Source organism: Mytilus californianus, unplaced genomic scaffold (genome assembly GCF_021869535.1).
Source record: "Mytilus californianus isolate M0D057914Y unplaced genomic scaffold, xbMytCali1.0.p SCAF_11, whole genome shotgun sequence".
Lineage (NCBI taxonomy): Eukaryota > Metazoa > Mollusca > Bivalvia > Mytilida > Mytilidae > Mytilus > Mytilus californianus.
In genome coordinates this window covers 30,996,661-31,110,964 of record NW_026262593.1, presented here as the reverse complement: position 1 = coordinate 31,110,964, position 114,304 = coordinate 30,996,661, and the positions used below count along the sequence as shown (strand labels likewise).

Below are 114,304 nucleotides of genomic sequence, written 5' to 3'. Positions count from 1 at the left end.
TGGAAGAGCACTCGGAGCTATTATATCAAAGATACACAGTTTAAAAGAATTTGGCATAAAGACTTATGAGAAACTGTATAGATCTTGTATTTTGCCTATACTCGACTACTGTTCTTCAGTGTGGGGTTATAAAGACTTATGAGAAACTGTATGGATCTTGTATTTTGCCTATACTCGACTACTGTTCTTCAGTGTGGGGTTATAAAGACTTATGAGAAACTGTATGGATCTTGTATTTTGCCTATACTCGACTACTGTTCTTCAGTGTGGGGTTATAAAGACTTATGAGAAACTGTATGGATCTTGTATTTTGCCTATACTCGACTACTGTTCTTCAGTGTGGGGTTATAAAGACTTATGAGAAACTGTATGGATCTTGTATTTTGCCTATACTCGACTACTGTTCTTCAGTGTGGGGTTATAAAGACTTATGAGAAACTGTATGGATCTTGTATTTTGCCTATACTCGACTACTGTTCTTCAGTGTGGGGTTATAAAGACTTATGAGAAACTGTATGGATCTTGTATTTTGCCTATACTCGATTACTGTTCTTCAGTGTGGGGTTATAAAGACTTATGAGAAACTGTATGGATCTTGTATTTTGCCTATACTCGACTACTGTTCTTCAGTGTGGGGTTATAAAGACTTATGAGAAACTGTATGGATCTTGTATTTTGCCTATACTCGACTACTGTTCTTCAGTGTGGGGTTATAAAGACTTATGAGAAACTGTATGGATCTTGTATTTTGCCTATACTCGACTACTGTTCTTCAGTGTGGGGTTATAAAGACTTATGAGAAACTGTATGGATCTTGTATTTTGCCTATACTCGACTACTGTTCTTCAGTGTGGGGTTATAAAGACTTATGAGAAACTGTATGGATCTTGTATTTTGCCTATACTCGACTACTGTTCTTTGGTGTGGGGTTATAAAGACTTTAATTGTGTCGACTACTGTTCTTCAGTGTGGGGTTATAAAGACTTTAATTGTGTCGACTACTGTTCTTCAGTGTGGGGTTATAAAGACTTTAATTGTGTCGACACTGTTCAAAACAAGACCATAAGATACTTTTTAGGAGTTCACAAGTTTGCTCCAAAGCTGGCTATCAACGGAGATGTTGGATGGTTACCTTCAAAAGAACGTCGCTGGTGTAATATGGTTAGATACTGGCATAGGCGGATCCAGGGGGGGGGGGGGGGGGGGGGCTGTGGGCCCCCCCCCCCCTTTCGTGGGAAAAACTTGGTTGATTATATAGGGAATTACTGAAGCATGACTGGAGCGCCCCTCCCCCCTTAGGTCAGTCAGCCCCCCCCCCCCTTATGAAAAGTTCTGGATCCGCCACTGACTGGAACCGATTGATGGATATGGACAATAGTAGACTCTGTAAAAAGGTGTTCCTCTGGGACTACGAAATATGTAAGAACAATTGGTCATTTAGTGTAAGAACAATAATGTCCTTAGTTGGTATGGATGATAACTTTCAACAAATGCTAAAATGTGATGTAAATATAGTGTCAGAAACAATCTTATGGATATATGTGCAACAAAATGGCATACAAACTTATCTAACTTTCCGAAACTGCGTACATATAGAACCTTTAAATCTACATATTCAACAGGAACATATATTAAACTCAATTTAAAACGTAGAGAAAGATCGGTACTGGCCCAATTTAGATGTGGCATTCTTCCGCTAAGATTGGAAACAGGACGTTTTGTTGGTGAGCCAGAGTACCAACGAATATGTAGAATGTGCGACTCCGGGAATGTTGAAAATGAACTACACTTTCGGTTGAATGCCAATTTTACAATGGAATACGTAATCAATTATTCTCTGGACTTAGTGAAACCGTATTGAATTTGAATAACAGTGAAAAGTAAAATTTATTATTGTCTTAATATCCTCGAAAAACAGCTCGATACTTAGAACAGTCATTAACAATACGCAGACAACACTTATATTTAAATAATTAACATGTATATAAAATCCGTGATGTCAATCTGAATTAAAACTATAGTATCTATTTAAAGTGACTTATAGGTCCATATGGCCGGGTGTAATTTAATTGAAATATTTCAATATTGTACATATTTTGTTATACACAATGTCACTATAATAAACATATTTGTATTGTATTGTATTGTATATAGATATGAAGATATGATTCGATTTCCAATGGGACAACCATGCCTATGACGTAGATGTAAGCAATTATAGTTCAACGTACGTGTCTGTTTATACCTAGACCTAATCATGTTTCAAATGACGTTGGTATACTTCTAACTTGATGAAGTTAGTTTAACAGGTAACCCAATTTGTATGTGTTTATTTTAGGGTGTGATATAGTTTATATATGATGTACATATATACTAGTAAACAATAGAAACGATACAATGCAATGCATTTTCCATATATTAAGAAATTGGATTCATGTTTCCAAGCTTAAACATTACCAAATTGGTCCAATGTTTACAGAGCGTTGTATTCTCATAAAAAGCATTGATTTAAGGCAAAAACACGTATTGTACCAGTTTTACTTGTAATTTAATATCTTATGCATTATATGTAATAATAAATTTGAGTTGAAACATGACTATCGTTACTTTTGTTGACTAGTATAGTATAGAGTTACACACGAAACTTTTGTATAAAAGTTTTTAAGGGCATTATTGAAATTTTATTTTTTTTTCATTTTCGTTATAATTTCTCCCAGGTAAGCGATAAATATTTGGTTTAATTAACAGTACATGTCTCTTCTGAAATCGTCATTTATTTCCCATAAAATAATTTCACCGTGTGGATCGTTGGTTATAATATTGTTTACTGTGTTACTTTACCAAAATGCATTTGATAAAAGTTAAATGTGCAATAATTTTATAGATAAAATAGAAGACACCCACGAAACTGCGGGCAATATCACTGTCAAATTTGACATTGTAGTCTGATAAAGTACAATGATTGATAAGTTATTACTTATGTAGGTGAAATGTTTTTATTGTTGTTTTAATATTTTCATATAAGAACATTGTAGTATGTCAGTGTTGTTTGACATTCTTGGCTTTTTTGTTTTACTAATCTTGTTTAAATAAGGTATGTTGTGGTGCGTTGTCGTTTGGCTGTGTTGTTGGTTTTTTTTAAAGTCATATATATTTACTATTATATGCTTAGTTGGCACAGAACATGGAAGAATTGAAATAAAACCGAATCAAGTTAAGAGAAATGTCATTCAAAATAAATTTCTGTCTAGACCCATCCCAAGATATTCCAAGCTTAAAAACGAAAAGTGAAGATAACAAATAATATTGGGCATTATAGCTTTGGAACATTGAAAAAAACCTGGTTTATCTAATCTGGTAATTAGAGAAGCGACAAACAAAACCAGGTACTAGCATCCTCAGTATTACAGATTGTGTGTGATTTTCCAACCATATTCTCATACAATGTTGTTCATTTACTGTCACACTGTCGCATACATCACATCCTTAAGCTTTTATCAATATTTTGTATTTCACACAGAGCTAGAATTGCCAGTTTTCTTGCCGAAGGTCAGTGGTTCTCTCCGGGCACTCCAGCTTCCCCCACCATTAAAACAGGCCGCCACATTATAGCCTAGAGTGCTGAATGTGGTGCTAAACACCAATAATCAATCAATCAATTTGTCATAAAAAGCACACCACTATACTTTATTGGAAAAAAGACATTTATACAACTAGATTATAAAATAATGCCAAAAGGTTAATTCCACCTATAAAAAAAGAACAAACTACCTAAAGGGTATACATTAAACTTTCAACTTCTGTTAAATTTTGAGTGATTCTGAAATGTATAGGGTGGGTGATTGTCTGAGTAAATGGTCCAAATTTTATTATCTATTTTAACCAGGAAGTTCATAAAATGACCCTATTAATACTCAAAACAGTGTTGCTCTCTTAAATGCCGGTCGTGACCTTCCAAGAATTCTCCCAGAAACCAGGAAGGGGCTACTAGTATAAGAAAGTAATTGAAACTTTGCCGTCTAATATAGGGAATAAAAAATCTGCCTCTCAATTTAGATAAAATTGCATTGAAGTAATGGGTGAAATAGTTTGGTCCCGTTCCGTATAGAATTTATCTTCCGCGACTGTATCAACTTAATATATTGTTACCTTGTAAATTATTCTATTTAAAAACAAATACATGAACTATAACTAACGGGAAGATAAGTAATCCAATCAATATATTCATCTATGGTGTTTTAACATGCTTTAATCTGAACTTAAGTCTTGAAGAACATGATTTATTTGTTAGTTCTCATTGGCTTTGAACTAGCTTAGTACTCTTCGATCTGATGAGTCCAGCCATTTTCAACTGTTGTTTACAATTTGTTCTTATATTGTGCTGTTTCACACTGACCCAGGTTAAGGGAGGGTTGAGAACTCACAAACATGCATATGTTTAACCTTGCCTCTTTTTTTATATGTCAGGAACCTGTTAATCAGTAATTGTCGTTGGTTGCTGTCTGTCATATTCGTTTTTCGTTTATATTTTGTCTTAAATCAGGCCGTTGATTTTTTAGTTTGAATTGCTTCATGTGTTGTCGTCATGTCGAGGCCTTTTATAGCTGGCCAAACGGTACGGGTTGTGCTCATTGTTGAAGGCCGTGCAGTGACCTATAGTCACTAAAATCCGTACTTCATTCAGATTCCATTGGATAGTTGTTTCATTTGCAATCTTACCACGTTTTTTTATCTTTTGTTTTTTCAAAGCAGCGAATAATAACTTTTGCGAAGTGAAGTATAAGTGACCTAAGTAAATGTTTTCAATTTTCATACGCTATAAATAACGAGTTCTCAGAAGCAGTTATAATTTCGGGTTAGGGAAGTTAAATAAAACGCTTCATCAAAAGACATTCTTAAAAAATGTATGTTCATATTACTTTTGTTTTGTCCAACAAATAAACGAAAAAAAATATATATCTAATAATTGTAAAGATAGCCAATCTGTTTAGTGTTTGCTAATCTCTGTCGATCTCTCTTTTGTGAATATTTGTTGTAGCAACAAGATTGTAAACAATCCTTGAATTGTAAAGAAGTTAATTAGATTATAGATTTAGTATAGAATGACATTTTCAATATGTAGCCAGATTTTGTCACGCCTTATTTATACTTATGAAGTCTGTGACTGTTATTAAGTACATGCGCATAGACTAGATGTTTAATTAACTGTATCGACTTTGTGTCAGGGAGATATTGCACATTTTTGTGACGTAAAACATGGGTTGTTTCATTGTGTATGCTCATAAGACGATGTTAGAGGCTGTAACTTAAATATTGAAGACCCAGCTTAGCCGCTTAAGCATTGCATTTTTTTCATGCGCGCTTTACATATTATTATAGCTACTATATGATAAGCGTAATACATTCATCACGTTTACTATAATAAAATAAGTTGTTTAGTACCCCATGGATAGCCTTCGTAATTTTATAGGCACTTATAAATACAGTTAAGTTTGCATGGTTGACAAATAATTAGAGTATTATCCTCACAATATCTAAATAATTGAAATCCTGGTATATATAATAAAATATTTTATTGATTGAGACCTAATTTTTTCATTGGTTGGGTGCAGCCTGGAATTTATGTCAATTTTTAACATAAATTGCAAAAAAAGATTATTTTTCAAAAAAAATTTCCGGCAAATATGTATTTTGCCATTTTCTTCATTGTTCCGATCCTATTTCTCTTTTTTTTAAAAATTCTGTCCGGCACTCTTCCAAACGCCAATCATGAATCAAATGGTTCCTTCCTGGCATGAATGCTTTATTCTCTCAATATTCGTTAAAATATAACTTAATGCTGCCATTTCCCTCATGAATATATTTCTTCTCTACGCTGTTTTTGGTTGTTGTTGTTAGACATTGAAATAGATATATCATGCTTAGATGAGATAAGTACTGCGTGGTATAAAATAAAAAGATAAGCAGGTTTGGTATAATTGCCAAAGAGACAACTATCCACCAGAGTTCTCATGACGGGGAGGTAAGCAATTATAAGTCAACAATGAGAAAACCCCATACCGTATAGTCAGCTATCAGTGTTGTCACTTTGCAAAGTTATCATACCTATAATTTTGCAGTTTGATTGCTCCGGCTTTTGAAAATTTAAAAAAACGTGATAATGAAAATGATTGATATAGCTTAAGGTAAAGTTAATTTTCAAGGAAAACAAAGGTCTGTTGTGTACACAGTTGGCTAGAATGTTTCCTTTGAGAACGGAAACATTCCAATCTTGGGAGAATGTTTCCTTTTAGAACGGAAACATTTCAATATTGTTCATATTTTCTTGTTATTCTAATTTCACTAAACGCTATTAAAATGGATGTATATGAAACCAAAATATTATTCATACAAAGCACTGAAACCCAGGTAGCTGTATATACATTGTAGATACAATTAACTTGAGTTGCTTGGTAATTCTGTTTTCACCAGCTGGTTATTAGTTTTTCTAATTAAAGCAGTGACCAAAGAAGGTGTTAATGTATCGAATTGGAGTTAACAAATAGTACACATTAATAGATTATATGTCATTAGAGAGGTGATTACTTGAACTATAAGAATATCACTTTTGTAAAGATGAAAAAGGTTGCATGTGACAAAAATGAGGTTCAGTTAATCGCATCAAATTTGAAGTATTCAATAGCCGAATTTCAATTTGTGGGCTTGCGTCTGTAATTTTTGTGGAAGAGAAGCACAAACATAACGAACAGGTTGGCATCAAATATTCTCTTCAACACTATCCTTTTTTTTTAACTTTCAAAACATATTCTGAAATATACGGTTTTGTTTTTTTCTACCTCTGATTATCAAAATCCTTAAGCGGACGCAAACAAAAAATAAAATGAAAACAACAACTCTGGCCAGATCTCAAATGCTTAAAATTTTCAAGTAATAAGTATTTTGTAAATTTTAAGCTTCCAGCTATGAAACGATTCCAGTCTTTCTTCGGTCAAATGTCTCAAAGCAAGGCACATATATCGTCTTTCCATTGTAGAAACTAATTGACACTGTGTAGGTTTTCTTAACAGTTGTTTTAAGAGAACCGTTGATCGTGGGGTAGTTTTATTTTAAAAATTAGTAGAATATGCCAATCTCGAAATCAGTTGATACAATATTTGACGTTTGACCTCCCGGTCATATACAAATAAGGATATGTGGTATAATTGCCAATGAGACAACTCTCTACCCGAGACCAAATAACAAAGAAGTAAACAACTATAGGTCACCGTACGGCCTTCAACAATGATCAAAACCCATACCGCATAGTCAGCTATAAAAGGCCCCGAAGGAGGTGTATGTCTTGCGGTACAGAGGCTATCATCAATCGTATAAAAATGATTTTCTTCAGAATTATGTTTAAATATTAAAGATCCTGTGCAATCTAAAGGTACAGTATTTAAAGCTACCTAAATAGGGATTGCATGGAGGTTGCTGCCTAAATAAGAATTCCCACTGTCGTACCCTCATGAGCAACACATAAGGAGCCAGCATTATAACAAGATCTGCTTACCCTTGGAGAACACATGAAGAGAGAGGTGTTTGATGGGATACGTGTTACTCAGACTTTAATTGTCAGTGAAGTATTTTGTAGACTGTTGTTTTTCTTTTGTTACTTTTTTAGCCATGGTGCTTTCTGTTTTTCCTCAGTTTATGAATTTTGACTGTCCTCTTGGTATCTTCCGACTTTTTAGGCATGAAAGATGCTGTCTAAATAGGTATTGGTGTTGATAATGCTATCTAAATAGGAATTGATGTGGACGTTGTCGTCTAAATACTAATAGGTATTGGCTTGGGAAATGATGTCTAAATAGGGATGCTGTCCCACTAGATAGTATTGTTGGAGATGATGTATAAATAGGAATTTGGACGGAAGATGCTGCCTTGATATACATTGGCTTAAATGATATTGCCTATGTCACAGGGTAAATGGCCACTTGGTTCTTATTATTAGGGCGTTGATTATAGTGACGATAATAAAGTTACAAACCATTTATTCACACTGAAAATACATAATTATAATAAACATTTATTTCAAATGTTAACTTGAAGTTTCCTTTTAATATGAACTGTGAATTGGATAGAAGTACATGCATTATAAGTCCTACAAAAGTAAATGTGCTTACCTGAAAATAGGGAAAAAGTTATATGTCCCATATGTAGCTCGTGCGTGCTAAAGTGTGAAACTCGCATTAGTACGAGTACACTGTGTATATAGTACTAGAAAAAGTGGCGGGGTTACATGCATTATAAATTCGTGCAGAATAGAACATAGGCTAAAGTCTTTTTCTAACTGTCCGTCAATGAATGAATGAATGAATGAATGAATGAATATGTAAATGGTAGTAAACATAATACACACAACATATAGTATAGTACTAGCTTCTGATAAATAGCTACGGTGACACATTCTCGGCCCATGGAGAAAATTTCGTCCCTGAAATTTTATCTCCTAACATGACTAGTTCAAAAGGAAAACATAATGGTAAGTAAAGACATCTGCCATAAGACATTGCAATGACAAATTCTCTACACACACACACACAAACAAAATGAACAAAAAAAAAACGAAATCATATGATTCCAAATTTAGGGAAAAGGACAAGTGAAAAAAAATAATCATGCGAAATTCCATCATACCAAGTAGATAGGCAGCAAGTGCAACTCTACCAAGGTAGAATGGTGGAAATTCATAGCATGAAACATATAATTCTTATCCTTGTATCAAAATTCTAAAATATATACGAAAGTAAAATGAAATAACGCAATATAAATATAAAAGATATGCATGAACACAAAACGACAGTAACCCAACAAGTATCATTTCCCAGTGGTACCAGCCAATTTTGTCTCATTCTCCGAAATAATTCTTTCAGGGATAGGCATGAAAGAACCTGTCTAAAAGCATGGTAAAAGCTGTCTAAATAAGACAGAGAAGTAGCGGTCTAAAATTGGCATGCTAAACGCTGTCGAAATAAGGCATGGAAGAAGCTCTGCAAGTATTTCTGATTGCTGCGTGTATAACAATATTTATAGAAATCAACATCAATTTTAAAAGTTGTCAAACAGCGAAATAAGGAATAACACACACACACAAAGTCTTGGTCAAGAACGTTTTTAAGTAGTGAATATTTGAGTCTATTCTCCAGAAATTAAGTTTACAAAAAAAACTAACCTTTTGTTTGGAAAAAATCATACATTTAACGACTATAGACTATTGTTTAACAGGGCTTTTGTGAATTCTAACTGTTCTTTCTTTCGTTGTTTTAACCGCCTCGGTGGTCTTGTGGTAGCGTGGTAAAGTACGGCAGGTCGTGGGTTAGAACCCAAGCCGGGTCAAACCAAAGACTTTAAAATTGGTTTTTGCTGCTTCTCCGCCTAGCACGCGACATTAAGGAGTAACAGTAAAGACGGGTCGGCTCGGACTCAGAATAATGTGTCCGGGTAAGGTGATATGTCTTCCCGCGGACTGCTACCTTGTGAACTAGCACGTTAAAATTCCAGCTCAGCGTGTCGGTCTAGTACAAAGCAGGGTTAATGTTCATATAACATTAACATGTTTTCGTCCTGAATACTAGTATGCATCTTCATTTGCCACTGGACGTTAAACATCCATACATCATCATCATCCTACGTTGTTTACTGATGTTTTGTACAATTCGTTCAGTAAGTAAAAAATGGAAATATACAAATAATTACGATATGACAAAAAGAAACAAATGCCAAATAATACAACCTTTATTTGATTTCTTTCAATTTTTATCTGTAATAACATTACCAAACCGAATTTATTGCATTGAAATAATTTCTCAGTTAGTTGAAGAATAAGTAATTAGATAAACATGCGACAGGACAGCTAGGGCCTCAAGTTTGCCATGTGTATACAATGTACATACCGTGCTAAAAAATTTGACCGAATAACATCGACATACCATAAGTAGTCTTCCTTAAACAGAAACCTGATAGTTTGTTTTTCAGTCAGTGAATCATGACGTAGAAATTTGAGGTATACTTCGTATATGTGATACATACATACATGCTCTTACTTAGAACAATAATGAATAGCATTTAACAACCACCGGGTTCTCCGTTAAAAAATGGTAAATAAGAAAGAAAAAAACTACATACAAATATCATCACACAAAATATCTTAGAGGTGCAGGTAATTCATAAATTTCATTCACTGAATAATTTGAATAGAATCAGATAAACAAGGCCCTTTTAATGTTAAATTACCTGGTAAAACCAGCAATATAGTGAAACACATTGATAGTAATAACAATCAAATCATACTGCATTCAATTTTCTTTTTAATTTGAAGCTTTGAGAGAACATCTAAGCCAGACATTCAGAATTATAAACACTTCGTTTAATTGATATTTGTCATAAAGTTGAGATTGATGAGGCGAATTTTCAATTTTACGCAATAATGTAATAGCATATGACAGAATACCTACTTTACGTTATTTATTCATCTATTTTCAATGAAAGGATAAGTGTTTATATTCCAATGATTAACATTATGCATATATACTTCATATAAAAAAGGCCTGAATGAAATGTGATTTCAATTTATTCTTATGGTAAGTAAATCGGTGTTTTCCCCCACTATTTGAAACACTTTTTGATGCAATAAGGAGTTATCTCTATGTGTTTTTATTAGACTTTTTTCTACACATGATGTTTTATTAGTCTGATCTGTCCTATCATTGATGACTTTATTCTGGTATATCCTTTAATTAACTTTTTATTCTGTGCTGTCCATTTAATGAAATTCGAGTCTTTATATTGATGTTTTTCTTTTGATGTTTAAATTGAGTTCTGTCTTTTATTAATAAGTTCATTCTTATGTATTCCTTCGTTGGTTGATGGTCCATATATTCAGTTTTCATTCTATTGTTGACGGTCCTTATATTGATGTTTTTTTATTTTTGTGAATGATCCTTATGACCAGTTTTCATTGTTGCATTGGCGTTTGTTTTTGTTGCACTTCAGTGTTTCTGTTGTTCCGTTGTTTTCCTCTTATAGTTGATGTGTTTCCCTCGGGTTTAGCTTGTAACCCGGATTTATTTTCTCTCAATCGATTTATAACTTTTGAATAACGGTATACTACTGTTGCCTTTATTCATTCTGTTCTATCCCAACATGTTTATTCTCGCCAGTTCTTATGTAGATGGTTATTGTTACTGTCATTCGTTGAAATGTTCATTCTCGTGTGTCCCTTCATTGGTATTTTCTTTAATTTGTATTTCTATGATGTCTGTCCTTATATTGACGTTTTACTCTGGTGGGCTGTATTTCATTGAGTTTATCCTCGTTTAATCTTCTATGATATTTCCAGCTAATGATGCTTTATTCCCGTCAGTTATTATATTCCATTGAAATTTACTTCCGTTGATGTTTTATTAGTGTCTGTCCTTCGTTGATGTTTTATTATTGTCTGTCCTTCGTTGATGTTTTTATTTTCGTCTGCTGTTCCATGATCTTTCCTTTCATATATGTTTATTCCTGTCTACCTTTCCTTTCATTTTATTGATGGTATTATTTTCGTCTGTCTTTCATTGATGTTTTTATTCAGGCATGTCTTTCATTGAACTTTTTATTCTGGCCTATCTTTAATTGATGTTATTATTCTGGCCTGTCTTTCTTTGGCGTTTTTACTCGTCTCTCCTTTCGTTGGTCTTACAAAATTAGACTCATCATCGGGTGTGTACTTACACGAGCAACACCACGGGTGCCACATATGAAGCAGGATCTGCTTACCATTCAAAAGCACCTGAGGTCACCCCGGTTATTTGGCGGTTCGTGATGTCCAGTCTTTAGTTTTTTATGTTTTGTTTTGTATAAATGTTGTTTGTCTTTTGGTCGTTTTTCGAATATTGCCATGGTATTGTCAGTTTTTATTTCGTTTTTAGAGTTTGAATATCCATTTGGTACCTTCCTTAACGTTTCAAATCGGTTTCACTGATAAAATCATCTTAAGTAGAAGGAAAGAATAACGTTTGTGAATGTTAGTTGATTATGATTATTGCTTTACACATTTTTAATTGAAAAAAGAAACATAACATTAATATAAAGAAACGGAGATAACTCTGAAATCTTTTACATGTTTTTTTTTAACAGGCGAAATGACATGATGAGTTAAGTACCATTTAAACTTCGACATACGTTTATATTAAAATATTGTTCGTAACGAATACCAGTACATTATATCTATTGTCTCCTCCAGGTCACATTGATGACTGCGGACGAATGAGACTCATTCTATCCAGTTTATATTGAAGCATGAAATATGTTTTGTTTTAAATTTGTCTCCATCAAACAACAAAGATGTTGAAAACTTCTAAAACCACATTTATTTTATTTTCCGTCTTCCAAGAAAAAAATAAATGTAAACAACAACAATCAACATATGACCAAGAGAGCCTGTCTTACTACATACAAATGAGGGTTTGGGTAAACCAGTTTTACGTGCACTCATTTTCTCACTCTGTCTGCCTAGACCTTATATCCTAAAGGAAAAGAAAAAAAAACCAAACAGTCCATCTACCGACAAGAAGGCCACTAAATTGAACAAGGAAATACCAGAAGTCACATTATTGAAAAGAAGTGTCAAAGTATGCTCACATTCAAAGGAAACTAGCTAAGGTAACCTCATCTGTTGGTTAAACACCGCAGCTCAAGTTAAAAAAACAAAACTGAAACAACACTTATAACCGGTATCTTGAAGTCACAAATATTTGTAATCTGTATTATTTGTGAAAAACAAATTGATATTCAAAATCGTCAAACTACCGGAGGAAGAATAAATCAATATTCATTCAGTGTCATTTATCTGCAGAAACCTGCAACTTTTATTGATAAATTATATACGTTAAGGTGATTTTAAATACAATGAATTGAAAATATATAAAAGGCAACAAAAGTTTACCGATGTTAAAATCTCGTAAACCCAATTATGATATACAGAACAAGTGAAAACAACTTGGGAAATCACATGAAATTCAATAGGAGCTAGACAAGAAGCATCTCCTTGTTTGTATGCATTACTCATTGTAGTCCAGGCTCATTGGAACATTATTTTAATGCAATTTTAGCCATTTTTTGTTAAACGTATTTTTGTGCTTAATGACGCTTTTATATTTCCTGGAAATAGACTAATATGCATCACTGAAGTCTTCTCAAATCCCAGCCTTAAGTACTATTTTCAATTTTTGGTATTGGGTTTCCCTCGTAATTGCATGCTGTATTGTCACCTATAGTTACTAACTTCTACGTCACGTGGTCTCTTGTGGAGAGTTGTCTCATTGACAATCATACAACATCTTCTTATTTTTATATTGCTCCTAAAATATTCAAAACATTTGACTTCTCTACCCGTACTAGCATTCTGCATTCTAAACGTAAACAGATTGAGAGAATTAATCCACTTTGTTTCATAAAGGCAGAATGACCTTTGCTGTTACACATCGTTATTTAAGGCAGGAACAAATAATACTTTATAAGAAAAAAAAACCAATCTGATTCGAAAGAAAAGTCCACTGAAAAAGACATCATTGTAATTCTGGAATTTTGTTTGACAAGATATTTGTTGCGTTTAATTTTGAGGACATGTTTTTAAACAGAACATTGGCATTCGTAAGGGAACAACTACGTGCCGACTTGTTCCCTAATTCTTATGGGCAGACTTTGAGCATGAACTTTTCAAGAAAAATTTAAAGAAGCTGACATTAGCCTTAATCTTCACTATCCGTTATGAATATGATGTTCCCTTACTGCATAATTCAAAGTTCGAAGAATATTTTTACTGCATTTATTCTGATGAACTTGAAGTAAAGGATACCATAAAAAATTTGGTAAGTTTGCTTCATATTTTGACCTAAACCATTCTAATAACTGACAATGAGGCAAATTTGAAAACTACTCTACGACAAAAGAGATGTTTCAAATTTTCTAATTGTGTAAATTTACATTTCTGTGTAGCAACATTCAAATGGAGTGTAAATCTCCCAATGGATACGATATGCCAGAGCTTGTGTTTCTATCATGATTTACTTGCTAAAGAATACTGATTACAGGGAATATATTACATCAAGGTTTCCAAGTGGTTAAGTTGCATTTATCCCTTCATATGTTTTACAGAAGCTTCCAGGATTTTATTGACCGTAAAGGAATAGCTTTTTCGCAGATGACCATAGATATGTTCCACATGTCGTAACCACAATCCCGTTCTATTTACCTCGATTGTGAAAAAATTGAATGCGACTTATCACAGGATTTAACTTGCACGAGCAGACGATGGGTGTCACGTGAATAGCAGGAACTACTTAACTCTAGATTTGAACGTTCCTGGTGAAGGTAGCCTCGGACGCATCGAATTTATAAAGATATTTGTTGGTAACGAAATCTAAGACTTAAAAAATCACCAGTTAAACATTGATTATTTTGATTAAAATCTTAAACGTAACTACAGACTCGGGCATAGCGAATGAATGGGATATATTCGCAACGTAAGAGGTGCCAAAGGAACATCACCATACAAAAAAGAAAATTAACAATAGGAAACACAAAAATTGTTTCTTTATTCGTAGATTTTTGTTTAAAGTTTGTCGTGTTCTTTGAGATATCCAAATCTAAAAAAAGTACAATTATTACTGTTTATAGCAGATTGATTCAAAGTCAGCTCCCTTGGGTAAATTTCAAAGTAAAAAGAAAACAATTCTTTGTTATTTAAAGCAAAGATATCATCAAGGTAACGATAAATGTTATTATTATTTTTTTCTATTTAATGGAATTTATGCGAATCCTTTTCTAGCTATAAACCAGGTTTTATCCACTATTTTCTACATAAGGATAATGTCTGTACCAAGACAGGAATATGACAGTCGTTTTCCATTCGTTTGATGTGTTTCAGTTTTTTATTTTGTCATTTGATAAGGGACTTTCGGTTTTGAATTTTCCTTTGATTTCGTTATTTTTGTTATTTTACTTTTTTCTGAGTTTCGTCATAAACAGTAATTCACATCAATACAGGAATACATCTGCTATTTAAAGGGTGTAACTGGTTCAAATGTGAATACATATGGTTTTCTATGTTGTGTCATCTGTACTATTATTTGTCTGATTGTCTTTTTGTTTTTGGCCATGGCGTTGTCAGTTTGTTTTCGATCTGTGAGTTTGACTGTCCCTCTGGTATCTTTCGTCCCTCTTTTATAACCACTGGGTCGATGTCTCTGCTGGTGGACATTTTGTCCCCGAGGACATCATCCGCCCAGTAGCAAAATTGCATGAATTTACGAAGATCTAACAGGATACTGGCTCGGACGTCGCCCAGTATAAAAAGGTCCGAAACAGACGTCACCATGGACACGGTGTCGTCTGATAAGGCAGGTGTCCCATCATCTCCAGACATGACAAATATCCCAAACATGACTCATTCAGATCATCATACTAGTGACAATAGCAATAGTACACATACACAGCCATGTTCAGTTCTCCTTAAAGACATTTTGGATTTTGATGACTCTGAACAACACTGTCTCATTTCGAAATGTGGAACTAATGGCTGCAAAACTTGTGAAATTTTAATCACAGACGCTCAATTCACTAGCAATTTAACTAAAAAGTCTTACTTTACTAGGAGTTACGATGATCTGAATTGTAAATCTATAAATGTCGTCTACGGATTAGAGTGTAACCTTTGTGGATTGGTTTACGTCGGTGAAACGAAAGGAAGGCTAAACAAACGTATGTGCGGCCATAGATCAGATATCAACCTCAATGCAAACGACATTCTGTACCAGCATTTTAATCAGCCTGATCATTCCATCGTTTCTATGACAGTTCGTATTTTCGAAAAAATATACCACAAGACTAACAATCCTCAACTTGCAACGCCTCTCCGTAGACAAAAAGAGGACTACTGGATTCGACAATTGGGAACTGCGACACCATATGGTTGCAATGACAAAATTGATGGTATAGGTATTCTATCTAGTCCTTCCTGTAGCTCGGTGAATGTGATGAATATTTTCAACTCTACTCCTCGACGTAGACGCAGTCATGGTCATCGTCATTATACATCACCTACTTTGCATGATGTCTCTATTAATGACTTGCTGCCATTTATACAAAAGCCGTTAGGTATTCATCACATTCGCACGAAACTGTATTCATTACCCCTTTCAAAACTTCATTCTCTGTTCAATTTATGTTTGGAAACCACGGTTACAAACCCTCATTCAAACCAATACAAACTTACAGCTATTATTTCGGATATTGCAAGTCACAGACTTTTCAAATCAGTTCGCATTGGAAAAGATGAAAAAGAGAAAAGATCTTTTCTTAAACTTTCCTTTGCCAACAAAGGTCTCGATGGCGTCAACTTAGGCAATATCCTTCATCATAAATTAGTTCAGTCGAAAATACCTCCTTATTTTAAAGATCAGTCTGTACCAATAATTTCTTATACCTATACCAAACCAATTGCAACTAAAATTTTCAATTACAAACACGTTTTGCAGGATCTCAACATTGACGACTTCAAGTCTAAACCTCCTGATTGCACCTGTGCTAGTTCCCAATTCACATATAATCCGGCTGGTCACATTATTACCGGAGACCTCAACATTGTCGATAACACTTCCCTGCGAAATTTTTTATCCAAAGGTCCGAAATATCGTGAGCCTAAATCCATCAATTGGAAATACAACTTCAAAATACTGATGGATTCAGTCGAGGATTATGCCAGGCAATGGGCTAAACGCGAGAAAGAAGACGTAGATACTCTTTCCGAATGGATTAAGGCTGTGAGGTCGTTGATACAAATCCGAATTAAGAAACTAAATGGGCATATCAATACCCACGCTACATCAATTTTTAAAGACCCAAATGTTGCAAAACACTTGTCCTACCTCCATGACAAATATGTTGTTGTCCCCGCAGATAAAGCCCCAAACAACATCGTTTTTGTGTGTAAATATCATTACATAAATTGCTTGATAAATGAATTAGGTATTGACAATTCACTTGGAAACTCAACATATACCCTCACGACACTTACCAAAGAGGAAATCCTACATAATCATAGGTCTGTTCTATGTTCCTTTGGAATTTCAATCAAAGACGAAGAACTGGATCTTCCATCACTGTATTGGATACCTAAACTACATAAGTGTCCTTACAAACAACGGTATATTGCTGGGTCTTCCAAGTGCTCCACGAAACCTCTTTCTAAATTATTAACATCTATTTTATCAGCAATCAAAGCCGGGCTCCAAAGTTATTGTGAAACTGCCTATTCTAGAGGTGGCGTGAATCAGATGTGGATACTAAAAAATTCCAAAGATCTTTTAGAGTACATACAATCTAAGACTCTCTCATCTTGCAATAGTATTAAAACATTTGACTTTTCTACACTTTACACAAGTATTCCCCATTCCAAACTAAAAGACAAATTGAAAGAGTTGGTATTACTTTGTTTCATTAAAAAGAATGGCGAACGTAGATACAAGTATCTTGTCTGAGGGAGGGATAAATCCTACTTTGTAAAGAATCACTCTGATTCAAACAAAAAATTCTCTGAAACTGACATTATCAAGATGCTTGATTTCTTGATTGACAACATATTTGTTACCTTTGGAGGACGTGTTTTTCAACAGACTGTCGGAATTCCAATGGGAACCAATTGTGCCCCTCTTCTTGCCGACTTGTTTCTTTATTATTATGAGGCTGACTTCATACAGGAGCTTCTTAGGAAGAGAGATAAGAAGTTAGCAATATCCTTTAACTCTACGTTCCGCTATATAGATGATGTTCTCTCACTAAATAATACAAAATTTGGTGACTATGTTGAACGAATCTATCCCATCGAACTAGAGATAAAGGATACTACAGATACAGTTAAGTCTGCCTCATATCTTGACTTACATCTAGAAATTGACAATGAGGGTCGGTTGAAAACAAAACTTTACGACAAAAGAGATGATTTCAGCTTCCCAATTGTGAACTTTCCATTTCTATGTAGCAACATTCCAGCAGCGCCTGCATACGGAGTATATATCTCCCAATTGATACGATATTCCCGGGCTTGTGTTTCCTATCATGATTTCCTTGATAGAGGATTGCTGCTCACAAGGAAGCTATTAAACCAAGAGTTCCAAATGGTGAAGTTGAAGTCATCCCTTCGTAAATTTTACGGACGCCATCACGAGTTGGTTGACCGTTATGGAATAACCGTTTCACAGACGATATCGGATATGTTCCTTATGTCGTAACTACAATACCCTTCCCTTTTCACGAATGTGACTTACCGAATTAGACTATTTACCGGATTTGTAATAACATAAGCAACTCGACGGGTGCCACATGTGGAGCAGGATCTGCTTACCCTTCCGGAGCACCTGGGGTCAGCCCCAATTTTTGGTGGGGTTCGTGTTGCTTAGTCTTTAGTTTTCTATGTTGTGTCATCTGTACTATTATTTGTCTGATTGTCTTTTTGTTTTTGGCTATGGCGTTGTCAGTTTGTTTTCGATCTGTGAGTTTGACTGTCCCTCTGGTATCTTTCGTCCCTCTTTTATGTCTTTAAACTATATTGGTGCAATGTAAATAGATGTTTTACAGGAGATAATTAACAGCTTTATATGGAAATAACAATTAACTTATTTCATGCGTCCGAAGCGCTTTTCTAGATTTACCTTCATTAGGAACACTCAAACCCAAAGTTTTGAACCCAAGGATGTAGAAGATATAAACACGTGAACAGTTCGACGTTAAATAGAGAATATCATATGGCTTTTTCAATATCACATCCGTATCAACCCGAGACACCAATATAATCCCAAGAGCTCTGCTCGAGGGATTATACTGGTTGAGGGTTGATACGGTGTGTGATATTGAAAAAGCCATATCATATACACTTTATAATATACATGTACCTCACGTAGATGTTTTTTATGTGACATGACGTTATACAGATAAGGGGGGTTGAAATGACATCATACATATTAGCGGTTTGACACGACGTCATACAGGTTAGGGGTTTGATAAAGCCTTTGCAACAGTGACTGCAATCGATGACGTGACTTCATACAGATTAAAGGTGTTATAAAGCCTTTGCAACCGTGCTGATATCGATATCATCACGGTAGGCTGATACAGCACGCTTGCCAATGACTGTATTACACATACAATTTATCTGTATTTACTACTAAGTATATAATAAATTAGTTTATTACAGTTGATTTGTTTGTCATGTAAGCTATGATTACGTTGTAGTATATCAACAATATGAATTATATGAATAAAGGAAGTTTGAGAAGTATTCCCCTTCCCTATTATATTAACCTTAAGACCGACGGAATATCCTATCTATAGTGGTTTCATCCATTTAAGTACAAGAAACTTCAAATTGTTTATGTGGTTGTTCTGGTTGTTTATTTAGAGGCTGGAATTTTATTGAATATATATTGTGTTTATATATGTTTTCCTATATGATGGTAAACTTTTGAATTTCTTTGGAATCGATAAAGATGTTGTTGTGTCCTTTTGTTCGTTTGAAAATCCCCATCCTGTCTGTTCTTATATTAAATAACACATAAAGGATAAGTTCATGTTACTAAGGTTTTGAGTAATTTCATAGACAAATAGAGAGCGACAAAACCATTCCGCTCACTGATGACCGAATAGTACTATTGGGAAAAAGTAAAATAAATACTGAACTCCAAGGACAATTCAAAACGGAAAGTCCCTTATTAAAAGGCAAAAACAAAAACTCAACACATCCAACAAATGGAAAACAACTGTCATATTTCTGACTTGGTACCGGCATTTTTGTATGTAGAAAATGGTAGTTAAACCTGGTTTTATAGCTAGCTAAACCTCTCACTTGTATGGCGATACGCTTGAGCATTATGATTATTATATAGTCTTGTACAGGAACAAATGTGGATATCCACGTGTATTTCTGAATAATTTGATTGTAGAGGTATCTCCTCCTTTCACACATTTGAAGAAACTGCTAAATTAAGAAAGTGAATTGCGTTTTTTTAAAGCACGTGGATATTCGTGAATTTGAAACATTTTAATTTTTTTTCGTGTTTTAAAATCTTTATTGTCAATTTAACAAAATGAAGAATACTAATAAGGACCTAAAACTATTACATTGGATCAAAATTAACGAAAAAGTAAACTTTAGTAACAACTGTAATAAACTGCCCTACGTTAAGACGTGGGTAACACATAACCAACATAAAATAATATATGGGTATTATAAGTGTACTAGTAACATGTTTGTCATTTGGGTGTTGGGTGCTTGTAGTGGGTTAATTCTGTAGAAAATTTTGTCCTTTGTGTGTCGATTTTATGAAGTCATTTGTGTGTTGAGAGTTGATTACTTTTATCGGTTTGTTTGTCCTTTGTATGTTGGAGATGGTTAAGTTAATAGAAGACGTTTTGTCTTAGTATGCTGGTAACATATTTGTTTATGGGATACTGTGAGCTGATAAAGTTGATGAAAGCTTTTTTTCTTTGTGTTACAATTGGTTTGATCTATTGATTTACCAAGTGAAAAGGAGAATATATAATAGAAATTACTTTTTTGTGTTGGAGTAAATCTTTGAATAGGAGCGTTTGTTCTTTGTACGTTTGAGTATATGTTACTGACTTTTATTATTACGCGGAATTGTGGTATGTCAATAGTCATTTTAGTTTTTTTTTTTTCATTATAAGAACTGTCTGGACAGGAAAATGTAACTTTTTCTTGAAGCACTTTTCGGTTTTCATTCAATCCAGCATTTTCTAGTCTTTTTTTTTTTTTAAATTCAGAATTTATCATTTTGTATTTATGTAAATATCAGCTGATAAGCATTCTGTTCTAAAACGGATGGAACGGGTCTTAATTGCAACAAGCAAAGCGTCCAAATAGTGCTAAATTAACAGTAGCAGATTTGTCTGAAAATTTAATATAAAGAATGTCTTTTGTATGTTGACAGTTGGTTAATTGAATAGAAGTCATTTGAGTGCTGGGTTGGAAAAGTCTATAGGAGTGTTTGTATTTAGAACGTTGGCAGTTTGTTACTTCTAGAAAAGCGTTTGTTCTTTGTGGCTTGCCCATTGGTTAATTTTGTGGAAATGTTTGTTTCTTCGTATTATTGTCAGTTTCCTTTTTTATTTGTTAATTTTTAAAAAATGGATATAGTTCTTCGTGTTCAAGATTTTTTGTTTTGTTTACACTAATGTTAACGGTAATGTACCTTTTCCGAGTAAGTGACTTTTAGCCTAAAACGATAATCTTAATCTTAAAATCATCTAAGCTGTCTGAACAGAAAAATGTTGATTGTTGTTACAAGTTTAGAATATGTATATGTAAGATAATGATAATCCCTTTCTTCATGATTAAGTACGAGCATTGCTTTGATATTGTTTAGTTTTCATAGCAATTTTATTATTACTCAAATTATAACTTTAACGGTACCAATTTTTATTGCACCAGTAAACTTCAATGTATTTTGATTTTTGTTTGTTTAACTATTTACAATTTTTAATCAATTTCAATAATAAAATGTAATCCATTCCAGCTGATAAAAGTGCTTCGGGCATTTATTGTAATTTTATGATTTTAACTTGTAGTAGCCCTAAACAATAGGACAATCACTTACTAACAATATGATTCACATTCATTCCTCACAATTAAGACACACTAAATCCTACAATTTCATTGGTAAAGAGCACTTTGCTATATTATAATTTTATATAATTTTGTATAATTTCAGTACTGTTCAGACATTTTACCTGCAGACAATCCAGTATTGTTCAGGCTGTTACCTGACAATTTACCCTATTATCCCTTTTGCACAGGTAAATCAGCTGATAGTTATACAACACATGGAACAGATGTTTTCGACAGTGTGCAGAATATCCAAATTACTAAATCAACCGCACTGGATTGTTGCACATCAGAGACATTGATCAGTATATATACACTTGTGTAGAGTTGGATGATGTGACACTAGTTTATGTTTAACTTGGTATTGTCTTGTCTTGTCTTGTGTGAAGATCCTGCCTTTCAAAGGCACACCTCTAGTTACAGAGTAGGATATGGTGTATTTAACACCCACTAAATGTTTATTACACTATTAAAATCTAAAACAAAAGATAATTTAGATTTTAAATATTCACGCCTTTGACTGAGTGGTTGCAAGCAATCCTTTCTTTTTATTCACCGGCAATGTTAATAATATTGTATTACGTCTAATGTGCAAAGCAAAGCAAAGTTTTCTACTTATGTATTCTACAAGATGAAGAAAATCTGTACATCCACATTTACATTGACAGTTACAGAGCAAGGCACTAGCATCCAATATTAGTTGTGTATTAATTTCTAGTTTTTCTAATGTTCTACATTTCGGACAGAGCTCGCTTTTATTGATAATATTTGAAAGTTCAAGCAGGTGATAGTTTCTAGCAGAGGGTAAAGAAGGACATGAATGAATGAAATGGCCTAATGTTTCAACGTCCTCCTCGCATAAGAGACATGTTGGGTTGATGTCAACTTGGTTGAAAGCTGCCCTATTACATTGGAGAATGTATGTACCAGTAAGGAGTCTAAGTTTGATGGGAAGACGCTGGATGTCTTTTGCAGAAGTCTTGACACTTGCTAGAGCATTGTGTAGATGACCAGTTTTATAATTGGATGTAGAAATAAATGAAATACTCTTGTAGTAGACAGACATGATAATCACATGTTCAACCACGAAGGTGTCAGTCGCTTTCCTGATAGAGTTCTTCCATTATAATTTTGAAGGGGTTCATCTAAAATGTTAAAGATTGATGGCAGGCTGTATTTAATTAATAAAGGTCTGATTTTTGTGAACCAACTGTCCTTTACGGAGATGAGGATTTGTCTTTCTGCGACTTGTCTTTCTATAGAGTTCTCTTGTCTTGAAATGTTTGCAAAAGTGTCAAACCCTGAGTACCGGAGTATAGAATGTTGGTTAAAAATGGTGAGGAGTGGAGGTTCCCACTCTTGCCAATGAGACGAAGTGAGATTTCTAGACAAGGCAGCAAGAGAATACTAGAGAATACAATACAGGAGTATAAAATGTTGGTGTTTTAATGGTGTGGAGTGGAGGTTCCCACTCGTACCAAATAAGTGGATATTTCTGTTTATGCTGATGTTCAATGTTTGATGATCTTGAGACGATGAGAGATTTCTAGACAAGGCAGCGAGATAATACTAGAGAATGCAATATGGGAGTATAGAATGTTGATTTAGAATGGTGTGGAGTGGAGGTTCCCACTCGTACCAGATAAGTTGATAAATTATTTCTGGTTACTAGTATGCTGATGTTCGATGCTTGGTGAGGCGAAGAGAGATTACTAGAGAAGGCAATGAGAGAGTATAAAATGTTGGTTTATAATGGTGTGGAGTGGAGGTTCCCACTCATACCAAGTAAGTCGCTATTTCTGGTTATGCTGAAGTTCGATGTTTGGTGAGGCGAAGAGATTACTAGAGAAGGCAACGAGAGAGTATAAAATGTTGGTTTAAAATGGTGTGGAGTGGAGGTTCCCACTCGTACCAAATAAGTCGCTATTTCTGTGAAATATTTGCTTATATATATAAATGCTAATGCTTGCTGAGCCGTGAAAATAATGCAATGAGTATCAGAGTAATAGATGTTGGTGTATGATGGTGTGGAGTGGTGGTTCCCACTCGTACCAAACAGGTCGCTACATATACTTCAGTTTAGTTGTCCGTTTTTTGTTTTTTAATGGAGATTCCCACTCGTACCAAAAAGTCGCTATTTCTTTAAATTTATGAGTATATCAGAGTAAAAGATGTTGTTTTGAGATGGTGTGGAGTGGTGGTTCCCACTCGTACTAGATAATTTGCTACTGCTAGTTATGGAAGTGCTTAGTGAGCCGTTTAAGGAGATGATGCGAGAGTATTAGATGTCGGTTTTTAGTGGTGTGGAGTGGAGCTTCCTACTCGTACCAAGAAATCCTTATTTAGATGAAGTTTCTTTAAGTGCTAGTGCCTGCTCTGCAATGCAATGAGTATATATGAAATAGAACTTTTTATTGAACCAAATTGTGTGAATTCCGCTATATCTGTAATCAAAAGTAATGGTGTAGAGTGGAGGTTCCCACTCATACCATAAAGCCGGTGTAAATTCTATTGTCCAGTACTTGTAAAATCTATCTTCAATACACAATTAAAATATCCAAAAAGGTAAAATCTTAATCCACAGAGTTGTCTCAATAAAATTTAGGCATTTATCTGATAAAAATTGACTTCAACACAGGTAAAAACGTTCGATAAGATACACAAAAATGTATGATTAAAATAACTTTGCTCTAGAATGGATGATTAAAATAATTTTGTACATTAAAAGTCACCCAAGTTTCTTCCTTTAAGTATGAACTGGTGTAAAGCGGAGGTTCCCACTCATACCATAAAGTTTCTTGTAGTATAAAGTAGGAATAGTGTAGAATGGAGGTTCCCACTCATACCAATAAGCAGTAAAATATAGTTGCCTGCTCATCTAATTTCTTTTCCAGCAGTCCTTTCGCATTTGAATTTTTAATTTCTTTAACCAAACTTTAGATAATAGCCTATATGGATGTATACCGCGTACGTCTCTATAGAGGTCTAAACTATGTTGGAATCTTGGTGATGAGCTTGTGTTGCGACAAGTTAGTCTGCTTGGGTTGTGTAGTATGTCCAAGTTGAAATTTGGTGTAAAATTTTGTTTTTCGTTTAGCGTACGGAGATAGCAAAAATAGAATTTTCTTCGAATGTCTCGCAAAGAATACCTCACTAGTTATTATTAGACATTGTTTATGCTATGCTCAGTGGGTATAATTGAAGAGTCTGATAGCACTGCAAAAGGAATGAAAATAAGCAAACATTCCCCCCCCCCCCCCCCCCCCCCCCCCCCCCCATTGTATTCTATTGTTAATGTCAAATGTTATGAAGACGAAGTGCATTTTCTAAACAAATGGAAATTGCAAATCAGTATGGAATGGCGAATTTTTTTTTAAATATAAAACTATTAAAGGTTGCGGGAAAGATTCTCTGATTTCCACCGGGCAAAGTTTGGGCATTTGCAGATAATGAGACACATTGTTTGGTTAAAAACTAGACCTTGAAGTTTTACTGCACTGATTACAACACCAATTAGTTGTGTAATTCACACAAAAATGAGGTGACCAATTTTACTTTTAATGGTTTTTTTTATGACTGTTCGTTCAAGAAATATATAAAATCCGTTAGAAATACATTCATAAAAAAGACATACTCTAAGTTCAGCAATGCGATCCTCTCCTTTCCTCCTAGGCCTCCAAATATATTTTGAATGAAACGCAAACTCAATATTAGTGAAACATTCCGACTATTTCAGCAGATTTTTTTTTCAAATTGTGTTGGCACAAATACATTTCTCCAATTTCCGAATAGATAATGTAATTAACACTTTATTAATTTCGTATGCCCGGTGCGCTTTCTTGGATGAACCTTCGTTTGAAACGCTCAACCCAAACATATGAAAGCCTTAATGCGTTACCAAACAGGAATAGCCAAATTCATCGAAGGTCAACTTTACCTGAGGGAGTAGGAACCTTTGTTTAATAATAATTTCTAAATTTATGAACGCAAGATTCTCCTAATACAGCGGCATATAACACAAGGACAATCATAGGTAAGTTTAAAAACTCCATCTAATTTTTCACTTGCAACCTGTAGTAGATGTTTTTATAATGTAATCATATACATTTGTAACTACAGAACCAAGAGGTGATTTCTTCTCAAATTTGAAGGGCCAGTAAAAATCTGGAAGAGCAAGCGAGTTAGTATATTTAGTAATGTCTGTTTTTTAAATTTCAAATATGTATTAGTGTGACAATCTACGCTAAAACAACGTTTGAAAATGGAAATTGATCCTTTACTGCCATATCGATACTACTAATTATTATCAACACCTTATGCGTTTTAGTTGAAATTTAAAAAAAAATATGCAAGGAATCGGAGATTATATTAATTAAACAGGTGAACGATATAATGAGATATTATATGTTTCACAAAGTCCTCAACATCTTTAACAATTCTTTCCCGTTATGAATACATTGGATCTATTATCTCTTCGATATAGTTAATGAAATAAGAGGCAACACTGAGAAGTTTACCGGTGTTCAAATCTTGTGAATTCACTAAGAAGGTACAAATCAAAGTAAAAAAAAAACACTCTAAAAACCAGAGAGAATCGCATAAACTCCATAAGACAAGAAGCCATCACAGATACAAGCATAAAACTTTTAGTACGCCAGACGTGCGTTTCGTCTACACAATACTCATAATTGGCGCTTAAATCAACATCAAATCAATAATGAAGGTAAAGAGACCAGAAAGTGGTCCAAAACCTTGTTAAAGGCATAAGTACTGCCCACTGAGCTTATGATTCCATTGGGACTAGCAGTTCACCAGCAGTGGTATAGACCCGGTGCTTATAAACGAAAAGGGTGATCTGTTGAAATTTCACATCCTATTCTATGCACATTGAACTTTTCGAGAACACATTAGACAAATCAATGGACAGCGAATAAATTGTCCACGGTACTAAACCAACAGTAGCGGATTTGTCTGAAAAGTAAATGGGTTAAGAATGTTCTTTGAGTGTTGGAAGTATTTTAATAATATAGAAATGTATGTCACTGATTTTTGTGATGAGCTTGGTACTTCTATAGATAAGTTTTTGTATTGTGTGTTGAAAGTTTGCTACATTTATAAAAGTTTTTGTCCTTTGTGGCTTTAGATTTTGTTAATACTATAAAAACAGCTTGTACTCTGTGTTGTGTAGTTGGTTTGGTTTGTTGAATTGTGAAATAAAAAAGAAAGTATAGGATTCATTGTGTATTAAGATTATTTTGTTGGATTAGCAATAATGCTTTTTAGTGTCTGAATAGTGCTAGTTAAACAGCAGTGAATATGTCTGACAATTTACTGAAACATTGAGACGTAACAATTGCTTTGTGGTTGATTGTGCCGACACATTTTTTGTTTTGGATATGTTATTTTAGTGAAAAAAATTGTCCACAGTACTAAATTAACAGCAGAGGGTTTGTCTGAAAATTTTGGTAGTTATTCTCACTTTGTGGCTTTAGATTTTTTTAATACTATAAAACAGCTTGTACTCTGTGTTTTGTAGTTGGTTTGATTTGTTGAATTATGAAATAAAAAAGAAAGTATAGGATTCATTGTGTATTAAGATTATTTTGTTGGATTAGTAATAATGCTTTTTAGTGTTTGAACAGTGCTAAATAAACAGCAGTGGATATGCCTGAGAATTTACTGAAACATTGAAAAGTAACAATTGTTTTGTAGTTGTTTGTGCTGACACATGTTATTGTTCTTGGTATGTTGTTTTATGGAAAAAAAATGTCCACAGTACTAAATTAACAGTAGCAGGTTTGTCTGAGAATTTTAGTAGTTGTTTGTCTTTTGAATGTTTGGTAGGATTGATTATGCTACAAAATTTTCGGATAAAAAAGTTTGATGCCGTGTTATGCATACCCACACTCATCATTTGACACTTTCCATGCTCAACGGATATGAAAAAAAATTAATATCATTTTGGATCGTTCATTTTTGAAAATCGCGAACAATGTTCCAGACCAAATATCCAATCATTCCTTAATATAGAAATTAAGTAAAATGTAATGAAAGTGTTAGACAAACAAACGAGAATACAAATGGACAAAGTGATTGAAGTATGCCATTTACTCTGAGAGTACGGGTATAATTATAGTGACTTCTAAGTATCTGTGATCATCCTTTATTTTTCGTGGGGTTTGTATTTCTCAATCCTCGGTTTTCTCTGTGATGTTGCAATTGTTATCTTTCATCATTTTTTTTATTTTTTGTCATGGTGTTGTTTATTTTTATTGTATTTTTATTGCCCCGCTCTTTCTTTTTTTTTTTACCATATTTCAAAATTTCAATTGTTCACCATTGAACACGTTACTACCTAAATTGTCATGTTTTCAATAATTTCTGAATTTCTTCTTCACACGTGTGTTGCAGAACGAGTTCATTACAAATAATAACAGTTCACTAGTGCTCATTTCGGAAAGTATTTAGTGAAAAGCAAAATTTTGAAATGCTGTAATGGACTGCTCTTAATACATTCCATTTTTGATGATGTGTTAAGATTTCTTGTGGATTCTTCCTTATGTCGCTTTATTTCATGTCATACATGAACTCGCTGTATTCAAACACTAAATTATTATGGTTTTTCTATGAAAATAGTTGATCTTGTACATAATATATAATTGGTACCAGCATGAACAGCTTACCCTTTCTGTTAAATCGAGTTCATCCAAAGTTGTGAGTGTAGCCCAATCATTTAGAGAATAGTGACAATAGTTGTGGTTCTATATTTTCACCTTTTTTGGATATTGTGTCCGTGTATTATAAGCCTAGACTTTTACATCCTTCTGGTTTTGCTCCACATTAGCAGGAGGAAGATACAGAAAATAAGAAGTATATTGAAAAGTATTTGCTGACTTTTAAAAAAGTTTTCAACTTACAAGCCCAAAACTCAGTAGGTCATATTTAAAAAAAAAAGACAATTTATATGGCTTGTGGGAAATCTTTTCAGGAAAATTTTACTGGCCAATCAATCTTAATGGCCTTAGCTGTTTAAAATTTCATAAAATTTTGACAAAAATATTAACTTTGACCCTTTGACAAAAATATTAACTTTGACCCTTTGACAAAAATATAAAAATTTCAAAAACTTGAACCACATATTTTATCAAAAAAATTCCATTGAATATATAGCAGTTTGACAAACACTATTTTGATCATTAAGAAGCTTAAACTTTTCTTAACAATAGAACGTGATTAAAACGTTCAGCTGTTTTTTACAGAGTTATTCCCCGGTAGTGTTATGTACCACCTTTATGCAGGTTGCAGTCTATTAATTGACTGCTCCATAGGCTTACATGCAAAACAGCTGATCTTTGAAATTTAAAAAAAAATAAAATGCTACATAGAAAATTTTTTTCATGTACATATCATGTATGTAGTAATGTGAAATTGTGATTTAATGGGGAAAAAAGTGGGTCATGCCACAAAGAATAAAGAGTTATGAAACCCTGAAGTCAAAAGTACTTTTTTCTACTTTCTGTTTGCTGTTGTTACTAGGCTGCACCACTTCCAGTAAACATGATATCCTTCCACTTTCCTGGTTTGATATCCCCCAAAAAATGCAATATTTTTTTAAATCAAAATAGATGTTTCAACTCAGCATAAACTTTTAATCAAACAGAAAAAATTGAGTCCAGAAAAAAATTCAGAAAAAAATGGATTATTTAATTTCACTCCATGTTTTGACATGCACTGGAAACTGGAGTTGTAATACAAGACTGGTACCTTAATGGCCTTAGCTGTGGAATTTGTGGTTAATCATAGAACAATCTCGAGTTGTTTTTTGTGAATGAGTTACACTGCTTGACCCTAGGTCAGTCTCCATAAATGATGTCATTGAACAATCAATTTTTACTGAAATGTACAGGAAAATGCAGGAATTTGAAACTCATCTTCGACTATTATTATTTGACTTTTTGCTCCTTTTTCATTAGATCAGGTTGCTTTTTTTTATTTCCTCCCTATGTACTTTTTCATTCTAGAACAGATACAGTAGCCTCAGCTCCTGTTCCTCAAGATAGTTCTTGTCATTGATATTTGCAATTTTTGACTTACATCTAGAAATTGACAATGTGGGTTGTTTGAGAACAAAGCTTTATGACAAAAGAGATGATGTCAGCTTTTAAATTGTGAACTTTCCATTTCTATGTAGCAACATTCCAGAAGCACTTACATATAGAGTAGGTATATCCCAGTTGATACGATATTCAAGAGTTCTTATCATGATTTCCTTGATAGAGGGTTGCTGCTTACAAGGAAGCAAGTTCCAAGTGATGAAGTTGAAATCATCCCTTCAAAAATTTTACAGACACTATCACAAGTTGGTTGGTTGTTATGGAATATCTATTTCACAGATGACGACGGATATGTTGTAACCACAATCCAATCTTCTTCTCCTCAAAAGTGACCTATCAAATTAGACTTATCACTAGATTTATACTTACATGAGCAATATGACTGGTGCCATATTTGGAGCAGGATCTGCTTACCCTTCGGTAGCACCTGAAATCACACCCAGTTTTTGGTGGGCTTCGTTTTGCTCCGTTTTTAGATTTTGTGTTTCGTGTTCTGTGGTTTTTCTTTTCGTCATTTTCTTTTTTTGTCATGGCATCATCAGATTGCTTTCAACTAATGAGTTTGAATATCCCTTTGGTATCGTTCAACCCCCTTTTACCTCTTAATTTGTAATTCACTAAGTAACAACAGAAAACAAAAAAATAGTTTGGCATTTTAATGTCAAATGAAAAGCAAAACTGGATCTCTAATCCTTAAAGCTTTAAAAGATAAAGAATCATCCACTCTTATGGACATATAAAATAATTTCATAGATTCCTGTTTTTCACTTGATCCTTTTTTGTAACAATTTCACAAATAGTTCAACCATTCAATTTCATCACTGGGAATCTAAATATACCACGTTTACATATCTTATAGTGTTAACAAATTTTTTACAAACCAATTGTATTTAATTGCAAATTAAAATAGCACATGGAAAATATACACAATGATTGTTTCATTCTCCTCAATAATTTTCATAACTAAAATCATATTTTTAGTAACAATAATACATTCGTGATACTGTTAAAGATAAAACTTGAAAAATTTAGAAAGGAAAGCTCAACTTTCATATTATCTCCCCTGTAATGGTGGCACTAATGAAAAACTGTTAACTTTTGAACCAGACATAGTATCTGAAAGCTGTTGATAAAGACAAACTTAATTTGCATACTCTGATAATCTTAAATACATTTTGACTATGTCAAATTTTTTACACTATAAAATATGATATGTTTTAACAGTTGTAAACCAAAAAATCACAAATTTTCATCCCAAAAGACTAAGAACCTATAAAATTCTGATGGTCTCAGATTTTACAAGGTCATAGGCATGGAAATAAAATTAGTTGAATGTGAACAATTTACCATTTGATTATAAATGCTTCTGATATGTTTATAAAAATATATTTCTGATACACACAATATGAAAAAAATTGCAATAATAATAAAAACACTGGAGTACTATAATAATTATGAGTTATCTCCCATGTCAGCAGTATTAATTATCTCCCTTACCAGTATTTGTACCATTGGTTTATTTAGATGACAGAAACATTTTGATAATTAAAACAAAATAACAACTCTTGCTGCTAACAGTGTCCAGTTTCTGGTTATTATAATGAAAAATAAAATCAATATTTTGATAAATTTGTATAAAATCTGGATTAATTTCATAAGATGTGAAAAACTTCTAAGAAGTTTTCAAATTGATATTTGAGAAATATTTTCAAGTGGACAAACAATCTGGTAAACCATCTCAATTAAATGGTAAAAATAATTCAATATTTCAAGCAAATTGCTTAATAAATTTTCATTTCAATGAACTGAATGAAAAGTAAAAAAAATATAATATCTAGAACAGATTATAAATACAGAAACATTTGCCTTAGTTCTTTATAATTCCGCTTATGATGATATGTCTGTATAAAGTCAAGTTTATCTAATTTTCTTTTGTTGATGTAGTTTATGGTTTAGTAGAAAATGTTACTTCAATTGTCTTTTGGTTTGTTGTTTTTCAATATTTGTGGTTTAGATAACAATGTGTACATTATGATATGTGGTTATTGCTGCTTTCAGTTCGCACATACTGGTGTATGTTTCATGTAAAATCTGATCAGAAAAATAATTTTAGGTGGAAATATGTAAAGAGTGGAAGAGTCCCTTAACTGTAGATATAGACTGACATAAATATCAGTATTGAACATTATATATTGTAAATACAATCCAATACTTGTATACATATCAATGATAACTTTGCTATTTATAAAACAGCTCAGCTGTAAGTAGGTATATATGACCTACATTGTACCTTTGAGGTCAACATGTAAAAACAAAAACAATATACAATTCTACAGTATAAAACAAATAAAATGTATGATATGAACGTTAACAATAAAAACATTTTGATTTTATAACACGCTATTTACAAATAAAGAGATCTAAAAAATATCATTGACCAAGTTATATCACAACACAGCACTCTACATTCCCCCCCAAAAAGTATCAATATCACAACAGAGCACTACAAAAGTTTAAAAATACAATTATCTGACACTGTCACATGACAGAAACCAGTCAGAATAGTAAGAGGATGTATATAAATGTCATTTAAGAAATACTTTCTTTACACATTGTTCTACTAAAATGAGTTCAAGAACAAAGCTTTACACTGTTAATAATCATGTTTAATTACAATCAGTGGTAAATTTAGAGTTAGAAATAGAATGACAATTTTTTTTTAGGAAAATTAATTTTATAAAATAAAAATCCTTTCTCCTGGACATTTGAGTTACCTATTTTGATCATCACAGACAACAAAGTATATACATCCCTAATAGTATTAAGTTATTGAAAGTTGAAGTTGTCTATTCATTTTTTTTACATGGTTTAATATAGAATTGCCAAGCTGAGAAAACTGAGTGTAAAAACAACATATGAAAAAGTGCTTTTTTTGCTTTCAACTAACGAGTGCCATATGTACATATTGCAAATAAAGTATAAATGGTCCCATGAGATTCAATGATAAATATTATGACTTGCTATAAACTATCAATTGTAACAGAGATGCTTGAATATAATGTAAAACCATTAAGCATTCATTTTAGCCATCCTTTTTTAAAAGGTCTGAACAAGTATGAGATTGCAAAATAAAAATCTGAAAAATTTTGACACATACATTTTATGGAATTGACATATACAAATGTATATTGCATCAAATGCAGGAATACACTTTTCAGTTCTTGAAATCCTGTTCTGATTGGATACATTTAACAATTATCATAACCCTCATGTAATGATAACCGTTCTTCTAACAATGATATTTCGTCTGTAATTGTCCGGCATTCTTCATCCAGTCTGTCATATTCCTCTTCCAGATAATTCCTGTCCAAATCTTTCACAGCCTGCTCTTTCTGGTTTCTTACAGAGATCCTGCAAAAAAAAAAACAATATATTTTTCTATTTTACCGGTAACTTTTTTCTTTCAAAAATGAACTTTGATATCCTGAGCAACATTTTTTGCATTTGTTTCTCTCTTCTTGGTTTATATTAGTTTTACTCATTATAGGCTGTAATAGGTAAATAATACAGGTTTCCGCTGGCAGTCGCCATTTTCGCATTTTGATGGAAATTAAAATTGTGGCGATTAATTCATTATTGGCGAATGAAATGTAACGGTTCAATTTCCTCCATTTTGTATATTTTTTTCATGTTTCTCCCACGTTTTCCCTGATCAGACAAAACTGGGATTTTAACTTGAACTTGTCATGCGTTACAATTTTGAAAGAAAATCAATAATCATCTGATAGCTTTTTATAGCTTTCAGCAATAATGGACTAATTAATAAAGGTGTTGATTGTATTGTTTAATGTAATTGTGTAGTTAAATGGGTCACATGTCACCTAAAGGATTTTTTTACAACTTTGATAGAAAGAATTGTTTTGAAGTTGATACTTCACAACCGTTTTAGCGACGCACATGTTTGAAGCATTGTAATACGTCTCAATTTTTCTTTTAACGATGGTCAGGAAAGGAAAACCGTTGTTATGTAGAAATTATTTAATAGTAAGAAAAATTTTACAGTATCTTTAAACAAGTAAATGTTTGTTATTTTTGAGTGTTTATTTATTACAAGGTAGATTAAAAAATAAAAATGTAGAATTATAATAGATAAGACAACAATGCTTCAAATTCATTTTTTTTGGTTAGGAAGAAGGAATATTTTAAAAAAAAATATGTTTATGTTAATTGGTGAAAAAAAAAAAAAAAAAAATTTCGAAAAATATGTTGTTTTGGCAAAAGAGGTGGCGAAAAAGAAAATAAACCCTAAGAAAATCCTGAATAATACCTTTGGGAAGATGCAATTTAAATGTATTGCAGCAGCAGAAAATCTTCTACTTGTGGTTTGAGTTTCTATTTTATCAACACTGATCAGCTAAAAATAAGTTCCTAGTTAAAAAAAATTCTTGAAAATTTACAAAAAAACCATTTTAAAGAACTTTTAGAAATATCATTTGAACAAGTCCCTGGATTATCAAGTTTCATTTAGAACAAATTTGATCATTTGCATTATTCTTTTGTATAATAACGATCCACACTGAAAAGTTTTGTGAAATTTAATGAAAAACTTGTATTACATCAATTTTAACATCTGCTAATACTTTTTAACACTTCTTTTCTAGATTTGTTAAATAAATTCTGTTTGTTCATAAAAACATACCTGGTTTTCTTAAGTTCAACTAAATGAGTTCTTAGTTGTTCTATCTTACGTAGAAGAGCTTTTGGGTTACCATCTAGATCTTCTAAAATAGATTCAGATTCAAATATAGCACTGTCACACTGGTCCCTTGATACTGACTTAGAATCAACGGTTAGATGAGTCTGAATTGTTTCATTGGTCCTTTCAAAAATAGTTGTAGTTTCTGTTTGGCTAAAAGTCTGAACAGAAATATTTGATTGGTCAATTATAGTATTGGTAATTTCAAAATTGGTCCTTGATGATTGGTTAAAACTTTGAGTTGAAACAGTGGATTGGTCATTTATACATTTTGCATTGATATGGTTTTCATAGCCATCATTGTGATGGTCAGCAGTATGTATGATGGGAGAGAACTCCTCTAGAGGACTGACTTGGATATCAGTCCCCTGACTTAATGTGTCCAAATTGTCACTAACGGAATGTACATCTTGGTGAGGTTTTCGTTCTAATGAACTGTTTTCAGAACATACAGCACTATTATAAGCAGTATCACTCTGTACATTAAATTCTTCTGAAACTAAAGAGTTTTCTCTGCTAAAATGGTTATTGATTTTATTGAGGATTTCAGCAAACATACCCCCATCCTCAGAGTTATCTCCCTGTCTTAAGTGATTGGTATCCTGTTCATCAAACAAAAACACATTATCTGATATCCTATGATCACTAGTTAGAGATTCCCCATTGGCTGATTCAGAACTTTTCCTCCTGACTTGTGAGTATAAATCTCCAGTAACTTCCCCTTGTATTTTAGATTTATCCGATTCACTTTGATCTACAGGGATTTGATTGTCAGATATCAATGTAGTGTTTGCAGTAATATCCAGAGCAGAGTCTTCATTTTCCTCTTCAGAGCATTTATGTTTCATAATGTTAAAATGCTGTAAAATAAATTGTTACATTCACTAGATATCATGTTAAAACAAATAAATTCTCTTTGTGACAAAAATGTCTGGATTAGTTTTTTTAGTATTTTTATTGCTTAAATTCGAGAAAATCATGTGTAAAGTTTTATTTTTAGCTTTGCTCAACATTGTGACAATCTTCAGGAATATTTCAAGCATACAAATGTGGATGTATAAAATCTAAATATTTTGTAAAATGGATTAAACTCAAAACAAACAAATTTTTTAAAAATATTTTAAATATTTCTGGAAAGCCTTCACTCTAAATGTGATGGTTGTATTTTTACCATATTATATTTTACTGTCAAATTTTAAGACAATAACTTAATGTTAAAAATTAAATTAATCAAATATGATATGACTATTGTCTAGACTGATATAGACTGATTATAAGTTGGTGCAGGCTAATTTTGAACCAATAAAAGTTAACACTGTATAAGTCTGTTCAATGGTGCAACTAAAAGATTAATCTAGCAAAGAACTTTATTTGAATAAACGTGTTCTCATTTAAAAAGAATTGATTGCTGCTTTTTGTAATTTTAGGTGTTCTGGTATTTACATATCAATAAATTATATCTAAAAAAATAAATTAATTAGTTATAATTTTCTGTTTGAGCTTAATCATAAAAGTTTTATTGAAACTACTGTCAGGAATGGATAAAAGCTCTGTTTGGAAGCTGAGTATTCTATATATTAAATGCAATTATAAAATTTATTTCTATGTCATCCTATTTACATGTAAAACAAAAAAGAAAGATACAATGCAAACGCAATAAAGTTACAAGTGTGAATGTTACAGTAAAAGTTTGAGGTAGGTATAAGACAAAGCTTGAGATAAGCTAGATTACAGAAAAAAGGACAAAATTTTACCAATCAGTTTAGATTTTTGGCTTGTTTAATAACAGTTTGGCCTTCAGTTACAACACCATATTGACAAAAAGGTCTTCTCTCACAAGTTGGAAAAGTTTATTTTCTTCAGCAGTAAGCACTGAAGTATAATTGTATATAGAGTTTTCCAGGCATGAGCAAGAATGACCCCTCTTTTTATCAGATGTTATTTCAGAGGCTACCGTACCCTGGAAATTAAGATGACATATAATTCTTGAATATAGACAGTATTAACCAAAATTGTATGTGTATTATATATATACATCAAGTACATTCATTTAAATCAAAATTTTAATTTTCTTCTTCATTTTTTCTGAAGTCATTGCATGTATCTAATAAATAGGAACTTTTCATCAATGAACATAAAATGAAGTTTGTTGAATATTTCAACATGCATTTTTGATTAATGATAATTTTCTTGATAAATATGAAAGAAACGAATTCCACATTTTAATAATGATTGTTTGTAGTAAATGTAAGGGAAAATATTAGATTTCATTTTAATCAATGTTTTTGGCGACAGATCAGAACTGCATTTGACATGTATCATTGTATACAAAGATAGATTATTTATTTCCAGCAATAATACATTTGCTGCCGAATCAAAATTATATTAACTACTACTCATTTATCTCCATTTTAAATCTTACTTTGTGTACTTATTCCACTGACCTAAAGAAACAACTCATTTTATCAAAGACAAATAAGCTGCTTTTTAATTTGATTCTATTTTCATTTTGAAGTCTGCTCTCACGAGGCTTTAAAAATGTTCTGATGCAAATTACAAATTATTAAACTACTATAAGTAAAATGGAGACAATAATATTTGTCATCTCCCTAAAACATATACTTACATCTTTAATAGAAGAATAACCACCAGCATCTGATGTTGGAGAGGATAGGTCTGTTGGATTTATATCATGATATGGAGATTCTTCTTCTATCCAGAATTCCTCCAGACCTTGGGGAACCTCCTCTGTTGATGTCTCTCTCATCAGAACTCGTAACCATCCAAACATTTCCTCCCTACTGAGTGGCTACAAATATATAAATAATTAACATGACTTGCAATGTTTTTTTTTAATGATTTTATCTCTTAAACTTGTTTTGATAGGTACCTGTTGCATTTTTTGTGTCCCTTGACAGAAAAACTAAAGTAAACACATAGAGATCACTTATGTCATCTTATGTCCACTTCACACCTTAATGTTTATCCACAAATCCTTCAAGGATGTTCGCTCCTCTTGTTTTTGAATTTTTACCAGATTTTCAGAATCCTCTGGTTTTATCCATGTTTTGCCATTAAAAAATTGTCCACTAACCCCTACTTTTCTATTTATAATTTTATTACATATAGTTTTAAAAGTCATATTTGAAAATCTTATAAATTCCTTGTTATTCTTTCATAGTTTTAAAAGAGAAAAGCAGACAATGTTAAAAGTATGAAAAATCTAGAGAGAATCATTTCCCGCCATATTTTCAATGGCTTATATCTCGAAAACAAGCACACGGACCCTTCAGTTTTTTTCTGCTTTTTTAGTTTCTTTATTCAAATACTATCATTTTATAAGGTTGTTATTCTGAAACAGAGTAGTGAACATCCTTAAAAAGTGTTTACAGAATTTGACCTAACTTACACAGATCCTTCTACATGACAAAGTTGTGCACCTGCTATCTAACATTTTACAATTATGTCAACTCTGCTTTTGGAATCATACCTCAATCGTTATCTTTTCTCCAGCTTTCTCTACCAGCATTAAGCCAAGTTCACTTTTTGTTTCTACCATTGCCCTCCGTAATTTACAATATCGTAATAAAAAGTCCAATTCACAAACACCACTAGTCTCATTTTTGTAACATTCAAATGTGTTATCACGGACAAGACACCATCGTTTCCCCCACTTTCTTTTGTTGAAGTTACTATAGATACATAAATACCCTGAAATAGTAGAAAACAAATAAAACGTTTATCAAGTATATTGATGACAATCAAAATGACTAACATCATTTATATGAATGTACAATCAGTCCTAAATTTATTTTACAACCTATTTATAAACAAGAAAATAAAATAAATTGTCACAGACTCAATTTTAATTGTTAAATTCATCATCTTCCATACATATTAAAACATAATTAGAGTTTATTTGTAAAAGTTATATGATTGATTGACTGGTGTTTAACACCACTTTCAACACTATTGTGCTATTTCATGGCAGTCAGTTTTTATTGGTGAATGAAGCCTAAGTGCCTGGAGAGAACCACGACCTTCAGTAGGAAAACTGACAATCCTAGTGAATTAAGATTGAAGTCGAGTGCACCTGCCCTGTGCGGGATTCGAACTCACAACCTCAGTGTTGACAGGCTAGTGATATAAAAGTTATATGAAAGATACACAATATGAATTAAAATGCATGACAGTTTAAAGTAATACAAAAGTTTTTTTCTTAATGGACTTAGCCATTTCCATTAACTTTTTAATAGAGGACACCTATGTGTCTTCCCTTCCAGATACTTTTGACTGCTGGTGAACTTCCACTAAATTGGCATCCTGTCCACTCTAATGTTAAATATGGGAATTTTTTAAAAGTCTAAAAATCAAAACAAATTTTCCCAGAATGGCAATGCTTAGTATAATTCTCCTTAAGTAAAATTTACTTCTTTACAGTAAAAATAGCTCCTTTTTTATCAATTCATTTACAAATAAGAAAAATAATTCAATTTCAAATATTGCAGCCAAAAAGTTGACCATTTTACAACCTGTGTAGCTTTAAAATTGCACGTGTCCCACATTTCAACCAAAGATTTTGATGTTCTGTAAGCAGTCACTACTTTCTCTATGGTCCTGTTATACAAATTACTAGCAGCTATGGATCAATTTAGTACTACTTTTAGACATCTGTCAAGATTAAGGCAGCTTTTAAGTGGAATGTCACTTAAGTTGTATTATGCATCTCCACAACAAAAGGGGAGACAACTCAAAATATTAACCATGACAGCATTGCTGACAATATAAGCTGAGTTATTTTGTAGTTTCATATATATTAGAGAGATGATAAGAGCCATGAATCTGAATTTCAATAATAAAAAACAAACAGCTTTATAATTTACCTGAATGTGTTATAGGTCTAACTGATGGTAGAGCTGGGATTTCAGGCAAACAGTCAGGTAAAAACACAGGTGTGTCTGGAGTTGTTACTGGTGTACAGGGAGATCCTAGAGGAGATGATGTACCAGAACTTTCCCGTAGATTGTTTAAACTTGATACTGAAGATAACTTTCTGCCAGACTTTTTACCTATGGACTCGAAAAACTGTGAGGCACGGAATGCAAAGGAACCCATTCTGGAAACTTTTGGTTCTGAAAATAAAATATATTATCGGTAAATAATAAGGTACTGGTTTAAAATTAATAAGAGCAAAAAATACAGTTTTTTTTTTCTGTGGCAAATAAATGTTTTTCCACACCTAGCTTATACTTTTTATCATATCTTAGCTTTGTAGCAAATACTCCATTTTCAAAATGTGAATTATTTAATAATTTTTTGCCTGGCTGTCAACTAACCTCCCAATGAAGACTAATCACTAGAACTCAGCAAATTTGTTATGTTTCCCCTAGAGGGTTAATCTGTAAGTTTATACTTCCCTGAATCTCTTCTGTCCATGACATTTTGGAATTCTTTAAGGATGTTCGATCCTCTTGTTTTTGAATTTTTGCCAGATTTTCGAAATCCTTTGGTTTTATCCATGTAGTGCCATTAAAAATTTTGCCCACTAAACCCTACTTTTCTTTTCATAATTTTATTACATATAGTTTAAAATGCCGTCTTTGAAAATCTTATAAAATCCTTGTTACTTTTTCAAAGTTTTTGAAAGAAAAAAGGTGCCAATGTTAAATGTATGAAAAATCTAGAAAGAATGATTTCCCGCCAAAATTTTCAATAGCTTATATCTCGAAAAAAAACAAGCACACGGACCCTTCATTTTTTTTCTGCTTTTTTAGATCCTTTATTTATATACTATCAATTTATAACAGTCTTTTAAAAAGCTTGTTATTTTGAAACAGAGTATCGAACATCCTTAAGTTATACTTCCTTCAGTCAACTTTACCTAATTAATCTCCATTTACAACTGTTAACTGTCTTCTTTCTAAATTGATTGGTTGCTAGTTGTTTTATTTCCTGATTCAAAGTATAGATACCTTTTTGTTTAATTAACAGTTTTGGGTAATTTTTTTTTTCTATCTGTCATTGAATATCATTTTGTTTTATTTTACACCATTTAAAAATACACACTGAGAAACTTACTATTGAAACTGTTTGATCTCACAAAATCTTGGTCTGAACCATCACAACTGGTTAGAGATCCTTGGGATTGAGACATCTTCAGATCAGCCTGTCAAAATAAAAAATAAAAGAAATAACAAACATTAGAATTACTGTGGAGTGGAATATTCTTGTGGAGTTTAAATTTCATGATTTCTAAGGTCAAAACCTGTTTGCCAGGTTTTATCTTCAGATTTTTTGTGTTCCTGTACCTGTTCATCATCAAATTTACACAAACGGGATATTTTCTTTCAGATTTTGTCTTAATCTAGAAATTAGCAAAAAATAAACCAGTTATAAAAGTTTCACACCATACATTATTAAATATACGAAATTTTGGCAATGTGAACTTCATTTTCAAATATAAGAGATCAGCTTAAAGTTGTTCAAGTATGTGTTGCACTACCAAAGCACATTTTTTCAGTGAACTACTGTAAATTCAGAAATTGTTGCGAGGTTTCTATTATTGTGAATAATGCGACTCCTTGAGTATCGCAATAATAAGAACTCGCATTCTGATATCTTGTACATATAGTTTTGTGTAGCTTTTCCTAAAATCGCAATAATTAAAATCGTATTTTTGTTCATTCTTTAAAAATCGCAATAATAAATGCACACAAAAATTTCTGAATTTACAGTATTTGTTTTTTAGAATACCTGTGTATAAACCCTTAAATTCAAGTTCAACAAGTAAACAGCTATAAAAACAATAAAACTGTACAAATTACAAACCTTGCTACCATAAATCTGACTGCTGTCTACTCCAGCAAATGTAGAACTTCTGGCAAGATGATAGTATTGTCCAGGTGGTGGTCCACCTTCAGCCATTGCATTGATATACTGAAAATATAAAAACAATCAATTAAGGTTACAAGGCAACAACTGAACATACAATTATTGTCTAATACCCTAATGTTTTCCATTCTTTTGATGTGCTTGAGCTTTTGATTATGCTATTTGATAAAGGACTTTCCATTCTGAATTTTTAATTGGAGTTTGGTATTTTTGTTCTTTTACTTTTTATTCATATTTTAGTGTCAGTGCCTATCTGAAGTCACCAAATTCAATTGCAGTTGTCTTAAGTCAAATCTTGATGTTTTTTGTTATTTGGTGAATTTTGTGTCAATGGCAAATATTTCAGATGTGGACGAAAGAATGTATATCAATAATGATGAATGCAAATGGGATAGCTCATTATAATATATAAAGCAAAACAATATACGTGAGATAGACATTTGTCATTTCAGGGCCTTTTATAGCTGACTATGCGGTATGAGTTTTGCTCATTGTTGAAGGCCGTACAGTAACCTATAGTTGTTAACTTCTATGTCATTTGGTCTCTGGAAGAGAGTTGTCTCATTGGCAATTATACCACATCTTCTTATTTTTATATTAAAGCTTATAAAGAAAATTGAAGGAATTTTTTTCATGTATACTTACATCACACCATAAAGAAGCCCATTCTTTAAATTCCACGGAAAATACATGAAGTTCAAGTGAAGGGTGAGTGAGTTTTATATCAAATCCTTTGCGACTGTCTTTTTCTGAGAAAGCACTTTTATATCCAGTCAACTGTATCACTAAGGCAGGTTTGGAATCACATTTATCAGGTTTGTAACACACTAATCGTCCTTCCGATAAGGCACATGTTTTCCTTGTCCATGATAACTTCCCTTTGAACAAGAGCTCTCCTGACAGAGTCAATTCATCTAAACATCTTAAAGGCACATTTAAGTCCCATTCTTTGGATGAACGAGATTTGGATAACTTTTTGTGTTTACTGGATTTCTTGACTGGCCTGAAAAAAAGTATTTTGCAGTTAGATGTAGTTTAAGAATATTTTTCAAATCTGGTAAAATTTACATGTAAAAAAAGCATTTATGTTAATGAAATATCTAATAAATATAATTTATTTTGAGCTAACAAAAAAGTAATGATTAACTAGCCAATTCATTTTGATCTTCACACATTCATAATAAAATTAATCTTGAGAATTAGAGTTATTTCCCTTAGAACACACAACTTACTTTGGTAATTGAACATTGAATTTCGCAGCTTCTTCTTCAGTATAAGATTCATAAGATGTCCCATCTAAATCATCTGAAGAAATTAATAATATAATAATATGCAGAAATTATAAAAAATCATGCATAAAAACTAAGGATTACATGTATATAGGCAACTACAAAGACCAAAAAAAATTGAAAAGGCTAATAAATTGTAATACTATTTTTCATTTTGTCCAATAGATCTTTTCATCTAAACTACACACCTTTAGCAAATAATTTGGTGAAAGAAAAATTTAGTACATTGCTAATATTTTCTTAAAACATATTTTTTTGTTAAATCACTAGATAAGACAAAGAATATTCACCTTGAAAATTTCCCAATTTTATAAATAAATAAGTATATGGAATGTGGTCATATTACTATTGATAATAACAAGATACCATTAGTTTATAGTCATCTTACACAAAAAACTACATGTGTATTTGATTGTTGTGTGTAATAAACTCGTTTATTCCCAATATGTATTTTTTTTATGAATTTACCAAGTCAATAATCTGGTTGGTTTTTCTACATCATTGTATTATTGTCCTTTGACAGATTTTTGTTAAAAAGAAGATTTCAGTAGTCTGTGATAAACTATTCATAACTTTTCCAGCCTCTAAACAAATTTGAGCTTGATAAATACTAAAGACATTTGTATGTTGTTTGAAGAACCTATTAACATCTATTTTCCTTTTATGGTGTTTGAAGTTTTTAACTCTATCTCACTGATCCCATAGCTTATTATATCCATATTTACTTGTCTTATTCTGATCCCATAGCTTATTATATCCATATTTACTTGTCTTATTCCTATCCCATATCTTATTATATCCATATTTACCATATTTACTCGTTTTATTCCTCGACTAGAGAAATTCAAATGACAAAGGAACAATAAAAATAGACTTTGTTTTCATTAAGCTATTTTATTCGGAAGTTATTATTTTTTTTTTTCATTTAATTTTCAATTACAAATCTGCAGTCAAAAGGTAAATATTTCTTTCCTAATATTATGTTTTTTATATTTATAAAGGTTTCTATTTATATAAGGAGAGATCCCCTAGTTCTTTAGATTACATTGACTACTAAAAGACTAAATATATGTCAAATCGATGAATGTTTGAAATATGACAAAAAGTCAAAACAGAAAGGTGTAAAATGATAGTTCATTATATAATGATAATTAAATTCAATACAAAAACAATTATTTACATAAATATCATAAGGGGAAATGTAAAACAAATATCCTTATTAATTATTAATGACATCTGTTTATATGTTCTTATTTATGCTTAAAAAGGGAAAGTCCCTTATATAAAACACTGCATGATGTCAAGCTTTTAAACTAAAAGTAAGGCAAAAGTACTAAATATTTGTTATTGTAAATCAAAACAAGAAATGAAAAAAATCTTCTATTGATTCAATTTTAATATTGTCAAGATCCCGGTCAACTTAGGGTTTAATTAAAGGTTTGGGTATTAAATGACCTTTTTAACATGCTATTAGTAGATCCTTGAATGTCCATCATTTGAAACCTTGTGATGATTGGTAGCAGTCTCATTGACATGTTTTATGTTACTTTTATTTTTACTGAACCTTGCTGAGACATTTGATGGCCCTTTCTGAGAACAGGAGTCACAAGGCTCAGATGTTCACACCTTCACAAAAAAAAAATCTCAACATAGTAACGCCTATGTTAAACTTGGGGGTATATATCATGTATATTAGAACAAAACGCATTTGGCTAGCAGGTCAAACAACGGATGTTCTTAAACCCTGCTGACTGCCGTTGTTCGACCTGCTATTCAAATGTGTTTTGTTAAAATATACTTTGTCACTTTTTTGGTCTTTTGGAAAATGTTGTTTGTGCTGTATTTAGACCCCCTTACCAAGAAATTTGTTTTGAATGCACACGTTTAAAATTGCGGTTTTTATTCAACGCAATCATAGGTTTGACACGTTGTTTTCAATTTAGACTTACATGTATATTAGAAATATATATTTCTAGTTCTATTTCTAATATAACCGCCTTGGTTAATTTAAACACACCATTAGATTTACTTAGTTACTGGAGCCTACTAAATTATTTATGAAATTTAAACAAATTGAGAAATTATCCTTATAAACCATTTAACTGACTGAGGTTATATAAATATTCAATGATTAATGAGATCCTTGACAGTTTTAATTAATTTCCTATTGAAATATGTGTGATTTTTATAGCAAATTGTTTATGGTATTTATGCTCATCTTCAATTGCGCATTTAATTGTTCGTATTTAATTGTTTGTATTTAATTGTTTGTATTACATTTGTATGTTATGCTACACGTAAAAACAAATGGTCTTTTGTCTACCTTAACAAAGTTATATAATCAAGGTTAAACTTGCCTTTATTAAATTATAAATTGAGGTAAAATCAATTGAATGTTTTTAAACTAAAGAGATTATATTAAACTTTTATTTTAAAAGAAAATAACTTACTCAAACTGTCTCATTATAAGGTTAGGTTAACATAACCAAGTTTAAATCAAATAGCAGTCTATAAATCAATAGGGTCAACAGCCCAATTACAAGTTCTTTGACTGAGATCAAACAGAAAATACAATCTGACCTAATGGTCAAACGCACCCTTTAAAACCAATAATTATTCATCAGACTGATCTGTAACCTGATCTAGTGATCAAAAACACAATGGTTTATCATTCATTACAATATTTACTGGATCAAACAAAATCTGGTAACCTAACCCACTGGTCATCAGCCAGAATTACACACCCTCTCAACAAAAGGAAATTAGTCCTGTCAATATTTGAGGGCCTCAGGGAAAATTAGTTTTGTAGCTAACTGTGTAACCCTCTTTAAATAAAGAATTGTTATTATTATATTATTATAATATAGTTCACAAATTCTTTCATATATTTGCTCCAAGTATGAAAAGCAAGCAGTTTTCATTTATTTGTCCTTCAAGCTTCTTTAAAGAAAAAACGTCAAGTATCGGAATTTTAATTAGTTTTGCTACCACTGATTCTAAGGTAAATAGTGATATGGTCAAGTTAAAAAAAAAAGGTCCAAAATGGGTATGTCTCAGAGGCTGTCAAACTGAATTCAAGATACTCTTAACATATAATTGTCCTATAAGTAGTACAATTCACTGTAAAAATCTTATTGGGAAAGCACCAGTTCTAAAGAAATGAACTACAAATTATGTGTGTTCTCGGACAATACAGAGGTTGTACTATAAAAACATATCTTGTTTCTGTTCTGGCTATTGTTTCTAATGGACAGGAAATTACTAACAGTCTTATCATCAGACAGAACCTTTAACAATAACAATACCAGTTATTTGTCATTTAAACAGACAAAAACAATTCTGATATTCTATTCTTTAAAAAAAATACTTCCGTAGTTTTGCCAATTTGCATACAAGTCATCTTTTTAATGTACTCATTGATTTTGGGTTTTACATGTCTATTCAATATTGTTATTTTTAAACAATTTGTCAATGTTTTTTTTCTGTTTTAATGTTTATTTTATGCTAATTTATAAAACTTTATCAAAACAGATTGAAACCAATTGTCAGTGTATGAAGGTCAAGTCAATTATTCAGCATAAGAAAACGTGATCAAATCTTTAAACAATTTATCATAATTCCAATATGTCAGTGAACAAAAAATGAGAATGGATAAAACCAACAAAATTTTGTATTTGTAATAAATTTGATCTTTTTTCTTTTTCATGTTTTTCTGGTAATTTCTGAATGAAACATTATATATGAAAACACAAGGTATCTCAGATTATATGCATATCTATCACATGTGGTCTGTTTTTTTAACGTCACATAATTTAAACTGACATAACACACCAGACAATGAAAAAAGTTAAATAATTTCTTTAACAATACAAAGAAGATATAAATTAAAATTGACAAGATATATCCAATATAGTTATATAAAATATCATTTTACAGTTCTGTGGTCTCGGTTGTGGTGAAAGACTACAGAAATATTTCCTGTCAAAATATTTTTTTCTCTGTTATATAACTAAACAAAATTTGAGAAAGTTACCAATGAAGGAAAGGTCAGTAACATGGATAGAATTCCATATTGAGTGTAAAAATTATTCAGGTACTCCAGTTTACACCTTATAGACATATTTACACTTGTATGCAAATTTGTCCACAATTACTTAAAGTCACACAAGTTCCCACAAAATATGCATCACAATTTAAGAAATTTGACATCATAATCAAAAAGTGATTGTTGCTTGACTTCAGAAGGTTTTTCCGAGACAGATATATAGGGTCATTTGGAGACAAAATTCAGCTAAATACCAAATGTGCAAATACATCTTTTGCTATTTGTCCTCAAATACTGGATCACAGATGTTATTGTAAAATTTTACTTCACAATAGAGAATGTCTGACTCCCCTGTAAAAGCTAAAGTTATTGTTGCATGATGCAATATGTCAATTAAGTCTCCCAAAATCTTTTGTCAAGTGTTGCGGATTCATAAAAAGGGATAATGTCTATTACTAATTATTTACTCATGCTAATATGAAAATTCTACATAAACAGTGGACTTTGTGAACATTTTCTTTTAATATTCCACATATTCTTGAACTTCCAGTTCCCCTGTCTTAAAAAAATCTTGTCCTCATATAAATTTTCTATTAAAATGAAAGATTCATACCACAAAAATCGTCTTCTACAAGTCTTTCATTGGACCCTTTATAAATCTCAGATTTGGGTGTTAGTTGTGGTCGAAGTGGAAGACCTGGTTTGATATCTTCTAATATACTACCACACGAAGACCGACTCTGGGCATCAGATGATGTCCTGTCCCTCCTTGGAGGGAGGGGTGGAGGGACAGGACTGGCAGACTGTTCCTCCTTTTCTGTGGAGTTGGTAATGATTGTCGTCTCCTCATAATCATTCTCCTTTGGTGGACTCTGAACTCCTTTAGGTACAGGAATCTCATATAGATTTACTTCATTTTCTATTATCTCACTGAAAAAGAAAAAAAAATCTTATAGAAATTTATCTCTTTTACAATATAAAGTATACCACTGAAAAAGAAAAGTCTCAAACTATTTGACAGGTAGTTACACACAAAGAGAAAAGAAAACAATTGGAGAAATTTATCTCTTTTACTGGTATATCATTGATAGAATCTCATAGAAATTCATTAAATTTTCAGGTATACCAATGAAAAAGATAAAAAAAAAACAACATTCCAAATTGAAAACAAATTCCTTAATTAATATTATTTTTTATTTCCGTTTTAATTTAATTTCTCTTTGGATCTTACTTAACTATTTAAACATTTTATTTTTCAAATGTGTCTGACAATAAATGATGGTTAAACCCTATACCTCAATAATAAGTCTGTTTTCCTGTTAGGAAGTCCAAAGAATATTTCAAGATTCCAATAACCAAAGATGAGGCTTCTTGTGTTTAGTGAGGCTTGTTGTCTTAGACAAGGGAGATGACTCAAATTCTTACTTGAGGGTGACTTAGAATTTTAATTCTTGAGATCTGTGAGTGTTTTAATCTTTTTCTCCCTTGTTCTAAATTCAAAAGAATTCAAACATTTATAAAACTAGCAAACAAAGGAACAAGTACCAGCCCTTGCTCCACCATGGCATGTGAGACTTCTATCTCATTCTAAAGGACAATGTGATAACTAAAATCAAGGATAGAGTAACAAATTCTTTCCCAATTAAAATATGGTCTTGTTAAAGAATTACTACATGTATATATATATACTGGAGAAAAGTTGTAAAACAGTCTATCAGAGCCTCTTTTTGAGACACAATTTTAATAAACTTCTTAAATTTGTTTAAAATTAGGTAGTGGGAAGTCCTTATTCACAGCACTTTACAAAAATAGAAGAAAAGTGTATCTGAGGACACGAATGCCCCCGCTGAAGCCTCAAACAAACGAAAATGGGACAGACAAACAGACGGAAAGATGGAAGGATGGAAGGACAGACGACAAGGGTAACACTTTATGACCCTGTCACCTACAGCAGGGGCATAAAAATAATCTCAGACTAAGTTTAAGGTAATTTTTACTATGGGTTCCTGGTGCTGTAAACTGGTAAACAATTAGGAATTAAAAGTTTAGAGTTTGAGCTGATTCAGACAAGTGTAACACAATCCTTTGTTTAAAGTTTTGACGGTTCTGTGAAATGTTTTGAGTTGATTGTTGTGACAATGTTTGAGACAAGGATGTAGTGCGTCATCTGTGTTGTTAGTTATTCTATTGTAAATACATACAATGCTGTCAAAATATTTCTCGATGAATCAGCTAGCATCATCACAAAATTAAAATCAAACATTTAATATAACACAGTACTTTTCTATATTTTCAATCAAATGAGATGTGGATTAAATGTAAATGTGACAGCAACCCAACAGTGCAAGTTTATCAAAAAAGACATCTAAAGGTCACCATTTGATCTTCTAAGCAAGAAGCAATTAGGATTCGACAGCCACATCCAAATACCTTAAACAACTCCCAATATTCTCACTTAATGTAAAGAATAAAACACAGACTAGATTCCTACTGTGGCACACCCACATGTGGTGGCAGTGATAAACTAGTTTATTGAGTTCTCAACCAATACCAAGTTAACTTGAAGGTACTAAAATGTGCTGTTAGTACCTTTCTTGATTACAAATACAAACAGGTGTATATTAAATATCAATGAGACAGCAACCAACCAACACAAGTTTATCAAAATAGACATCTATAGATCACAATCTTCAGAAAAGATGTAAATAGATTCGACAGAGACATCCAAATACCTTAAACAAATATCAAATTATCAATTAAAATGATACATTAATAGAAATAAACAAGCACGGACTAGATTCCTATTGTGGCACAGGCACAGAAAATAGTTTAGTGAGGTACAGAAAATTTACTTAGTGTCTTTAGAAATTTCCTTTTTTTTCTTTTTCATTTATGGATTTGATGCATCATATTTTTGTAAAACAAAATGTTATTCAAATGTCAATAGTGACAGAGGACAAAAAAAAGGTTATGGTAAAACATTGGGAAGACCTCTGCCTTACTTCTTGTCAACTTTCAAAACTAATTATAATAAAATTAACATTGAAAAGTAATAACAGCGTTAGGTTGAAACTATATAGGATATGTTCAATTATTGTTTTATACATATGGGAGTATTCTGTTTATCATGTTGACTCAGATAAGCAATTCTTTATAACACTCTAAGGTTCTATTACAAATCTAAGCCCTTTTAAATTCCAAAAGATTATTGTCTCCCTTGAATTTACTGTATTTGCATGTATCTGAATTTTAGCCCCAACATTACTGCACGTTTCTGGAGGTTTGTTTAAGAAGTACAATTTCAAAACCAGAGTAACAAAGTTGGCGCTGGAGGTTAGTTTCAAGCTCTGCCAGGAGTCACTTTTGCGTAATTTGACCTTAGTAATAACTTTTGATTGTCTCAGAAAAGTTTCTTGGAAAATAACCAATATAATTTAAGCAGAATAACAAGAGAATGTGCATATGAAAACAAAATTATTTTTCTCCTTAAATGTTGAGACTGGGTAAAACAAATGATTGATATAACATACTTTGGTTGTTTGGTTGCTATCTCATTGCATCAACATTTATTTATATATACATATTATCAAAGCTATTTAAAGTTTGTTTTGGCATTGTAACATCCATTTAAATTACAAAAATTCTTTCAACCTCACCAACATTTTTGAAAAAAAAAACAATGACAGCTTCTTTCAAAAAGTTCAGAAATAACCAACTTCATTAATATTCGAAGAGAATCAATTTCATTATTTTGTATAAAAACAATTAGATAATCTTTGTTTTATGAGATTACTAGAAGGCAGTTTATATATTATTCTTATGGACTTTTATATATAATACAAATCAATTATTTATATGCATATAAATCAATATACATGACAACTGCCTATCTGACATATATTGTTTTGTGATTGTCATTGAAATACATATCATAGACAATACATAGGTGTTTTATAAGTGTATTTTATATGACATTCTAAATGAATATGTCAATCATATAGAACATATTTACCTTATTTAGATATAAAGGTATGGCTTAATGACCAGGTGATGATTACCAGTGAATAAAAGGGGATGTGGGGTCACTATACATCAATGAGATAGCAATTAACCAACAACACAAAGAACCATAATAAATCTAGATAAACTATCAAAAGTCAAACCAATTTTTAGACCAAACAAAAAAATTCAATTAAACTTCTATTTATCCTTGTAAGCCCAGTCAGTGTACTGTTTTTAAATGAGATCATTTAAAAAGGACCTATATTTTGGAATATTAAGTTTTTAATGTATCCTGCTATGAATTAATACATAATATCACAATTAATTCACAATGAATTTATAATCTTAATCTGCAACAAAATCTCAACGTGAAAACAAATGAACTTAGGTAAAACAGGGGTTCAAAATTGATTTTAGAGGTAAAAGGTCAAGGACTTTAAGGATTTACAAATCAAAGGTCCACTTTGGAAATTTATAGGTCAGGTGTGAAAATTACTCTCAGGAGTTGAAGATCATCTGAACTTTGGGATATAAAAAATCAAAGGTCCATCTTTGATATTACAAAGGTCAGGGACCTCAGACCTCCATTAAAAACATACTGTACTAAAGAAGTTAAGGTAAATGTACTATTTATAAAGAACGGATAATTAATGTAGGGCTACCCTAATCACAGGCATTTCTCATTAACTTGAAATTTTACATAATGAAATTTGAATCATTGTTATTTTCTAGACAACATTATGCTTGACAAAATACATTTAGGTACTAAATATTCATGACTTTTACCTTAAGATGAACTTTAAGGAGGCATGCATAATAGTAAATAATTACTACACCACATATGGATAATTTATGTGACAAAAACAAGGACAGTGTACTAGGTGTAACATATATCATCTGTCCAAAAACACAAACATGTCCACGCATCCTTCATTTTATAATAAAATACTAAAAAACCTATTTATCATAGTCCATATGGTAACCAAGGTTGAGTGTTTTTTTTTTGGTTTTCAAAGCGGAAAAAATCGGTGCATGTCAAATTTTGTCAGGATTTGTTGTCCATTAAAAATCTATGAGGAGGTAAACGCTTAATCACTTTTGTTGGGTTACTGTCAATTTTGTTCCATACAGATACGATTAACTGACAAGAAATCCAGCACAAAACTCTTTCCTAATAGGTTTACTTACCCCGGTAAGTGTTTTTATAGCAATTATTTGGACCTAGTTATAGCAGATATGTCTTCTGTCAGATGACTGCTTTAAGGACATATGTGTCCTTAAAATATAAAAGATATTCTTTTCTGTAAACTTGCTATTTCATTCATTCAAAAAAGGATTAATCAGATTTAACATAGTTGGGTAAGCTGGAATATCAAAGTTAAGGTTTTTTTATTTTAAAAATTGGGACTCCAACCCTACTGCCATTGTATTCAAATTTTAAACAACTTAACTCATATCATAAGGCTTAGCTATGATTGAATAATTAAACATTACTTTTAGCATAGTTTCGAGAGAAAGTGTTTTCAATAAAATTGAAACAGAAAGCTAACATAAGACTGCAATAGTGATGTCTGCCAGGACATTGCATAACCAAATGAAAAAGCAACCAAATTCGGTAAAAGCTGGTAAAACAAGCCTGCTTCAACCTCTGTCTACCAAATTCATATCAAACTTTGGCATTCCAGCATTTATTAGGTGTAATGCTTTTTTACTTGCCAGAGGATATTATTGTATATATATATAACATAAAAAAAATTAGCAATAAATCTCAGTTGCTAACTCCAATGCATGTTGGTGTGCCAAGATATAAACATGCCGTACATGTCTCTACTGTAACACGAAAAGTCCAAAGTTTAAAATGTACGTCACCCCTTATTCAAGTTTACGTAATGTATAGCAAACAATGTGTCTTTGACATAACTTAATGTGTAAGATATGCCATGTTTTATCATTTAGAATAGATGGCATCTTTTAAATTTCAAATGTCACAGGACCACATGAGTGGTGTTGTCACACAATTGCCACATGACAGTTGCATGATATTTCACTTTTTCTTTTAAAAATTTTGGACAATTTCTTTTCGACACAAACATTTTAGTTATGAAAAAAAGGATTTTGATATTCTGCTTGCACACATCTTTTTGCGACTATGACTTAATGATTACTATGAGTCCATCAGCCACTTGGGTCTTTGAGAAATCAAAACAAAGAAAAGTACATGGCTGACCATGAAGTTTATAGATACCAGTCTGTATCATACACAAACAAATATTACATAGATTTTTTTTTTATTTTTCTGAATTTAGTATCAAAATAAACAGATATGATTAACGTCATCTTTGTAACTTCATATAAATCCGTGACAATATTCAACCCCCTCAGGGTTGACAATAAAACATCATCATTTTGAAATGAACTTGTTATGAATTTTATGTCATAGCAATGTTGGTACATAATCGTTAAAACCTAACCTACATTTTAATTTTATTGTCCAAATTTTGAGACAAATGATGTCAAATTTTAACTATTAATCATTTTTATATTTAATGTTTAGTTACATCAAGTTCATCACTTTTGTTGAAAGAAGTTTAAATTCTGTAAAACATGATCATTTGTATTCTTCCAATTTAGAAGTATGAACTATTTTGCTGTTCCAAAAGATCATAAGTTAGTCACGTTTGTTTTCCTTTGTAAAAAATCAAACATTTGTGAATATTGAGATCACTGCATCAATCTAACTTTCATTGGAATAAAAAAAAGACAAAATCCTATGTATCTTTTCTGATACTTTTAAAGTCATACAACTATGTTATATCATACCTGTTATTATTCTGGTGGTCTATATCATCATACAACTTGACTCTCTGAAAAAAAAAGAAATAGGATAAAATACCATTGTGTCACAATACATATAGAACATTCCCATGCCAATAAAACCTTGTGACACAACAGGATAAAAGACATTCTCAGCCAAATTACTTCTCTTATGTAAAAAAAAATCTTGCTGAATTATGCAATTGGTCAAGAATTATTGTTTTGACACTTTCAAAATGTGGTTTGATTTATTGGGTTTGACACTTAACTGCTGATCATCTGTCTAATTTTATAATTGCTAGTTTCATCATTAAATGCCAGTTAAATGACATTAACATTCTAAGAGTAAAATCCAATACAAACTGGTGTGTTACTTCAAAACAAATACAAAAGTCAGTGGTTCTCTCTGAGTACTACTGCATCCTCCGCAAATAAAAACTGGACATAATGATAAAGTCAAAAAAGCTGATAAGTGGCATATTAAACACCAATAAACAATCAACCAAAGCAAAAAGAAGGATTTAGATATCCCGAAGATTTAATGGCATTCATCAAAATTATATATGACAAATATTTCTGGTTGAATTTTCAGCTAAAAATATCAAGAGCAATTGTGTGACCGAATAACAGAAATATTTTAAGCGCCATTGTTCAGGTACCTGCTGTCAAATGTAATTGAAAACTGCTTATAATACAAACTATCTGACTCATGTGAATACCATTGACAACATTTTAGTACTTCCTACACCTAAAAACAAAAATTGCACAATTTTTTTCAATCAGATATTTAAAGTCACATATTTCCAAAATGCCTGGTAATTGACTAGATGTCTGGATGATAAAAAAAAAAGAATGTCAAGTTGGTAATTTAGCAGTTTTTATATTGTTAAGTAAGATCAAAGACACAAATTAAAAACACCTCAGGTTTAAACATAGATCAAACAAAAATACATACTTCAGCATAAACATTCATCAACATTTAAGCGAGACTGTCTTAATTTTTATATTAAAATTATAATGTGATTCATCCAGTTCTTCTTGATTTTCATTAATTCCTGAAATATTGTTAATGCTCTACACCCATTATACATACATATTCTTAAATAATCATGTATATTCAGGTTCAAGAAGAAAAGGAATGGGAGCAGTTCATGTCAGTGAAACAATTTATAAAAAAACAGAAGAACTAAAGATATATCTTGAGGGCAACTATTGTCTGCAATACTGGAGACTCTTGTTTAAACAAAATATCAGTTTTTCTTGCACTGAAAGAAGTTAGTTGGTTGTTGATGTTTGCTTAAAATCTAGTGGAAAATATTTCATGCATATTCAGGACAAAGCACTTAAAACTAATTACTATTTTGTTCTTGAATTATTTTTCACTGTCCTACTTATTTTTTTTGTGTTTATTGTGATTTATATTCGTATTGCCTAATAAGACTATTGGCATTCAATTATATGATGGAAGTTAATTCTTAGGAAATCATCTGGATTGTTGTGCCACTCAAACCTAGTTTACACTCAAGACACTTTAGGGGTAATTGATTCCAGCCCTGTATAGTCCTCGTCCTTAAATGAAGCAGTCAGTACAGAAGATAGCACTGTACTTTACTAAAATTTCTAAGTAGCTTGAGAACCAACAAATTTGTCCTGGAGTCATTGGTGTACCCTGTTTATACTTATGACTGTCTGCAAAAAGAACAATTTTCTTCTTATATTGCACTAAAACCAGTTTATTGGTTGGTTAATGATTGCTAAAAGTCAAGAGGAAAATATCTCATGCTTAATTAGAATGATGCACTGAAATTTAAAGTCCTGCAACTCATTTCACAAAAAAAAAAAAAAAAAAATACTAAGTCATGAAAATTTCATTGTAACTTATGATCAATTATTGTCGTAAGATTTTAGGTGAAAAGAGCCCCTGCATCAACTTACAAAATATCCTATTTTTTTTTTGGCAAGTGAAAATTAATCAGCAGCTGCAAGCGTTGCAATGCACTTCTGTAAAATTAAATGTAGAATCCAATGGTTTTGCACTGGTATCAGTCTGTACAATTCTGATATATTGAATGATAACTGAATCTATCAATTTTCATATCTCTATCAGTTCTTAAAATATTAATAGATAGTGCATACAAAATTAAGTAAATATTCTACATGTATAGGTACTGCCTAACTTCTGGTACCATTTAATCATTAGTGGATTAATTACATTTAATTGATAACCTTGCACAAAATTTCCTATTAGTCTTCTATTAATTTATTATTATACCCTTAAGGTAAAAAAATATCTGAATTTCCTGTATAGTTATATAATGTGTTTTCTAATTAAAATGAAGAATGCAATAGTCATCCTCCTTCTTTACAAGATGGTGCAACTTTCTCACATTTTGTGAGGATCATTATCTCAGTTATGTAACTGTAAATAAACCTTATTAGAATTTGAAATATATATTTGACAGTGACTTTGCAAAATTGAATTCAATACTCTTTTATATTCTGGGTGATTCAAATTCAAGTTTTATATATTGTATAAACAAGAGTCTATTAATATTTATGAAGACCCAGCATGTTGTTTTCCATATATATTTGAGTATTTTTTATATCTTTTGGTTGTTTACGGAATATATATGACATGTATACCCCCACTCCTTTTATTCATAATTCAGAAAAATAAATTGTCACCATTCTTATTTTCCCTGTTCGAAACAAATAGGTATTTGTAAAATCCATAGTACCGTCTGATTGGGAATTTCTTTAAATACCCTTTCATTATCAACACCATTTAATTTTGCAAATCAGGATCTTTTGCATTGTGTTTCATATAAGTGCAAGTTCAATTTAAATTGTCAAATGGATTTCAATGAAACTTTACACAGAAATAGTATATACACTCTTATTTACTGCAATCTAATTAAAATTATATCTCCGCACTTGCTCCTCGTTGTTTATATGTCGCGCCCACGCGCGACATATAAACAACGAGGAGCAAGTGCGGAGGTATAATTTTAATTAGATTGTATTTACTGAAGACAAAGGCAAAATAAATCTTCAAAAGGGAAACTCAAATACAGTCCATAGGTCTGAGGATTCTAATGAAACTTTACACATAAGGAGTACACTATGCGAAGGAAATAATTTGATACTTTGCAATTGTAGCTGCAGTATCATTGCACGATGTAAATCACAATATCTTTCCGTGCCTTCTATGTATGCGTCTTGAACTCAAATTTACCCTCCAAAAAACTTCTTATATTTATACTATCACAATTTCTTCCAGTCTTATATTTCATTCAAAGTGTTCATTTAAGAAACTGTCATATAAGACAAATGAAATTCTAATAAACTGTCTGAAATGATGGAATATAATGCTAGAAAAGGATGGGTTCATTTGCTGTAACTGAAACATGATTCTAAGCAGACAGTATTTAGAGTGAGAAAAACAGGATTTCTTAGTAAAGCATATAATGATAGATAGAACCTGCTAAAAGATTTATTTGTTAGACTGTGATGTTGTCTGTACAGGTTCCTTCTTGTTTTAACAACTCACCATGTCTGATGAACATTCTTTTTATTGGGGAAAACAGGATTAATTGACTGATTGATTGATTGGTGTCTGCTTTACAGGATATAAGACTGATAAGGTCAGGGGCAGATTTTTTTATGCATTTTGTGTGTGTGTGGAAGGGGGGTAAGATTTATGATTGAGCCAGAAGGGTCAAGGACTCCCTCCTTTATATGATAAATGCATAGACGTTCTACAAGTATTACTATGAAAATTGGCTTGCCAGCCCCACCCCACACCCCCACCTCCTTTCCCTCCCCTCTCCCACATTCAACATCCTGGATTGGCACCTGAAGGTTAAGATGCACATTTAAAGAACTAAACCACAATCATGATAACAAGTAATGCAATGAAACAAGTCTTCTGCTACCTTCTTTGTCACTTTATGATTAGCAAGATATGTTTGTTAGAGAGCCTCCTACAGATTATTGTTACAATCATTATTGTCATAAACTAGTTATTTAATTGTACACTTGTCCATAAAAGTACTGATCTCTGTCATAAAAGTTCTAAAATACTGAAAACAATCGCTGGTATGATTACTGCAATATTCTAGGATATAAAACATTGTAGAGATCATGATCAATACATGCCAATTACGGAAGGTATACTTTTATACTTGGGAAGTATATCAAAACAACAACAGCTGTACAATAATGAGACAACCAAGCTCTAATTTCTATTAATCTGACATAAAATTAATAGTATCTCTGATGTGAGGTCAGTAGTTTGACCAGATGGACAGCTGTTACCCAAGATTTGATTCCTGTCTATTGTCAGCTTAAAGTTCAGAAGGTCCCAACTGAATGCTAGGTTCATGTTTTGTTTTCATAACCATGATTCCCTGACCTTTTCTACATATGAAATAAACTATTAGCCACTTTTATGAATGACTTTTCACAAACAATTACAAACTACCATTAGGAAGTATAATCACCAGCTTGCTTATTTCTTTGAATATCTTAAAGGAGTACCTGAAATTAAAGGTCACAAATGCAGCTTAACATATACAGATTAACAGTTTTAATTCTTGAAACCCGGAGTATTGTTATTCCTATTATAATGCAAAAACAGTAAAATGTTCAAAATGAAACATTTTTAGTACAAAGGAAACCTGTGTGTTGTGATTGTGCAATGTTGTTGCCAGTGAAATCCTCAGACCTAGTTTAGTTCACTTTAAAAGATATATGTATATGCCAATGACTGTCAACCATGGAATTGACAAAAAACATCATCCAATTTCAAGTAGAGTTACATATAATATGGCATTGGAATTAAAAATTCCCTAGTTTACAGGTTTTATCACTCTTACAATTGACCTACCAATTCTTCTTCACTGTATCCTCCTGACAGTAAGGATCTTGAGAGTTCCCGTTGGTATGCCACAAAATCTTCATCCTCTATAGATGTTGGTGATCTTAATTCTCTGTCAGGAGAGCTCTGGCGGTGCAGGTTTGGTGAACCATGGATTTCTACAGTCGTTTCTAGTCTTGTGGCTTCACAAAAGAGAACAAATATTGTATATTCACAAAAAGAAAAATAAAAGATTTTGCTGTATACCCTTCAATTAGCATGTCAGATTTGCCGTTCATTAATTGTTTTGTTATAAATCTAGCCATAAGATTTTCTTATTTAAATTGTTGAATGGAGTTTTATAGCTGACCATTCAGGACTAGTTTTGTTCATTGTTGAAGGCTGTACAGTGGCCTATAGTTGCAAATGATGATCCATGTCATTTATGATGATCCATGTCATTTAGATTTTGGTGGATAGCTGTCCATTGGCAATTTTACTTTATCCTATACTTATGATATTTGTGACTACCTTACATCAGCAGGGCACTGGATGTTTGAAGCAACCAACTATCAATCAATCAATACATCAGCAGGGAAATCACACAATGAAAAAAACTTCTTAGTTTGAAATTCTTAGATGATTGAGCTTCCTGAGCAAATATTATTGAACAATTTTGTAATGATTTGAAGTTAATCTAAGAGATTTTCCCCCCAGTTTTTGTTTGGTTCAACCTTTTGTAAATAGTCAATGTAAACATAATCTGATGGTCTTTAAGAGGCAAATATACAAGGGTATATAGTCATATAATAAAAACAGCTCTACTGCACTTGAATACAATCAAAGAGACCTGATATAGCATTCAGTGGGATAACTATATTTGTCAACATTTTATCTACTGTCAAATCTTACATTCGTACCATTACATATAATGTCATTCTTCTGTCTAATTGTGTAACTCAACATCTTTAATAGTGTCTATTACAGTACAAGACCTCAAGTTATATTTCATCAAAAGAATTTGCAGTTCACAAAGTCAACCTGTAAGCATATCTGCATGCATTTTTTCTCAAAACTTAAAAATAATTTGCTTTAATGATTTACACATTAACATGGCTAGAAATATATGTGATTGTAATCATAATAAGCTAAAATACTTAACCCATTTGGGAAACTCTTAAATATTATATAATATAAACATATTTATATGAACTCAACGAGATACTAGTTTTGACAAACAGAAATAGGTAAATTGAATAAAAATATGTATTTTTGAGACGCTTTTTTTAGTCTAATGATGCATGTTCATAGAGCATGTACAAATTAATTTTAAATTTTGGATTAAGAATGTAATTTTGATTCATGGATAGAAAGAGAAATTGAGTTCATGTAAAAACCACATGAATATAAAGAAGAAAAAAGTTTGACATATGGAAAATGCCTGAGGGCAATCATTTAGTTAGCTCTCCCATATTTGAAAATAACAACTGACTAAAATGCAAGTTCGTTTTAAGTAACATGCAACAGGGTTTTCTAATTACATTTATTGAAATATCTGATTTTAAACACAGTACTAATATCTCAATTAAATTAAAATCTTAAATATTAAGTAAAGATTTTGGTGTAAAATTAGGAAAATAATGCCTCTAAAGTATCTTCTCCTTTCTGCAAGGGAGATAATCAATAATCTCCAATGTTATCCCCTTGAACTTAAACATTTCTGCTGTCAGTAATGTGTAATATAATAATTTTAGAAACTTTTAAGAGTTTACTGCACATTAGACTATAAACTAATTTGAGGACCATACTGCAACATCTTTTTCTTTGTCTTTGGCCTTTGTGGGTAGACTTACAGACAGAATGGGCTGTGAGGGTAGGAATGGGGTACCCCACATGACAAATGACGGTAAAAGATTTATCAAAATAATGTTATCAATAAACATTTTACTCCATTTGACACTAGCAGTAGCTACAAATTGAGTTTTGATGAGTTACAATAAAAATTTAAGGCTCATTTGACCCTAAAGATAGCGAAAAACAGACGTTTGACACTCCATTTTAAAGGGCATTCCTACCCTTCTACTATTGGTATAAAACTGTTAATTTGTCTTCAACAGAATAAAATGTACAAACTAAATGACTTGTGTACTAAACAAAATTAATCATTAATCTCATTGTTTGGAAATGATCAATTTTACTGATTTAAAAAGGGCAATATAAATCAAGTTTATTTTGAGATCAGTTAAATAATTACAAATCGATACAAAAAATACAGGATGTAGTCCAACTATTTTAAGAAAGACGTAGTTTTAGGCGTAAGCAATTGTAATGTACAATTAAAAAAAAAGTTAAGTCGTCATGCATGCAAATTTATTCTGATACTTTGTACTGAATAAATTGACTTTTGTGAAAGCAATCTATTATAAGTGTTACAAATTATTCCACTAAGGAAACTTCTATACACCTGTTTGACATACCTATCAAATAATTAGTAGTAATTATCCTCTTATATCACATGACATTGTAATTACTTCTTATTTACAATATTTGTATATACATATCTGTATATATATATATATATACCAGTAATCTATTCACTTCTATGCAATTGTATGTAAATCCATATGCTTTCTGTGCAAATGAGAACATTTATACAAGAGGAACCAGTGAATTTTGTTTTAATGGTTTATGAATTACACAGTAAAATGTCAAACAAATGTCAACAATGCTATTAGTAAAAGACAGCAACCAAACAACAACAAATTAGACATCAAGAAGTCAACAAATGGTCTTCAAAATTAGACCAAAGTGTCTATGCCAAGTTCTTAATCATCTAGAGTTGAAAAAAAGCTGTGAATAAATTTAACAGATACCACCAAGATGACAAAATGAATACAAATGAGGATTCTTATCATTTATCTGATCTGGATTCCAACCTCAATAATTTTTGTACATATTCATATCATAGCAAAGAATCTGTCACTGGTGCATACTAAACCATTGTTGTAAAGGCAGTATTTTGTTAATACTTGTACTAGTATAACTAAACCCATGAGCAACATAACGGGTGCCACATGTGGAGCAGGATCTGCTTATCCTTTGGGAGCACCTGAGTTCACTACTCGGTTTTTTGTGGGGTTTGTAATGCTCAGTCTTTTGTTTTCTATGATGTGTTTTGTTATGCTGTTGTTCGTCTTTTGGTCTATTTTTTTACGTAGCATTGTCAGTTTATTTTCGATTTATGAGTTTGAATGTTGCATTTGTATCTTTCGCCTCTCTATTACTAAACCCATGTTGTATAAAAGCTTTATTACTTACCACTTGTCCTTGGAGGAACTGATGGCGGAAGTTGGAGGATATCTAATCGTTCTACGAAATACTGACGTTGCTGTTCAGCTTGTTCAGATAGATTCTCCTTAGCTAAAGTTTTGCACAGGAAATCTTCTATGCCTGGTAACAACTCTAAATGTCAAATAGAAAACAGAAAATTACAAACTAATTTTACATGCTCAAAGCTTTTAGACTTGTTTTTTGATATATAAACCATTGACTGTTTGAGTTTAAAAAAGTGTTTATCAATTCATTTGGACTGTCAATAGAGAAATGCAGGGAATCAAAAATCAGAATAATGTTCTAAACAAGTTAGCAGGGTAGGCAGAAACCCCTCAACTTCAAGATCTGCCGCTGTTTTACATTTAAAAAAAGATTACCACCAAACTATTAACCTGGTCCGAGTACACAGTTATTTCGTAGTGCATTTCTTTTAGACAATAAATGAAAATTAAAAAAATCCCACCTGCGCTTTCTCAATAATATTTTTACAGTGTGTTGTACTACTTTTGGGACAAATTATATCAAAATTATAGAAAACTTCATCGGCTCTAACTCAAAATATGGACAATTTCATGTTAAGGGGGTCTTCAAATCTTTTGACAGCTTCCGAAGTGCTAATTTTTAACATTTTTCAGCTGGACCAAATCACTACTTTACTTTAAAATTCATGACCCAAATTTTTTTACAGTGTCATTTCACCCCCCTACTTACTATTTGAGTCATACAACATGGAGAAATAAATTTGGAAGGGGTATAAAAAAAATTCGTAAGGGTTCCGCGGAACCCAGTGTCTCACCTACTTTTGCTGTTAATCACAGGCTCAACAAAATTGAGGAAAAAAATTAATAAAAATATTCCTCTCTATACTATCTTTTGATTGTAAGTAGCTTCTGTCCAAGTTTGGTAAAAATCCAGGATAGTTTATGAATCTAATAAATGTTTTAAAAACTTAAACTGCAGACTGTTATGTAATGTTAACTGGAAGAAAAACTAAGTCCATTTATAAGTAAAATACGGAAAAAATGGAACAAAATTTTAACAAAATTTCCTTTTAGATACTAGCTCTTAATCATAAACAAGCTTCTGTCCAAGTTTGGTACAAATCCAGGATAGTTTAAGAAAGTTGTTAAAATTTTAAAAACTTTAACCACAGAGTGAATGTAATGTTAACTGGCAGAAAAACTAAGTCCATTTATAAGTAAAATACGGAAAAAAAAGATTATTTTTTTTTTTAAATTTACTTCTGGATACTATCTTATGATCATAAACAAGCTTCTTTCCAAGTTTGGTACAAATCCAGGATAGTTTAAGAAAGTTATTAAAATTTCAAAAACTTTAACCACAGAGTGAATGTAATGTTTCCTGGCAGAAAAACTAAGTCCATTTATAAGTAAAATACGGAAAAAATGGAATTTTTTTTTTACAAAATTTACTTTTGAATATTATCTTATGATCATAAACAAGCTTCTGTCCAAGTTTGGTAGAAATCCAGAATAGTTTAAGAAAGTTATTAAAATTTCAAAAACTTTAACCACAGAGTGAATATTTGTGGACGCCGCCGACGACAACGACGACGACGACGACGCCGACGGAATGTAGGATCGCTATGTCTCGCTTTTTCGACAAAAGTCGAAGGCTCGACAAAAATCAACAAGTAACACACTGTCCACACTAGGGACTATATTCGTGGACAACGAAAATCAAAGGACGCTAACTGTGTACCCGGACCTAATAGGGTAGAAAAAGTTGACCAATCTTTATGAAACTTGGTATGACCAAAGCTTATTAAATTATAAGACTGCTTACAAAGTTTCATGGCAATAGGATATATATTATAGACAATATGACTAATTCTATATTCAACTTTGCGTGTTAAATTTAGATGTTAAAATTGAAAATTTTCAACTATCAACATTTGGGGCTTAAAAAATTAAAATATTGCAAAAAAATACTTTTGAAATGCCTTAATATATAATATATTATGTATTAAAAGCAATAGAGTACTCATTTGATCTATCAGACTTATCATAATTATTCAAAAGTCAAATTTATATGAGCCTGTGGCTAAAAATGGAGGTTTTCCAATGAAGGGGGGCCTTACATGAAGATGTAATATTTTCCAGCAATTTTAAATTTGTAAAGCTTTTTGGTTATAAATAATCCTTACATATGTATTTAATGTACTTTAAATGGAAAGAAAACTTACAAATAACATATCACATTAGTTTAAAAGGGTCTTAGGCCAAGTAAGACTGAAAATAATTTAGGGTCAATTTAGGCCGTATCACATATTTACATTTAAAAATGCATATTGAAGCTATAGGAAATAAAATTTTGTGTCTTTTCCATCATTTCTATACTCAGGTGACATGATACAATAAATCTGAGCACAAAAAGACTCTTGCATTCAACTTTTTTTGCAGACAGTATGGTCTGATACAAAGATTTTTCACTTTTTATTGAAAAACATGCATGCAATTTTAGTCTCAACAGGCTTATATTTGAACCACTTGCTATCCTACAGAAGAAAAGAAAGATATTATGTGACATAAAACAGGTACAAAAGACATTGTTAAGTGCTTTTTATACAAATTTAGTGAGGTCTTTATAATGGACTTCAACTTTTATGTTCCAAGCTCCTCACATTTAACTTGATCCAAACAGGGCGTTAGACGAGGATCATATATACAACACATTTTGCACATATTGTCTGAGATAATCTTCTTTTCTGTAGATTCAAAGTTCACAAATGAGTAATACAACTGGATTGAAGCATAGAAACACAAATATTGACACATAAAAACCTGTCAGATAGAAAGTCAGAATGCCACTTATGCATCAAAATTGAAAAAGCTATGAAATGCTTATTTTGACCATAAAATGCCAAAATTGGTCATTTTTGCAGAAATTCTATCAAATAAAAGTTTTAATCCTTTAGTTTTATGCTATTTGATAAATTGACACCATCAAATCATTCAGGGAAGTTGCCAAAGTACAGATTCTATATTTCCTGATTTCACCTCTTAGGTCCGAGTACACAGTTATTTCGTAGTGCATTTCTTTTAGACAATAAATGAAAATTAAAAAAATCCCACCTGCGCTTTCTCAATAATATTTTTACAGTGTGTTGTACTACTTTTGGGACAAATTATATCAAAATTATAGAAAACTTCATCGGCTCTAACTCAAAATATGGACAATTTCATGTTAAGGGGGTCTTCAAATCTTTTGACAGCTTCCGAAGTGCTAATTTTTAACATTTTTCAGCTGGACCAAATCACTACTTTACTTTAAAATTCATGACCCAAATTTTTTTACAGTGTCATTTCACCCCCCTACTTACTATTTGAGTCATACAACATGGAGAAATAAATTTGGAAGGGGTATAAAAAAAATCAACAAGTAACACACTGTCCACACTAGGGACTATATTCGTGGACAACGAAAATCAAAGGACGATAACTGTGTACCCGGACCACCTATTAACCTCTGGATAAAGAATTTTGACACCAAAATTCTTAATCAATTTTTTCATATACTGATAATTGTCACTTAATTTTTTAGGTGCTATTCTTATCAATTGCTTACATTGGCTTACAATTTAATTGTCAAGCAGAACATTTTTGGAATTTTGTTCACAAATGTCACACAATTATCATGCCAATAAATAGGTAGAGTGCTAACATCTTATAATAGTATGCCAGGGGTGGAGACTGCACATGTGGAGAGTCACTGCCAAACTATTTGTATAACTTAAACAGATGATAAATATTACATATTACTGCAATGAGGAAAGCACATGATGTAATAATTATTCTGCAAAAACAAAAACAAACCTCTATCAAAAACTGTAATTATAAACCTCTTGCTACCGACCTTATATTAGCTGGAATATAATAATCATGCATTTTGATGACTGATTTCAGTTATTCTTATTGAAAAATTCCTCTTTGCCAGAAACATGCAGCTCAAGGAATATAAAGACTTAAATATTACAGTGTATTTACAAATTTTATATAATTATATCTTCATTAATTACAAGAGATTGTTTGCAGGAATTTGCCTCATCATTGAAGCAGACAGCAATTTGAATAGTATATCATGTATTGACATTATGTGTGCCAATTGCATAACTTATACAATTAATTTTAACCTAAATATCAACTCTCTACAGCGGAAACACTTTCTGATATAGGTTATCATAATAAATCTACCCCTGAAACGGCTGCCATATGGAACTGCATATATATTATGTCATTTTATAAATCAATCTTGGAATCATCCCCCCTAATATACCTTACTGAGGGGGGGGCTCTCCTTCAGTAATAAAAGTTTCAGGATGATACACAATTATCCATTGTACCATTGCATGTATGGGCATGCATTTATTATTGTTATGGTTGAACAATGAACAAAAATTTGAGATTTATAATTACAATTCAGGAAATGCTGCATGCAAATAATGCAATCAAGATTTCTTAAATTTTTACTTTTGTGAAACCAGCAATCTTGTCACAATTTACGCAATAATAAAAACATCATCTCATCTACCCAAAAATATTCACATTTCATTCAATATTTATATATATAATTAGATATTATTCAACAGAATGATTCATTTTTCCTTATCTTTTTTAATTCTACTTATACATATAATAATAACTAACTTAGGTACATGTATAATTTGCTACATAAGTGTTATCCATCAAATCTCCACAAAAATCTCCTAATCTACAAGCAATTAAATAAACAGCTACTGACTACACTACACTTAACAATATTTAATTGAATTTCAACAAAACTTAATTAAAAATCTATTATTACATCTTCATTATGCATTATAATAAGAGTATTGAAATATAGCTTGCAGTTAATAGAATTTTAAAATATTGTTAAAAAAATTGAAAATGTAAAAAAGTTTGAAGTTATCTTAAACAAAAATCTATATAACTTTTAATATACAGAACATAAAATATGGCTCACCAAGCAATAGAATTTTTATCTTTTTCAGATCCTCAACTTCAATGTCTGCCATTAAGAAACTTCAGGAGGAAAGAATCCTCCTCCCAAAAGATAAACGACAATAAATTTCCATCTCAGCCAAAACATCTGTCTGAGGATTTTATGAATGAATGTATCTTATCTTATACAGCTGCATTCGTTTACAAACAAAAATCTGATGCATTGTGAAAAGCAAACTTCAGAAGGTAGATATATTATGTATAGGAAAGATGATTTTATAATTGGAATAACATCACTTTAAATCATAAAAAAAAATAAAATGGCTCATTTTACATAGATAAGAATTGGTGCCAACTTTTTGTGATTTTCATAGTGCATTATGCAACACTGAAAAAAGAAAAGAGCAGGAATTTAAAGGGGGTGAGGGGCAAACTAGGCAACGTTAGGTATGAATAAGTAAAAAGTCTATGCATTAACCATATATGTAGCTCCATAAGGCGAGGTCCAGGCCCCCTGCTCCACTAAATTTGCCTCTGGTAGATGCCTATTAGGTGGAGAATGTCTATTGAAGAACTTGTTTAAATATGTCTCTGATAGTTCACTTACACTTTGCTCCAAAACTATTTTGTAGTAAAATACTTGTCATATCACTCGACACATCCAAATGAGAATATTTAGTATTCATATCAATAAATATAAATAATAAATAAGATATTTGACCAGGATGTTTTTGGTGCACTCATTTTGTTACAAATTATGCACACACCTTCCTTGTAAATACTAAACTGTGGTTTCAACAAAGATAACAACATGGCTGCTTATTTAAATAAGTAGAAATGTGCCACTGGGCATTAATCCAACAACAATCAATCAATATAGTACATGTAGTAGTGAACAAATACAAGTTAAATCAACATACATAGATTGTTACATAAAAAGACAAATGAATGTGGTCTATCCTTTTACAGATATATACATTAAGAGAGTACCATCATTTTGGGCTACTTTAAGTTAAAATTGAGAATGGAAATGGGGAATGTGTCAAAGAGACAACAATCGACCAAAGAGCAGAAAACAGCACATTATGCCCAGACATAAGGTTGTAACAAACAGCAATCAACTCATTATCTAAAACAAAATGTTAGGCAAAATTGGAAGCTTTAAATATCATTGTGGGTATGTACTTTTATATTCTTAAGAAAGGAGATTTTAAATCAGTCTGGTAGAAAATAGAAGCAAACTTTTAAATTCAAGTAGTTTAATACAAGTTTATTTGTGTGCAATATTTGATGTTTTATTTCAGGAAGAAAGTAATATTTACGTAATAAGATTGACTAATTAAATAAAACCTTTGCTATTTCTATCAAATAAGTGCAACCACAAGTATTCCTGCACTTCATTAATATTGAGCAATTAAATTTTTTGTGCACGTATTCATTTGAAAAGATTGCTGCTTTCGTCATTGAAGATATTTCATACAATTTGTAAATTGTCACTGCCTCTCTTTATATGGTCACAACAATAGCGTAAGCAAATAGAACGAACAAAAGTGACACAAAATAATCCATCGATCTTACTTAATGATCAATCATACAATGGCTTTCTATTCAATTTTTTCAAGAAACCTGAGGATAAATGACGCAAATAAGGGTAAAAAATATGCATGTTATTCAATTAATAAAATACTGCATGTATCTAGAACAATTTTTTTGAGGAACTCAGGATGACAAAATTAGTTCTTTCAGATAATTGTGTCCTGTACAGAATCTTTCCAATTATATGACTGTATATGAATAGAAAGGGACACAGGTGAATGTTTTAAAAATTAAACACCAAACCATCAACAAATATAGACAGTCAAGTCTGATTCAATCACATGGTGAACAATATTAAAATTTACATACAAAATCAACAGAAGAATTGAAATTACAAGATTAACAGATTATCACTAAGCAAGAAGTCACCATAGTGCCTGATACAAAGCTTTTAAAAATTTATTGAAAAGTTATTCCAATAATACACCTTAGCCCTGAAATTATGACTGTGCCTTAAAGAGTTTATAAAAGTCAACAATCAAATCTTTAACTGAGTATGTGCTTGAATTAGTTATCATCCATTTATCTTTATATTTAACTAATACCAATTCAAGTTGTAAAGTTTTAATGCAATTTCTATTTAAAATTTTATCTGGGTTAAAATCTGAAATAATAACCTGCTTCGTCTGATGTATAAACATTTGTATATAAATGATGCAAACCTGAGCTGATCTGCTTATTTTAAGATATAATACAATACAGCAAGCAGGTCTATGCATAAATTATGTAATTGAATTCTGACACAAATTCTTTGGTATCATATCTTTTATGACTCAGGTAAGTTCTGCATCCCATTGACACTACTGATGAATATAAATGATCTTTTTAACCACCCCGACTCTTGATGAGTATACCACATGTTAAATAAAACACTTAAATAGACATATAATGCATAATTTGAAATGAGATAGTACACATTTACAATAAATCAAGTGTTATATAACAATACCAATAACTGATTGTTGTGGCACTTTTTTTCTGAGGGGTGAATTTTGACCTCATATAATATTGGCCAGGCACCAAAAAAGTTTCATGTTTTTTATTGTACATAAACAAAGTCAGTGATCTTCCTTATTATTATAATGTAATCGTAATCGCATATCTCAACAAAGAAGCATAACTTTTTGTAAAATTGATTCCACCAATGCTCAGAATGAGAATATGATATTTCTACGCTGCAGACCGTTACATGAAGGATTTATGTTACTATTATTATAAAATATATCTCAGTGCTTAAACTTGTGCAGTGTTTAATAATTCTAGTCTTGGAATCATTAAAAAATTCTTTCAAAGTCAATCACAAAAACTGTTTGTTTGAGATAAATTATCCATAATATTTCTCACTTTTTACATATAAATTACACCCCATCCCCTATAAATACAAGAGTGCACACGCTGAAATGTCTCGCCTTCTTTACTAACCATTGATTTTATGTTGATAGTCCTAAATATAAAGTAACACATAAACTTAACATGATCCAAGAAAATGAGGTCAAGGTCAGATAAACCAAATGAGAAATACATGTACACCTTACAATCATTCAATAAACCAAACATAGTTGACCTATTGCTTATAGTTTCTAAGAAACAGTCTAAACCAAGAAAACTTAACATTGACCAATGAACCATGAAAATGAGGTCAAGGTCAGATGAAACATGCCAGACAGACACCTTACAATCAATTTATGCATTAAATATAGTTGACCTATTGCTTACAGTATCTAAGAAACAAACTTAACCATGAAAACTTAACATTGACCAATGAACCATTAAAATGAGGTCAAGGTCAGATGATACCTGCCAGACAGACATATACACCTTACAATCCTTCCATACAACAAGTATAGTTGATCTATTGCTTATAGTTGAAGAAAAACAGACCAAAACACAATAAAATGCTTCGCTGGGGCGCAGCTTGATACGACCGCAGAGGTCGAACCCTGAACAGTTGGGGCAAGTATGGACACAACATTCTAGCTTGATACAGCTCTGAATTTGGATTGTTATTAAATATTTGACACAGCATAGGTTTCTGACACAGAAAGAATGTGGTCTAAGAACTTGAATTTTTTTAATTTACCTATTATGGTCCAATGTCCAAAATCAAAATACATGGTTAGATTCAGCATATCAAAGAACCCCATATATTCAATTTTTGTTAAAATCAAACAAAGTTTAATTTTGGACCCCAACTTGGACAAACTTGAAAACTGGGCCCATAATCAAAAATCTAAACACATGTTTAGATTCAGCATATCAAAGAACCCCAAGAATTCAATTTTTGCTAAAATCAAACTAAGTTTAATTTTGGACCCTTTGGACCTTAATGTAGACCAAATTAAAAAACGGGACCCAAATTAAAAATCTAAAAACACGGTTAGATTTGGCATATCAAAGAACCCCAATAATTCAATTTTCGATGAAATCAAACAAAGTTTAATTTTGGACCCTTTTGACCTCAATATGAACCAATTTGATAGCGGGGCCTACAAATAAAAAATCTAAATACATGGTTAGATTCAGCATATCAAAGAACCTCATATATTCAATTTTTGTTGAAATCAAACAAAGTTTAATTTTGGACCCCAATTTGGACCAACTTGAAAACTGGGCCCATAATCAAAAATCTAAATACATGTTTAGATTCAGCATATCAAAGAACCCCATATATTCAATTTTTGTTGAAATCAAACAAAGTTTAAATACTGGACCCTATCTCGGACCAACTTGAAAACTGGGCCCATAATCAAAAATCTAAACACATGTTTAGATTCAGCAAATCAAAGAACCCCAAGAATTCAATTTTTGTCAAAATCAAACTAAGTTTAATTTTGGACCCTTTGGACCTCAATGTAGACCAAATTAAAAAACAGGACCCAAAATTAAAAACCTAAATACACGGTTAGATTTGGAATATCAAAGAACCCCAATAATTCAATTTTAGATGAAATCAAACAAAGTTTAATTTTGGACCCTTTTGACCTCAATATGAACCAATTAGATAACGGGGTCCACAAATAAAAAATCTAAATACATGGTTAGATTCAGCATATCAAAGAACCCCATATATTCAATTTTTGTTGAAATCAAACAAAGTTTAATTTAGGACCCCAATTTGGACCAACTTGAAAACTGGGCCAAAAATCAAAAATCTAAATACATGTTTAGATTCAGCATATCAAAGAACCTCATATATTCAATTTTTGCTAAAATCAAACAAAGTTTAATTTTGGACCCTTTGGACATTAATGTAGACCAATTTGAAAACTGGACCCAAAATTAAAAATCTAAATACACTGTTAGATTCGGCATAACAAATAAATAAATGTGATCAAAGATTTTACAAATCTAATGCGCCATACTGTGCAATTAAAGATTACTTCTTGAAATTTTTCAATATTTGAAATTTGAAAAAAAAATAATATTTGAAGAATAATTCTTTTTAATTTCTGAAATCTGAAATGAGAAAAAATTGGCCCCCCACAATTTCTTTTTATCCCCCCCCCCCTTTTTCCCCCCAAAAAATTCTTTCCCTCAAGATATGGTCATAATCTCAATTCAAATTTCCAATGGAGTTGGCAACCATAATTACCCATTTAAATTTACCATAGTGCTAACTTAATCTATTTTATAATAGAATTAATAAAAATATAGTGTCAAATCTTTCATATGGATTTTTTTGTAAAAAAAAAAGATGAAAACATTTGCAGATATTTTTACTGGTCTTCCTTTATAAATATGCATTTCTTTAAACATAATTTAAAAGCAGTGTAAGGGAAGTAACCAAAACGTTGTATTTGGATTACCTCCCTTACACTGTATTAGATTATCTTTATTGTTCATTAACCATTACTTTATACATAATTTAAAAGCAGTGTAAGGGAGATAATTTCAATGATGTATTTGATTTATCTCCCTTACACTGCTTTAAATTATGTTTTGTACTAAAGTATTTGTCCATTAACCAGGACAACCATGTTTTTCCCCCTTTTTTGCCCCTAATTCCTAAACGGTTTGAGCCATAACCCCCCAAAGCAAATCCTAACCATCCCTTTGTGGTATGGAAACTTGTAGTATAATTTCAGAGAGATCCATACACCGTTCCACAGTTATTGTCTGGAAACTAGAAAATGCTCATTTTTGGCCCCTTTTTGGCCCCTAATTCCTTAACTGTTGGTACCATAACCCCCAAAATCAATCCCAACCTTCCTTTTGTGGTATTTAACCTTATGGTCAAATTTCAAAAAGATCCATTCACTTAAACTAAAGTTAGAGTGCGAAAACCAATATGTATTCGGACGACGACGCCGGACGACGACGACGCCGGACGACGACGACGACGATGACGACGCCAACGTCATACCAATATACGACCACAAAATTTTTTTGCGGTCGTATAAAAACTTAACACTGAGAAATGAATCGTGAAAATGAGGTCAAGGTCAAATGAAACCTGCAAGACTGACATGTACACCATAAAATATTTCCATACATCCAATATATTGACCTATTGCATATAGTATAAGAAAAAATACCAAAACTCAAAAACTAAACTCTGACCACTGAACCATGAAAATGAGGTCAAGGTCAGATGACACCTACCAGTTGGACATGTACACCTTACAATCATTCCATATACCAAATATAGTAGACCTACTGCTTATAGTATCTAATATATGGACTTGACCACGAAAACTTAACCTTGTTCACTGATCCATGAAATGAGGTCGAGGTCAAATGAAAATTGTCTGACGGGCATGAGGACCTTGCAAGGTACGCACATACTAAATATAGTTATCCTATTACTCATAATAAGAAAGAAATTAACATTACAAAAAATGTTTACTTTTTTTCAAGTAGTCACTGAACCATGAAAATGAGGTCAAGGACAATGGACATATGACAGACGGAAACTTCGTAACATAAGGCATCTGTAACAAAGTATGAAGCATCCAGGTCTTCTAGCTTCTAAAATATAAAGCTTTTAAGAAGTTAGCTAACGCCGCCACCGCCACCGTAACTGCCGCCGTATCACTATCCCTATGTTGAGCTAAAAGTCGCAAGTTCGATAATAAATTACACCCCATCCCCTATAAATACATGTTATCATTTGGTAATTGCTTCTTTTTGGTTAGCTTAAACTATGTATAAGAAGAGAACGATCTTATATGATTAAAAGAAGATGTTGGACAGGTGTCAATGTCAGAGGTAGCAACCCAAACAACACAAAAACATAATGACATCTATAGGTCATTATGAACAAGTGGTGATCTATTTAATTTGTCCGGCTCTCTGGCTCTCAATCTGTGACCAACAAGCAAGTCCAGCATTTAAAAATGTATGTACCAAATTTTCTCAATTTTTCATCCACACTAGAAAAAAAAACCAACATAAACCAAGAATTTGTATAGTAAGTTTCACTTTACAAATCCTTGCATAAACCAAGATGTTCCAAATTACAGCCACATATTAATACATTTAAGCCCCCAAAAAAGTACAAACCTTTAGTGCATGTTATGTTTTAATGTAATGTTTACAATTTGTCACAGAACACCTGCATACATTGGACCTTGCATCTTAATGATTCTGAATAAAAGCTATAATGACACTGACACACCTGGAAAAATTAATTACAATATACCTGAAGATGAATTTCATATGTTATATTTAGTTACAGGTAACTGTATCAGCCTTACACCTCATGCACAGAATGTATACTTTTAAAATTTCTAATTATACATTTGTACATGTATTTTTCGGAAAGGAAACACCCAGATATCCAAAAAAATTGAAATAAAAATTCTGCCAAGAAATTCTCATCTAAATTCCTGAAGTTCTTGTAAATGTAAAAAAATAAATGAAAAAGTCTAGCAAAATGCATATCAAGCTTCATATACATGAGGGTCTGGGTGGGATTTACAGAATAGAGAATAATGGGCACAAAATGTGGAATAAGGGGGGGGTAAAGAGTAGAGAAAGATAGGCAAAACAAATAAAGAATAATGGAGTGCTGAAATATATAAAGTAGAGAAAAATGTGCAAAACAAAATTAAAAATAGAGAAAAATGGTCAAGAAAGTTAAAAGAATAAAGAAATGAATGACCCTCATCCAGACCCTCGTAGACACGCAATACCAAAAGGGTTCTGTTTAAGATAGGGAATTAACTACGACTTAAAAACAAATAAAAACACAGAATTCATTCATAAATACTTAAAGGTTTGGTTTCCGCTATGAATTTCATAAAAGTTTCATTCAAAAACAAATAAACAACAAAAAAACAGGAAAAACATGTCAATTTGTTATTCTAATTAATTTATATATCTGTAAAATTGCAGAATAACTATATAAGTTGGGCAATGTCTCTTAAAAATTTCATAATAATTAATTACTGTCACATTAGGTAAGGTATGAAATGCTTAGGTGTGAATGGCCTCAATAAATGACAATTGACAGAAGGCAGGCGTCTTCCAAAATTTGAGGAAAAAAATCTTCCAGAAACAAATTAAAAAAATTTGTAACATAATAAACTTTATTTGGTTGTAGTCATCCATTAAATCTAAAATTAGCATATTTTTGGTAAGTTTATAGTGACACTTTTTTACACATCATTTTCCATCTTTAACTCCTGTTTAACTAAGGGAACAACCATTTAACTTCAATTGGGGTGTTATGGTTTTTTCCAAAAAAAATATTCTGATCCCCAATTTGATGAAAAAAAATATTGTGGTCACGCAGATGACAAAAAAAAAATTTCTGAATCCAAATTTTCCCCATACCTTATAGTGTTAAATTTGGTAAAAAATAATTTGATTGATAGCGTCGAAAACTGAAAAAAAATGTTTGTGCTTTGTGTGAAAAAAAATTTCTGACTCCGACAAAAAACCATAACCCCCCCTTGATGTTAAATGGTTGCTCCCTTAACTTAACATGTTTATAGGTCTTTATAGATAATTAACCACCAGAAAACAGTATATTACAGTCAAACCTGTATGTCATCCTCTATTAGGACCAGAAAACAGTATATTACAGTCAAACCTGTATGTCATCCTCTAAGAACCAGAAAACAGTATATTACAGTCAAACCTGTATGTCATCCTCTAAGGACCATGCAGAAAACAGTATATGACAGACAAACCTGTATGTCATCCTCTAAGGATGAGAAAACAGTATATTACAGTCAAACCTGTATGTCATCCTCCAAGGACCAGAAAACAGTATTTTACAGTCAAACCAGCGACTCTTTTCACAAAAAATCTTACGATTAAAATTGATCGTAAGTTATACTGAAATGTGTATAAGTTTTTTTGTGAAAAGAGCTGCTGAAAACAGTATATTACAGTCAAACCTGTATGTCATCCTCTAAGGACCAGAAAACATGTGCACTGACCTTAAAAAAAAAAAATTAAGATCCAAAAGGCATAGGTATCATTACAGTAGGACAAGAAGAGGTTAACCTGAAAAGACATTTTTGCTTAATAGAGGTGACCTTCATAAGCAGGTTTGACTGTATATACACGTGTGGGTTTTAAGGTAATGGAACACTTTGTTAAAGAGGTCTTCTTAATTCATCAAAGGAGCTAATTACAATTCATCAATATCTCGTTAATACGTTGACAACTGTACTCAATGATCAATCACACAAAAGACAAATCGGTGTGAAGGTCAAAATATACAACAAGGTTTTACTTGAAATTTACAAGTTTTGATGTAAAGAGAAGTCTTCATGCATGTAAACTAAGCTAAAACCCATCATTGTAAGCTGTAGAATTGGTGACTTTTTCCTTTTTAGTGGCGAAATGGGCTAAATGCGCTATTGAATTGCTGTTACAATCAGATATTTGAAGTTCAACTAGACTTATACCCAGAAGTGGTGCTGTTGCTTTCATAATCCCCTTTCTTTCACATATATAGGTAGATATATGAAGAAATTTCATTCTAGGGTACAAAAAAACCTCCAATATACTATTGACACAGAGATATGTCTCGCCTGTCGGCATAAAATTCAGAAAGAGACAATCTGATGGACAGCAACATTGCTAATTATTTCAAAGTCGCTGGACCAACTAGTGGGTAGAGCCACGTAATGGTTGACAAACTGAGATGTACTGATAGCAATGCAACTTCACACAAAATATCATTGATCTATCACCAGTAGTTCCTATCAATCTAACTTAAGCAGAAAACTTGCATTTAAAATAGCTAATTATTTCAAAGTCATTTGACCATGGCCTAGGAGGCAGGGCCTCAAAATTGTCGTCAAACTGATATGTACTGATAGTAATGCATCTTCATACAAATTATCATTGATCTCTCACAAGTAGTTCCTATCAAACTAACTTGAGCAGAAAACTTAACAGTTGTTGATGCCACCGCCTTCGTCGGAAAAGCATTCCATGTCTCGCTTTCTGCGACTGGCGAGACAATAAATAATTAGAATCCTTGAAATGGTTTGAGTTCACTCTAACCTTCCTATTATTTTAGCACAACTTGTTAATATTGAAACCAAGAACACTAATAAAGATGACTGCATTGTTGGATTGCTGTATTGTTGCCACAAATCTGTTTTTAACCTACTCAGAAATAAGCTCTGAGCTTCATGCAGTCCAAGGGGCCTAGGTGGCCGAGTGATCTAAGTAGTCAAACTCACTGTACAACTAGCCTGTCAACACAGAGGTTGTGAGATCGATTTCTGCAAATGGCAGGTGCACTCTACTCAAATCTTAATTGACTAGGATTGTCAGTTTTACTACCTAAGGTCATGGTTCTCTCCGAGCACTTGCTTTCTCCAGTAATAATGACTGACTGCAACGAAATAGCACGAAAGTGTAAAAATTGGCTTTAAACACCAATCAATCAATCATGCAGTCCAAGACTTTGCTTAGGACAGACTCCTTTACAGTCGTAGGATTTGAACTCAACTTTCACATCCAATTTATTTTAGCAGCAGCAACATATATTAACACTAGACAAACATTGATACAAAAAGACCACAATCATAATCACATACAACTTGAAATTAGGATAATAACTGTTAAAATGTTCTCTCACACAAACACTGTCATCTCTCTTACCTATGTTTTCTGGCAAAATAATGCAGCATGGATTCATCACTAAAAATTATGAGCTTAATTAACTGTCTACAAATACTTGAGAAATCAAACTATTAAAAATTTATTTAAATAATGACTAACAGTAACGTCCATTTTCACTAAAGAATATACCACGGTTTCCATTGCATAATTTTTTGGCTGACCATTTTTGTATTGGTTGTGAAAGTAATGATCGACTTTAATACCTTCATGCCCAACCCTACATGTACAATGTATATTTCTTCTTTTATTTTATTTTTTGAAAATTTACATGCTCCACCCTAATTTTTTTCTATTGTGTATTTGAGCATTCACAGATAGTCCAAATGAGGTTAATGAGAGTATTGAATTGATCCATTCACAAAACAACAAGAAAAGAAGTGTCAAAAGATAACACATGCCATTATGCACCATCTTGAACTGAATATTTATACATAAATGTCACCTTTAGTTTAAGTTTTATTATCTAATCTGTGTCAAAATAAAGCACATTAATGCAATACATGATTTGCCCTTCAAGTGCATGCTTAAATATAAAACTTATGTATGTTATTAAATGATAGTATTTTAACAATAATACAGGTATTTATGGGTTTTTTTTCCCACTAATGTACTTCTAAAGTGGTACTGGAATACCATTACCAACAGTCCTAAATTTTGACAAAAGTAGCATGATTTCAGACGTAGTTGTATGTACACCTTGTATTTGATTAGGCTTTCCAACTGTTTTGATTTGAGCGCCACTGATGAGTCTTGTGTAGACGAAACAGGTGTCTGGCATACCAATGTGTACTTCATTTACATTTAGGATGAGTATAGACATTTCTTTACCACCTACCAAAAAATTACCACCTCCAGGATAAGTAATAAAAACCTATTATCCAATTTAATGTCTTTTTTGCCAAGCAACTTGTTAACAAAAACACATAAAACCAAAGTATTTTAACCAAAAATAACAATTTTAGGTTTATCCCTAACCACATAAGGCTATAAGAAACCCACAACTATCAGACCAACATCATCAACAGTTCAGTGATATAATTTTGATTTTTAAAGGAAATAATTTAAATTCAATTAAAATAAGGATTGGTACAAAATAACTATTAGGTGCATGGCCATTATTACCATTCTGACAATAATTAAAGCTCTTAAACTTTCTTTCAAGACACAGATTAATACTCCCCCAAAAGCCCTTTTATGTAAGCACTGATCTCACATCTTGTTTAATATAATTTTTATGTACACCTGTCCCCAATGGGAAGGTATCATTTTCTTTGATGTCTTTACTTATCAAGGTGTAAACAGTTTTACCTGCAGAAAAGTTGAATTTTGTTATTTATGCAGTGACTGGGGAATTTGCAGTCGACCATGAACTGTAAAGAGAACCATAATGAGAGTTTTTAATACTTGTTCAGAAACTGTAAACAATATTTTTAAGGACAATTACACAATTTTATGTCATGTTTCTTTATTTTACATTATTTATTGTAGTGCTCAGACTTAACATGTATTATAATGCCACAGTTAAAATACAGCAATGTTTTAAATGATATCATCAAAGCAGCCCTAATATGGTAAATAATCAGTGTGTGGTAACTGCTGACATTGACCTTTGTGTTGCTAGTGATATAGCTTTTCGCCCCATGGGCCAATACAGAAAAAGACTGTACTGGACTGGTCAAACACACTTCTTGTGCAAGTTTTTGGATTAATTTTGGAGCATATGAAACATTTTTTATCGTAACTGTTTTTTTTGGTTTTTTTTTAAGTAATGAAAAAGTTCAAATTATATGGTTTTAATCTATAATAAACAGTTGTACTTAACTTCCACATTTTAAATAGCTTGTAATCACAGTTTTGTTTCTCTTAATTAAAAAAAAAAGACATTAGAAAAGATAAGAATGGTTAACTTCTGATATATTTCACATTTAGATCCTTTTCATTTGCTAGATATAAAATAACTTGTTATATCATAGATTCAGCACTTGGACAAGAAATCAGAAACTTTCATCAATTGACAAAATGCATGGTGAGAAAAGATAAACTCATATATGTCAGATGTTAGTGTAACCTGTCAGTATACCTGCATAACAGTAAGCTTCTTATTTTACTTACATAATAAAGATCTAGAATTGTTTATTTTAACAGTGTTGACGGCTCAGTGAACTAGCTGTTTCTGCATTGGCCCTGGTATAGATTATGCTTTAGTCGTATTAGCCCTCAGCCTTGAAGGTCTCTATCAAATATAACTTACAATGAATCTATACCTGGGCCAATATAGAAATACCAAAGTAAATAACTGTATCCTAAAATGCAAACAATAAGAAAACTGATCAGTCAGTTAAAGTGGTGTGCAATAATTATGATTAATAAAGGCAACTGCACAATAATAGTATAACCATTTATTTTCTAAAATTAGAGTACCTTTTTTTCTTATCGCAACCAAGACTAGGCCAACTGATGCAAAAATAAATATTCAACATTTAAATAAGTTTCACGAATTGATCTAGATGTCCAAAGTGTTTATGTTATATTTTAACAGCAATATTCAGTCTGAAACTTCTAAAACTTGTAACCATGGAATAGCAGTAAGTACATTTAGTATAGTATGCTGATCAATTTATACTTTGTATACTAAGGAAAATTAAGTTTGAAGACCTGACAATCATGCACCGCATCACCATCCATATATAGATCAAACAAGATGCAATTAATTGTTTATCATTTAGTCAAGGACAAATTTTATAATTCTATATCTGATATCAATTTTCCCACAATCTGAAAAGAAAAAGATTTTATAATGTCTTTCGATTGGATAAATATGTTAATTATATCAATCCAGCATCTTATCTTAAAATCAAAATCTAATAATATTCTTAAAAAAATGATCAACAATTATTTAAAGTCTATATTCTATAAAACACAATAATATTGAAGATTGCAGAAAACTGTTCTTAAAAGACTAAGGCACTAGATATTAGTTTCATAAAAAAAAACTAACTCTAATTCATTTTCGTTTAATGTTTTATGGCCAAATCTTTTTATTTTCATAATATTATCCAACTTTTGAATTCCCGGTATTTAAATAATTATAAGCTTATTATTAAAGAAACAATTTACTTCAATATACAGTTTAAAAAATAGAACTTAAATTTTAGAATGAAGTCCAGGGTCTGTATTCTTAAGTCAGAGAGGCAATATATTTGACCAAAAACTGGTTCATCTTTAGGACAATGGAATTTAGATAAAAGATACCAGACAAAACAAGACCTTGCCAAGAGGTCACCAATTAGCTGAATCAATGAACTGTCAAATTATTAATAAATCAATTCCTGTCTTTTAATCAGCTCATGGGGTTATTTCAAACAATGCTTCCTTGATCACATGATAACCATATGACATGTCACAATGGACCACAGACAATTAGAGAGGCTCCATCATATACTGCCATCACAAAAAACAAAACAATTTAGTCATTTCAAAATATGAAAATTATAGATAACGATTTGGGTGTGGATTTTTAAACTCAATGGGAAGTAGCTCACTTAATGCTTAAAATAGTTGACATTAATTGTTTTGTGGTGACAAAACTGGTGGTGGCCAACAACAAAATTCAATCTGGGTATTTTCAGTTCAAGGCCTGTTTACACAAGCATTTATCAACTGTTATAGGGCTGGTATTTGCTTAAAAAACAAAACAAACACTGGAAAAAGCTGTTTAAATTTATATAGTTTTAATACCTGAATCAGAAAAAAATAACTATAATTTATAATATTCAACTGCAAGCAATTTATTTTCAACAGATATATATATATACTGATTTATATATAAAAGATCTACGTTTCCCTCAAACATTGCTGTGCACATAGTAATAGAACAAAAATCATAAATATGTAGCTTTCTTCAAAGAAAACTATTTTATCATATTTTAGAGAAAAAAAATCATTTTGATGTTTTATATTTTTCCTTTGATCTTTCTTCATTGCTTTTATATAACTTAACAAATCAGATTTAAAAAAAATTGCTACTTATCACAGATCAGGCATTTTTGAGTTGGGTAAGAGAGGATGTCTCATCCAGAATTCCAGAGAAAATAAATGCCAAATCCAGAATCTCAAAATAGAAACAAGATAGATCGGTTATAAAATCTCACTACTGGTATAACTTAAATTTCCAAAACTAGCAATTGTAAAATTCCTGAATAGCAATTCAGCTCTTGTTTTAGACCAAAATTTAATTTTAAAGACTAGCGCCTGTTTTAGACCTAAACTGAATTTTAAAGACTAGCTCATGTTTTAGACCAAAACTGAATTTTAAAGACTATCTAATACATGTACCTCTACAGTAGTCAAGTTGGTGTCCAATTTCTCTCCAGCTTCCAAAACTTAACTGACGATAAAGTGTCATATTTTATAAATCCAAATACTACATCTACTGGAATACACACTATTTATTTACACCTGAAGACATGTTCCTTGCATATAAACAAAATATTGAAATAAAGTGCAAATCAATTCCACAATTAACATATTCTATGTCAATCAAAACTGTCAACTAATGACCACAGAACACTGCTAGTTCAAATATAATTAGGTTAACCAGGTCAAAAACATAAGTGTCAGGGTCTTCTCAGGGATTTCATATTTTTGTTTAACGAATTTCTTTCACATTTAATATAACAACAAATTTAAAAAAAAAAAAAAATAGAAAATAGAAGAATTAGCATTAAGCTTGCAAACCAGTGAAACACGGTTGTGCCAGACTATGAATTATTTGATTCTTCTACATATTGTTTTTCTTCCAATTTTCCTTATTATGTACCTTACACCTCTCCTGAGGACACACCTCTATAAAGAAAGAATCAATGACCAGTAGGCCAATCCAACCATCATAAAAAGATGACCATTACCCCACAGGTTACATGTATATAGTCAATAAATCACTATATCTAATGATCATCAAAATATATCTAATGACCATAATGACAAGGACGAACAATCAAGTACACCTAAAATGCAAAGGTTCATTTTTGTACAAACTATAAGATTTTTATTTATTAAAATTCCTACATTATATTTTACCAATAGTAAATATGTTTGGGTTGCTATAGCATATAGCTACTGCTTTGCAATAAAGAATTCATTCATTCGTTTAATATCAAAAGCCAAAAAATTCCCACTGGACATTAAGCAAGTATTAATCAATCAATTAATCAATGGCCAAACAGACAACTGGTACTTAGTCTGAACATGTATGTCTTTAAAACAAAAGATGTATTTTGATTGGCATGTCTCAAGTGACCATAATAATGCATCTTCTTGGCTAGAAAAGAGGTCTTAAAAAATTTACAATAAAACTTAAGTCCAAATGTAACATTGCAATACCATTTATACAAACAGATTTAATAATTTTATCTTTCCTGCTTGTAAAATCTGATCAATGTATAATGTAAGCTATATATAAACCAAAATAAAAGGTTTCATCTTAATACTCATTTTTCATGTGCTTTTATATGTTGAAATAGTCACAACACATTAACAGTAACTGGGTACTCAGATTTACATCCTTAGAGTTAAATGTAAGCTGTCATCAAAAATATATATAAAACCCTTGGAAAAGCCCAATTTTGCACCTTGTTTAAAAAATCATGAAAACTTTTGTTTGAATTTAAGCATAATACTTTTAAGCATACAATACTGGACCACCTGAGATCCCCCCCCCCCCCCATTTTTGGTTGGGTTTGTTGTTGGAACATATTTAAACAAAATAACTTTCATATTAAATGAACAAATACTTATAAATAGATTCACTGTATTCCATTTAAGAACCCGTAAAGCTAGCCAAAATTGTTTTGATGCGTGTTTCTTAGTCATCAACATGCATTCTATATATCTACATGGGTAGTAATAAATTATAACCTGCAATGTATATCGATTTATATTCAATTTTTTAAATCATTTTAGGATAAATTCAAAGTAAGGCGTTAAATTTAACACCTACAATTTTTTGGATTAAAATTCCGTAGACTGTCAAGGCTTTAAATCTTTTGAAGATTATAAAAGGCTGGATGATGTGTATGATTTAAATATAAAACAAACTCAACATGGGGTACAATGTATTCCTCTAACTTCATTTACTTGTCATTCTTATGAAATATTCAGATGACATCACACATTTTTCTTATAAAAACTTTTATAGAAATTTACTGTAGGCGTTAAAAGATGTTGAAAATTGTAATTCCCAGAGAAAAGATATTCAAACTAAATGAATCATACTTAAGTGATAGAATTAATTTTTTTTACAAATCCAATTGCATTCTGGTTTGTTTATGAAGCTCTACATATACAAATGTACATAACATTTATTAGACATGATGAAATCTTTATTTAATAGTTTCCAAAAACTATAACAGATTTTGCTTTGAAAGTATTGTCAATTTCTATCTTTCTAGAAAAAGAAAAAAAGTTTAAATGACTAAAACTGTAATCGTATTACAATTGCATAGAATTTCTTATTTACAAACTGAGAGATCAATATCAAACCAAATTTTGAACTAAAAGTTTTAAGTTAAACAGGAAGTTTTACACCTAAAAAGAAGTTCTATGTGTTAATTGTAGGTGATCGTAATAGGTGATTATCTCCCCTTTAAGTAGCAGTAAGACACCTGAGAAAGTTACATAAATTGTCACAGCAATTGGAGAACTTCACATGATCAAAGAAAACTATACAATTATATGAATTCTTTACTTTTAACAAGTTTCTTTAAATTCTGCTTAGTCAATTCAATTAAGATAGTTATCCAATGAGGGTCAACAATGGTACTCTGTTGAATGGGCCCATCATTGAATGACATTTAAAAAAAAGTTGTGGTATGATTGCCAATGAGACAACTCTCCACAAGACAAAGGACACAGAAATTAACAACTATTGGTCACTGTACAGCCTTCAAATGAGCAAAGCCCATACCCATAGTCAGCTATAAAAGGCCCCAAAATGACAAATGTCAAACAATTATGTTGAAAATTATTGACATGTCTATTTCAAGGTGAATCTCATCATGACCTTATCATTATGCCAAAAATATCTGAATTCACTAAAAAGCTAAAAAATTTATCCAAAATATTTCACAAAACTTGGTCATGGGTTTCATTTCAATTTCACTGTTAAATTCAGACGCCTCATGGACAGAGTTTGAATAATTATAGGGTAGACACTTGCCATGGTAATTGGATTTGAAGCAGTGTGTAATTGAAAGGTTGAGTGAAGTGTAACTTGTTATTAAACTGTGATTAGGTGGACTTGTTAAGTGCTCCTAACACTTCAATGACTATTGATAACAAATATTGGAGATTACCCGAGTAGCTCTTGTTGTCACCTCTAAAATCCACACATTATCTTTTAGTTGTTGAAATACTGAACATTCAAAATAAAAAAGTTACTGGTACTGACAATTCTTAACACTTAAACCAAGGTCAGACATATTATATAAAATATGGCATAATAGTTTGGAGTATAAATTACCTAACTTTGACAAATAAAACACCTTTTATGGAAAGTTGCACCAATTTATAGTCAAAATACAATGTAAACCAATTTTGTAAAACATTATCACAGATTTCAAAAGAGAACAAAAATTTAAACACTTAACTGTGAACCAAGGTGTACCACTGACAAGGTTTCGATTTGTCAGACAACGAAGCTACATATAAACACAAAATAGTAGTAAAATTTTACAATAATAATGTATATATTTCCAAAGTCCAAAAATAAGGATAATAAAAAAGGAAAACAAATACAAACATTGTAACATAAACTGTATAAGTTACTCAAATTGCATTAACTTTTCAACTTTACTTCATAAATAAAATGCTTTTAAAAGGGTGCTAAAATCACCATTAAAGGAATGCTTCAAATCTAATTTATGCATATAACCATGATAAATGCATAACTAATTTAAAAGCCTTTGTGAATATTTCTCCTCCTGACACAAATTTAAGTAAGAAGATTTTTAATTTACGCATCTTAGATTTCTTTGGGTTACTCAATGCAATATATAATTATAGACATTAAAATTCTTCTGTCTGTAAAAAAAGGCTTCATAATAAATCTATATGCTATTATAATTTCACCACTTCAAAACATAAAAATGTTTGGGAATTTTTAAGTTTACAAAATTCCCAAATTACATGCATTTTAGAATATTTCCACTTTTTGATGAAAACCATTCAACTGAACAAAACATGTACAAAATTTTTTATTGGAAATTATAAATCATCCATATAGACACATTATATTTCTTGTCATTTATTTCTACTTTGAATTTTATGTGATGTTATATAATCTGTACTTTCCAATTCAAATTTACGTTTCATACATACAAATTTATTTCATATCTAAAAAATTCTTAATTTAGTCATTCTCTTTTTATAAAATCTTAAGAATAATCCCCAATCATACTGTTACCTTACTGGAAGTAAAAAACTATACACAAATCACTTGTGATATTATGAAAACATGAATATTTGTCCATAGGACATCATGCTCCAGTATCAGATGTGGATTTAGGGGACCAGGGGGGCCTGGGCACCTTATAGAGCTGTATATGATTAATGCATAGACTTTTTACATGTCCCTCTCCAAACATTGCCTCGTTTGGGGCCCCTGGCACCCTTTTTCAAAATCCTGGATCCGCATCTGAGTATCACATTTTCATGTACAAACCCTAATTTGTGGTGTCTATATTTATAAACAAAAATAAAAATCTTACTCTTTTTCATGTGCTTTCAAATTAAAGTTAAAAAAAAAGGTCACAAAACTTTAATAGTAATTTAATAAACAGTCCCATAATAATGAACATGTGAACTTAGTTTCAAGTTGATGTGAACGAAAACTACCCTAGACAAAAACTTTAACCTGATATGGAAAGGATACAGTAACTAACAGAAGGTAAGACGCACAGACCCTCAAACATAATGCCCCCCTACCTATCTTATTAGTCATGAAAAAAAAGCAAAGACGATGCAACAGATTACCCAAAAGATCAGAATTTACCAGCACTGCACTTGTTTACATCTTAGAAGAGAACACCAAAATCTTCACGGTTATAGTCACCATTTATTTCTATTTTTTTCTTTTATTTCATTCTCTTTTTTATAAGTAGATTTTGAGAACAAAATATTTTCAGGAATAAGTTATAGACACATTTGATATTTAAACTTAAATATGTTCAACACTAAAGGATACTTATAGTGTAGTAAAAACTGAACTTAACCCCGCCACATTCTGTTTGTGCCTGTCCCAAGTCAGGAGCCTGTAATTGAGTGGTTGTTGTTTGTTGCTCTTTATCATATTTGTTTTTGGTTTATTGTTTTGTAGTGTGTTCTTGTTTTGTGCTGTTGCACCATTGTTCCAGGTTAGGGGGAGGGTTTGGCGCCATCTAACTAGTTTAACCCGCCACATTCTGTATGTGCCTGTCCCAAAGTCAGGCGCCTGTAATTCAGTGGTTGTCGTTTGTTGCTGTGTAACATATTTTTTTTTCGTTCATTATTTTGTACATAAACTAGGCAGTTAATTTTTCTCATTTGAATTATTTTACATTTATCATTTCAGGGCCTTTTATAGCTGACTATGCGGTATGGGCTTTCCTCATTGAGGAAGGCCGTACGGTGACCTAAAGTTGTTAATTTCTGTGTCAATTGGTCTCTTGTGGAGAGTTGTTTCATTGGCAATCATACCACATCTTCTTATTTTTATATTGACTATACAAAATTTAAAAGTTGGACTTCTCAAGTTTGATTATTAATATTCCAACAAGTTTCTTCATCATATACATTTATATCTAGCTTTCTTCATCATATACATTTATATCTAACTTTCTTCATCATATACATTTATATCTAGCTTTCTTCATCATATACATTTATATCTAACTTTCTTCATCATATACATTTATATCTAGCTTTCTTCATCATTTACATTTATATCTAACTTTCTTCATCATATACATTGATATCTAACTTTCTTCATCGTATACATTTTTATCTTACCTCCTATACATTTCTGGGGATATGATTGGTTAAAGGACTACACGTGGTAACTACATATATTTGATATAGGGTGTCCTAAAACATATGGGGTTAGTTACCATATGGGGTTAGTAAGGAGTTACTTCCCTTTCAAAACAAAAAAGAAATCTGAAAGGTTTCAACAGACAAAGAAATTGATAATGAATGATTGAAATAAATTCATAAAACAAATTTAAAGCTAACAAGTTGTTATTGTTGGCATTTGTTTTTTGTATAGACAAATGGAAGTAGGTTCTTTATACTAAGTATTGAAGACTTAATCACTTTGATAAGCCGCTAGTCTAAATACCAGTAAGATAAATTCGTTACACAGTGTGCTAGTGACCTAATACAATATATATAGGGTCAGTAAATTCCATATGGGGATTCGAGCTTCGCTCTCATCCCATATGGAATTTACTGACCCCATATATATCCTATTAGGTCACTAACACACCATGAAACTAATAATATCTAACTTTCTTCATCATATACATTTATATATAACTTTCATCATCATATACATTTATAACTAACTTTCTTCATCATAAACATTTATATCTAACTTTCTTAATCATATATGTATATCTATAATTACTGTATTTAGACCCCTCTACCAAGAAATTTGTTTTGCATGCAAACGTATAAAAATTGCGGTTTTTATCCAATGCAATCATAGGTTTGAACGTTGTTTTCAATTTAGACTTGTTTATATCTTATTATATACATTTATATCTAACTTTCTTTATATACATTTATATCTTACTTTCTTTATATACATTTATTAAATTTTCTTTATATACATTTATATCTAACTTTCTTTATATACATTTATATCTTTCTTTATATACATTTATATTTCAACTAAACAAAACATATAGTGCAATCGTGTTATCAAGCAAAATATGAAAATGCTTAATTTATCAGTTTGCTATACTGGTATAGATTGAATACATTAAGTTGTTGAATACATGTACTAGAGGTAAACATTGTCTTGCTGATTGTTTCATGCTTCAAGTTTAGCTATTGGCTATAGTTTTTAACAAATCATTATGATCAAAGGCCAACATTTTTATATAGCTTGATACAAAGGACTTTTTTATATTGTATCACTGTATATCCAATGATACACAATAAAGATTGCATGCAACATTCTACCTAGAAGTATCAAGTAACAGTTTAAAGGATAAAGGTCACGAGACATGATAAATTGAAGATCTCCTTACTTTGTTTGGCGGAGTATCATATTCAACCAACCACAAAAATAGCTAGAAGTTATAAAGCTGGAGAAAACCGCAGTCATTTTCATGTCACATAATAATAATTTCTGAAAAACCACACCATATTTTATTAAAATATGATACTTTGTGTCAAAAGTACAGCTATATCAAAGCCTATGTGAAATAATCAATTGTACATGCATGTGATGTTTTCAGTGTATTTTTTTTTTGTGAAATTATGACTATTAAGGATGTACACCTCTGAGGAGCCAAAAATTTCTAGAATTAAACTTTTTTTCTAAAACCTGATTTTTGGGTTTAATTTTTTTTATGACTGTAAAAAAAATAATTGGTGAAGAAAAAATTATATGGTGGTGCACTTCTTTTTTTGCTACAGCCATTTGAAAGTACCCCATTTTGAAGATTTTTCCATTTTTCATCCATTTTTACCCATTTTTGGGCTATTATCATGAAAACAATCACAGTTTCACAATTAAACTTTTTTTCATACAATTTGAATAAATTTAACTTAAAAAAAACTATAGGTAGGTGTTAATATAAGAAAGTTTTATTAAATTTTGTTGCTTTTTCATGTCAAATTTACCATGTTGTCAAATTTGTAAATCTGGGATTTTTCTCTTTTTTTAGAACAAAAAGCATATTATTTCAACATCTTTGTTATAAATGATTGAACAAATACATATCTAAGAAATTTGAAAAGAAAATAATGATATGGGATGTACATGTATCTGGTAAAATTATTTCTTGTACCCCTCATCCATTTTGTCAACATTTTGGCTTAAATGAGACTGACTTGATTGGTTATAAAATTTGAAAATTTTATTATTCAAAAACTACTTATTGTAAATTCACAATTTTAAAGTTAAGTTTGATTATAATATTTTTTAAATTTATTGATATTTTCCACTTGTATCACATGTTTTGGAAATAATTCCAGAACGAGATTTCAATGAGACTGAAACATCAGAAGAATACATCCTTAATGGTTTTCCAAATAAGGGGTAATTATTCTACAAGGGTTTTTAAAGGTCATTAATTAGACTGATATTTTCAACCCATACATGTGCATGTATTCACATGTTCAGAAGATGATTACTCCAGTTATAGACCTGATACTAACAATGATCAAACCATAAACTATCCTAATAAATTTGATTTCTACTACTTATTAATTGTATATCATTGAGAGATAAAATATTGAATTGTATGTCAGTCTAATTTATATTTAAGTGGGTCTCATTGGGGTCTAAGCGTGACCCGGGATTGCCGATTTTTTGTAAGCGTGACATGTGAAAGTCATTGTGCCGTGAAAATGGGAAAGGAAGTCTAGCGGGACACGGGAAATTACAATAAAATGAGAATTGCTTACGTACATAGCGTAAGCGGGATACGGGAATCTGACAAGACAGTAAGCGGGATCCTGGATCAGAACCCCATTTAAGGCTATTTAAAAATAGCAATATAGGTTTTGGTTTTGGTCATTGTTGAAGGCTGTACTGTGACATACAATTGCTAACATCTAGGTCATTAGGTCATTGGGTTGGATAGTTGTTCCAATTGGCAATCACACTACAATTAGCATTTTCCAAAATTCACTGATAAACTCTGCCATAAAAATCACTTTCTATTTTATAAGTTTTGTTAGATTTGTTTTATTCAACAACAAATGATTTCCATCTAACTTTGGAATCGTTATACAGTGGATTCATTATTATAATTTACTAAATTTCTTGGATTTCATGGATACAGGTGAACCACAAACTTAATTACAAATATTCTACAGGCTTGTATGTGGACTTAGTGTGATTAAGGCTATGGAAAATAAAAGAAATAAGGTATGCTAAATGCTAATTTCTAGAAAAAATAGCATATACTTTCTTCACCACCAATGCTGAATGTCAAATTGCATATACAGTAGTTTGAATAAAATCCATTTAAAAAAAGAATATCTAAATTAATTTAACCTGTATATATGAGGAAAAAAAGCAAAATATGCATTCATAATTATTTCCTGTATTGTTATATCAAATCTAATAAGTTTGCACCAGGAACATGTTCATTTTTTTGTACTTGTTTTGACATGGGATTATCTGACATGGTAGTACTTTCTGTATAACATGTGTTACAGTACAGTCTCAGGTATTATCTACATGTACTTTTCAATAATTAAATATTAATACTAATAAGACAATAATTACATACATTTAATAAGTAACTTTGTCAGTAGACAGTTCAAAGGGCCTTTTATTGTTACCCATTTGTGAAATCACTCAAGTAGATATTGATCTAAGTTATTGACTGGCTAATAATTATTGACTGGATAATATCTGGGGTAATGTTACATAACAGCAAGTGAAAGCTGCAATCAATAATGAGTAATTATTTGAAGTTAGGACCAGTGTGAAAATAGTTTGTTTAGACAGCTTTGTAAATATGTGAAATAGTTAGATAAGCTATAGCAAGTATACATGTATAGTGACACTGTGGGGGGAGGGGTGGGCGATAAAAAATTGATGATGAACACCTGTAATTTTAAACTTTCTTTAACACATGCATAGACTGGATTAGAATTAATTGTTGGCCACTAAAAAAGTAAATCATAGAGGGTAAATAGTGAAAATTTATGTACATATATTATTCCCTTGATCTATTAATATTATCAACATTTTGAATAAGAAAGAAAAATGTTAAAATTCAAAAGATTGTTTTTTATCACCATTTTATAACTATCCAAGTCAGCATTCAGACGGGTGTTGTTTTTATACAAATAAATTATTTCAACCATTATTATTCAACATTCAAAATACAAAAAAATTTATAAATAATTTCTATATATTTTGCAATAAAATATATATCAATAAATAACAGTGCACAATAGTGTGATACATGTAAAACATAAAACTTCCAAAATTTGGTCAAATTAATTGAATACTTTGTAGATAAAAATAAGGTGATGTGGTATCAAGACAACTTTAAACTTTTGTTCCCTAAAACACACAAAACATTATGTCTAGAGCTCTACATTTTCTAACTAAAAAAGTGTTATTTAAGGACAGTTAAACCTGGGATAATAGTCCCAGGTAAAACATATGGTTGACGTAGAGTAATTAAGAGATGTATCTCCATCAGTCACAGGTCAAACCTGGAATATCAGGTGCAGTTTTGACAAATTGCTGTTTGTCTTGTTTGAGGTCATCAAACTACCACAGTAACAAGACAAACAAATATTTGTCTATATGACAAGACACTGAAATGAAGCTGGAAAAATATTTGTCTTAAATATTTTACTGCATGAAGAAATCTAATAACACACATGTACAAGGAGGAGTATTTTTTTTACAATATGAATAGATGAACAAACAAGTTACATGTTTGTCAGTATCAGTAAAAAGTTTTTAAGTTGAAAATCGTAAAACTCTCTAAGAATTTCTAGTTTTCATAATTTTATCCGATTTTTAATTATGAATTTACCACGCTTTAAGTTATTATGTCCACATCTTAACTAGAAACTAATGAGATACATCAATAAAAAATGTCCAGGAATGAAATGTTATAGGGTCATATTATAGTGGTCAGTTAGTACATATCTATCCAGACACCAATAATCATTACTTTAGTTTATTGCTACTACCATAATACATAATTTAAACAAATATACAACCGGTATCAAAAACTTAATTGCCCTAAGGCTAAAGATAAGCTTCTATTTCTACCCATTTAAACATTTTCCGAAGTGTTGACAAACAATCAAATCTTATTGACAAGTTCTTGACCCAAACCGATAGTGTAAACTGATAAAAAAAAAAACGTTTACAAGACACGACGGAATCGTCCTGAAATCACCAAAAACGAAGAACTATCAGTAATAGTTAGAAACTTAGAGTAACATGTACATGTGCAACTCCAAACAGATAAATTGAACAGTTTCAAAGACTCACCTTCAACCTTGTCCATTTGTCCAAATAAAATATTAAACACCATCACTGAAAAGATCCATTCGCAACACAACTAAATTATCCCATATTTACACTTTTCCATAAATGACACTTTGTTAATTCACAATTGAAAGTTACTTGTCCTTTCTCAGGCACTGTCGTTTGTATTCTGTCAGCTGTGATAGTATGCCGCAACGCTTTGTGTACAATGTTTCTTTGGTTTTACCTTATAGGAAAAGCGATAAAATTTCGACTTCCGAACAACAAGTTAAAATTTCCCGGGAAAAATCAAAGCGAAATAACTCAATTCCGTTTTTGAGATTAAATAAGTGAAAAATTCTTGTAGTAATAAATTTATATAAAAACATATTGCAAATTTTCATTTAAATTCCATAATTATCTTAATAATACATTCAACAGATAAAAAAATAAATAAACATTAGCCAGAGATTCAAATTATAGGTAGACGAAAAACAGACAATGCCACTACAAAAAACAGAACAAGAGGCTCCTTTGAACACGGTTCGCAGGCTCATCTGTAATTGGCAAAAATACAAAAGATGAAGCAACATCGTCGTATTACATATCAAAATTTCGCAGGGAAGATGAGTTTAACATAGAGAACTGATACACCAATTGATATTGCATTATCATTATAGTAAGAGAACATCATACTTATAGCGGAATGGAAAGTGAAAAATGATGCTAGTTTCTTTCCATACTTCATAAGGTATGGAATCTGTCTCGTGTGATCCACAGGCACTTTGTCTCAGAAAAAAATTCTTATATACATTAATATGGTATTTTAAGGTATATAGGAAACTTTGTCTGAGACAAGTGCCTGTGTCGTGTGAACAAAAGAACAAGTCGAGAAGACAGCAACCATAGGAAAGTCGATTATCTGTTGTAAGAAAAATGGTGAAAAAATGATTTCTTCGATTGATAATTGAAAACTCACTTTCACATCTTCAGTGATATAGAAATGTATAAGTAAGATGTGACATCATTACCAATGAGAAAACTATCCACCAGTGGATGTAATTACCTCTGGGTCTGTCGCACGGTCGTCTATAATGTACAAAACAAGACTGTTGAACTAACGGCGTGACTTCTGTTTTTTTTTGTTTGAAAAACAATAACTAAAATTGGAACAAAATGACGGTAAGAACCTAAACGTGTACGACAACCACTTAATTACAGGTTCCTGACTTGGCACATAGACATTTTATTAATTTGGCGTTATCAAACATGTTGGAATTGATTTAAGCCATTTGCAACTGCTTTTTACATTTTCTTATATTGTGGTGTAACTTTAATTTCCCATGGTTATGGGAGGGTCGAGCGCTCACAAACATGATTAACCCGGCCACATTATTCAAGATCCCGTCCCAAGTCAGGAGCATGAAATTCAAACGTTGCCGTTTGCAGCTGTTTGTAACATATTTGTTTTTGTTCATTATTTTGTACATTGATTAGGCTGTTAGTTTTCTCGTTTGAATTGTTTTAATCCGCAATTTGTCATTTCGGGGCCTTTTATAGGTAACTATGTGATATGGGTTTTGCTAACTGTTGCAGGTCGTACAGTGACCTATATATGTTAATTTCTGTTTCATTTGGTCTCTTGTGGAGAGTTGTCTCATTGGCAATCATACCACATCTTCTTATTTTTATGTGCCACTTCATGTTGGTTATTGTTGTAGTGTGGATGAAAAATTGAGAAAAAGTGCATACACTTGAAAATACTAAACTCTTGAGTGTTTGAAATTGGGAGACAGACAAAAATAATGACTGTCATATTTTTTTGATTTTTTTTTTTTTGTTAATTGTATTGTATAAAAAAGTCAGTAAGTTTTCTCGTTTGATTGTTGCATATTTTCCATGTCGGAACCTTTTATAGCGGACTATACGGTATGAATTATTTTCATTGTTGAAGGCCATATATACATGACCCACAACTGATTTGATCTTCGTCATTTGAACTTTGGTATATAGCTGTCTCATTGGTTATTATACTTCATCTCCTTATTTTTATATTGTGAGCGATCCACAATCACCTTAAAAAAATAGTTCGAGTGTTAAAGGGCATAACTCAATATATCAGCACGAAACACAACCCAAAAAAATCCAACTTTTGAAAACTTTATTCTTTCAACAAGCAGCTGGGACTATTATACTATACTAGTACCAGCAAGCAGTGAAATTACTGATATCTTTGAAATGGTTGACTTGTTCGTGTTACGTTGTTAAAATTGAAAGTTGAAATCATCCTTTCAAAAATTTGTAAGGGTTCCGCGGAACATAGTGTCTCGCCTTCTTTACAAATCTAATAAATGTTTTAAACACAGACTGTATATAATGGGAACTGGAAGAAAAACTAACTCCATTTATAAGTTATATACAAAAAAACAGGAAATTATTTTTTACAAATATTCCTTCTAGATACTAGCTTTAGATCATAAACAAGCTTCTGTCTTAGTTTGGTACAAATCCAGGATAAGAACGTTATTAAAATTTTAAAAACTTTAACCACAGAGTGAATGTAATGTTAACTGGCAGAAAAACTAAGTTCATTTAAAGGTAAAATACGGAAAAACAGATTTTTTTAACAAAATTTACTTCTGGATACTATCTTATGATCATAAACAAAGTTTCTATTCAAGTTTGGTAGAAATCCAGGATAGTTTAAGAAAGTTCTTAAAATTTCAAAAACTTTAACCACAGAGTGAATAGTTGTGGACACCGCCGACGCTGACGACAGAATGTAGGATCGCTATGTCTCGCTTTTTCGACAAAAGTCGAAGGCTCAACAAAAATTAAACGGACGCCATCACGTGTTTGTTGACCGTTATGGAATATCTGTATCACAGATGACCACGTACATGTTTCAAATGTCGTAATCACAATCACATCCTCTCTCCCTCGAATGTGACCTATCGAATTAGACTCATCACCGGATTTGTACCTAATGAACAACCCGACTGATATCACATGTGGAACATGAACAACCCGACTGATATCACATGTGGAACATGAACAACCCGACTGATATCACATGTGGAACATGATCTCTGCTAACCCTTCCAGAGCAAGGATTAGCCCCGGGTTTTTTGGTGGGGTTCGTGTTGCTCAGTATTTAGTTTTGTATATTGTGTTTTGTATATACATACTGCATGTAGCTTGTCTTTTGGTTTTAATATTTTTTGCCACGGCGTTGTCAGTCTGTGTTCGAATATCCCCTTGGTATCTTTCGCCTCTCATCTTCGTCATTTTGGTACCCAACTCAATGTTCAAAAACATGGGGTTTTGCAAACAGCACACACTTACATATCTTCTTTCTCGTGTGTTCCCAAAAGATTCAAAGATAAATTGTTATGATTAGGCCAAGTTGACTTAATCTTTTCGTGTATCAGAGTATTTAAGAGACTGAAGCAGATCTTGGCATAGCTGGTGATGCATTCCTAGTAAGAGACACGTATCCTGTTCTCGTTTGTAATGGGGTTCGTGCGATTACCTCAGTTTTTGTTTGGTTCTTCGATCTTCTAGGACGAATTCTGAGAGTTTAACATCAGTTAAACACTGTCACTGTAATTTATCAGATTGTTAAGATCACAGAATGACCGTAAGGCAGTGAAGATGGATATACTCATATCGGCTGCATCACAACAAAACTCGGCCTTGTATGGCGAAACCAAATCTGTAAAGGGAAATCCTTTTGATTGTGCAGGATCCATAACTTCGATTTTTTAATGACATTTAAATCTGATGCCTCGATCGTGTAACATTCCTGTTCTCTCTGCTTCATATAACACACTTCGGTTTCGAATCTTGAATTCTAAAAATTCGTTTGTTAATTTTGTTTGTGTCAATGTATGAGTTTGACTGTCCCTCTGGTATCTTTCGCCTCTCTTTTGAGATACTGAGAGAGAGTACATAACAAACGTGAGATGAAAAAAATCTGATTATAAACATACAAACAGCTGGTATTTGAAGAATAAACTTCATTTTACCGAACCATTACTTTCTTTTAAATGTTGAGCAGCTCGACGTTAAAAACTCTCAACTCGACTTTTGTAACTCTCAACTCGACTTTTGTTACTCTCAACTCGACTTTCTTAACTCGCCAAACTCAATATTCACAAAGTAAATCTATAAAAAATATATATAGATGATTCGTCGACAGACGGACGGGCAGAGTTATTATTCTAACACTCTCAAATTTGTTTGCGAGGGTAAATATATTGTTATTTCTCTCTCTGGCGATGCTTGTCTCATTTGCAAGCATGTCAAATATCCTTGTTAGCTAATAATATAATCAAGTTGCTCAATCGGAAAATGAAGGTCAAGGTGACCTACTAATAATGCTTTTGTTTGTATTGTCCAAGCATATATTCGATGGTAAAGTTTACTATCTTAGATATGCAATACAGCTAATTTCCTAATGCATGTAGAGCAAGACTTTGGTTAGCTTGCTTGCTTTGTTTGTATATTGTACAATTGTAATTGGTATAACGTCCAATCAAATTTAAATATAAAATATACAGGTTTAATTATGCCTATATATATATTGTTTGAAGATGTCAATCTTAATTACAAAGCTTGAGTAAACGTTTATACAAACAAAGCCAGCAAGCTAACCAAAGTTTTAATCTACAAGCATTAGGAAATTAGCTGTAAATACAAAAAAAAGTTAACCAATATCATATACTAGTAGTACTTTTTGGAAGAAGAACATAGGAAGAAGATGAATTTACGGATCCTTTATACTTCGTAATCGGGCTCTAAAATACAAATATCGCCGAATTATATAATCTCAGAAGTTGAGTGTCAGCAACAACGAAAAAGATAAATACAAATAAATACTAATACACTGAAAAAATAAAATCACAGGGGTTCTTTTCACCTGGAAACAATACAAAAAAAAATGAAATGCAGAAGTTTGCTTTCAGTAACAAGCAGCCGAAAATGAAAGTTCATGGTCCAATGAAAAATAAATGTAAGGTATCAGCAACAAACGGTTAAAGGAGTGCACTCGATGAAATGTCTTGCTGGTTTACTTATCATTGAGTTCATGGATATAAAAAAGAAGATGTGGTATAATTGCCAATGAGACAACTCTCCACAAGAGACCAAATGACAGAGAAATTAACCATACGGCCTTCAACAATGAGCAAAGCCCATACCGCAAAGTCAGCTATAAAGGCCCCGAAATGACAATGCAAAACAATTCAAACGAGAAAACTAACGGCCTGATTTATATACAAAAAAATCATAAGGGTTCCGCGGAACCCAGTGTCTCGCCTACTTTTGCTGTTAATCGCAGGCTCAACAAAAATGAGGAAAAAAATCAATAAAAATATTCCTTTAGATACTATCTTTTGATTGTAAGAAGCTTCTGTCAAAGTTTGGTATGAATCCAGGATAGTTTATGAATCTAATAAATGTTTTAAAAACTTTAACTGCAGACTGTATTTAATGTTAACTGGAAGAAAAATAAGTCCATTTATAGGTTAAATACGGATAAACAGGTACAAAATTTTAACAAAATTTCCTTCTAGATACTAGCTTTTGATCATAAACAAGCTTCAGAATCTGTCAAAGTTTGGTACAAATCCAGGATAGTTTAAGAAAGTTATTAAAATTTTAAAAACTTTAACCACAGAGTGAATGTATTGTTTCCTGGCAGAAAAAACTTAGTCCATTTATAAGTAAAATAAGGAAAAAAAGATTTTTTTTACCAAATTTACTTCTGGATACTATCTTATGATCATAAACAAGCTTCTGTCCAAGTTTGATACAAATCCAGGATAGTTTAAGAAAGTTATTAAAATTTTAAAAAATTTAACCACATAGTGTATGTAATGTATTCCGGCAGAAAAACTAAGTCCATTTACAAGTAAAATACGGAAAAACAGGAATTTTATTTTTACAAAATTTACTTCTGGATACTATCTTATGATCATAAACAAGCTTCTGTCCAAATTTGGTACAAATCCAGGATAGTTTAAGAAAGTTATTAAAATTTCAAAAACTTTAACCACAGAGTGAATGCAATGTTTCCCAGCAGAAAAACTAAGTCCATTTACCAGTAAAATACGGAAAAACAGGAATTTTTTTTTACAAAATTTACTTCTGGATACTATCTTATGACCATAAACAAGCTTCTGTCCAAGTTTGGTACAAATCCAGGATAGTTTAAGAAAATTATAAATTTCAAAAACTTTAACCACAGAGTGAATATTTGTGGACGCCGCCGACGACGACGACAACAACGACGACGACGACGCCGACGGAATGTAGGATCGCTATGTCTCGCTTTTTCGACTAAAGTCGAAGGCTCGACAAAAATGAACGAATAACAAATATGTGACACATAAACTAACGACAACCACTGAATTACAGGCTCCTGACTGGGACAGGCACATACATACAGAATGTGGCGGGGTTAAACATGTTAACGGGATCCCAACCCTCCCCCTAACCTGGGACAGTGGTATAACAGTACAACATAAGAACGAACTATAAAAATCAGTTAAAAGAGGCTTAACTCATCAGATGGATAAAAATACAAATACTACACATACATGTGGACGTTGCCGGGTAATTGTACATCCAAACAACAAAAAGACACTAAGTACAGATCTGAGAGTACTCGCAGTTACTGACAGCTAGTTCAAAGCCACTAACAACTAATAAAAAAAAACATTGATCACTGGTCCATGAAATTCAGGTCAAGGTCATATGAATCCTGATAGTAACTGATAAACTGACAAAATAACAAAGAGTACATACACTGAAATGTCTCGCCTGCTTTACTACCATTGATTTTATGTTGATAGCCCTTACTATAATGTTTTACTACCAGTATCACATTAACTTATCATAAACCAAGGAAGTAAGGTCAAGGTCAGATAAACCATGCCACACATGCATGGTACCTTACAATCATTCCATGCATTGAGTATAGATGACCTATTGCTTATAGTATATAAGAAACAGACCAAACCATGAAAATTGTATTTTGACCAATGAACCATGAATATGAGGTTAAGGTCAGATGAACCCTGCAAGACAGACATGTACACTTTACAAGCATTCCATAGATCAAATACAGTTGACATATGAAAAATAGTATATAAGAAAGAAACTTTACCACAAAAACTTATCATTGAACAAGTAACCATGAAAATGAGGTCAAGGTGAGATGGTATCTGCCAGACAGACGTATAACAATTCAATCATTCCATCATTCCATATACCTAACAAAGTTGTCCTATTGCTTATAGTTTCAGAAAAACAGACCAAAACACAAAAACTTGACATTAAGGAATGAGCTGTGAAAATGAGGACAAGGTCAAATAAAACCTGCCAGACTGACATGTACGGACTGTACATCAAAAAGTATTTCTATACATAAAATATAGCTGACCTATTGCATACAGTATTAGAAAAATAGACCAAAACACAAAAACTTCACTCTAACCACTGAACCATGAACATGAAATCAAAGAGAGATGACACCTGCCAGTTGGATATGTACACCTTTAAATACAATAATTCCCTACACTTAATATAGTAGAAAATTGCTTATAGTATCGAGATGTGGACTTGACTATGAAAACTTAAAACTTGTTCACCAATTCATGAAATGAGGTCAAGTCACCGTCAAGTGAAAACTTTCTGACAGACATGTGGACTGTGCAAGGTATGCACATACCAAATATAGGTATCCTACTGCGCATAGTAAGAGAGAAATTAACATTACTTTTTTTCAAGGACCCACTGAACCATAAAAATGAGGTCAAGGACAAAGGATATAAGACAGACCGAAACTTCATAACATAAGACATCTACATATGAAACACCCAGGTCTTCTACCTTCTGAAATATTAAGCTGCCTGATCATTATCCCTAAGTTGAGCTTTCTGCAACAAAAGAAGAAGGCAAAAAAACCTTATCATTGACCAATGAACAGTGGAAATGAGGTCAAGGTCATATTCATCTTACAATAGTTCCATTCAAATATGATTGACCTATTGCTTAAAATATTGGTGAAATAGACCACCTGAAATCCCCAACACTAAAGTTGTTCAATAACACCATGAAGTTGAGGTCATGGACAGATAAAACCTGCCAGTAGAACATGTACACTTTACAATCATTCCATACACCAAATATAGTTGAGGTAATGCATACAGTATCTTAGACTTGACCATTCAACTTTAACCTTGATCAATGATGCATGAAATTCAGTCGCATGGGCGGATCCAGCCATTTTTAAAAGGGGGGGGGTTTGTTGTTGTTTCCAACCAAGGATAAAAGGGGGTGTTCGAATCACGTCCCCATTCAAATGCATTGATCGTCAAAAAAAAAGGGAGGGGGGTTCCTACCGCGGAACACTCCCCCTGGATCCACCACTAGGTGAACCCTACTTGACAGACATGTAGACTTTGCAGGGAACACGTATATCAAATAAAGTTATCCTATTACTCATCATAAGTGAGTACCAGTATTTCACTTGAAAAAAAAACTTCTTTTCCAAGCAGTCACTGAACTATGAAAATGAGGTCATGGACAATGGATATTGACAGACAGAAACAGGCGAGACAAAAATGAACAAATTTGATCCCTAAAATGTAATGTTGAACGCTGCATTTCAGCATATAGCCATTGTAAGTAACGAATAAACCAAATAATATAAGTAAAATACATACATAACTAAATCATACAGTGTGTGTGGTGTTTTTGGCATATCAGTCTATGTTCTATCATGTTTAAATAAAGCATGTATATTCCGGTGCAGGCAAAATAAACAATCACTGCAACAAGAGAGACATTCTGACACAAAATCCGCAACAAACATTCTGCCCAAATCCACTTATAAATTGCCAAGTTGTGATCATATCAAAATAATATTTAAATGTCAATCACCTATACAGTAGTTTTGAAAATACTGTCGAACTCTGCATGATTGGAAGATTGCAAATATTTCGTAGATTCTTTGTAATCTCAGATCTCCTCTCCACTAATGAATGTCATGGTACAAGAACGTTCAATTTACCAATCTCAACCGTAATCTCATCGTTTTCTTTCAAAATTTAATCAGCTTCTTTGCAAAACCTTTATGAAATGACAAGAAAATAATAAGTCAAAAACTATTTTAATACTGAATGCAAATCAAATGTTTAAGGTTTGAGGTATACAAATACACATTCAAAATCAGTATATTGCAAAATTTCTGACACTGTCAGAGTGTAAATTACATAGAAGGTATGATTGGTCTCAAAATATCTAAAATTAAAAGAATTAAACATTCAAATTTTGAAGTCATTTTCGATACCCCCACCCCCAAATTATTTTTTTATATAATGTACAACTTGACAAAAACAACCAAGTTCATGTACTAATCAAACAAAAAAGTTGCCCAATACAAATCATTTCACCAAAAGAAATCTGATGACACATTTAATTTTAATAAAAATATTAGAATTTAAGAAACTATGCACACTTTTTACACCACCCTTAATGTTTATTATCTAGAACTCTGTTTACATTTTGTTTTGCATATTATTTTTTTACATTTCAGTTTTTTTTACAGAGCTCTAGATAATAAAAAAATATCAGATGTATTTAATTTCATACATATATTGAGGCGAACTAAAGTTACTTATTTTTAATTTTGGGACGTATATCCGACGAACAAGACGAACACTTAATGCCTCCTCCTGAGATGACAAGGGGGTAAAAAAGAAAATTTAAAGTATGCTCACTGTTTGCCCCATCTTTAACCTTTTTATTATTTAGAACTCTGTTTACAATTTTGTTTTTTTTTGTTTTCATATTATTTTTTGTAATTTTATATTGGTACATTTTTTTGTTATTTTTTTTTTACAGAGCTCTAGATAATAAAAATAAATATTAGATTTCATAAATTTATTTTCGATACCCAAACAAATAAAATGTACAGTTTGACAAAAACAACCAAGTTAATATACTAATAAGATCTAATGAAAGTTTACCTAAAATTTCTATGTTCATGCAGCTATATCTACAAAATGATAATTATAATTTTGTAAATTATCTTAAAAATTACTATTGTACAGAAAACAAACACTTTACAAACAATCAAACTATTATTAGCACTAAAGGGAAAAGACTGCTTTCATTTTTTCAATATTAGCTTAAATTATTGGAGTTATCTCCCATTGTCGAAAATTGTTGTTGAACTTGAACTTTTCATTTTTGAAGACTGATTCATTTATACCATGCACAATTTATGTTATTTCTTTTTTTAATAATTAAAATAGTTAACATGGAAAGTATGGTAATACATGCACCCACACACATCATGTTTTAACTTTAATATCTGAAGAATTGGGCATGGATATATATGATCTATTTACAACAGCTAGACTATTAAAAATAAGCATAAGCATACATAAAAACAAACACTTTACAAACAAAGTGCCTGTCAGCACTGAAGGGTAAAGACTGCTTGCAATTTTCAATTTGAACTTGAAAAGACTTACTTTACAAATCCTTGTTTCAATTTGAATCTAAATTATTAGAGTTATCTCCCATTGTCCAGTATTGCTGTTGAGCTTGTGAACTTTTTTTGTTGTTGAAAAGATAGATTCATATACACCATGCACAATTTTTTTTTTTTTTTTTTTAATAAAAATAGTTTCATGGAAAGTATGGTAATACTTGCACCCACACACATCATGTTTTAACTTTAATATCTGAAGAATTTGGGCATGGATGTATATGAGCTATTTAGGAATGTTCACCTCACTCTACTTTGTTGTTGTCAATAATCAGTTGTGAAGATGAAGCTTTGAAGATATTGCTATTAAACCAATACCAAAAGAGTTTTGATTTTATGCAATCTTTACCCAAAAATCATTAAAAGCGTACAGCATAATAATGAAAAAGCATACAAACAAGCATGAAAAAATCATAGACAATCATAGGTATTTACATACATGATAATTACAATTTTGTTATTTACTCCATATATCCCTTAATCTCAACAGAGAACACAAGATATGTACATGGTAGTCATTGCTTAAAGTGATTCTTACATGGTCAAACTTGACCTGCGACCTTGTTAGGCAGGTGACCTTGTAATCTGAAAGCTCATTTAAAAGGATCATTGACCTTTAGAAATTTTGAAAACAAAAATCAGATCAGCTTAGAACTGTATATGATGCTTAAATGACCTGGTGACATGAGGCAATTTATAAACCTGGCCATGTGACCTAATTAGAGGGTACCCTAGTGGGTCCCCATAAAAAAACATCAACATCAGTATATAATCGATCATATAATAGGAATGATTTTTAAATAAAGTTAAAGTTATTGAAAATCAGAATTATACATTGTGTCTGTTAAAGATAAGCAATTAAACATGTGTTCTTCAAACTTAGATTATACAAATATATCTAGGTTGTTGTCAACTGGTTCCATTTCTATGCAAAATTGTTTGGTGATACTTCAAAATAATAGAAGTTCAATAACTCTGGAAGAATGATAAACATGTGTTCTTGAAACTTAGATTATACAAATATATCTAGGTTGCATGTTTTCCCATTTCCATGATACTTCAAAATCAAAGAAGTCCAATAACTCTGGTGGAATGTTAAACATTTAAATTGACAAAATCAAAATGTTAGTTGAATTCTAAGCTTTGCAAGACTTTAAAAATTTCATGCAATTCAGTTTGACAATTCAAGTCCTATAACTCTTAAATGACTAATGTTAAAATCTTTAAACTTGAAAAAAATACTTATTTACAGAAATAACCTAGCTTTGTTTTTTGTCAAGTTTTGAGCTTTTTGTTTTTTTAAACAACCAAAATTTTCAAAAATATGTTATTTCGAACAACACATATCAGATTTCAGGATACTTTATATTTTGAACCACCCTTAAATTGAAAAAATATAATACATTAATTGTTATATAATTTAACATAGAATAAAATAATATTGCACAATACAGGTACAAATATATAACATAAACCATTGCACACATCACACATGTTACAGCTCTTCAAAGTTTGTAACAACTTGCCCTTTCTTGGTTATTGGTATACATATATATAATATATACAGAGAATTTCCTTGAATAAGATATATTCACCTTAGTCCGATTTAAAAAAAAAGTCTAATATGATGTATTTCTATGATTAAAGAACATATTATTCCCCTTCTCTGCTCTCATATTTCAAAAACACCAATTAAACGTCATTTTAATTTCTAACAAAACATTTTAAAAAAGTTTCCTCATGCAAGAAAACGCATATGTATATATAAATTAAAAAAGACTTTTATTGTTTAAATTTAGTTCTAATAAAAAAATTTAATCAATTTGCCGTATCAGAATCAAAGGCATTCTGGGTAATAGTTTCAAAGCTATACACCAAAACGTTGTGATTGGTTTAAAACGTACAAAACAATATAAATTCAACCAATGTCGTAACGTTATTCTCATTTTGTTATATTACACATAGTTCTTTAGATTCCGAAAGGAAAACTAAAGACTTTTTCTGTTTAAGTATTATTCCTGGCCTAGGCGAAGTTCTTATTTCTGACCTAATTGTTGAATTTTCAAGCTTTGTAGACTTTGAATAAGGAGTTCACAAAATTTTGATGCCACATGACAGCAGCATGAAAATTTATAAAGCACTTAATGTGTTATATGTCCTTCACTTTAAATGAGATTCAATTTGACAAATGGTGTATTCAAAGTTAAGCATTTAATAACTTTAATAATAACTGGGAATTTTTTCCTGATTTTCCAATTATTTTATTTAATTGGTAAGGCAAGATTATGAGGGGAACATACAAGTTCAGTGTTTCACTGATAATGGCTGATCATAAATCTACGTAGTTGAGATTACTTGCATACAGTGAGTGAGAACTTATGTTCCAATAATCACTTAGATGCCATCAAATATTATACTTAATTCTTTTTTAGTATTAGTTAATGCTTGTGTTGTAAAGTGTTTAAGTGTTCATATTTCTGTGTATTGGCTTGAGTGTCCTTTACGCACCTGCCCTTGGTGACTTCTGCATATGAACAACAATACTATTTGTTCATATGCATCAGCCACGAGGAAGGACTTGACTCAAAAGCTATTTTTATAATGGATGTGATGCTGCTTCTAGTGCATGGTCAATAAACACTAAACATACTGGTTTACGTGACTACATATATTATTAACTCAATTTATATTTCATGTTTCTTCAGTTGTATTTTTTTTTAATTTTCTTGCGTATTGTCTATTGCAATTGTTTGATATAAAAAATCAATGTACTGACTATGCCTATAATGGGTCCTCTATTGGAAATAAATTTATCTTATACTGAAGACAATTAACCCTAACCATGCATCAATCTTATTACGAGGGTCTGGATGGTGGACTTAAATTTCTGTATTCTTTAATTTTGTAGGTCCTTTTTCCACCTAATTATTCTCTTGTCTTTATCTATTTTGCTTTTACCCTCTACTCTTTATTTAAAGGGCCCTTTTTTCCCATGATTATTCTCTATTTTTTAAAGCCCATCAAAACCCCCTATTATAACACTTTATGCTTTGCAGGAACCTTTTTATTTTACATCTTTGATGGATTGTTGTCTCATTGGCAATATATATCCTACGGTCCTTGGACCACATTTTCTTGTTTTATATATATCTAGCCTCATATTCACCTAGGCTAGCAGGAAAGCAGGGTTTTACTGCCGGTCGATTTAAGACCAAGTGACCATATTTCTATACCCCAGTCACCCTTGGGGTGGCACATGGATCGCAATATGGGACTATCGTAGAAAGAGAATGAGTAAATAAGGTACATAATCATGAATGAAATATTAAAGCTGTGTGATGAAATTTGATTGTGTGGCACAAAGTGGCAATTGTGTCATGTATATATTTATTACTAAAACCTAAACGAAATCAATAAAATTCAAGACTTTTACAAATTTTCTAAGTAGCATTGGAACTCTGTATTTTAATGATATTTTTCAAATTCAAAATGCATAGTACTACTTCAGCAGTTGTCTTTCAAAAGTTTTCTAAGTAGCATTGGAGTTTAGAACTCTATATTTTAATAATATTGGTGATAATTTTCTTTTTCAATTTAAAACACATAGATTTAATTCAGCAGTTGTCTTTCAAAACATAAATATATATATGTATACTACCAGGAGAGGCACTCTTGAATCATTACTATAAACACTTATCAAATGGAACAATAACAGCACTGACTGAGTGATACCATTCATTTCAGCCGACAGTTGAACAAAAACTATGTAGAACGACAGACAATGATGTCAGCAGAAGATTGGATGAAAACTATGCTGATGACAGACATTCATTTCAGTAGACAATTGGACAAAAACTATGTAGATGACAGACTTTCATTTCAGAAGACGGTTGGATGAAAACTAAGAAGATGGAAGACATTCATTTCAGAAGACAATTAGACGATTCATCTAGGCTAGCAGGAAAGCAGGGTTTACTGCCGGTCGATTTAAGACCAAGTGACCATATTTCTATACCCCAGTCACCCTTGGGGTGGCACATGGATGGCAATGTGGTACTATCGTAGAAAGAGAATGAGTAAACAAGGTACATAATCCTGAATGAAATATTAAAGCTGTGTAATGAATGTTGATTGTGTGGCACAAAGTGGCAATTGTGTCATGTATATATTTATTACTAAAACCTAAACGAAATCAATAAAATTCAAGACTTTTACAAATTTTCTAAGTAGCATTGGAACTCTGTATTTTAATGATATTTTTCAAATTCAAAATGCATAGTACTACTTCAGCAGTTGTCTTTCAAAAGTTTTCTAAGTAGCATTGGAATTTGGAACTCTATATTTTAATAATATTGGTGATAATTTTCTTTTTCAATTTAAAACACATAGATTTAATTCAGCAGTTGTCTTTCAAAACATAAATATATATATGTATACTACCAGGAGAGGCACTCTTGAATCATTACTATAAACACTTATCAAATGGAACAATAACAGCACTGACTGAGTGATACCATTCATTTCAGCCGACAGTTGAACAAAAACTATGTAGAACGACAGACAATGATGTCAGCAGAAGATTGGATGAAAACTATGCTGATGACAGACATTCATTTCAGCAGACAATTGGACAAAAACTATGTAGATGACAGACATTCATTTCAGAAGACGGTTGGATGAAAACTAAGAAGATGAAAGACATTCATTTCAGAAGACAATTAGACGATTCATCTAGGCTTGCAGGAAAGCAGGGTTTTACTGCCGGTCAATTTAAGACCAAGTGACCATATTTCTATATCCCAGTCACCCTTGGGGTGGCACATGGATGGCAATTTGGGACTATTGTAGCGCGCTCACATACCCCACGTCCCCACATTGTCACTGAAGAAATAAAATAACTGTAAGAAAAAAAATTGTATAAGAAAAAAAATTTGAATCATAATTTCCTGTCGATATGCACATCTACCTAGTATGTCCTTATTATCTACAAAGTTTCATGAAATTCTGTTGTGTGGTTTCAGAGGAGTTGTGATGACAAATTGTTGCAGGGGTATATTGAAGCAAATAAGTTCAAAGGGGCGTAACTCCTAGAAAAAAAATTGAATCGTTATTTCTGTCGATATGCACAATTACGCAGTATGTCCTTATTATCTACAAAGTTTCATGAAATTCTGTTGTGTGGTTTCAGAGGAGTTGCGATGAGAAACTGTTGCAGAGGTATATTGAAGCAAATAAGTTCAAAGGGGCGTAACTCCTAGAAAAAAATTGAACCGTAATTTTCTGTCGCTATGCTCATCTACGTAGTATGTCCTTATTATCTGAAAAGGTTTCATGAAATTATGTTGTGTGGTTTGAGAGGAGTTGAGATGACAAAAGGTTGCAGTACTATATTGGGCAAATAAGTTTAAAGGGGCGTAACTCCTGGAAAAAAATTGAATCATAATTTCCTGTCGATATGCACATCTACCTAGTATTTCCTTATTATCTACAAAGTTTCATGAAATTTTGTTGTGTGGTTTCAGAGGAGTTGAGATGACAAACTGTTGCAGTAGTACATTAAAGTAAATAAGTTCAAAGGGGCGTAACTCCTAGAAAAAAAATTGAATCGTAATTTCCTGTCGATATGCACAACTACATAGTATGTCCTTATTATCTTAAAAGGTTTCGTGAAATTCTGTTGTGTGGTTTGAGAGGAGTTGCAATGACAAGAAACAGGACTGACAGACTGATGGACTGACGGACGGACAGACGGACAAACGGACGGGTCAAAAACATTATACCCTCCGCAACTCGTTGCGTGGGGTATAAAAAGATATTTCAATTTTTATGCAAAAAAATGGCTTTTTTGCACCAAAGGGAGATAATTTGGAGCTTTTTCAATGATATAAAATTTAAAAAGTCATCTGGGACCAAAACGAATCGATTTTTTGGGTTGATTTTTTGTATATATCATAAAGTTACAACTAAAAGTGTAATAAATAAAATTTGTAATGAAAAAAACATGTACCCTCGAGCCTCCTTAATTGGATTTCTCAAGCTTATAGGCTACATAATTCAAAAACTACTAACCATTACACTTGACCTAAAGGTGGTGACTTTAAACAGGCACATAAAGATTGTTTTATTTGCCATAATTGTTACTAATGGTTACTGAACACCCCATAGTTTTAAAAATAAGAGCTTAATTAGAAAATTGTTATACAGAAAATAATTATATTTTGTATGGACAAATCAATCAACAACATTGGTAAGATAGGTCTTTAACATATGAAACTGTTTATTCATAGAAAATTTGCACAACATTTATTTTTTTTATCAGGAATAGGGTCTAAAGTCAGAATCTCCCCCCCCCCCCCCCCCATAAGAATTTTCCTCAGAGGGAGGTCATTATCTGAAATAGGGTCCACAGTCAATCTCCCTTGAGGAATTTTCCTCAGAGGGAAATCTCTTGATGTGCAGATTTGCGATTATAAAGATTGTATTAAAATTACCAGTATCAAAAATTGAGGAAATAAGCATTTATGATCTAGAAGCTGAATTTCAAACAATATAAATTAAAATTGATATGCTGTTTAAAATTTAAGGCTTTAAAAGGGTCCAAATAAATCAGTACATGTATATGTTAACGAGCTATAATACCAATATCAGCATTGCTTTGTGGAAATGATATGCCATTGAAAAAAACCTTAGTCAGCAAATTCACATACCCGCACCTCCCCACAATTAATAAAATGTTCCGCTGGTGGCAGCTCGATACGACCCAAGAGGTCGAACCCTGAACAGTTGGGGCAAGTATGGACACAACATTCAAGCTTGATACAGCTCTGAATTTGGATTGTGATTAAATATTTGACACAGCATAGTTTTCTGACACAGAATGAATGTGGTCTAAGAACTTAAAAATTTATTTACATATTCAAACCATATCATTATTATTTGCTTATATATATAAATCAGAAATGACCAATTTAAAATGGAAAATTTTAAAGAAAAAAAGGAAAAAAAGGATCGAAAAGAGGAAAAAAAAAAAGGAAAAAAAAACCCCAAATTTTTTGAACTCCCTTATGATTCATCACCCCCTAACTCAACCCCAGCCTCCCCTTTGTGGTATGGTACCTTGCAATACAATTTCAGAGAGATCCATACACTTGAACACAAGAAAAATGCTTGTATTTTGGCCCCTTTTTGGCCCCAAATTCCTAAACGTTTAGGGCAATTACCCCCAAACTCAAACCAAGCTTTCCCTTTGTGATATGAAACCTTGTAGTAAAATTTCATAAAGATTCATACACTTACACACAAGTAATTGTCCCGAAACTAGAAAAATGCTTGTTTTTTGCCCCTTTTTGGCCCCTAATTCCTACAATTTTGATCTAATTACCCCCAAAATCAATCCCAGCCTTCCCTTTGTGGTATGGTACCTTGCAGTACAATTTCAGAGAGATTCATACACTTGAAAGTAAGTTATTGTCTGGAAACTAGAAAAATGCTTATTTTTGGCCCCTTTTTCCAAAACGTTTTGGGCAATTACCCCAAATTCAATTCCAGCTTTCCCTTTGTGATATGGAACCTTGTAGTACAATTTCAGAAAGATCCATACACTTACACACAAGTTATTGTCATGATACTAGAAAAATGCTTGTTTTTTGCCCCTTTTTGGCCCCTTATTCCTAAAATTATGAGGCAATTACCCCCAACATCAATCCCAGCATTCCCTTTGTGATATGGAACCTTGTGGTACAATGTCAGAGAGATCCATACACTAACACGCACGTTATTGTCTGGAAGATTACAAAATTGCTATTTTTTGCCCCTTTTTCCTTAACTGTTGATACCATAACCGCCACAATCAATCCCAACCTTCCTTTTGTGGTATGGTAAAATTTCATAGAGATCCATTCACTTAAACTAAAGTTATTGTGCGAAAACCAAAGTGACTTTGGACAACGATGACGACGCCAACGTCTTACCAATATTGCGTTTAAAAAGTGACATCTTAAATGCAAGTACCTCTCCCCAAAGGTGTTTGTAATATGCTTTAAGCTCTTAATCAATATGAGTCTCTATAAGGTGTGAATAAACTTGTCAGAAAAAAATCAAAAACTTTATTTACTGTATTTATCAAATAAGTCTTGGAAATCAAATAATTTGCTCCAGGTGCTATCTCTTGATCATAAAGAGGGATCTGACTAAGTTTCATAAACTCTTTAACCACAGACTGAACATTAATAAAATAGAGAATGGAAATGAGGAATGTGTCAAAGAGAACAATCGGACCAAAGAGTAAATAAAACAGCCGAATGCCACCAATGGGTCTCCAACACAGCGAGAAAATCCTGCATGAGGAGGCGGACTTCAGCTGGCCCCTTAACAAAAATGTGTACTGTGAAAATGGACATCATACTTAACTCTTAAACATATAAATGAAATAAATTTATAAAACATACAAGACTAACAAAGGACAGTGGCTCCTGACTTGGGACAGGTGCAAAAATGTTGGCAATTCAGCAAATAATGTAATCTAGGACAACCATATTTAGCTTTGCCAACTTTCATGGCAGGTAAATATGTCTCGCCTGTCGGAATAAAATTCAGAAAAAGACAATCTGATGGACAGCAGTTACATGGCTTATTAATTCAGTCACTTTTCTTATTGTTTTTTTTTATTGTACCACTCAGATTTTCAGCATGGAATATTTGGATACACAATTTTCAGTTTTTCATAAGAACTTATTTGATTCATTTGTCTTTCAAAGGTTGAAATAGTTTTCTTGAATATCTCAGATTTTTTAATTATTCCAAAGCCATAAATTTGATTTACGTATGTATGACAGATTTCTCAAAACCTTGTCAATTCATTTAAAAATTGCATTAAATAAACATCATTAGCCACATGAGCTAATACATTAAAAACAAATGGTATTCAAAAGGAATTTCTCAAACACTTAATTTTCCGAACCACAATTTGCATTTCTTATATGCAAGAAATAGGATTCAATACATTTTTAGAATTTTAGTTTTACAGTGAATATCAGTAAATCATCCAAAGAAAATTTGACTTACCACGTTACCATTAAGAACCCTTGGTTCAATGCTACCCTTTAAAGCAGCTACCATTTATCAATTTACCTACAGCACATGCAAAGAGTGGATTATAATCAACAGGGAGATATAAAATCCATATATACAAGTGTACATGAATTGTTGCTACATAATAATAGAAGGTTCACAATAAGAAAAAGGAAGTCTCCTTTGTTTTAATTTTTTATAGTTCCCAACTGACCTCACTAACCCCCTAGTCTAAGGTCAAGATATGAACCAGTCCTACCTGTATCTGATGTATCCTTATAACTAGTTCTGTAGGAATTACAGGAGGAATCAATAATGTCAAAAAACTTTGAATTATCTTTATATAAATAAAAATCAATAATAAAAAAAATTAAAAAGTAATTTTGAATTTTGAAAAAAAGAAATGCCTAAATTGGGGAATGTGAAGTAAAAGGACAATGCAAGTTACCTTTATGTTTTACCCAACAAGCCCCTGAATCAAGTCTACTTCAGATGAACAAAGGAACATCTTGTAAAGATTAATGATAGGGAGAATATTTAAGACCAGCAATATACATGTCCCACAGGCAATCATACCACATCTGATGTTTATATGTATATGTGATTTGAAAATGAAATATTAGATCATGGCTGAATTGTGAAAGACCCTACATCAGTCTGTTTTTGTACACATCTTTGTCATTTTGATGAAGAGTTTGTCTTATAGGCAATCATATCACACCTCCATATTTGTATGCTAGAACAACATTCTATTGCTGAAGACTGTATGTTAACCTTATAATGTGTCTTGGCCATATTCTGTTGTTGGTAAGTTGCTGTATCATTGACGTTAATTATCCCACTTATCCTTTTATACATATGCTGAGTCATTTTATGAACAATTACTCTGTGAAAAAAAGTCTTCAAACCCAACTAGTCTTTGCTCTTACTCTTTAGTATCTGTTGGTTGGTGAAGGAATAGCAATACCAATTTTGAAGACTCTCGCTTTGACTTAGCTGGGGTGGGGGACAAAGGACTATTTAGACTGCTACAGTGGGATGGCCAAGACTAGAAGAGGAGCGTACTGTGAACCAACTCATTTTCCAAACAATTTTTTTTACAAGACTCCGAGCGAAAAGAAACAAGCCGAATATAAATCGCAAATATTTTAAAATAGAATCGTCTGTTAAATGAATTCACCCCAAAATTTAGATAACCGCAAAAACATATCCACGTGAAATATGCTAAAAATGGCTTTACAAGGAAAAAAACCCATACAAAATATGATACAAAAAGAAATACGCAAACAAAAAATATCCGCTGCAAAACATGACAGAAATGGAAATACGCAAAAACAAGAATGTGTCCCCAGTACACGGATGCCCCACTCGCACTATCATTTTCTATGTTCACTGGACCGTGAACTTGGTTGGGGTAAAAACTCTAATTTGGCATCAAAAACTACCTTGACCAAAACCTTTAACCTGAAGTGGGACAGACGAACAGACGGACTGACAGACGCACAGACCAGAAAACATAATGCCCCTCTACTATCTTAAAGTGGGGCATAAAAATATTCCATTGCGAAATTTGATAGAAATGGAAATATGTGAAAAAAAATATCCGCTGTGAAATATTATAGAACTGGAAATACGCGAAAAAATAATATCCGCTGCGAAATATGATAGAAATGGCATTACAGGAATAAAAATGTCCATAAAATAAGTTGGTTTACAGTAGTAGGTTCCTATAGAAATGTCAACTGTGTTACAAAATAGGTCATTCATACATGATAAATTGAATTAAATTTGGGAGGTGGTAATTTATAGGGTCCCCATTAAATTTAAATTTGAATATATGGTCAATAGAAATGAAAAGAGCAAATGTAATAAAATTCTAAACATGAACATTCAGATATCCCTTAAAAAAGGAATCCAGGTCTGAGGAGAGAACATTTTTCTAATTAAACATATAATCACCCCAAAGATATTCCTTATTTAACTGTCCCATTCTGAATTCTAT

General features: G+C 31.8%; 1 protein-coding gene across 2 annotated transcripts; it reads right to left on the bottom strand.

The window, feature by feature from the left end:
- Positions 1–30,455: 30,455 nt before the first annotated feature.
- On the bottom strand, positions 30,456–92,893 carry LOC127719885 (uncharacterized). 2 transcript variants are annotated; one of them, XM_052226239.1, is made up of 14 exons: positions 92,694–92,893; positions 61,788–61,931; positions 58,500–58,672; positions 53,618–53,661; positions 47,409–47,725; positions 42,694–42,766; positions 42,107–42,464; positions 41,399–41,506; positions 40,649–40,736; positions 39,454–39,702; positions 38,061–38,281; positions 37,197–37,379; positions 34,514–35,430; positions 30,456–33,225 (listed from the first exon to the last, which is right to left on the bottom strand). In XM_052226239.1, exons 1-14 carry the CDS (start codon positions 92,734–92,736, stop codon positions 33,063–33,065), a joined length of 3,081 nt encoding a protein of 1,026 aa, XP_052082199.1. In that variant the 5' UTR covers positions 92,737–92,893; the 3' UTR covers positions 30,456–33,062. The 2 variants fall into 2 exon arrangements, with proteins under 2 accessions (XP_052082199.1, XP_052082198.1); XM_052226238.1 differs by lacking the exon at positions 92,694–92,893 and adding an exon at positions 66,786–66,955.
- Between the last annotated feature and the right edge of the window lie 21,411 nt (positions 92,894–114,304).

Bases quoted from the DNA above. Each gene is read 5' to 3' on its own strand.
- LOC127719885 (XM_052226238.1), bottom strand. From the start codon at position 66,837: ATGGCAGACATTGAAGTTGAGGATCTGAAAAAGATAAAAATTCTATTG. The intron at 58,673-61,787 runs GTAAGTAATAAA...TCTTTTGTGAAG, and splicing joins AGTTCCTCCAAGGACAAGTG to CCACAAGACTAGAAACGACT. The intron at 53,662-58,499 runs GTAGGTCAATTG...TTTTTTTTTCAG, and splicing joins GATACAGTGAAGAAGAATTG to AGAGTCAAGTTGTATGATGA.